General features: G+C 47.4%; 1 protein-coding gene across 1 annotated transcript; it reads left to right on the forward strand.

The window, feature by feature from the left end:
• The first annotated feature begins 10,733 nt into the window (after positions 1 to 10,733).
• LOC146861540 (uncharacterized) lies at positions 10,734 to 113,570 on the forward strand. Its single transcript, XM_085646250.1, has 4 exons — positions 10,734 to 11,261; positions 12,361 to 13,167; positions 56,847 to 56,928; positions 113,354 to 113,570. Exons 1-4 carry the CDS (start codon positions 10,880 to 10,882, stop codon positions 113,568 to 113,570), a joined length of 1,488 nt encoding a protein of 495 aa, XP_085502376.1. The 5' UTR covers positions 10,734 to 10,879.
• Positions 113,571 to 144,179: the final 30,609 nt, after the last annotated feature.

Here is a 144,179-nt window from a genome sequence, read left to right on the forward strand (position 1 = left end):
ATACTTATTATTTACAAATTTATACATATTAACTACCAAATTACAATTATTCACAAATTAATTATTAATTAACAATACATTAATTAGCAATAACAACAAATAACATGAAATAATAAATTATTTATATTTACTATATTTAACGTACTAATAACAATTAATTAACAATTAATAATTAATTAACAATTCATTATTATTAATTACAAATAAATAAAAATTATCAGTAATTATTTGAATTTAATTACATCCCACCCTATTCCCCTATAAACCCACAACCCACTACACATAACAATTCACATAATTAATTTAATCATCAATTAATCACTTAATAAAATTAAATCACCAATTAATTAGTAATTAACAATTAATTAATTAACAATACCAATAAATAAATATTAATATTAAACTAATTATAACTTATATAATTAACCAATTAATAAAATTAATTTACAATTAATAATTAATTAACAATTAATTAATCAATTAATATATTTAATTAACAATTAGTAATTAATTAACAATTAATTAATCATAAATACCAATTAAACAATACATATTAATAAATTAATTATAATTAAATTACTTCCCACCCTATTCCCCTATAAACCCACAACCCGCTCTGATACTAAAACGCTAAATAATATTTTAAATAATTATTAATCTCTAAACATTTATTTTTAAATGTATTAAAATACATTACAATAATCTTTAACATACAAATAAAATACATATTAAAATACATTACACTAATAAAATATCGATATTCTTGACATCGAAATTTTTGATTACGATATTACTTACATCTATATTAATGACTTCGATATTATTAACTTCGATAATACTTACCTTGGGGTCGATATTCTGTCCATCGATATTCTTGACTTCGATATTCTTTACCTACGATATTTACAACTCGATATACTTGTAGGTCGAAATTTAAAACTCGATATTTAGACTGCTCACCAGTTCATGACATTACACAATGTACTGAGGTGTGTGCTGTTGGTCATGGACACATATGTCACCTACAAGACCACCACCTCACATCACAATTCCACATGTCCACATGAGTCCCATGTAGTGCAATGGCCAATCATCTGGCTGTGTGATATGATATGATATGATAGCAATTTATATCGCGCAAAACAATGACCCGAAGGTATCAAGGCGCCTAAGAATACAATCAGTAATTGAAACAAACATCCTTACATATAGGCCTGCCGAAAGAGGTAAGTTTTAAGCGCGCTACGGAATTTCTGCAGGGAGGGCAAAGATCTGAGGTCAAGAGGAAGATCATTCCACCATTTGGGGGCCAGAGTGGAAAAGGCCCTGCCACCCCATTTAGCTCTTCGAATACGGGGAGCTATCAGAAGCAATTTCCCGGCGGAACGCAAGTTCCTTCCAGGAATGTAATGGGAGATGATAGATCCAACTCCTGAATCGTTATTCTTGGCAAATGCTCTGTATGTCATACATAGGATCTTAAACCGTATACGAAGTTCCACCGGTAGCCAGTGCAGCGTTTTCCTAGCCTCCATGGCCGAAGAGCGTCTGGGGATATCCAGAACAAATCTGGCTGTGGCATTTTGAACTACCTGTAAGCGTTGTAGGAGGCTCCTATTTAGCCCCGCATACAACGCATTACAGTAGTCCAAACGTGAACCAATAAGTGCGACAGCAATTTGCTTTCTGGCCTGCAAGGAAAGGTATTTCCTGATCCTGCGAAGAGTGTGGATCAGACCCCAACAGGTGGAGATGGTCCTACTCACCTGTTTGTTCAAATCAAGAGCAGGGTCTATCAGCACCCCGAGATTCTTAGCAGATGTAGTGGGGGAAGGACAGATTCCCAGCGAGTCAGGCCACCAATTGGCTGACCAGATGTTTTCTTTCCCTCCAAACACCATCACCTCAGTCTTCTCCCCATTCAGTTTAAGGGAGTTCTGGATCATCCAATGACCGACCGCCTCCATACAAGATCTAAACTTGGAGGCGGTTTGCACATCTGAAAGGGGGAGAGAGACGAGTATTTGGGTGTCATCTGCATAAGAGACTACCTCCATCCCGAACGTTCTTATGAGTCTGGCTAGAGGGGTTACATAGATGTTAAATAGGGTCGGGCTAAGCGCCGACCCTTGGGGGACCCCACATAGCACAGGACGGGATGGAGATAGAAACTCCCCCAGCTTGACTCTTTGTTCCCTCCCAACAAGGAAAGAAGTCAATAGATCCAGAGCTGCGTCCTTCACCCCCACATCCCTCAGGCGTGATGTAAGAACTGAGGGGGAGAGGGTATCGAAGGCCGCCGTTAGATCAAGTAGGACCAGGAGGGCGGTCTGGCCCCCATCAACTGTCGTGCGGATCTTGTCAAGCACGATGGTAAGGGCTGACTCGGTACTATGTTCCCTCCTGAATCCATGTTGGGAGGGGTCGAGGCAGCCCGAACTCTCCACAAAGGCAGCGAGATGCTTGTTAAGATGTGCCTCAAGCATCTTTGCTGGAGCCGGGAGCAGTGAGATTGGACGGAAATTTTTTAAGACTTCCGGATCGAGAGAGGCCTTCTTTAGCAGAGGTTTCACCGCTGCCTTCTTCCACTCCAGAGGAAAGATGCCATCAGTGATGGCAAGATTCATTATTTCTAGCAGTGGAGGTAGAAGGATCTCCCTACACTGCTTGATGATCTTCAAAGGGCAAGTATCCAGGGGCGAGCCGGACTTGGTCTTTTCAAGCAAGATCTCCAGATCATGCAGAGCCAGCGGGGGAAAGGAGTCCAGGGTGCACAGTGGAGAGATGTCAGTAGAAATCACCCAACCTATGTGCTGCTGCAACGTTCCAAACACACACCACAGTGACAATTGATACCTCATGTCTCCCAGGCATCACAGGTCTTTGCCATGCAGAAACCCAGGCTCCCTGTATTGCCACATCAACACAGCAATGGACATGGCGTAGCACGTACACACCACAATGCAAGCGTAAGTTCCACAGGTAGTGGCCACTGTTGTTCCTGCTGGTCCAACATGTACGTCTGTGTCCGTGACTCATGCCCATTACTGTCCAATTGCACATCACAGTGGTAATGTGCTTAACACACAAAAGATTCTGTCCCCATGTACACGTGCACAGCCTGGGAGTGGCTGCACAAAGTGCCAGCCAAAAAAACAGATATGGCCCCCCCAAACACCCAGGGAATGCAGCCTTACATGCCATGGGACACTGTGTGGCCAATGCTGTAGTGTGGTAGGTGTGCACAGGTGTCCCTGGCCAGTATTTGTGTGTTGCATCCGTATAATTGTCACACCAATGAGGTCCAACGCGGGTGGCAATGCGTACGCATTGCACGGGTCATGTCCGAGCCGTGCGTACGCTTTGTCATTGAATGCAATGAGGACCGACGCGGGTGACAATGCGTACGCATGGCACGGTTCATGACCGAGCCGTGCGTACGCTTTGTCATTGACTGCAATGAGGTCCGACGCGGGTGACTATCGTGCATACGCGCCGGACAGGCATGGTCCGAGACAGGCGTACGCCTTGGCCATTGAATCGTATGGAGACGGGTGCATGTGTATATTCAAAATACGCGATGTACAGTCAGTTGAACGAGCCGGGCGCACCCATTGGCTCCGGACTGTCATGGAGACGGATGGGGATTCAAAAGTTGTACGAGTTGTGGACTGGAAATTCAGTTGGATGCCTACAACAATGTTGCAATTTCAAGTGTTCCATGAAGGTGAAGATTTGAACGATGCGCAAGGCGTGTATGAGTCGTACTTTTAAATGGATTGGCCAGATTCATAGAATGCAACTGTGTTGGACCTATCACTTGGGACACATGGCACAGAGTCTGCCTCTGCAGCACAGATATAAGGCTGGCTGGCCCCCAGGGAGCTCACTTGCCTAAACTACATGCTACTGGACCACATCCCTGCTACCACTGCTGTGTCTCTGCATCCTCTGGCTCCTGCTATGGCACGTACTCTGAAGAGGGCCCCAGCCTTCACTGAGGAGGAGAACCAGGCCCTGCTGGACGGGCTCCTTCCACAGTACAGCAAGCTCTATGGGAAACCAGGGGAGCAGGTGAGTGTGCAGTCCACTGACTTCATAATTATGCATGTTGGCTGACTAGCAGTACTAGCAGTGTGTACACCAGTGGCAAACATTCTCAATGACTACTTTCATCCCCCAAAGTGTGTGGGTACACGTAATGAATAGGTTTGCTGCTGCTAAAGTGCATTATCGCAAGCTTAAACTATCCAGACATTGTTAACATGTCAGACATGCAGGCGATTTCCCCTTCCCCATGGTTGCACTACCTGTGTAATTCATTTCCCTTTGTGATGACGACATGTATATCCAACTGTGTGCAGCACAAATCTGGGACATGTGTGTTAATGTACTTTTCACTTTGTCATCCTCACAGGTTGATGCCCACCAGAAGCAGGAGATCTGGCTGACCATCGCCCGGGCTGTTCGTTCTGTGGGGGTCTACAAGCGCCGGATCCGCAACTGCCAGAAGAGGTGGCAGGACCTTCGGGGCTGGACCCGGAGGATAGCTAGAGTCCAGCTGAAGCTGTCACCTCCACGCAGGAGGGGCGGACACGGACCCTGACTCCACACATGATCCGGATACTGGCGGTGGTCTTCCCGGACCTGGATAGGCAGCTGAAGGCCAGACAGAAGCAGGAAGGGGGTAAGTCCATGCCTAATCGATGTACTATTTCTGACATGCTAATTGCAGTCTTTTGGCCTGGTCACACTTCCACATTATGTAGGTCTTGTAGTCAAATACTCAGGTCTCTCAATTGTGTGATGCACCCTCCTCATCTGTTCCACAGGTGTGGCCCCTACAGTCTGTTGCTTGTGTCACTAGGCCACTGTGTCCATGCAGTCAGCTATGCTTCATCTACCGGACAGCATCTGTTCCAGTGACTCTTGTGTGTTTCATGGGTGGGTCAATTGTTTACACAATGCCTGAGATCTGACAGGTGATCTGTGTGTGCCCTTGAGATGTGTACCAATCGCTGGTCTGACTCGCAACATGTGACTGGGGTATTCCAAACAAACCCATGCAGCAGGGCACTCCAATTTTGGGGCCTTAGAAGTATGTATATCAAGTATGTCACACTTGCTTAGCCACCTGACTACTGTCCAGGGCCAAACACTGTTTCATGTAGACCTGGCCAGTCATGGCTCCTCAAGGGCATTTAGAAACACTCTGTAATCCCACTCCTGTGTATGAAATTGCAGGTTGTGCTTAGTGACATGTGCCCTCAGGTGTCTGCCTCTGTGTCATTAGGGTGTGGCTTGTTGTTATTTACAACTGGGGTGTCCATGATTCAGGGTGTCAGCATGACATCTGAGATGTGACTGTGAGAGACAAGACCTGTGTGACATATAGGTGTGTGATCATCTTACAGCGCACAATGGTGTATGCAACTGTGTCCTTCATGCAGCTGGGTTACATGCATGGCAGACTGTGATGTGTTAGTATACAGAGAATTGTGTTTGCAGAGACTCATATGTATGATGTGCATGATGTGTGGTGTTCTGGGTCCTGGATATGTTGTTTGCATGGGATGGGCAAGTGCACCGGTGATCTGCAGAGTTAGCTTTACCCCTGAGCTAGGATTGTGAGTCAGTGCATAATGCCCTGCCCCTGTGACAGGAGACAGTGTTTACTGACTTTCAAGGCATACCAGTGCCATGGCATTTAACTTGCTATGAGGGATCCTGCATTGTGTTCAAGTGTGCACCATGCACCCTATTGTGGCATTGCCCATCAGGACATGGGTACATCATAGTGTGTGTTGTTGGCATGCATCACAAGCATGTGAAATGAGTCTCTGCCCATCCCTTCATCCGGACACCTGTACTGAGTCAGTAGCAAGAGATGTGCTGTGTGTATAGTGACATACTCCTACATGTTCACTTGCATGTACAACTAATGTGTGGGTGGTGCATGTTGGCACATTGGGGTGTTAGCATCCAACATGCAACGGACATATGTGTGAAAGTCAAGGAGGGATATGTTTGCTAGATCTGTTTATAAGAAGGCTGTAACCAAAGCAAAGTGTGACTGGGAGGAATCCCACTGGCTGGCTTTAAAAAACGCCAGTCTGGCTAGGGACGGATCTACTTTCTGGAACCTTTGCAGGTACTCGAGAGGTTCAGATCCCGATGTAATCCCCAACCACATTTCAAACCAAGAATGGTTCACTCACTTTTCGAACCTCTATTCAGATGATGTTGTCTTAGGTCCTTGTGCTCTTCTCTCCACTACTCCAGTGGACCCCACCTTGGCCAACTATGACCCTTTTACAGAGCCGGAAGTTATGTCTGCCATTAATAGATTGGTCCCTGCTAAAGCTGCAGGTCCCGACGGTCTGCCCGGTGACCTGTTTCGTTCCAACCCCAAAACCCTGGGCTGTGTATTTTACCCTCCTACTTAACGCTTTCCTTAAGGGGCTACCCATCCCTGAGTCATGGAAGGGAGCGGAGGTCATTCCAGTTTTTAAGAAGGGCTCCAGGGAGGACCCTGCCAACTACCGACCAATTAGTCTTATTGATGTTAGCCAGAAGGTGATTGGCAGGGTCCTACTGGAGCGTATTCTAGCTTGGGTTACCGAGAACGATATTTTGTCTCACTACCAGGCTGGGTTCAGACCATACACGGGCACGATTGACCAGGTGTTTAGGCTTCTATTGTTATACTGGAAGTTTGTCTTGATTGGCAGAGGCAGTCTCCATCTAGCCTTTATAGATCTCAAGTCAGCCTTTGACCTGGTCCCTCGTGATCGACTTTGGTCTGTCCTACAGGAAATGGGTGTCCCCCCTCCTGTTCTTGATCTCTTGGTTCGGCTCCACGAGGGCAACTTTGCCAGGGTAAGATGGGGATCCCAGGGTCAGAGAACTGATAAGATCTCAGTCAATAAGGGAGTCCGCCAGGGCTGTGTATTGGCGCCCACTCTTTTTTCACTTTTCGTGAATGGAGTGGTGAAGTTTTTGCAAGACGTCCCAGCTGATGCTCCAGCCCTGGCGGGGGAAAAAGTCCCCACTCTCCTTTTTGCAGACGATACCCTGCTGATTTCTAAGACACCAGCAGGGTTACAGAAGCTCTTAGATAGATTTCATCTGTTCTGTTCAATGAGAGGCTTGGCTATTAATACATCTAAAACCAAGCTCCTCTCCTTTAAATCACATAAATCTCCCAGCACAAACATCTTGTCTGATGGAATTCCCCTTGAACACGTCAAATTATTTGATTATCTAGGTATCCGAATCACCGACACCTTGAGCTGGAGACCCCACATTAACAAAATGCTGCTGAACCATAAGCGAGCTACGGGAGTAATTGCTAAAGAACATCGCTCCTCGAGGAGCAAGCCAATAACTCCCGCACTAGTGATCTATCAGGCTAAAGCGGTTGGCTCGGCCTTATACGGAGCAGAACTTTGGGGTTTTGATAACTTAGATGAAATCATTGGGCCCGATTCACAGAACAAACTTAAGACTAAATCCTAAACTTAGTACCATTCTGGTATTCACAGAATGCACCTAGTACTTCTGGTATTCACAGAATGAACTTACTACTTTTGCGATTCACAAAATGAACTTAGGACTTTTGCTATTCACAGAATCCATTTACGACCACTAAACTTACGTCCGCACCCGGGCCGGATTTTCCGCACCCGGAGCGGAGTTTCCGGGCCCGGAGCGGGAAGCCCGCATGCGGGCCGGAAACTCCGCTTTAAGGACGGATTAGCCGCTCTCGGGCCGGAAACTCCGCTCTCGGGCCGGAATTTCCGCTCTCGGGCCGGAAATTCCGCTCTCGGGCCGGAACATCAGAATTGGGACCAGACTACATCACTGTTGCCATTGATCATTTGAGCCAAGGGGAAACACCTGTTCAAGTCCCTACCATCCCCCACCATGCATCAGCTGACGCACTCCAGCCAATCCTAGCTCGGCACCACGTATAACTGCAGAGCAGACACACACAAACCCTTTCAACATGTCACTGAATGTGTTTGTTGCACTGCCCCTTGCCATGCACCAAAACCACTTGAGGAGGAGGAGGAGGATGAGAGCCAGAGCAGAGAGGATCTTCAGACAGAGGATCAACTTATTTGGAATGTCCAGTCAAGATATAAGGGCCAGGTACCGTTTCCCTCCAGAAATCATCTTGGAAATGGTATGTGAGTGGGAGCAGGAACTTGACTCCGTGACCTGCTGCTCACATGCAATACCAGCATACCTCAAGATCCTATCAGCGCTCCATTTCTTCGCCACTGGCTCATTCCAAAGGGTCTCCAGTGACCATGTGGGCATATCCCAGGCAAGCCAGTCGCGGTGCCTGCATCAGGTACTGCGATGCATCACTGCAAGATCCCACCTCCACATACATATGCCACCGACACTGGCCCTGAGACAAAGGGCAGTACGAGATTTCTTTCGCATTGCACAATTTCCACGTGTGCTGGGTGCAATTGACTGTACCCATGTGGCCCTGCAGCCACCCCGCCACATTGCACACATCTTCTGCAATAGACACAGATGGCATTCCATCAACGTGCAAGCTGTCTGTGATTCCAGAGGGAGGTTCATTGATGTGCATGCGGTGTTCCCCGGCAGTACCCATGACAGCTTCATATTCCGCATGTCACCTCTTGCCCGGCGGATAGCTGCGGGAGAATTTGGCAACATGTGGCTACTGGGTAAGTACCAAGCGTTAGAAAGGAGGTTTATGTGTTTTTGAAATGTCTGAATGCCCCCCACAATTAACCATAGTACTTTAAGATTCATAAAGCTAGATACAGGGCCCACCTGACAATGCATGTAATACAGTATAGATCATGTCCTGTGCAAGTCAAAGAGGGAAATCTAACCAACTGCCCTTTCCCCTCTACTTAGGTGACGCTGGGTATGCACTTACCCCACATCTCCTCACCCCTTACAGGCGTGCAGACACTGTACCACAGCGTAGGTACAATAGGGCACACATACGGACTCGAGCCATCATAGAGCGCACTTTTGGTCTGTTGAAGTCGCGATTCAGATGTCTCGACCGTACAGGGGGGGTGCTGCAGTACTCCCCAGAAGTAGTGTGCAAGATCATACTAGCCTGTTGTGTCTTGCACAACATTGCCTTAACGCATGGCTTACAGATACCACTGGAACCTCGGCTACCTATGAATCTGGGAAACCGGGCCATGGCACATAACCGAGGTCAGGGCATGCAAGTCCGTGAGCAGCTTGTTGCCACGTTCTTCACATGAGCAACCTGTAGTGGAATGGACCAAATGTGGATTGCTGTCTGTTGCCAATGATGAAACTTGGATATACACGACTGTGTCAATAAATTCCTTCCTGAGGCTACTTTGCAAGCCACACTAACTGCATGTTAATCACAGCTCTTGACAGTAGTCAAAACGTTGAGCCTGCATCAGCACATGTGCCCATGTCAGCGATCAGTGTAGTGGATGTCCCGAAAGAATCTATAGCCACAGATGCATGACACAGCCGGACCTCATGAGGATGGGTCTCTTAATCAGAAAAGGCCATAACCATAGCATTGTCGGCCCTGTGCCATCAACAGATGTTACTCCCCCACAAATGATGCGCCCACGACGTGAGTGATGCAATGGGTCAATCAGACGCCATGGGGCAGATTAATGTGGGCTTTGCGGCCCTTTCACGCTGCCGTTGCGTCACTTTTGTGACGCTGCGGTGGTGCAAAGCCAGCCCCATGCTGCGGGGAATGTACTATATGAAGCATCTGGGAGATGCGTCACGTTGTAAAGGCCTGCGCCACATGTAGGTGTTCTGGTGCAGGGGGGGGGGCCTTCCGTGCGCAGAAACGCCTCCTAAAAATCTAGAATATTTCACTCAGTCACTTTTAAGGCCATGCTGCGTCAAAACCCTGCGCCTGCTTGAAGCAGGCGTAAGGATTGACGCAGCATCATAGGGATAGGGCACCCCCGAGCCTTGCTGGAGCTGCGTTGTGCATGCGACGCAACTCCAGCAATGCGCCGCCTTTCCAACGGGGGATGCGTACGCATCTGCACATCCGAGCTGCACGGTGCACCGAAATTTCAATGCCGCGCATCTGTGTTGGCGCACGGGTGGGCAGATGCATCGCAACTCTTCTGACGCATCTCTGCTGATTAGCAGAGATGCGTCCGTAGCCGTAACTCTGCCCCCCTGTGTTAGTGATATATCCACACTTCTCAAACACAATGTTCTGGAACACATCACACAACTCTGCAAATGAGCACCTAATATGGACTACATGTACCATAATGCAAAGCATGAGAAACTGAAACAGAAACTGCAGACATGTCTTGAAATGGTCACTTCACCCTCTTGTCACATTTAATTAATTCTCACATGCACTGTCTTTACTTTTTTATCCAGAACAGAACAGCAGGATGGCAGTAGATGTGATCCCAGATTGTGGATGGATCTGGATGACTACAAAATGGCAGGCAACTACTTCCTGTGATGTATTTGCTGCCTCCCACTCCCTGTAAAACATTTCCTGTATGGAAAAATATGTTCCGGGTCATTTTCGGAATTTGCGGCCAAAAAGCGGAAGCTCCGATTACGGAGCGTACGGCCCGTGTGCGGAAACGCCGATCACGCGGCGTACGGCCCGTGTGCGGACCTCCCGCTCCGGAACCGGAAACTGCGTTTACGGGCCGTAAACTCCGAAAATGACCCGGAACACATAATTTCATTCAGGAAATGTTTTACAGGAAGTGGGAGGCAGGAAATACATCACAGGAAATAGTTTGCTGCCATTTTGTGTTCATTCTGAGTCATCCTCTATCACAGACAGATCCTCTGACATCCTGCTGCTCTCATCCTTCTTATTATCCCCATAATGGCTGAGGGTTACGAAGAGAAGGCACCCCCTTTCACTGAAAGTGAGTTGGACATCTTGGCTGAGGGGGTGCTGGCCAAATTTTCTCAGCTATATGGGGACCCTGAACACCAGCTGAGCAATGCAGCCCGGGCCAGGCTGTGGGCCAACATCGCCGAACGCTGCAGTGCAGTGGGAGTCCACACCAGGCGTGCGAGGGCATGCCGCAAGCGCTGGGAGGACCTAAAACGGTGGGCCCGGCACAAGGCTGAGGAGCTGGTGGGCCAGTCTTCCCAGCACCATGTGCATCGTCCTCGCCTATCCCCACTGTACAGGAGGGTCCTGCGATCAGCTTGGCCGACCCTCCATGCTCAGCTGGAGGAGCAGGAGCAGCAGGGACATGGTAAGTGCATCATATGCTAAATGTGTCTGGGAGTATGATGTGAGTGAAACAGTGCTGTACCATTGTGTGTCCGATGCCTCCATTCACAGATTCCGTGTCCATGCAGCAGTAACCAAGCTTAAAAAGGCACACTGTGGCATATGGACTGTACAGGGCAGAGTGCATTTTGGGAGTTGGAGTCTCGCCATGACAACTGGCTAAATGAGCCATATTTGTGCATTTGGACTGAAATCAGCTCTTCCCGCACCACTACAATTGGCACTAGGAAATCATGTGTGCATTGGATGAGCAATGGTACAGACACTGTCCTGTGTGCGCATGGCAGGCCAAAGGGTATTGGATGCTATGACTTGCATAGCATTTTTAGAGTGTGGGTTCCAATTGTGACAAAACATCATGTGGCATGGAGTCAAGACAGACTTTGACATCCTTTCATCACTCTTAAGCGCTTCTAAATTTACAAGGGGTGTTCACTGACAGACGTCTCAGCCTCAGTGGCCTGTTTCACATGTACAGGTAGCTATCACTAAATTCCCCCAGTGTTCAGCGGTGTACAGCATTACCATATCAGTCACCAAAGCCAATATGTGCCACTGGATTGTCAGTACATGTGTGGGGACAGCCAAAGGCTAGACTCACAATTTGGCTACAGAAATAGGCCAGAGCCTCAGTGCATGTGTGACCCACATTCGCCACTTGTTGTGTCCCATACAATGCTACAAAGCAGATGACACTTGTCCAGACCTTAAATAGCTGCGACTCCCTATGAATGGCCATAATCTGAGATTCTGGACTTCATGTTCTCCATTGGTGGACTGCTTTTGGAACCTACACATGTAGCTGTGGCAGGACACACAGATCCCTAGAATGCCAGGTTGAGGGTTGGCCAATACAGTCGTGTAAGCCACACACATCCACGTGAGATGGCCATGTCAGACTCAATCCAGGACCTGACGGTGAACATACACGTAATGTCAGCTCATAGACACTGACAACTATTGAGTGTGATCAGAGGAAAATAAGTCTGACCTTGGATCCTATGAATGTGTCTCGTCCTGCATGACACAAACATAACATTCGGATTTTGCTTACATTTCAGCAGGCACAGCTGGCGGAACAGAAGGGCAGCAGGACCTGGTCCGGAGCAAGAGGCCACCAGTTCGGCGGCGGCTACACCCACTTTCCACCAGCGAGGAAGAGGAGGATGAGGAGGGACCCTCAACATCAAGAGGCAAGGGGATTGCGCCCACCCAGACTGACAAGGGACACCCTGATGCTGGTGCCACATCCCAGGTGGAGGCTGCAGACATTGATTGGGGGGGGGGTGAACACGACACCTCGGACCATGAGGTGTTGGAGAGCAACTCTCCTCAGGATTCTTCACCTGTGGTCCCTGAAAAGGTGTCCTCGGGGCAGGCCAACAAACAATCTGGGCCTGCCATCAGCCCCTCCCTACCTCTAGAGTTCCCCATTCCATCGGGGGACCCAGCTGCATCCCCTGCAACCAGTCCCCCTCATCGTAGCCGCCAGCTCCCCAACATCATTGGCTCCGGACCTCAGGCACCACATCCCTCCTCTTCCCCCCAGGCCCCTCCCGGTGTTGTTCCTCCTGTGGCTGTGCCAGTGGACCTGATGTGGATGTGTGAGGGTCAGCCAGACATGTCCGCTCGCATCGCGCTACAAGTGTGTATGGAGGTACGCATGATGCGAGAGGACATGCTCCGATGTATGGCCACCCTCACCACCGCCATCAATTCACTGCCCGCAGCCATGTCGTCTGTTGTCTCCCCAATCCCTTCCCATACCACTGTCAATGTCTCCCCCTGTCCATTGCCCCACACTGTTTCCCCCCGTACTCCTCGTGTGGCACTAACCCAAGTGGTGCCTGTTCCTGCACCCGCCAGACGTGTGCCTGCATCGGACTCTGAGGATCTGGACATTGTGGTCCTAGAGGATGACCAGAAGGACACTTGACTTTAGACGTGAACAACTATTTCATTTTCCCCTTGTAAATAGACTGTTTTCCCTGACGCTCCCTGACGTGTTATATTTTTTTTGCCCCACCCCAATCCAGGTTCACATCTCCCTCTGCATTAAGATCTTCATTTGTTTTCCTTTCTCCCTTCCAAACGGACGGTTGTTCTTATGTACCTTCTCAAAATACAATTTGGAATACTCATAACTTCCACTTGTTTAACTTCATTCTGAATGTCTGGTTCTGAATATGGACACATATTTGATGGGTCATCTGCTATGCACATAATGGCTGGTTGCAACGATGGGTCACACTTGTAACTGTGTCACACACACACATACCTTCTCACATCTCCAGGCCACCTGCAACGTTACACAGGACATGATACACAACAGATGATTAGTTTTGGTAGGTGTTTATTTGGTGCACACACAAACACGTGATCACATTGTCCCGGGTTCCTGTCACTGGTGAGTGCGACGCCGCAATTTGGGGGGGGATGACCGCTCCGAGTGCTCAGGTCTGGCTCGCCGCCTACGTGGAGGTGGGTACTGTCCAAGGGACTGTCCAGGGTCATCCACATGTGCTGTGGCAGATGGTGTTTGCACACTTGATGGCTGTACAGGTGGTGGTGGTGGTTGTGCAGGTGGCGGGTGTGACAGTACAGGTGCTGGTGGTGGTGGTTGTGCAGGTGGCGGGTGTGACTGTACAGGTGGTGGTGGTGGTGGTTGTGCAGGTGGCGGGTGTGACAGTACAGGTGGTGTTGGTGGTGGTTGTGCAGGTGGCGGGTGTGACTGTACAGGGGGTGGTGGTGGTGGTTGTGCAGGTGGCGGGTGTGACAGTACAGGTGGTGGTGGTGGTGGTTGTGCAGGTGGCGGGTGTGACTGTACAGGTGGTGGTGTTGGTGGTGGTTGTGCAGGTGGCGGGAGTGACTGTACAGGTGGGGATGGTTGTGCAGGTGGCGGGAGTGACTGTACAGGGGGTGGTGTTGGGAGTGCCAGTTCAGCCCGCTGGTGTGGATGTCTCCCTTCGCTGTGTTGGTGTGCAGTTGGTACAGGTGTGGGGATGTGCTGTCCTGTGGGCAGATATGATGGCTCCCCTCCCTGCGTTGACCGTGAAGGGAAAGGTTGGCTCACTCTCAAAATGCCCTCCATCATCTTCATGGCCAAGGCATGGTGTCTTGCACTCTCGTCCCTCTGGATGGATAGCATGTCTCGCATATTTCTGGACATGTCCTGCCAAGTCCTATCCATCCTATCCAACACTTGGCTCAGCCTCTCCACCGCCTGAGGGAAGTGGACCATGTCCTGCAGGGAGTCCGACATGGTGGACAGGGTAGCCCCTATGGCACTAATGTCCTGCCTCACATCGCTCTGCTGTTGGAAGAAGTCCTGCTCCCACTGGTCATCACAGCCAGGTGCAGGCCCTCTCTGCAGCTGTCTGCCATGGATGGGATGTGCAGGTCCTACGGCAGGGGGTGGGGTGGGAGGTGTCAGCCTGTGGGCAGGTGAATGGTGCCCAGGGGATTCCAGCAGCACAACAGGGCTGGTACTACCCCCAGATGGTGGAGAGGCTGGCAGGGATACACTGTCTAGGGAAGAGTGGGTAGGGGAACCACCATGTTGGTCCTGGACGTGAGGACTGTGAGGGAGTGATGTCTGTGTTGTGATGCGTGTGTGCTGTGGCTGGTTTGCTCGAGTCTGGGGACAGGCCATGGTATGCCTGGGAGGAGGCGGAGGGACGTTGCTTGGCAGAGGAGTTGATGCCCTGACCGATTTAGCCAGTCTGGCACGATATCGCGCATTGCCATCTTCATCGTCAGACATGTAGTCCTCATCATCCACCAAGCAGAGGTCCTCAGGATATTCTTCCTCCTCCTCCTGAGCAGTGCTTGCAGCCGACATGACAGCTTGGAGGATCAGGGGATTCTCCCCTCTGATTCCACGTCGGCCCGCACTGGTCATAGGCCTGTCATCCTCGTCATCAGCATCCCCTGGAACAGAGGTTGCAACCGTATTAGGGATTGACCTTGTATGACATGTGGTGCAAAACAAGGGTTTGTATCAACTGTACTTTGCATCAACAGATGAGGATCATGTGACCTGTGTAGGGTACCACCACAAATGACAGCTCACACCATAGCACTGAGGGGTTACACAGATACAGGCAAACTCACCAGCTCCAGCCACAACTCTCTGTCCCTTGGTGTTCCCCCCTAGTGTCACCTGCTGGACCTGTCTCCTCACGGGCCTAGCTGTCCCTGAACCAGCAGCTGTAGAGGGAAGTGACAACATTCTCAATTATCTGCATCACCAATTGTCAGACAGGCACATGACACTCCTGATTTGTATTTCACTTTGTACACAACTGCTGATTACATGCAGAGGGGAATCAGGATCTCGGTCATGGCTTTGGAGTCGAAGCCAGTGACACACCTCATGCTAGAATTACCTGGAGGACGGCTGCGCGAGGGTTGGATGTCATACAGTCCCCGGGATGGTGCACGCTGCTGGGGTGTAATCCGGTCAGCATCTGTGATAAGACATACAGGTCTATATTTTGCAAGAAGAGATGGTAGCTCTGAGCCAACATGTCATTCTCAATGACCATTTGTGGGTAATCCAGAACGATGTGCAGCATGTTTAGCTCCTGAACTTTACATTTAGGCACCTGCTCACATGCAGCAGGTGCCAGCCGTTCCCTCCACACAGCAGTGACATCAATAAGATGACACATCAACAGACACCTCATGCTAGAATTACCTGGAGGACGGCTGCGCGAGGGTTGGATGTCATGCAGTCCCCGGGATGGTGCATGCTGCTGGGGTGTAATCTGGTCAGCATCTGTGATAAGACATACAGGTCTATATTTTGCAAGAAGAGATGGTAGCTCTGAGCCAACATGTCATTCTCAATGACCATTTGTGGGTAATCCAGAACGATGTGCAGCATGTTTAGCTCCTGAACTTTACATTTGGGCACCTGCTCACATCCAGCAGTTGCCAGCCGTTCCCTCCACACAGCAGTGACATCAATCAGATGACACATCAACAGATACCTCATGCTAGAATTACCTGAAGGACGGCCGCGCGAGGGTTGGATGTCATACAGTCCCCGGGATGGTGCACGCTGCTGGGGTGTAATCCGGTCAGCATCTGTGATAAGACATACAGGTCTATATTTTGCAAGAAGAGATGGTAGCTCTGAGCCAACATGTCATTCTCAATGACCATTTGTGGGTAATCCAGAACGATGTGCAGCATGTTTAGCTCCTGAACTTTACATTTAGGCACCTGCTCACATGCAGCAGTTGCCAGCCGTTCCCTCCACACAGCAGTGACATCAATCAGATGACACATCAACAGACACCTCATGCTAGAATTACCTGAGGGACGGCTGCGCGAGGGGTGAACAGCTGCAGCCAGGATGTCATTGAGTGCCCGGGATGGTGCACGCTGCTGGGGTGTAATCCGGTCAGCATCTGTGATAAGACATACAGGTCTATATTTTTCAAGAAGAGATGGTAGCTCTGAGCCAACATGTCATTCTCAATGACCATTTGTGGGTAATCCAGAACGATGTGCAGCATGTTTAGCTCCTGAACTTTACATTTAGGCACCTGCTCACATGCAGCAGGTGCCAGCCGTTCCCTCCACACAGCAGTGACATCAATAAGATGACACATCAACAGACACCTCATGCTAGAATTACCTGGAGGACGGCTGCGCGAGGGTTGGATGTCATGCAGTCCCCGGGATGGTGCATGCTGCTGGGGTGTAATCCGGTCAGCATCTGTGATAAGACATACAGGTCTATATTTTGCAACAACAGATGGTAGCTCTGAGCCAACATGTCATTCTCAATGACCATTTGTGGGTAATCCAGAACTATGTGCAGCATGTTTAGCTCCTGAACTTTACATTTAGGCACCTGCTCACATGCAGCAGTTGCCAGCCGTTCCCTCCACACAGCAGTGACATCAATCAGATGACACATCAACAGACACACATGTATGAGAAGATTACTGATAGGAAGGGATAAATGACCCGGATTCCTCCCCATTACACTGCTATCACCTTTGCCATTCAGACTTACATATTTCCAGAGTCTCATGTTGTTTGTTGTCAAGTCAGAAAGGGTTTCATGTGTGAGATTTACAATTGTCAGGGACATGATGTTGCTCATTTGTGCTTCCCCACGCATGAAGTCACACATATTTGTATGAGAGAACACAGATGTCTTATGTCCATCCTTTGAGTGTCCTCTCTTTGCGTACTCTATTTCCCAGATCATGGTACTACTTAGCTGACGACGATTGGTGTCTTGTACAGCAGACATCCAAACCTCTTTTGTCAAACACTCACCTATACATGTGAATACAGTAGGAGAGGAGGCAAGCAGAATGCAACATTGCGGATAGGCTGAGAGGCTTTGATGCCTTCTGCCTGCACTGGATTAGCGTGTTGCTCTTCAGCCTAGTCATTTAGCAGGTGTAACTACATGAAGATTCACCTTAGCAGCCCCTACATTCATCTCAAAGGTACACTACTGGCATCAGTGTTGGCCTCAGCCATGCTATTTTCATCATGGTGTTTCCTATCATTGAATTGCAAGCCGGTTGTGTTTTGGTCACTTCATATGACTCATGGTACTATTGAATGTCCATTCTGCACTCACTTGGCATACATTTTGTGTCATCCTTTCATTAGCCACCAGGGTCTGATCTTGCATGGGTTCAAATGCCATATGTGAGCATATTGTGATGCAGGACAACAGTGTTGTAATACACATGCAACATACGGCGGACGTGAAAGGCACATTTCTTGAGCAGTCAGCCTGATATATTCTTGGGTTCCCCTCCCTTGGCCCAGCACCGGAACAGTGTGTGGGCCCTGAACAGATGTCACAGCCAACCTTGTAGCAGAAGTCAGTGTGTGTCTTTGATTCTGGGAGGACCTCGTTGTACCTACAATGATAAGTGTGTTTTGCTACTTAACATTCCGGCAGCCACATGTGATGCACTAGATTTCTGGCACAAAGGATGAGCACAAGCAGTTGTGGGCACCAGCGTAGCATTAGTGTGTTATACGTAATATCATGATTGCTCCCACATTACTTCGAATGGGCCCACTACCTGGATGCAACCAATATCACAATGACATGTCTACGGATCATGATGTGAGGTCCACTATCGTGTTTTGTTGATGGCCAACCCAGAAGCCAGACAATGTAAGTGGTACATGACCAGCTGTGTGGACTGGGCATTTGATCTATATTGGAAACATTCAAAGTTGGACAGTGTATGCATTGTCAATACTGATGACCCTGGGATCTCACTTGTTCAACATTGCCATATTTCAGTCAATTACTTTGATTGATTACGTCTACAGACACCATTACAACATAGTGGGGGCACCCTTTTGAGTAGTTGTGGCACTCGATGACAGGATTGGATTCCCAGGTCTGGTCCTGTTGCTGTAAAACATGTCATGTTCAGCAATTACGAAGGTTTGATGAGCCAAGACATGTAATATATTGTCTTCAGCTGTTCACAATTATAATTATCTAAAGGTGGATGTCCATTGACTACTCCAATAGTAATGCAGCGATTTTTACATCTCTGGTTGACTTTCATATGTGGGCACTACATGTCCCTCTGTCACTCCTGGCAATGCATGCATTTTGACCATCTCCTGGCCACTTTGACTTACCAGTCGGTGAGGGTGTACGGTGGCGATGCCTCCCAGTAGATGCAGGGACCTCCGCTACGGCAGTTGTCTGTGCTCTGGCTGAATGTGTCAATGGGTGAGAAGAGAGAAAACTAAACATCTGGAATATGTGCTGGTGGAACATTTCTGTGATTTCCCCATTTCTTCTGCATGCTAACAGTGTTTTGCAGTACTGCTGCTGACTGGGCAGGTAGGAGCAGTGGTGCATTGGGGTCGTAGTGGCGTGGCAGGGTGGGAAATTTACAACAGAATAGGTGTCTGACTTTTGGACCAGATGGTTCTCTCACCTTCTGCTTTGTGCTTTCAGCTTGCACGGGGTGATTTACTTCATAGAGATTTAGTGGCATGTTTCCACGCCCCTTGTAATACATTAACACCGCAGTTGCGTCACTTCTGTGTCACAGCGGTGGGGTAATACAGGTGACACATTTGGACGTATTCCCAATTTTTTTTATTTTTTTTTTATTTATTTATTTTTTTTAAATTTTTATTGAGGATTCATGTTACACTATAGCAATACAATATGAATACATTTTGACTAAATAAGAAAGCTGAATGAGGTATAAGCAAATTACAAAAATAGCCAAAACAAAATAAATAAAAAAACAAATATGGATGAAGCAAGAACAAGGCATGTAGAAGTCGGTTGACGAATTACATTTCTAGTGTCTAATTGAGATTGGAGGTTGTAAATCATAGAATGATGTGGCGTCGATGTTGATCTAGAAGTTAAGATACATATAGTAAAACAAAGAGCCATCTGCCACAATCAGAGGAAGAAAGAGAGCGAGAAGGAACGTATAGCTAATGAAGATATAAATATTAGAAGCCAGACGTAGCTATATTCTGAAAATCAGTAAGATTATGACAATCTACTAGTGCGCCAGGCAGCCACTGGTGCCCAAATCTTCAACCCCAATTCTCTTGATTTTTTCCCCTTAAGTTGATACAGAGCCGCCTCCACATTATGTATACCTAGAAATCTGGATAGCCACATTTGAAATGTTGGGGCCTGTGTATCTTTCCAAGCTGCTGAGATTAAGGTTCTGAGTACAGCAGTAGAGATGAAAATTAGGGCTTCAGACTTATTCCCAATGTTATGCATCTATGTTGATGCCTCACGGTGTGCGGGCCTGCGCAACATTAAACATGCATCAGCTGTGATTTTGCAGGGTGTGTGTTTATTTGGTGATGCCTCGTACAAGTGATGCATTGTAATTGACGGCATTTCACGTAGTCACTTTTCATAGGGTGTTGCCATGCAAACTTAAACCAGCTTGACGCACCTGTAATGAGTTGCCCTGAGCGTTAGGTGTAGGCGGTCCATGGACATAGTTGGAGTTGCGTCACACTTGCGACACTACTCCAGCAGAGCATCCCCCTGATGCCATCAGTTGCGACACCCATCTGACTATCCCAGCGCCACAGTGCACCGCATTGTCAATGTGACGCATCCGCGGTTGCACAAGAGTTGGATTGGGTGTGGCATTGTTACTGGGGCATCTCTGCTGTAATTTGTCAATTGCTACTTAGCATGCTGGTGTATTAATGCAACTGGACAGTGGCCATGTTTTCAGGAGTGGAGGAGGGATTTGCCATTTCCATCCCTAAGGATTGTGGGACTTGTAGTGCTACATACAGAGGGTGACACAGGAGTCTGTGACTTACGGATTAATTAATACACTTTGGACTACTTCCTTATTCACACTGACAGTGCAACACAGACCTTCTATTCATGCACTTTCACTTTTCATCCCACTTACCTGGTACCACGTAGCGGACGTCACTGACAGGCAGCCCATGGACCAAGTGGGGGTGTATGGTCGTCAGGATGTCCTCCTCCTGTGTGGTGAGGCGGATGCGTGGTCCAGATTGTGCGGCTGGGAGGATCTGTTGTAATTCCATCCTGGCGTATTTATCCTTTACCCTCAGCCGCTCATCCTGCCATTTCTTTTTGACGTCCTGCACAGTGCGCCTGTCCTCCCCCAATGCTGTGACAGCAGTGGCTAATTGCTGCCACAGGGCTGCCTTCTGGCTCCCACTGGTGCAGTAGGGTGGGAGTCCATAGAGGCGTTTATGGTGCCTCACAATGAACTCCACAAGCATGGTGGTCTCCTCTGCTGTGAAGTTCCGCTTTCTCTTCATGAGCTCCATTTTCTTGGCCGGTCTCTGCTTGGAAATCCAAACTGCGTGTGACCAAACCGGTGCCTTCACTGTGTGCTGCTTTTAAATGTTTTTTGCTGCTGGTCAATCTGTGTTAATTGGCTTCAGCTGGATCATGGTGGGGGATGGTAGGCACTAGCAACATGATGGCTAACTGGAGCTGTTGGCTGGGATTGGCTGGAGTGCGTCAGCTGATGCATGGTGGGGGATGGTAGGGACTTGAACAGGTGTTTCCCCTTGGCTCAAATGATCAATGGCAACAGTGATGTAGTCTGGTCCCAATTCTGATGTTCCGGCCCGAGAGCGGAATTTCCGGCCCGAGAGCGGAAATTCCGGCCCGAGAGCGGAGTTTCCGGCCCGAGAGCGGCTAATCCGCCCTTAAAGCGGAGTTTCCGGCCCGCATGCGGGCTTCCCGCTCCGGGCCCGGAAACTCCGCTCCGGGTGCGGAAAATCCGGCCCGGGTGCGGACGTAAGTTTAGTGGTCGTAAATGGATTCTGTGAATAGCAAAAGTCCTAAGTTCATTTTGTGAATCGCAAAAGTAGTAAGTTCATTCTGTGAATACCAGAAGTACTAGGTGCATTCTGTGAATACCAGAATGGTACTAAGTTTAGGATTTAGTCTTAAGTTTGTTCTGTGAATCGGGCCCATTTTGTCTGAGAATACATTTCTGAGAGAATTAGTCTCAATGCCAATGGGTACCCCTCTGAAACCGCTTTATAGCGATTTGGGCAGGCGTTCGTTTAAAGACATCGCAAGGCTACACCCCTTGTTATTTTGGGCCCACCTATGGCGCACCCCGGAGCTAGCTAAATATACTGATGGCCTGAGAGAAATTATTAACATTGCAGGCTCCCACAAAATAAGTTGGCTCCGTAACATTAAAAAATCCTTTATCCAGCTTGGATTAAGTGAAGCCTGGGACCAGGGAGCCCGTGTGAGCAAGGTGGACCTTAAAAGAGCTTACTGGGCCTGGATTGATAATCTGGACCTCGGTAACCCTAACACAGGTAGGCTAACTGAAGCTTTTTATTCTCACAAACAGTCTGTTGGCTTCGAGCCTTATCTGGAGTATGTACTAAAACCGAGGGACAGGTCTCTGTATTTACAATTTAGACTAGAGATTCTTCCAACCCGTGAATTTTGTAACAAATGGAAGCCTCCCTACCAGACCATCGACACTTGCCCGTCATGCACGGACAAAGTTGAAAGTATAGCCCATATTATGTTTGAATGTCCAGCGTACGTTAACCCGAGAAAAAGATGGCTAGGCCCTGTTTGCCGTCTCAGGGTGTTTCTAACTTTCGTATCGCTTTACGTATCTTACGTTCAGACACAAGTTTGGTCCTAGTCTGTGCAGTGGCCAAATTTTTAGGCTGGTCTTGGATTATTCGAAGTAAATTGATTAGCTCCATTTGTTGATTGGTAAATGTATTTCTTTTTATTGTCCTTTTAATCACTTTTTTAAACAATTTTAAATATTGTATATGGAGTGTTATTTATCCCAGTCATCAAGCTATCATTGTGATTTGCCGAAAACTTCGCCATTCCAATGAATCGTATTTTTAATGTTTGTATATATTTGCTTTTATGATAATCTTTTATCGAAATAAAGCTTTTGACTGACTGACTGATATGTTTGCCATGGTTGATGTTGAGAATGACAATTGTCTTATTCTAAACAGTGTTGGCACTTTGAGCTGTGTTCAGCTGATGATGCCAGGGCTTGCCCTGTGATGTGATGTACTCACTGTGGTGTGTGCAGTCAGTGCAGGTGACTGATGTTGTTCTCTTACTTCCTATTCCTATCCAGATACATCCACGGCCACAGGAGGGGACAGCTCCACAGACCAGGAGGAGCCACAGAACCTGACAGGAACAGAAGGAGAGGAGTTGGGTGGACCCAGCGGCACGGAGGGCGAGTGGAGCCACACAGAGGAGTCGTCAGCACCATCACCCCCAGCGAGGGCCACAGCAGCTCTGAGGATGACTCCCTTGTGGAAGCGGGTGTCAGCAGCCACCAAACCCCAGCTAGTGAGGATGTCCCCGCCACTGCCACCACCACCACCACCCTCCCATCGGCTCCCATCCCAGAGGTCCCTGTGGGCTCCCATGTTCGTGAGCATGTCTCCTTTGTGCCAGGCACCGCACCCCCTGCCCCTGTGTCCCCTGCTGCCATGAGTGAGGAGTCTGTGGACTTACTTCGACAGATCCATGTAGGGCAGACGTCGATGCTGAAGGTCCTCCATGCACACACAGGTCTGTTGACACAACTGGTGTCATTCATGGAGGGCATTTCCTCGGGAATGTCTGCCCTACAGAGGACAAATCAGTCCGTGGCCTCCTCCCTGACGGCAGCAGTGTCCCTCCTCCAACAGTCCCGCACCCCTCTTACCCCTGCACCACCCACGATTCCTAGCACCCTACCTGACCCAAGCACAGAAACCCCCAAACCAAGGTCTAGACGTGCACACAAGCAAGCGCAGGGGACTGATACCAGACTCACAGGGGCTGGTTTGCAGACACACACCACAACCACTCCGCAGTCCTCCGAGACCTCTCCCTCCCAGCCCCCTTCCCTTGCCTCACCTGCAACCCCATCCCCCCAGAAGCTCTTCCTCAGTGACCTTGGCCTCTTCCCCACCGACCCTGCAGATCCTGATTACAAGGGGAAGAGGAAGTCCCCACATACAGAGGGGAGTGCCCCTCACACTCAGACACTCTCCCCCAGGCGCAGTCAGACAGAGACCCCCACCCGCAAGTCCCCCCGGCACCAGAAGAGCAAGACTCCCCCGCCACCACGCAGCTCCAAGGCAAAGTCTCAGTCCTCCATCCCCCAGGCCACCACTCCAGAGGTTCCCCCGCCACTCCCTTCCCTGGGTTCCCCCACCCACAGATACACCACCCCCAAAATGCTAAGGCCATCCCCCCCTAGCACTTGCTCCTCCACACCTGGTCAGACGGTTAGTGCCACTGATGTGGGGACCGTGTCCCCCCCCCTGCCCTGCCGATCTCACCTGCCCCCCATTCCGCTCCCATGGATGTAGGCACTGCATTGGAGTCCACGACCACCCCGTCTGACATGGGCACTGCAGTGGTGAGCCAATCCACTCCATCTGACTTGCCCACTGGAGCTGTGCCGGCACCCACCCCATCTGACTTGTGCCCCACAGTTGTGACAGCACCCACCACTTCAGTCAGCTCCACTGCAGTTGCAAGTGTCTCACCTGCATCCCCCACCTCTTCACTGCCTCCTTCTGCTGCGCCCTGATCCTGTCCCTGCGGTGCCTGGCCTGCCCCCATGTATGCCCCTCCGAGGGGATGACCCCGGTCCTTAGCAGTGCAGGCAAGCAATGTGTGACAGTTGTCACTCTACTTCACTCCTTGGCATTTGGACATGGACTGGCCATTGGCATTTTGTTTTCACAGACGTTTAACTTTTAAAATGCTGAATAAAGCATTTTGCTTTCTCCCTGTGAACTAGATTGAGCTGTACATTATGTTGATGATGTTTAACATGCCCTTGCACCTGTGATGCTTTGTTTACAATGTTAAATACTGATGTGTTGCTGTGAGGTACTCCCTGTGGTCCATGAGATATGTATCCTATTCTGGTGGGTATCCATGTCATCCTTTGCAGCTACCTGGGTGTGCCAGGATCAACTATTTGTGGACATCTCTCTGTGAGCATTTCATTTGCATGGTCACATCTCTGGCTTGCACCCATGCACATATGATGTGCTTCCCATTGTCCAATTTGTCACTTCCACATACTTTGTGCTCATCAACACTGGACCTACAGGTGTGGGCATCATTGGAATAGGAGCAACTGGGTCCTCTGTGCAACTTGCTAGACATGTTTTGGGTATGTGCAGATGATTTAGGGGAGACTCACGTACCCAGGCTGTTGTGACCAGCGCCTTCATTGTGTGGTAACTGATGGCTGACTGACCAAGTGTTCTGCAGACATGAGTGAGACTTGCGGTGAAGATGTTTGGCACAGCTGGGCTTCCACAGGAGTTGGGTCCCCTCAAGTAAGTGTGTTGTCCAGTGACATGGCCTGGGCCCATGGTGTATGTTGTATGAGCATGTGTGTGTGTCCACATCCCTGTTCATACACAGACAGTGTTCCCTTGATATGTTCCTGTTGTTGATGCTTGCTGAGTGGTACTGGGTTCATCCCACTACTTTTCCAATGGGCTACCAGATGTGTGGGTGCATGACACACTACTGTTAATTGGTATATCATCATTGGGATTTGTCAGTTATGAGTGGTGATGATGTTGTCAGACACAGATGGGACACAGTCAGGGTTCCTCAAGGCACCTGTTTATTTGCTAAATCATGTAGTTGTCCCTAGGTGGTACCTTTCAGTGATTGAGACATTTGTATGTGTGTGTGACTGCTCCCACTTGTCGGGTTCATGGCTGCGATGCTGGCAGGAGTCAGCATGTGTGCCTTGTGGTTCTCCTTGGCTTCTGCATTGTCCTGGGACTGTGGCAGGGATTCTGGAGGTTACGTGAGCTTTGTGGTCATGGCCATGTACCGCATACTGTGCAGTATGTCTGTCATTCCCCAGGGTTGTAAACTGTCCTTGTGTGATGTGTCTGTGCACCTTAGTTCCTCCCAACATTCCTGCGTTTGTCATGGGTGCATGTGCAATGCCACCTGTCCATGTGGGCTTCACAGATACACATTGTTGCAGTTCAGGGTGTGTGGTGTTGAGGGTGGACTGATGTGAATGTTTGCATGGATGGTCCCCTAGCTCCCGTTTGTCCATGGATGAGGGGCCATGCTGAGTGATTTGTGTTTGTGTATGTGTGATGTACGTTTGTGGAACAGGACACATGTCTGGGTTTCCCAGTTTGTACGACATCTGCCTTTGTCATCACAGTGGAGGTGTCATGCATGCTTGTGTCACCCCAATGTCGGGTCCCTGGGGGTAGTGCTGTTGTGTGTCAGTCTCTTGCTGTGTTAGTTGGTGTTCATTCTAGCTTGTGTCACATGTGTGTGTTGTGCTCCCTCTCATTTCCCAATACCTGATTGCCCACTGAGGGTGTCCCAATGATGGTTTACTTTTGTATGGCACTGTGTCCACATCTGTGTCACTGTGGTTCTGCCCCGCTCATGTATCCCCAGCCTGGGGATATTGAGACACACACACACACACATGCTGTGTCAGATGTGCAGTGTGAGTTTGCCTGTTTGTGTTTGTGCATCTGCACCAGTGCATTGGTATTGCTGTTGTGGGCCTTTGTCTGGATGCTGTTTCTGTGATTTTGCCTGCTGTCCCTGTGAGTCATAGCATATCAATCTGCACATTCATCCTGGTTGTTAGGTGCCATTGCTGGCATGGAATGTGAGTTTGTGAGCTGACACCTACAGTCTACACATGTTGTTTTGATTGGCGTGTCTATTTTCGAGATGTGTGCATGCTTGGTGATGGTCACTTCTGCTCTTGTGTCATTGTACACTGTATGCATTGTCAGCCCCCATGTGTGGTGCTTATCTGCACATGGCAGAGAGTGTGTTATGTTTTCACAGCACTGTTAGCCTCAACACATCTCTGTGTGTATGGGACACTACCACTAGTTTGCCCCAGAAGTGTTTAATGTGTTGGGAGCAGGGATCATACATGCTGTTTGTTATTTGCAGCTTTGACCATGATGACACTTACCTTTTGGTCACTGTGATGAGGGGGGGTTTAGTCCCCATCATCTCAATGCTCAACATCTGCTGCATTTTGGAAGCCCATACTTAACTTCTGTTCTACACATTGAGGGGGTGTTCTTTTTACATTGCCACAGTGCTATGGTGATGCTTGCCTTGTGTATGTCACACTCATGTGTTGGTCACACATGTGCTGTTACTTACATTGTATGTTCGTAGCCATAATCACTGTTGTTGGCATTTGTCACTGACTACACACTGTTGACATGATGTTAGGAGGGATGTATTTTGCGGACATACCTAATGTTGGAGTATGATGGATGTGTTGCGCATCACCCATCCTATGGCTGGGGGTGGCAGGGGTGATGGGCAACAGGTCCCCTGTGAGTGGGGGTAGCAGGGGTGATGGGCAACATAAGCCCTATGGCTGGGGGTGGCAGGGGTGATGGGCAACAGGTCCCCTGTGAGTGGGGGTGGCAGGGGTGATGGGCAACATAAGCTCTATGGCTGGGGGTGGCAGGGGTGATGGGCAACAGGTCCCCTGTGAGTTGGGGTGGCAGGGGTGATGGGCAACATAAGCCCTATGGCTGGGGGAGGCAGAGGTGATGGGCAACAATCCCCTGTGAGTGGGGGTGGCAGGGGTGATGGGCAACAGGTCCCCTATGGCTGGGGGTGGCAGTAGTGATGGGCAACAGGTCCCCTGTGAGTGGGGGTGGCAGGGGTGATGGGCAACAGGTCCCCTGTGAGTGGGTGTGGCAGGGGTGATGGGCAACATAAGCCCTATGGGTGGGGTTGGCAGGGGTGATGGGCAACATAAGCCCTGTGAGTGGGGGTGGCAGGGGTGATGACCAACAGGTCCCCTGTGAGTGGGGGTGGGCAGGGGTGATGGGCAACATAAGCCCTATGGGTGGGGGTGGCAGGGGTGATGGGCAACAGGTTCCCTGTGAGTGGGGGTGGCAGGGGTGATGGGTAACATAAGCCCTATGGGTGGGGGTGGCAGGGGTGATGGGCAATAGGTCCCCTGTGAGTGGGGGTGGCAGGGGTGATGGGCAACAGGTCCCCTGTGAGTGGGGGTGACAGGGGTGATGGGTAAAATAATCCCTATGGGTGGGGGTGGCAGGGGTGATGGGCAACAGGTCCCCTGTGAGTGGGGGTGGCAGGGGTGATGGGCAACAGGTCCCCTGTGAGTGGGGGTGGCAGGGGTGATGGGCAACATAAGCCCTATGGCTGGGGGTGGCAGGGGTGATGGGCTACATCAGCCCTATGGCTGTGGGTGTTAGTGGTCCTGGCCAGGCAACCCCTATGGTGGGCTGTTGTTAGTGGCCAGGATGTGGATCTCCTGTGTGTGTGTGCCATTTTGCAGGTACGTGTCGTTTGTTTGTGTGGTAGGTGTCTGACTTACCGCCTGCGCCATCGGCGTCGGTTCCTGAGCCGGTCATTGATGTAGAGTACTGGTATGACCTGCGAGATGGGATTCATGATGTGTTTGTGTTGTACACGCTGCTTGTTGCTCCGTCTCGTACCCGCTGCAAGCTGGTCTGTCTCGTAGCCGTGTATTGATTTGTGGCGCGAATCGTAGCTGATATGCTTGTTTTCCGGATGCTGTGACGTGCTGTACGTGGTGACCCGTCCGGCGCATAGGAAGTACGCATCGTACTTGTCATGCCGGAAACTGCTATGGATACTGCTTCTGGGCGACTCGGTTCAGCGTAGGGAGTTAAGGCTCGGACGGAGAATGGAGCTTGAATCAGAGCCTAGGTGTCGGTTGGGTTTTTGGCAGTTATGCGCATCGTACTTACTCTACAGGACGGACCGGCTCCGGGTCGGTCGCACGGTACGGCTATGGACAGCTGTCCGACCGGCTATCAGAATCGGCCCCATAATGGGATGCCCAGTAGTAAGCCCCGATGTCTGGAAGGGCTCTCACCCCATCATAGGAATGTGTTGGAGCGTTCAGAGGGCTATTCTAGGGTGTCAGTCATTCCACAGCAGTTTTCTAAGTTCGCTGTAGGAAGCTGGCTCTGTAAATACTATTGAGATCAAGAGTGGGGGGAGATAGAAGAAGCGTTGATCCATTCGACTTCCTAGTAGTTATTCAAAATCAATGGGGAATGGATCACTTGTACCTGCTACCAGGGTTCAGGTTCTATCCATCATTGCTTAAAAAACCCTAATTCGCGTTGACAGGTCGGCAGGCGGTTTATCTTGATTCTCCGCCTTAGTTAGATACGTGACAGCATCATCATTGGGTTTCTTTCATGCTTCCTCCACATGGGGGGAACCACTGGTTATTTCAGTAGTGGTCAGAAATCAAGAAAAAGTGAGGGTGTTCGAGTGGAGTGAGTGTTGTTTAAAAAGGAGAGTCCTCATGCCACCTAAACTGTAACTTTATTCAGTTTGGAGCATGGGGAAAGATAAAAACAGTGTTGCGCATAGTAGGACTTTCAATGAGTCCAACGCACTGGTTAGTCCAGATATATGGTCGACATATTTCAACCCCTTTGTGTGCCCATAGGGGTCGGTGGGCTTTTGTCAGGACCTAAGAGTAGTAATGGAGATGGGTATTGTCCAATTCCAAGTATTGTTTAGAGACCATGGGCCATATGTAGGTAGCCTAATACCGGTCGGTAACGGCCGATTTTCGGAAAAAATCCCGTTACCGACCGGTATTCAGGCTTTTGGTATGTAGGGGGGACATTTCAGGATTCGGTAATTTACCGAATCGGTAAAATTACCGATTCGGTAATTTTACCGATTCGGTAAATACCGAATCCTGAAATGAGATGTAGGGGGAGTGTGTGGGTGTTGCGTGGATTCGTTATTTACCACCAACTAAAAGTTGGTGGTAAATGACGAATGGCTTAGAAAAAGCATTTTTTGGCACTTACAAGTGTGCAATGTGGCAGACATACATGCCCTTAGGGCATGTATGTGTGCCACATGTGCACACATGCAGGAATCAGGGGTGCAACAGGGTGTCACTGTGACACCCTGCCACCCTTGATTGTGCTCCCCCCATTACCGAATCGGTATTTACCGATTCGGTAATGGTAACTGGCTTCCCATTGATTCCTATGTGCCTCCTGGCCCATAGGAATCAATGGGAAGCCAGTTACCATTACCGAATCGGTAAATACCGATTCTAAATTACCGACCAATTCCGATTCGGTAATTTTTACCGACTGATTACCTACATAGCATTTACCACTTCATAAATACCGAATCGGTAAAATTCGGTATTTATGAAGTGGTAAATGTTAGGCTACCTACATAAGGCCCTATATCTCTAATCGGAAGGTCAAAAGTACCTAAAGTAATGGGGAAAGAAACAAAGAGGAAATTTCTAATATTATAAAACAAATCTAACTGTATAATGTTGATGATTATATTGTTCAACTTGAACATGTCATGAAATTTAAAATAAGCAAATAAGAAAATGGCAATTCTTTATCATCCTGTCATTGGTTGATGGTTTCTGCACAAGAAAGTATTGATTAGACTCTTGCATGTTGGGCAATAGATGTTCATGACCTTATACTGGGCTTGAATGGATTTGCTTGGTGAGCCTAATTTTTAATGATAGGGGCACCAAATATTCCAACATGGTTCGTTTCATTTAATGCGCTTAAATGTAGCCTAAAGATGTATTCTTATGTTCATTTTAAGTATTGGGGCACCAAATACTCTGTTAATATTTAAGTATTGCATTCAGAAGTAGCGCATCTTAAGTGATGTCTAGTATGATTGAGGCTAGCTAATACCACCGGGTGTCATGTGTTCCTAGGATTGTAAAAGGTATACATTTCTCTTTGATAAAAGGACATACAATGCTCTTATTTTAGAATGTGAACGTTTTTTGTTCTGTTTAATGAGGAAACGGCTTGCTTGAAAGCGTTGAATAATGTTAGGACTATTGCGTGAAGCATAGTCAATGCGCATACCCACACTGGGGTCTCCCAGGTGATCTTTTGCTTCCATCCCAGGAAGTTGCTAGCCCTGCTCCACACTTCATGCGTCACTTGGGTAGCTGGTAATAGGCCTCTCACTCCTTTTCCCCCATAGAGATAATGATGGTATGGGCGCACTTAAAATTGCATCCTTTCTAAGGCGTAGGTAGGGTGGTCGCCATCCACATGGCCCTAGTCATTCATTACTACTAAATGGGATGCCCAGTAGTAAGCCCTGAGGTCTGGAAGGGCTATCACCCCATTATAGGAATGTGTTGGAGCGTTCAGAGGGCTATTCTAGGGTGTCTGTCATTCCACAGCAGTTTTCTAAGTTCGCTGTAGGAAGCTGGCTCTATATACTATACCAAAGTGAGTTATAGTGTGCACAGAGTCCAGTGGAACCCTAAAGGTAGGCAGAGGTAAAAGTAGACAGCACTTTAGTCTCTATTTGTGGTAGTGTGGGCGAGCAGTAAGGCTTTAGCAGAGGGTAGTGTTTAGCATTTGTTGTACATACTCAATCAGCAAATAATTGTCACACACTCAACGACTGAACTCAGACCAATTTTGTTTGTATAAAAATATTCTTTTAGTTATTTTATTTTTCTAGAACCAAGCAAGCTTGGCACAGGTAAGTGATTTAAATGCTTTGCAATGTATTATGCAGTGCTTACAAGTAAATGCAAGTTCAAATGCAGTTGTTTGAAATACAGGTAAGTCAAGGTATTGAAATTACTGTACAGATTACTTTTAGTTACTTTTTAGATAACTTTTTCTACTCAGTGTGATATGCCTAGATATCACACTAGGACATTTCCTAGAGAAAAGGTAAGTAAAATCAGTTTTGCAGAATTGTTATTTTTCAGGTCTCCATATAAATCAACTCTACACAACATTTTTCAGAGAAAAACAGTCAATGTATTCCTAAGGAGAGAAATGAAGTTAACGGTTACCAGGTAAGTAATCGGTTTTTGGGGTTGAGTTTCTGGGGTTAGAACAAGGGTTCTCCCAGGGTCAACGATGCACTCTTGTTACACTCTCAGCGGCACTAGGGCGGCCGGGTGCAGAGTGCTGAGACCCAATATTATCCAATGGAGGATAGGGGACTCTGGTTGGTGGCTGCTTACGAGCAGGCCACTGGGTTTTGGGAGCAAAGCTCCTGGTGTTAGATTCAGGGCAAAGGGGTATCCTGTTTAGCACAAAAAATGCACCAGCAGTGGCGCTGGGTGCAGGGTGCTGGTTTGGCGTTGGGTGCCCTGTTGTTTTCAATGGGGATTTTCGGTTTTGGTTTTCAGCTGCAGGCTCTGTCCAGGAAGACTTCCGGGAAAAACCAACAGCAGGGCAGGTAAGTTGGAGGGCTCGGGGATGTAGGTGCACCTCAGGTTCTCTTCTCCATGGTGCAGGGCAGCTGGATATAGGGGTGTCTTTTGAGGTTGGATTTCGCGTTACCCGGCCACTCGTGGTTGGGGCGGTCTCCGTGCAGAGGCTGCAGGCGAAGCCGGGGAGTCCTGGAGGGGTCAACTCATGGTGGACTCGAACTCTGGAGTGCTGGGGGACCTTGCTGGAACCAGTGGGCCACTCAAACTCGGGCTATAGGCGACGGGTGCAGTGGTGGTTCCAGGCTTGTTTCTTTGTCCTCAGCAGGCTCAGAGTCTGTTTTGGGAGTTTTCTTTGAACAGAGCTGCTGTTCACAGGAGATCCGGTCTTTGTTGAAGGCAGTCAGTCCTCCCAGGGTTCTGGAGGTCGCTGGCTACAGGACAAGGCGACTTTTGGTGCAGGATCTCTGGAAACTGCAGACGGGCCGGTAGGGCTGGGGCCAAGTCAGTTGTCCTCTGCATTTTCCTCTGCTGTGCGTCTTTCATCCTTTTCCTTCTTAGGTTGTGGGAATCTGTCTTTTTGGTTCATGGCTGCCCCCTAAATACTGTATTTAGGGGGCGTTTTAAGGGTCTTGAGGTCATTAGCCAATGGGATACTGACCTTAGGGTGTTTACACCCTTGGTGTGCTCACCCCACGTGGGGGAGTGAGCACAATCCCTAATCCTGATTGGGGAGTGCCTGCCATCTGCAAGATGGCAGGCACTGAAGAGTGGGCTTCACCTCGCCTCCACCACCTGAGGGGTGGGGTTGGCAGAGGTGACCACACCTTCTGGGCTGGCTAATTTTTCCCACCTGTCTTCCCGTCGAAAAGGAGGGCAGACAGGAAAGGGGCCTGCTCCTGATAGCAGGAGAGGATGGGGGTCACATTACAAAGGCTGCAAGGCCTTTGAAGCTCCCCTGCTACAGATGGCTCTTCCTGGCCTGGGGGTGGTGTGATTACCTCCGCCCAGGAAAGGCTTTGTTTCTGGGCTCAGGGAGCGAAAGGCTACCACCCCAGGGGTCCAGAAACATGTGTTGTGGTGGCAGGCTGGTATGGACCAGTCATGGAACCCACCAGAGGCTGGTCGTTTTTCAGGGGGCATCTCAGAGATGCCCTCTGAGTGCATTTTTCATCAAATCCCACACGGACATCCGTGTGTGTTTATTGTGCTGAGAAGTTTGATACCAAACTTCCCAGTTGTCAGTAAAGCCATTATGATGCTGTGGAGTCCATATTGACAAAATCCCAGCACCATATACTCTTAACGGCATTACTGCATTTACAATGTCTAAGAATTGGCGAATCCCTTGGCGGTGCTCGGGCTGTGGGCTTCTTTGTGGCTGTCCATGGTCTACCTTCATGTCTGATGACCATCTCCCTTCATGTCTCAGATCTCTCGTCGAATATGAGGTTCTCCAGCCATATGATGCAGTTTTACGACTCCACCACCGATGCCACTGTTAACTGGTCTTGAGCCTGGTGCCTGTTGCCCATGGTGTCTGCTGTCCGGACGCCATCCCGGACAGTGGGAGAAATCGGGGTTGTTCCTCCAACCAGGCACAGGCCTCCTCTGGAGACTGAAAGAAGAAGGACTTCCCTTGGTACAAAACTTTCAGTTTAACTGAGAACAGTAGCATGTATTGCAACTGAAGGGCATGTAACTTTGTTTTCACTGAATCAATTGTGCAGTGCTGACGTTCAACTTCTCGGCTGTAGTCAGGGAATATCATGATCTTGGAGTTCTCGTGGAGTATGTTTCCCTTACGGCATGCGTCCAGAAGGATTATGTATCTATCTAAGAAGTTTTAAAACTTTGCAATTATGGGTTAGTGGAGACTCCCGAGATCTTCTGCTTAGGGCTCTGTGTGCCTGTTCCACCACAAAGCACATGGAGAATTGGTCAGTGGTGAAGGTGGTCTTAAGTTAAGCAGTCAAGGACTCTTTGTGGCGGTGCCCCAGACTCCCTCTGAAAATCCAATAGAGCTGAGATTGTTTCTCCAAGCTCGATTCTCAGCATCTTCTATGTGCCACACATCAGTGTTATTCTGCAAAGCCCCTCCATCCCTTTCTAGAGGTTCTGCACTACGTCCTCCATCTCCGAACATCTTGTCTCCACCACCATCACCCTCTCCGAGACATTGCACAGATCTTGGCGAAAAAGGGACACTTCCAATTGTACCTCCCCAATCTTGCCTTCAATTACTTCTCAGGAGGATTGGATATCTTGTGGTAAGGTTGCATTGCTGGGCACAGATGAGGCAGCATCTTCTAGCTCCTTCGGAGGTGCCACGGCCTTTGTATATTGGTCCATCTTACCTTGTTACGCTTGTCTGGGCTCTGTGTCTTTTGCCATGTTCTCAATGACTCCCCGGCCATCTCTGATGCCTAAAGAGGGTTCTCAACGTTCAATGGCCAAAGTGGGGGTGGGCAGCCAGAGGGAAGGGGAAGGGCAGAAGAGACGCCACCAGGAATGCCTCTCCAGTGCACAGAGATTTGCCACCAGCTGAAGTACATATACTGTGAGGGAGACAGGGTGCGTGTGCCACGTATACCATTAAACTCGCCGACTTGGGCAGTTTCTGGGAATATCAGTCCACTGCTCAAACTTGTCCTGTACAATCAGGGGTGTGGCCACCTCTGGAAGTGGTGTCACTGAAGGAGGAGCCAGTCGGGGCCCCCTGCAGTATTCCGCTCATCCCTTCAGAGCTTGTTTTGGGGCCCAGGCATACTCTCATGCACAGTTTCTTATGGGCCCATAAGCAGGCCACCATCAACTCATGACAGGTCCCAGGGCCTCACTAATCCCACCTCAGAAGTGGACAGTCTGTGCCAATGTAGACCCCTGGGTTGAAAGAAGGCTTGCAGAAGTAGTCCGGGGGGAGAGGAGGAGGGTTCACCCGCTTCAGTGTTGCTGGCAGAGCCGCCGCCATTGCTATGGTCGCCCAGAGTCATATAGCACCGCCGTGGATGGCTCAGTCCCCCACCACCGGTCTCAGTGCCTCACCAGCCTTGCTGCAGGTGCAGGCAGGCCCGCCACAGTCTGCGCTAATGTAGGTCCCTGGGTAAGTCTCGCAGAAGTAGTTCAAGGGGGAGGAGGGTTCTCCAACCTCAGTGTTGCTGACAGCCCCCACGAATACTGCAGTGCTCCTCCCGATTCATGCAGCGGCGCCAAAGACAGTTCAGTTCCCCAGTGCCGTCACCCAACTCCGGAGACCACCCCCGCATTGGTCCTCTGCTTTGCGCTCCTCGGGCCCAGATGGCGCTGTGCAGCCCCTATCATCCGCACAGCCGCTCAAAAGCAGCCACCACCCACACCTTTGGGGCCCTGGTGGAGAGGTGAGTGGAATGGGAAAGGCACTCACCACCTCCAACTCGGTTGCTAGGGCTCCCTTTGCGCACCCCACTGTCCAGTGCACAGCGGCCACCATCTTGTCCTTGAGGAGTCGGCCCTGGCTTCTGGGGTTACAAAAGTCAAAATTCTAGCAGTAACCCGGAGCAAATAGGCAATTATCAGCGTTGCAGGACAGCTGTACTCCATAGAAAATAATAATACATTAAAAAAAATCATTTTGAAAATATATTTATATACATTATTCTATATTTAAAAATACATTTCAATACATATTTTATTTTAAAATATTGTAATGGCATTTTCTCAACTTAATAATACATGTAACTTTCATTTTTTAAATTAATTCTATACCTAACTTTTAATAATAAAACATTTTTAACATTTTTCTTTTGGTGGGTGTCATTATTTTTTTTAATCTTTAAAAAGGTAATTTTTGTTTACTTAAATGTATTAATATTGTTCAGACTTTGATAAACGTTTATAAATGTTCTTTACTTTACCATAAGAAGCTCTTTATCCCAACTGTGAGTTCAAATATGGTTGTAAAGTCACTACCAGTAGTAACTTTACAGTAGCATTTGAAATTTTTAGTGACTCCACCCCCTTTTCCAGGGAATGGAGACTTGTATTTCTACACTTTTGGGTAACTTTACAAACGTAAATGGTGAGTATCTAAAAGTATTAAAGTTACTCAAAAGTGTAAGAGTAACTTTACACATGTAAATTTAATCGTTGTAAAATTACCTTTCTGAACAGCTCCCAGCGTATCATTGTTTTAAAGTTACAGCATGACCACCAAGATTAAAACCAATGGTGCTGACCATCTAGGAATGGTAAACAACGATACACTCTGAATAATAGCGGTTGTGGCCAGGACGAAGATAAAACATGGATGCTGCTGCATCTGTTGCTCCCGGGGCTGTTGTGCTCGCTTACCGGAGGCGGGCAGCCCTGGCAGCCTCTACATTCTTACTGTACATCGTCGCTCTCGCTGGAGCAGAGCATGGCCAAAATGGCGGCCAGATGGCACCTGCACTCAGACTAATGGACAGAGCTCGGGGGACTGACACGTAGGCCCTCATTTACCTACAGCGAAGTGTGCAGGACTCTCCACCTGCTCCATACCCTGAGTGGCCATAGTTGCAGTCGTGTCAGCGGTGGAGGGCACCGTGGGCGATTGCGACCGCACCCTGCGGGCTGTGGGACCTCAGGCTAACGCTCCTCCTACCACTGGTATCCCCATTCATCATCACAAGTCGTGACAGTGAAGAGCAGCCACTATGGGGACCTGGACAGAGAAGACTGAGAGGGGAGTTCTTGACCCACTATGGATAACACCATTGCATGATGGTTGCTTTGTTTAGAGGCAGTGACTGTGCAGGATGCGGTGCAATATAGATGAAATTAGTTAGTATCAATTGGCCCATAAGCACTCTCGGGTGCTATAGTATGCTCTTAAAATAAAAAGAGAAGAATGAAACATTAATCTTTGTCTTTTTTTCCAGTGAAGTTTCTAGGGATTTTTAATTTAAAGTAAGATTTTATTACCATACCTAACTATACCAATCCGTCCCTACACATGCCGAAGGCTGTGCACAGCATGAGGTTGATTGCAGGGCATGTCATGCAGCCACACCCTGTCAACACCCCCCACCGCTCATGTCCTTCTCCCACAGGCGGATAACACCCCACAGATTCTTAAATCATGTTAGCCTCCTTTTAAACATTTTTTTCTGGGCCTGCATCCTGAGATGATCCCGAGGGAGTTCTATGACATTGTGATGACCTCACAATAAAAAAATAAAAAATGTTTGTTCCTAGTGAGGGTCCCTCTGGGACCACCCCCAACAAGGGCTAGGGGTTGATGATATCCCTACCCTGCACCTTATACTTTATTTTTACCGTAAACTCTGGACTCTAGGACCAAGTCTTGTAATGGCAGCCCCAGCATTACACTTCATGCTGGGGTCATCCAATCACAGCCCTCTGTCCCGTGGGACAAGCCAATCAGAATGCTTTATTTTGCTGTTTTGTCTCATTGGACTCCCTCTTCACTAAATATATTTATTTAGCCTACATTTCTCTAAAATGTCTAAACAGAATTACAACAAATCAAAAAAACTAAGCTTTTTGGGGGTAAAGATCAAGCTTTTTGCTAAATTTGGTGTATTTCTGTTGTGCGTTTTTTCTGTATTGTTGTCCAATTTTCCCTATGGAAAAGGTATGGGGAAAAATAATTTATGGGCCCCTATTTTTCTTGGCTCCCACTTGATGGATCACCTTGAAACTTTCCAGGAAGGTGCTAAGGTGGATTAATTTATTAGTAAAACAAACAAAAGTCAGGCCTAACTATAACTACACAGTGGCGACCACCGCTGTGTAATATATATGTATATATTTCTATATCTATAGTTTTTAGTTTTAATTGATGTGTTTACTACTAGGTTCTGTCAGACAACTAAGCATGTCAGACCATATGCTTTTCACAATAAATTTGACAAGCCTACTTACTGGTTCTGTTGTAATTTGCAATAATAAACAGATGTTATGGGTATTTTTAGAGTATTCAGTCAATGGAAAGGGTATCCTGGTGCTGAAAAGGAGTGAGCCTCCCAACTCGTAGGGTGGAGAGGTGGTTAGTCAAAGAGCCAGGTCTTCATCTTCTTGGAGACCTTGAGAAGCGATTAGGAGGCGCTGATGTGATGTGGGAGATTGTTCCACGCTTTAAGAGTGATGTGAGATAAGGCTCGTCTTCTGGCTCTGTTTTGGTGTATGCGTGCGTGGGATGTGTCGGGGTAGGAGTCCGGCTGAGCTGAAATTTCTGTATAGTTGGTTGGAAGAAAATGTGACTGTTTAGGTAGGCTGAGCCTGTGTTGAGCAGAGCGTTGAATGTATGGGTGAGGAGTTTCAATTCAGCATGTTTGTGTATCAAAAGCCACTGGAGTTCCCTGAGGTGTGGCGTGATGTGTGTCTGGGGTGGAAGGTTGAGGATGAACCTGGCTGCAGTGTTCTGGATGATTTCTAGTCTCCTGATAAGTTTTTGGGTGATTTTGGCATATGGTACCAGGGTTCCTAGCGCTGGGCACCATCCAGGTGCAGATGAGTGGAGATGGGCTTGCCTTTGGTGCACCCGCTACACACGCCGGCTGCATATCTATGCATTAGGTAGGCTCTGGGAGGGGAGAGGAGAACAGGAAGGGGTGGGCGGGGTTGAGGGTGGCGTAGGAGGCAGGAAGTGGGGTGTGAGTGTACCTGTAAGGAGTGCTGCAGGGAGGAAGGACAGGAAAACGTGGCACAAGTAAGTTGCATACAAAACAGAGAGGCGCACAAAAATGGAACAAAAGATGCACAAGGTACCGAGCAGGGCAGAAAAGCAGCAGAGGGGTTAAACCAAGGCTGGACTAGCCATACAGGGCATTGGGTGTTTCCCTGAGAGGCTGGAAGGGTGTGTGTCGATTTTGACACAGTGCAACATTTTTAAAAGAACTGCAAATGTCCTTGTATATTCAGTATTTTTCGGGCAACATAAAGAGGGTCAAGTTAACTTTGGTGATTAATGTACTTTCTGGAGAGGGATGGGAGTTTAGTCTAGGGACAGTTTTGACTCATCTAAGGTAGTGCAGAGGGTTATTATGCCTGTTGCAAAGGATGTGTACCATGCATATGTCAAAGAACAATATTTTATGTGCATAGCTCAGTGAGTTACTGCTTTTATTACTGTGCAGTTCCTAAATTACAATCGTAATTTAGCACTGTGAGCTATGAACTGCCATCAAAGAGCTGCATGCAGGCTGCATGGTACTGGTTAGAAAGTTATGTTTTCCCCCCAGTCCAGATGTTGCTAAAAAAGGTTTGTTTGGGTAGAAATAAATTATTATTATTGAAGTCAAACCTAACTACTGTGTTATGTTCTGAATCATGAGTTTGTGCTTCTCCAGACCAAGCACTCTTAAAAAGTGCCTACCATTATGGATGACTTGTGAATACTACTCCTTGTAGTTCCCTTTGCCTTATGTAACACTTTCTTTACACTGGTTTACACATGCATGATTCATTCTCTCTGTATGTGTGTTGTAAAGTGCTTCAACAGCCTACACTGGTATGAGATCTGCTATAAAACAAATAAAATACACGTGAGAGCGGGTCTATTGAGAGATGAGAGGCCCTGTTGGAGGGTGACAGTGAGGGAATTACTGAAGAGCCCCAACAAAGATTGTCGTATCCTAGGTTACGGTAAGGTCATCATTTACAAGGCTTTGAAAGCAAATACAATTGAATAAATAATGACAAATGTGTTGTAGAATGCACCATTTTCCCCCAAATTTTCTTGGAGAGATAACCCTCCCAAAACCAGTGGTGGCCGGCACGGATCTGGGGTGGCGGGGTGAGGGGAGAGGGGGTAAGGGAGTGTAAAAAAATGAAAAAGACACCTACCTCCTAGCTGCTCTGTATCACGTTGTCTCTTCTCCGCGTCTGCTGAACAGAAAGCAGCCAGGCTCCCCTGAGCCAATCCAGCGTTGTGATTGGTCTGAGCGCCATAGTTTGGCGCTCAGGCGGGGACTGGTGGCCTGGGCATGTTTTCCACCGAGGCTATAATGCACTTCTATGGTGGGTACCAAAGTGAGTACCATATAAGTTAGTTAATAGTATTGTTTATTAATTTCATCATTTAGAACTAACAGAGGTGTGTAATTTGGAGCTATTTAAGAATACGTACCTATATTATTAATTCTTTTTTTTTTTTTTATATTTTTATTATCCAGGTACAGACATCAATATACAAACTCTGCATTGCAATATTATTGAAATATACAAAAACAGTGATACAAAATATACATTGGGATAGAGCTTCATCTTAAACAAAATAATATTACTTTGCTCCGAGTTAATGATACACTTACATCATTTTTATCAAAACAGAGTATTTATAAACACAAATTCCTCCATCTCTTTATGGGGGCCCACATTTTCTGCCCTAATTCCCGTCTTTTCCTGCCCCAATAAACAAATAGGGAAGATTCAATATTATGTATCCCCAAAAGTCTAGCCAGCCACATATGAAAAGCCGGTGCCACTGTGTCTTTCCAGCCCGCTGAAATAAGAATCCGAAGGACCGCAACCGAAATAAAAACAAAAGCTTCCTCCTCCTTATTCAACCTCAGATTACTATCAGTTCCAATTATCATAAGGGTAGGGGGTAGGTTGATCTTAACACCTAACAGCGTCTCCAAAAACTTCTCAATTTCCCCTCGGATTGTATTTAATTTCACACATTGCTGAAACATATGTAATAAATTAGCGGGTCCTTCCAGACACCTGGGGCATCTATCATCCTCCCTTTTATCCCAGTCATACAGTTTGGCTGGCGTAAAATAAAGATTAAAAAGGGTTTTATACTGTTGGGCTCTCAGGTTCGTTGAGCAAAACAATGTCATGGCTAACTGAAGTGCTCTGTCTATGTCCACATCCGGATCTCCCAATTTCAATACCCAAGTGGCTTCGACCTTGTCCAAATCATCTGGGATCCCTAGCAATAAGAACCTATATACCAATTTAATCTTAGTACCACCTTTTAATAGATAATCCATCAATTTAATTCTACTCCCTGGGGATATCCGTGGTCTTATGGCCATTATAGTTCTATAAATCTGCACGAATTTAAACCCTTGATTCACTGAAATGCCATATTTTTGCTGAATGTCCTCAAATCTCATCAAGGTCTCCCTTCATAGATGTCACATTGGGCCATATGTAGGTAAATTACATTTACCGATTCTTAAATACCGAATTTTACCGATTCGGTATTTATGAATCGGTAAATGTAATGTAGGTAAAAAAATACCGAATCGGTAAGTGTCGGTATTTTAGAATCGGTATTTACCGATTCGGTAATGGCAACTGGCTTCCCATTCATTCCTATGGGCCTGGAGGCCCATAGGAATGAATGGGAAGCCAGTTGCCATTACCGAATCGGTAACTACCGATTCGGTAATGGGGGAGGCATCATCATGGGTGGCAGGGTGTCACATTGACACCCTGTTGCACCCCTGATTCGTCCATGTGTGCACATGTGGCGCACATACATTCCCTAAGGGCATGTATGTCTGCCACATTGCACACTTCAAAGTGCACAAAAATGCATTTTTACACCTATTCGTCATTTACCACCAACTTTTAGTTGGTGGTAAATAACGAATCCCCACACCCACGACACACTCCCCTTACATGTCATTTCAGGATTCGATATTTACCGAATCGGTAAAATTACAGATTCGGTAATTTTACCGATTCGGTAAATTACCGAATCCTGAAATGATCCCCATACATAGCAAAAGCCTAAATACCGGTCGGTAACGGTATATTTACCGAAAATCGTCCGTTACCGACCGGTATTAGGCTTCCTACATATGGCCCTTAATCTTTTAATTCCGTGATGTCCCCACAGTTTCCCCATACTATCGCCACTAAATTGTGGAAAAACCTTGGAGTTCCAAAGTGGCGAGTACCCATTGATTTTCAGTATTGCCAATAGTCTTCGTACTAGCTTCCAGACCCCCCAAACACCATCAAGAACCTTATACGCTCGGTTTTCCGCAACAAAAATCCCAGTGCTTCTCTGCCCAACAAAAGTTCAAAAATGGAGGGGGTATTTTGATTACCAAATGGAGTCTCCGAGAGATTGGTGGCAGGATCGAATAAAATTGCCATCTGAGTCAATAGACAAGCCAAATGATAAAGTCTGATATTCGGCATTGCTAGCCCCCCTTTTTCCTGTGGAAGAGACAGGTATTTCATTGATCGCCTTATTTTGCCATATTGCCAAATAAAGTTAACAAAATCTGCCTCTATTGTCTTTATTAGGCTCTCCTCTATAAAAAATGGGATAGAACGGAAAAGATATAAAATCTTGGGGAACATAGTCATTTTCACTACATCAACCCTCCCTATTATAGAGAGATGAAGGGTATCTATTCTTTTAAGGTCTGCCGTCATTGATTTCAAAAGCGGAGTAAAATTATCTTTTATAATTAAATCTATTGCTGAGCTAACCCTAACTCCTAAATAGACTGCCGAATCTATATATCTTATATCCTCCTTTTTAATATTGGTAGTACAAATTATCGGAGTCTTACCCTCATTCAAACGATACCCAGAAGAACGACCAAATTCCCCTGCTATCCCTATAAGAGCTGCCATAGCCCTATCTGGCTCAGGAGTGATTATAGCCAAATCATCTGCATAAGCCAGCAGTTTGGTCTCCAGCCTGTTGCAAACTACTGGCTTAATATCATCACAACCCATAATCCTGCGTACCAGCGGGTCTTTATACAGGGCAAAGAGAATAGGTGAGCAAGGACACCCCTGGCGTGTCCCCCTAGAAATATGGATTTGTTCTGAGCTTTCACCCATTAACTGGATTTTAGCCTTAGGATCACGATACATGGCCTTAATTGCTTTTGTTATTTTAGGGCCAAAACCCCTTCGGTCCAATATCCCCCATAGGTACTTCCATGCAACGCGATTAAAAGCCTTCTCTGCGTCGAGAAGGATCATGGCCATCCTTCCCCCCGAGGCAGCCTGCACATCAAAAAGAGTGATGGCACGCATAATATGGTCAGTTGTTCCTCGGCCCGGGATAAACCCATGCTGCCACGGGGAGACCAGACCGCCAATAATCCTTCCCAACCTTTTAGCTAAAATCTTGGCATAGATCTTTGTGTCCGCGTTGATGAGGGATATTGGCCGATATGATCCAGGGTTCTCTTTAGGCTTCCCCTTTTTATGGAAGACAGTAATATTTGTTTCCTTCCAAGAATCCGGGATTACGCCGGTACACATTATCCCATTGAATAAATCCAACAGTATTAGAGCAATTTCATCATCATCAACATCAGTCTTTATTCGATTTAAAAGAATCATAAAAGACACAAACATGAAACAAAAAACTTAACATTTTGTGCCCAGAAAAGAGACCATCAATAAATACTTAACAAATTTAAAAAAGCATTAAACAGATCAAAGGACTGGGAAATAGATGTAGAAAGTTAAAAAAAGACAACACGGTCTACTACAATATATGAATTACTACATTGATTAAAAAGAAAAAGAAAAAACATCATGGTACAAAAGAGAGACCTGAACCCCGATTTATTATTAAGGGGCTTCTAGGGTTTGCTTAATGGCTTTGTTCCGTAAAGACCACGCCCATCCCAGATATTTGGCTATGGCTATAGAAATAGTTGTTAAGGTGCTTGTACGCAAAATTCTTAATGCCACAGCGCTACTCCTAGTACCTAGAGTCTTACACATTGGGGACAGCCAAACTCGCCTTGGAGTAGCAAATGCCGCACAAACAAACAAAAAGTGGGCGGTTGTTTCTACTTGTACCCCACAAGCAGGGCATAATTCCTTGTGCGCCCTGGTCCACCTTCCTGTCAAGGACCTGAGAGGCAAAGAGCCCGCTCTAAACTGGAAATAGAGTTTCCTATCTCCAGGTTTGGCAACCAAGTCCCAATAAGGTTCTAAGGCGGGTGTAATTTTTGCCTCCAGATAACAACCAGACAACCCAGATGCTCTGCTCCATACCTGGTATTCAACTCTTTCCCAGTATGCCGTTTTAAGGAATCTCTTTGTGGGGAACAAAGCAGCCTCCGGGTCACTCCATAACCCCTCCATACCCATATCGTTCAATATCTCATGGAGGTTCTTTAACCATCCAATCTTGTGAAACACATCTAGTTTTATGATGTCCATGAGACCTTTAGCATAATGGGAAAGCTTAGGAGTGGTCCAAAGTCTCCGCCAGTATAAAACCAGTCGAAGTTTTGCTATGTCCGAAATGGCCTTCCTACCTAGTATCTTAAAGGTACCAAAGGAGTACTCTGAGGAAGGCCAGTTATACTTCGAAAAAAAATATTTTCCACTCTGGTTAGAGGAGCTAACTGGTCGAAGCCCCAAAGCTCTGCGCCGTAAAGCGCGGAGCTTAAGGCCTTGGCCTCATAAACTTGGAGCACAGGGTATATTGGTTTTGTAAAAGTTTTTTTGTGCTCCCTGCTTAAGGCTCCTGATAGTTGCTTAAATCTCAGGGTGGCCATTTCTATGTGTTTGCTCCATTTGTTGTCATTTGCTATGTGCATGCCAAGGTACGTAAAATTATTAACCATCTCTTGTGGCTGTCCATTCATGAGTAGCTTTTTCCCTCTATAACTGGGGTGTGGGTTAAAAGCCGTAAATTTCGTTTTAGCCACATTTACCTCCAGACCGTGGCCAAGACAAAAATCATCGAATACACGCAGTGCTCTTTGCAAGCCGCTGGGGGTTTTGGATACAATAAGCGTGTCGTCCGCAAACATCAATATTGGGATGGAGACTCCAGCCAACCTTGGGGCATCAGTGCTAGCACAAAGCATATGGTCAACTATCCCGTTAATGTACAGTGAAAAGAGCGTGGGTGCCATGGTGCAACCTTGGCGCACACCACGCTCTACCGGGAACTCGGGAGTGACGTCGCCAGGCCCACCCCACTGAATCCTGGCAAAATTAGACTCGTGTAGCCTCATTACCAGGGTCAGAATTTCTATGGGGAGACCGAGTTTTTCTAGCACTGCCCATAGCCCTAGGCGAGGCACAAGATCGAAGGCAGCTCTCAGGTCCACAAAAGCGGCGTAGAGGCTGCCTTTTCCCAAAGTAACTACCTTCCAGTGGAGCTGGACAAAGCGAAAAACCTGGTCCACTGTACTGGTTAGCTTGCGGAAACCTGCTTGAAAGGGGGACAGAATGTTATTTTCTTCAATCCACTCTAGTATCTGGTTCAAGACCATTCTCCCTATGACCTTCTGGATGGAATCTATTAGGCTAATTGGCCTATAATTACCTGGGAGTGCCTTTTCTCCCTTCTTGAACACAGGGATTATTACTGCCCCCCCTCCATGACTTGGGGACTGGCGTACCTTCAGCCACAGCATTTGCCAGTAAGGTAATGTACTTACTCCAACAAGCTTTGTTGTGGAGGAAGACGTCGGGTGGAACCCCATCTGGTCCCGGAGCACGCCAACTTGCAACAGAACCCAGGGCCATCAAAGCATCTTGTGAGCTAAAAGGGCCCTGAGAGTAAAAAACATAAGTTGTAGCCCAGGCAAAATTAAATGTTGGGTTATAGGCATATTGTGGTTTGAAATATTTTAACCATTCCTCTTGAGAGACATGGTTTGAGGGTCTGTCAGGCCGCCCTCCTCTATCCCACTTAATGATGTTCCAGAATAGCCGAGTATCCCTGGCATAGCACGCTCCCTTCAGATCAAGCCAGTAGTGCTCGTCCCATTTCTTCTTGGCCAATCTAACAGTTTTTTTTATATAATTGTCTGGCCTTACGAACGCAATCATTGTGTCCACTAGAAAGGGCTGAGGCCAGATCAGCCCTAGCTCTCTTGCAGTCACCGTCATACCATCTGAGCCGCTTGGGTGGAACCTTGTTGGATTTTCTCACTGGTTTCATAAAATGTGAACTTATTACCTTGAACAACATTTCATGAAGTCATGTGGCTACAACACTACCTGTCTCGTTAGCCAGTGTACCCTCAAGTTCCAATATGGCTCCAGCTAATTTGTTATCAATATCGGTAATGGCCTTATCGTTAATCTTGACCTCGCGCCACTTGAGTCTGCGCATGTCGTTTGAGAGGACGACTTCAGGTGGCTTAGGTTCCTTGTCCTCTGCTGCTGTATAGCTACTCTTCCACCAGCGGTGGGTTACGCAAATAGGATTGTGGTCGCTCTCGACTCTTGGCTCGATCACCATGTCCATTATAGATCGCCATAGCTTCAAACTACAAAGGACGTAATCTATCCTACTTGAGTACCGACTGTTGTCGAATGTATTGGCCCCTAATTTATCACCAGGCGTCCTACCATTCAACGCCCTCAGTCCTTGCTCATAACAAAGAGCGTTGACCTGGACAATGGTCTTGGTCCACCTTTTAATTGGATCGAGGTCAAGCCCAGGTATTCCCCAAAGCTGATCTTCCTCAAGATCAACACCCCACCCAAGGTCAGAATCCAGGAGAGGTTCAAAAGTGACGTAGCAAAGCTGAGTATAGCGCGTCCCGTGCTGCGGGAGGCGCCCGCTGCCTATGAGGGCTTCCTGCGCCCTCTGGTGACGTCCGCAGCGCCGACTGCGCTATGCCCCCTGGGATGTGTAGTTTAGCTGGCGGGTTCGATGCCGTCCCCCTCACGGCAGGCAAATGGAAATACACAGCCGTTCCCCTCACGGCAGGCAGGTGAAAGTAGGCACTTGGAAATAGTCAGCCGTTCCCTTCACGGCAATAGCAAAGCTGAGTATAGTGCGTATAGAGCAATTTCATTCTGAATGCTTTTATAGACTTCTAGCGGGATACTGTCCGGCCCTGTCCCCTTTCCCGCTGCTAGCCCCTGTAATGCTTCCACAACTTCGCCCATTTCCAAATCCTTATCTAACACTTCTTTATCGACAATACTCAGCTTAGGGCCACTATCCACAAACTCACATCTTCCAGCATCTGAGTCAATCTCTTCTTTATACAAAATTTGGAAAACATTTCTAAATACTTTCAGTATATCATTTGGTTCCGAATAGTTCTGGTTACCTTCACATAAACTTGAAATTATATTTTTGATTCTCCCCTGCCTAATCCGAAGTGCCAATAATCTGCCTGCCTGTTCTCCGGTCTCATAAAGTTTACCCCTATGGGTCTGATATTCACCGGCAGCTTTCTCAGCTATCCGCTTATGAAGCTCTGCTTGAATAATAGAAATCCTCTGCCGACTCCCCACCCCCTCTTTCCCTGACCAACTTCCCTCATATGCTGCTCTTCTGCTACTGTTAGCTGATTAATAAGTCTCATGTTTTCTAACCGTTCTTCATTCCTGAGCCTAGCAGAGAAACTAATTGTTTCACCTCTCAAAGCTGCCTTAAATGAATCCCAAACACTATTTCTGGAGGCACTAAAGCGATTTGCATCAAAATAATCTTGGGCCCATTTCCTTAAATGCTCCACATATCTAGTATCTGGTAATAGCTTCCTCTCGAAGGTCCATCTTGAAGGTTTTTTTTTAAAAGCTTCTAGATCATATTGCAAAATCAAATGGCTGTGGTCAGACATAATTTTCGGTAGCTTATTGATACTAGCCTTCTTCAATTCTGTTACAGATAACAAAAAGTAATCCAATTTAGTATATTTCTGAAAAGGACATGAGAAATATGTAAACCCCGGGTTATTGGGCTCTTTGTTTCCCCATACATCTTCTAGCCCGTGTGATTTAATTAACGAGCTGACAGCTCGAAATACCCTAGGCTTTCGCCCTACGTAGGGGCCCTTATTTGTAAAATCTGCGTGAATATTTAAATCTCCACATACTATAACTGGTCTAGGCCAGTTAGCCAATTCAATTTCCCAAAAAATCAAATACTTCAGGATCATCCTGATTAGATCCGTAAATCACACAGATTGTACACCCAACGTCTAATTCGACCAGTGCCCATCTCCCGGAAGTATCAGCATCTTGACGCTTTGCGCCTCCCAGCGAAGATTTAGCTAAAATTGCCACCCCTCTTACTCTAGACGTCTGTGAGGAACAGGCCAACAAGTCGAAACCTCTTATGTTTAACGGATACTTTTTTCCCCACGGTAGATATGTTTCCTGTAGACATAACACATCTATAAAATTTGAACTAACAAAGTGCCCTAGTCTCTGCCTTTTCCTCCAATCGTTTAGACCACCTATATTGACTGAACATATCTTAAGTTTCCCCATTAATACCTTTTATTTTGTCTTTTCCTTTAGCATCAACCAAGACCAAAACCACTGTACCAATACGAAAAGCATTACAACAAAAAATAGCACCTGGTATTATTTTTTTTCTAGATTTTACCTCCCCTTCTCCCCCCCCATCCAGCCCCAACCCTCCCTCCCACCCCGTGCCCCCCGTACCCCCCCCTCGCCGCTGCACCCACCCTCCCGTGAAGCGCTCAGACCTAGGTCTGTGCATGTGATGTACACAGCAATAGCGAGCTGAGTCAAACCTAAAACCAATCAGCCAATATACCAATATACCAATACCCCCACCGTCCTAATAAATCAAATAGACCTAAAAAAAAACAGCAAACCGTAATTCTTGTTGTTGCTTGTCCGCCTCATCAAGCCCCCACCCCTCCGACCCTCCACCATAACCTTGAATCTCATATCTTACTGATCCAGCTGAAAAAAGATTATTCCTTATGATTGCCCACAGTATCCAAAAACTCTTTAGCTTTTATCTCGGACGTAAAATATCGGGTTTGTCCTTCATGAATCACCTTCAGTTGTGCTGGATTAATTAGATAGCTCTGCATATTTTTCTCCTGAAATGGTTTGATTAGTTGCCTCAATCTCCAGCGTCTCTCTACCGTTGTGTGGCATAAATCGGGGCGGACGAAAAACAAAACCTCCCCACTTGATCTCCTTGATTCAGGTCTAGCTTTCTCAAAAATAGTCTGTCGCAGGATAAAATTCCCCAGGAATACCAAGATCGCCCGTGGCTTTCCTTCCCCTCCTGTAGTTACTCGTGTCTTAAACGGGGTACGATGTGCCCTTTGAATTTCAGCTGTCCAATTCCAATCTAGCAGCTCCGGGAAGGCGGATTTAAATAGATCAATTATGTAAGCTCTGGTATCTCCCCTTTCGACCCCCTCGGGGACCCCCAACACCCTAAGATTATTCCTCTGTCTATTTTCAAATTCTCCCAGCTTCCACTGGATATCCTTGATTTGCGCGTTTTGACCCTCTGCTTGAGTGGAGGTGATAGTTGTTTCTGCTTCAGTGGCTACTATTCTTTCCTCAAGGTTCGTCATCCTGTCCCCTATATTTGTACAGGCTTTGGAGAGCTTCCTTACAACCCCTTGCATCTTTCTCATAGCAGCTTGAGCTTTGCGACTGTCCTGGCGAGTTTCTTCCCTATGTGAGAGGATAGCTTGATGTATTATCTCCAGCATGAAGGTGTTTGCTACTGGTTCCGAGAGTGGAGTATCAGGGAGTGGAGTAGCAGATTAGTAGTCCCATATCAGATTTTTACTCCCCCGGTCTTGTATGTCTGCTTGAGATTTAGATTTTTTAGTTGTTGTGGGGGGGTCTAAATCGCTTTCCTCAAGATCTGATTCGGGATTGCTATCCCCTAATGATGAGCTTTGATCATCTTGGGACCATTCTGCCCCTTCAGAGACAGAGAAAAAGCAGTCACTAGGCTCCTTTTCTTTATCCAGTGTATCCTTATTACCAAAGGAAGGATCCAAAGCCACCATCAAATCACCGATTTCAAACACAGAAACCGGCTGAGAAGGCCCCTTTTTCAACTACTCCTTCCCCAGCAATAGACATTTTGTCAAGTATATCATTGTTTTCCAACAATCTATGGGAGGTCATTGACCCAGTCAGTGTATCAGGCAAAACAGTCACCCCCATGTTGCTTATTCCATTTTTATTCATAGCAGCAAACAGAGGGGGGGCTATTACAATATCTAATATAGCTGAGGTATTGCCTTGAGCGGTGGCCTGGCTCACCTCGTCACTTTGATTCCAGCTTTGATCCTTCGCTACAGCGGATGCCTCAGAAGTTACCTCTGCCGCCACCTCTGTCCGCGGTTCCTTTCCCCGTGTTAGCATTTCCGCTATCGAGGAGCAGGCTGAACGGTTCTTGCCCATAGCTCCGCCTTTCCCCCGTCTCGGCGGGTCCGATGTGGGCGTCCGCCGCAGGCCACCCGTTTGCTCTGGTACACTTAGCTCTGATGCAACTAAGCCCGCGGCAGCCCCACCTCGCAGCTTTCGTGCTGCCACGGTCATCCTGGATCCAGCCGCATTAACTACCGGCTTCGGGGCCATTCCTCCTCCGATCCGCGCCTTCACCAGGTGAGACAAATAACTCCAGATGGGGCGTTCAGCTATCCGCAGAGCGATCACTGAGAGAGCCGCCCAGATCCTAAACCGCATCCTCCACGATACCAGCAAAAAGTAGAAAACGTAAATTGCCGGTTCGCTGTTTTTCGGTAGGTCTGTAGGGGTTCCTCTGTTCACGGCCTGATCTGACACAGCTCACCAATGCTGCAATCGACCTCTGAGCGGACGCCATCTTGCTTCGTGTCCCCACTTCACTCCTATATTATTAATTCTGTTGCCCTTGCAGGCTCCCTCTGGTGCCATTCTGGGACAGGAGGAGGGGGAGGCTGCTGACTGGGAAGGCTCCTGGCCTCACCGGCACATGGCATGCTGAGACGCCCACTGAGAGGAGGACCAGAAGTAGGGTACAAATGGCTTCCTCTGCATGGAGGTCCTTGGTGAGTGTACAGAGCAGTGCCAATATTTGAAGGCCAAATGTATGCTGTAATTTGGGCCATTCACACTGGCAATGCAAGCTTTGGAAAAGCCAATAGGTTTTGCCTATGCAAGATCTATGGGTTTTGTCAATGTTTATTTTAAAAAATCTGCACAGTAGCTTGGGTTGCTGTGCAACATGTCTAAAAAACCCACTAACAAAGCAAAATGCTATTTGGCATTGCCAATGTGTTTTAGACATGATGCACAGCAGTGCGGGCTGCTATGCAACATGACTTATGGTAAAGTAAAAGAAAGCAATATGATGCGGTCACCGCTGGCTGCATCATAGCACTTTTTTCTGTGCTTTAAGTCTTATTGCACAGCAGCCAATGCTTCTGTGCAATATGTCTAAATAAACATTGACAAAGCCAATAAATCTTGCATAGGGGAAACCTATTGGCTTTGCCAATGCTTGTTATAAAATGCCATCTTGAACCCAAAGTAAAGCGACTCCGAGACTCAAACATGATTCCCCATTTCCAAAGTTGGGATCTCTAACAATTGTGCTATATCCTCTCAACAAAAGTCAATAGAAACAGAGATGAGAAATGGTGCGAAGAAGCACAGCTAACAGTAAAGTGTCTCTGTAAAAAGGTATTGTGGCATTATACTAGCTGGATATACAGAATGTGCTTTACACCACTTGCCTTGGAATGCTAAGTAGTACAATGTTGATCTTTTATTTTTTATATATAGCCAGCTTGTTCCTAAGGTATTGCTTTGCTTTACATGATCAATTGTTATATTAATAAGGCTGGAAAATTGTGTTTTTTCAAAAGTTCATCGTGCATGCAGGAAGCAGTTCATCGCATATTTGGTGAAAGAAAGTGCATCTCAAAAGTAATTATTGTAGCTTCATGCGGCTTAATAAGGCCACGGTTTAAAAAAATATTGTGTTGCATAAGTATTAGATGTAGATAGGCAGATGCCACAATAAAGCGCTTTCACAAAGATAGATAGTTTATTGCTAAAATATAGGGGCATATCAACAACAACCGGCGATAATTATCGCAAAGCGCACTTAGCGCTAGGATAATTATCGGCGGCTAGCGTGGATTTTTATCGCTGAGATAGCGTGCTATTAGCAACGCTTATCTCAATAGCGATAAAAATCCTCACGCTAACAGGCTAACATGAGATTATCGCTGGAAACCCAGCGATAATCTCACGTTAGCTTGTTGATAGAGACTCACAAACTTAGCCATGATATCCTCCTTCCATAGGATATCATGGCTAAGTCAGTCCTGAAGCAGGTGTTAGGAAAGTAGAGATAACAGGTGTTATCGCTACTTTTCCTGACGCTATGCTTCATAGCGTGGGGCTTGATGATAGTAGAAATGTCGCTTAGCGACATTTCTCCTATCATGTCAGGTCAGGAACGCCCACTTTGCATCTCATTAGAGATGCAAAGCTGGGCGTTAGAAACCCCCACGCTAAAGCAAGGTTTCACGTGTCAGCGTGACCTTGCTAATACAGCGATAAAATTATCGCCGCTTTTCGGCCGCAAACGGCCGCTAAAGCGGCGATAATTTTTTAGCGCCTCGTTGTAAATATGCCCCTAAGTTCTTCTTAAAGACAGAGTGTGCTTCAAAGCACTTTGGTAAAACAGAAAATGCAAACTTACCCCAGTTTGTAGAAATAAATATGCCAACTAGACTGAAAACTAGACACCTTTTGACGCTGTAGGAGTTTGAGGTGGTGTAAGGAAACTCAACAGCGAATGTTACTGAGCACGTTGACAAAACTCACTATGGGGCATATCATCAAGCTGGCGATAAAAAATTATCGCCGCTTTTGCGGCCGTTTTCGGACAAAAAGCGGCGATAATTTTATCGCCTAATTAGTAAGGTCATGCCTACGCGTGAAACCTTGCATTAGCGTCGGGATTCCTAACGCCCAGCTTTGCATCTCTAATGAGATGCAAAGTGGGCGTTCCTGACCTGACATGACAGGAGAAATGTCGCCAAGCGACATTTCTCCTATCATCAAGCCCCACGCTATGAAGCATAGCGGCAGGAAAAGTAGCGATAATCCCTGTTATCGCTACTTTCCTTACGCCTGCTTCAGGACTGACTTAGCCATGATATCCTATGTAAGGTGGATATCATGGCTAAGTTTGTGAATCCCCATCAGCAAGCTAACGCCACATTTCGTGAGATTATCGCTGGGTTTCCAGCGATATTCTCACGTTAGGCAGTTAGCGCTAGGATTTTTATCGCTTTTGAGATAAGCGTTGATAATAGCACGCTATCTCAGCGATAAAAATCCACGCTAACCGGCGTTAATTATCCTAGCGCTAAGTACGCTTAGCGATAATTATCGCCGGTTGTTGCTGATATGCCCCTATATTTGGCTTAATTCACAAAGGTTAAATGAGAATTCTCATTGAGGAGATTTCGCCTGAGTAGGCAGAGACCCCCACAACTGCGTGCCTCTGCCACGAGTGCAGTGACTCCCCCACGACTGCGGAGACTCCCCACGACTGCGGGCCTCCAACCATGAGTGCGGAGACTCCCCCACAAATGCGGGCCTCCTACCACGAGTGTGGAGACTCCCCCACGACTGCGGGCCTCCACCGAGAGTGCGGAGACCTCCCACGACCGCGGGCCTCCACCAGGAGTGCGCAGAGTCCCTCACGACTACGGAGGCCCTTTGTGAATCGGCCAAACAATGTGTACATTGTAACAATCACCCGAAAATGTAAAATAATGTGTATTTTGAAAGGACAATCATGTATTCTAAGTTTCGTATCCATAAGACCAGGCTTCACAAAGGAGTTGCACGCAGTGCATGTCAAAACTGGAAAACGAGCTTCAAAACTGAAAGAACTCCATGAAAGTAGACACAGCAAATAACAAAAAAACTCCCACACAGAGCCACTGGCACGAAACTTGAACATGGTTCACCATTTCCAAAGCTGGGATTTCTGACCGTAATAAGATATCATCGCAACAAAAGTCTGTTTAAAACAACCACGTGCACACACACACACAGCATTAGAACAGAACAAAGACCTGATCACAACACGGAGACTCCAATAAAATAAACACTCGCACAAAGCCAGTGGCATAAAGTGCATTAGAAATCAGATTAATAAAACACATGCACAAAGGCACTAGCACAGAATGCATTAGCAAACAAAAAAGACCTAAACTAAATCGATGCTAAAATTTAAACAAGGTTCACTATTTCCGAAGTTGGGATTTTTCGGACTGTAATGCCATGTCTTCACAACAAAGGTTCCTAAAACAAAGAGAAAATGGGAAAAACAGTGGCAAAATAGCATACATACAGTTGGGCGAAGAAGCACAGCTACAAAAACAAATGTAGTAGCAGACAGTGTTTGTTTACAAAGAAAAACAAGCATTGGCATAGCCAATAGGTCTTGCTTTTGGGACCTTATAAGTATTTAGTTATGCAGCCAATATCCTTGGTGCAACAACATTAACTGTTGCATGGTTAAACACTTAAAAGGCCCCAAAGGCGAGACCTATTGGCTATGCCAATGCTTTTTTTTTTTAAAGGACAAGCAGTGATATCAGGCTCCGGCTGCCACTTAGAGGTAGAGAGAGAGAGGTGTGTAGAGAGAGAGAGAGAGAGAGAGAGAGGTGTGTAGACAGAGAGAGAGGTGTGTAGACAGAGAGAGAGAGGTGTGTAGAGAGAGAGAGAGAGAGAGAGAGAGAGAGAGAGGTGTGTAGACAGAGAGACAGAGGTGTGTAGAGAGAGAGAGAGAGAGAGGTGTGTAGACAGAGAGAGAGAGGTGTGTGTAGAGAGAGAGAGAGGTGTGTAGAGAGAGGTGGGTAGAGAGAGGTGTGTAAAGAGGTGTGTAGAGGGAGAGAGAGAGAGAGGTGTGTAGAGAGAGGTGTGTAGAGAGAGAAAGAGAGAGAGAGAGAGAGGAATGTAGACAGAGAGAGAGAGGTGTATAGAGAGAGAGAGAGAGGTGTGTAGAGAGAGGTGTGTAGAGAGAGGTGGGCAGAGAGAGGGGGTAGAGAGAGAGCGGTATAGAGAGGTAGAGAGGGGTAGACATGGACTGCAGGAGAATTAATTTCCCTGGGTGCTGGGAACCAGTGAGGAGTGGCGAGTTTTGGCCAAATAGCCTTACATTTAAAGAGCCCCCTAACTAACCTTAATGTGCCGATTTGATATAGCTGGAGGCGATTCTTCGAAAAAACTCATCACTCTACCAGATACATACTAAATCCACAGTGAAGCTTGTGACGCTTCAATATACATACTATTCCTATAATGAAGCTTATCACGCTTCCAGATACATACTATTGCCACAGTAAAGCTTGTCACGCTTCCAAAAACATACTATTGTTATAATGAAGTTCATCACTCTTTCAGATGCATACTATTGCTATAATGAAGCTCATCACGCTTCCAGATGCATACTATTGCTATAATGAAGCTCATCACGCTTCCAGATACATACAATTCCCTCAGTGAAGCTCATCACGCTTTCAGATGATACTATTTCCACAGTGAAGACAGGAGTAAATGAATCACTTTGCGAGACCAAGGAAGAATGAACTAAAAGAATAGGCTGCAGGATCCTCCGCTGGCACAAGTGACCACTTTAAACTGCAGAGATCCGAGAGCCCCAGAGCAGTCTTGGAATCTAGAAGTAATCCAAGGTTTCGCACTGACTTAGAAGGCTGTGGACAAGAACGCATTGCTTGGGGCCAGAGACTGGGTTTCTCGTCGGAAGAGTCTATGGTGGCAAGCAGTAGTGACTATCCCGCAGTGTTTTGGAAACGGATGAAAACATACTTGCTCTAACCTAACAATTATCGATGTGAACAAGAAGCCCCCTGTATGTTTAAAATGTATAGTGAAGGCTACCAACCACTCCAGAACACTAACATAACAACCCACCATGCAGGCACCCGGCTAGACAAGTAGTTGAGCGGGCCAACCTCTCCAATGGGGTTGAGAAGGTGCACTGAAACAACACACATCTGTCCCCAAGTGATTAGTAATACAAACATCAGTTTGAATTCCACAATCAAGCTCTTGACAAAGTAGATGGAGGACCATGGCTGTATGCAGTGGATTGGTGAGGTAGGTGGCAGCTTTGCCGCAATTTGCAAGGGTCTGAGGAGGGTGGCAGTCCGAAAACCACCCAAAAGAGTTACGTCAACTCATTAAAAGAATAAAAGCAATCTTTCAGAAGTTGGCACATGATCGGCGTCCTCCTATTAACAGGGTGGGAATACATCTTTTGGAGTATCGCCAACGGGGTGGTGCTATGGAAGAAGGCCTAGATCTCAGAAGTTGGACCCCAATGTTGGTCATTAAGATAGAGGATCATCGGCCACTTCCTATTAAGTTTACCAACGGGTGGCAACACCCAAACCCCTCTGTCATTTTTGAAAGGTGGATAGCTGTAGAACAACTGTGTCCATGTGTTTGGTAGATGAGAGGAGGCCTAGCAGCACTCCCTAAAGTAATCATGTTGTTACTGGACAGCCAAGTATACTTCCACTATCCCCGGTCTGGTGCCTATTTCGCACAAAAACATAATGCTGCTCAGACAGTATTAGTGGGGACAGCATTTGTCAGCAGTTTAAGCATAACATTTTACTACACTGATAAATAGTAAAATCAAGGTGGCTCAGTACAATACACAATGTCCAACGCGTTATAAACTATTAAAAATACACATATAACCCAATACAATAGTGAAGTGGTTTAAGAGGCAGTTGTGGGTCTGCGGTTTCCCCTCTTCTGTAATACTGATTTTTGCCGAACTCGGCCACCATGGCTCTGCGTCCTAAAAGAGGAACGAAGGAGAATGGAGCACAATCTATAGTATAAAAAAGCTAGAGGATTAAACAACATCATACCCGATTAAAAAGGGCCAGGTTAGTGTCAGTGCACCATGTATTCTTTAAATAAAATCAAAGAAAACAAATGTACATAATACGTGTTGCAGAATGTTTACAGGGCGCCAAACTGCAAATACTAACACACCTTCAGAATAGTACATAAACGTCTTCTTTTACTACCAATAGGAGAGAGACGAGTGCAGAACTCTGCAGCAAAGCCCTTACCTCCTGCACAGCCAGCCAAGAAATCCATCGCCATGCTTGCCGGGTGAGCAGCTCAGCACTCGAGTCGGCTGCGGAATGGAGCTCAGGTTTAGATGCACTGGAAGGCGTAGCTCAGACACACAGCAGCACAAACAAGCAATGGCCGCGTGCGTGCGAGCGGCCGCAAGACGCGATATGTGGTGCGGGAGGGGGAGAAGCGGGAGTTGAGTGCGCACGAGGCCAATACTTGGTCAAAAAAGGACGCAAGTGGTGCGCGCGCCTTGTCGCCTCTGCTCGTGCATGTGCGCGTAACCGCACGCCCCATGCCAGCAAAAAGCATGTGGTAGGACTTTTCAAAGCCCCCTACAAAATGTCTCGCCGAGCAGCGCATGCGCTGGCTCAGACGAGACCTAAAGTAGCTCCAGCAACAAAAACAGCGGATGAATACTCCAAAGGGAAGAGGTAATTGGTCCATGCCCCAGTGAAAACCCACAATGGGAGACAGGACACCAACAAGAAATTGCACGCAGTAACCAATGAAAAGCAAGGAAATCAGAGTGACAACAAAACCAAAGAATGATAAGTGATGGGCAGGCTAGAAGTCCCTTTTAAGATTTTTTTTTTAATTTACAAGAGATTTCTCAAGTGGTGGTCAGACAAAACCTAATGACACATCCTTTAAAAGCGTGCTAAAACATGCTTAGTTTCCTGTTCCAGCTTGGTGCATTTCAGCCGTCCCTTTGCACAAGTATAACTTTGCTTGTTGGCCCATTTGCATAAGCACATGTTGTGAGTTTGCATGTTGAATTTGTATATACCAGGTTGCTCGTTTGCACATTGCACATTTTCTTCTTTTTTCAACTTTATTTTTCAGTTGATGCATATTTATCCATTACAGTAGCCACACTGCAGTATCGTAACTTATACCTCCTGAGAAAACGTCTTATATATTAAAAGAGAGAACAACCAACAAGACATTTCCATAGCCAGTATGCAAAACATTGTAGTCACATGCAAGGCCGGCTTTAGGGGGGGTGCGACTGGTGCGGCCACACTGGGTGCTGACATGGGGAGGGGGCGCTGACCTCAGGAGGGGACACTGTGCTTAGCAATAATGTACGATTTAAAAACATCTTCTGCAGAGTTCCTTCTGCACCCAGCTTTCAGGCAGTAATAAAAATGTCTGGATAACTCTTGGGATTAATGTTCCTGTTATAAAGAGAGATCTGTGTTTTGTCTAGTAGCATAAAGTAGTGCAGAGGTTAATATACCTGCTGCAAAGCACACGTATTGTGCAGATCACAAATTTGTATATTGTATGGATAGCTGAGTGTATTACTCAATTACTGCTTTTGTCACAGAGATCCTTGTGTTACCACAGTTCATAAGATACAACCCTAATATAGAACAATGACTGTTATAAACTGTCATCAAAGAGCTGCATGCAAACTGCATAAAACAGTTAGGACGTAATGTTTTTCCCCCCAGTCTTTCATTATCTATTCCTAATGTTGCTGAAAGGGGTTTTTATGGGTACATATACATTCTTATTAGCAAAGCCAGCCTTTACCAGTGCTTTAAAACAAATGAAATGTTTGTGAGAGCGGGGCCACGGAGACATACCGGCAGTAGCGGTCCGTGGAGGGAGTTCGGTGGGCAGTGAGGCGGGGCGGGGGAGGGGCAGGGTGGGGAAATGTAAACACCGGAATTTGGATGAACGGAGGTAAGTACACATATAAATATATTAAACCAATTTCGTTGCGCGCGCTGCATCGCATTTTGCGATGCAGCGCGCACAAAGGAATTTGTTTTATTTATTTAAATGTGTACTTACCTCCGTTCATCCATATTCCGGTGTTTACATTTCCCCACCCTGCCCCTCCCCCACCCCGCCTCACTACCCCACCGAACTCCCTCCACGGACCGCTACTGCCCACATATTGCACATTATCATGGTGACGTCTATTAGAAAGTGACTGCACCTGCGTATAACACATTATGGGCCATATGCATGAACACATTTTCCCATAGACACAGAATGGGCAAAACCCTTTGATGCATCTGGCCCTATGTCTCCAAGCAAGTTTCACCCGCATGGACACTTAATGTGACCCCAGTGCATCGTAGTTCATGTAGTATTCAACCTCCACATCCCCCAAAGGGTGCAACTAAACATGGGTTACTAAATGCAGTTTTTTTACTTGAAAAGCAGTTGATGGCATATGAGACATGTTTACTTGTATCAGTGCACATTTGCTGGTTTGAGTGTTGTACAATTACATTTTAGGATGTTGCGCACATGCATAACTGCAAGTTTACATGTTACATCGGTGCATGTTTCCACATTGTTTCCTTATTGCTAGTATGCCTCTCGAGTTTACATTTACTTGTGGCTAATTTGCACTTTATTTGCACATTTGTATGTGTCATGCATGTTGTACTATTGCATGTTTTCTCATTTAGTTATTTGCTTAATATGTCGAAAAATGCTTGCAAAATGCATGCGAGTTAATGTAGGTACATCTTGGAACATTTCTTTTAATGTAACCGTCTTGCATGTCATGTTGGAGCTCATTTACCAATTTTCATATTTTCGTGATATGTTTCGATACAGATTTCCATATTATGTTGGTACAGGTTCGCACATGGTTTGCATGTCCCCTTTTTGAGTTGAATCAGTCCACCTTTGATGATGCTCGCATATTACCAGGGAACGTTTGCACATTTCTTGCACGTTATATCAGTGCATGTTTATCAGCTTACAAGTTATTTATTCGTCATTTGATAAAGCACTGCACATCACCTGGGTCACTACTGAAAGCCAGGGAAGAATGGGGGCTCCTGGGGGTGCCGCTCGCAGAGTGTGCACACCCGGGTAGCTTCGGGCATATGGTATGGCCCGTTGGAAGGTTAGGCAATTGCGATTGGTCAAATTCTAGCACGAGCTTTGTGAGACGAGCGTTCTATGTGGCGCGCCTCGCATGAGTGCTTGAGGTAGGGTAACGGATTTTGTCCCGCCGCGTTTGTTATAAAGCGCGTTTAAATATTAATAATTTGCGGATATTTTCGATAATGGAATCCGCCACTTCCGTTAGGGAAGCGTTGCGGATATTGTATGAGGCGGGGAGGGATGATTTACTACTCCCCGGCGTACTTAATGAGGCGTGGGTTGGGTTGGAAAAGGGGGGGCGGCAGGCTTCAAAAGGCGTTTCTGCCGCTGTTGCAGCCTGTATATCTAGTGAGGGTTCCCCTGAGCTCACCGGCAGCACCATGAGCGCGTTAAAGGAGAGCTCACTTCCGTTACGCCAGCCGCCTTCCAGGTCCTTGTCTGCCCCTGCCACCGCCGTTGTTATGAGGAAGGGGAGGGGCCGGACGCGCACACGCGCAGTGTCTTCAGGAGCTAATTTTGGGAAAAGGATTATTAAGAAACAAGCCGTAGTGCAAACAAAGGGCTCTCTAGCGGCAGTAAATGAGGCAAAGGCTCCACCAAGTGGCCAAAATGAGAATAGGCCTGTTTTGAAGAAATAGGTGAATATTAAGAATAAAGACATTTGTATCTTTAATAAAAGCATCAGGCAGCATGACGAAATGTCGAACTTGAGCTTGCAGGACAGGGATTTATTGCCTATTGTTGCCAGTGACCAAGGCGACACCATTTTGGGAAGGCATAAGTCTCATGTAGAGCAAGTATTTTCTCCTTCATTACCTAAAATGTTGGGTAATAATGTAGACAAACCTGATGTAACTTTTACCAAAGAAGGGTTTGTCCCTTCTCCGTCAGGGATTCACAGTATGAATGATACCACACAATTTGTTAGCGCTCCACAGGCTGACCAACTGGGGCAATGGGTTTGGATTCCACAGGAAATAAAGGACAAAGATAGGTTATTGAAACTTAGACACAAGAGGTCTTCATTAGCTTTGAGTTCAAGCGGCTCGCAGCTCAACGTGGGCGAATCTCTGCCAGACACAAGAAAGGGCAGTAGAGATGCTACTATCAGGCTTCCAGCGTCCTGCAACGTCAGAAATACTGAGGAGGGGGATTTTTTGACGAAATTTCCCACGCCGTTGGACGATACAAGAGCTGCATAGTTTTAAAAAGCTGTAAATTGGAGGGAGTTTGATGGGGGTATAGGTGATGGGGTACAGCCAAGTTGTAGTGGTAGGGGCGTAAATATAAGTGAGAAAGGGGTGGTAGGTTGTGAACAGATTTTGGATGACAACGATTCTTTGGAGGAAGGGGAAATATTGAAAGTTGATACTTTATGGGAGGGTCGTCAAAACCTTTCGGGGAAAAAAGGGGGGAGTTGTACTAAAGATTTGTCGAGATTTTATTTTTCGCAGATTAAAATAAGCGATGGCATTCAGTGTGGATCCGGTTCAAGGCATCACAACAAGGGAGCAAAGAGCAGAACGGTGGCCGAAGAGCATGTTCAATTTCAATCAGGTGAGGTGCATGCGCTTTTACCTACAAAGCGTATACGGGTCGATAAGGGCGTGGGTACTGATGTTGAACACAATAATTCACTTAATTTAGACAAGAATATACAAGTTTGTGACGGGGTGAATTACACGGTTGACAAACCCAAAAATACAGTAAGTTCAGATGCTACACAAAAAGCAGAGTCCGAAGACAAATCTACATCAAATTTTAGACGTCTACCGTATATGGGTTTTATTATGCCCCTAGGTGCACATTTAAATAAGTCTACTAAGGATAAGATATGGAGGGGGGATTTTATTGATGTTTTTAAGCTTCTCCACTGGGAAATTCAAGTGAAAGAGGGTTCAAAAGAAGAAGCATGGGAGTTGTCAAGAATACCAAGGGTACCCACGAACATAGACACATGGACTTCTGCTTTTCTCATTTCCGCCAGTGTATACTGCGAAAATTTCCTGATAGATCGGTGTCACTTTTCCAATACTTAGACACAATTTGGAAGGCAGCTTCAGAATTCAGGGGATATTCATGGCTGCACTACGATGAGGAATTTAGGGCCAGATTAGTTTTGATGCCGGAAAAACAATGGGGGGAGGTCGATAATGAGCTTTGGGTACAATGGATGTATCCTCAGCGGCCCCCTCCGTCCATGCACACTGCTAGTGGTTTAGCTGTTCCTTATCGGCCCTTTCAGAATAGACCCACCCGGGGGGGGGGGGCTGGGTAGTTGGAACAAACAGCAGACAGTCATATCTGGGGCATGCTGGAACTTTAACAAAGGGTACTATGCAAAGAATCCCTGCATGTATAAGCACGAGTGCTCAAAGTGTGGAGGAAAGCATGCAGTCTTGCAGTGTTTCGGGGAACAGGCAAATTGGGGAAACAGTTTTCCAAACAGGGGCAGAGGTTACATGTTTCAGTCTGGAAACAAGGGCTTCTACTCCAATCAGAGTGGACAATTTATGTAAATGGCTACGATTTTACCCCAATTCACAAGAGGCGGCCTTATTAGAATGGGGCTTTTAGGAGGGTTTCAAATTAGGCTATCAGGGGCTGCGTTGTCGCCGATTTGCTCCGAATCTAAAATCTGCCAATGCTTTCCCACAGGTAGTAAGGGAGAAACTGCTGACTGAAGTCCAGGAGGGAAGGATGGCAGGGCCTTTCGACTCATGGCCATTGTATAATCTCATTGTGTCACCCCTAGGCGTAGTACCTAAGAAGGCTGCAGGAGAGTTCAGGATGATTCAGCATCTTTCATGGCCTTTAGGTGGCTCAATTAATGATTTTATATCCAGGGAAGATGCAATGGTGCAATTTTCATCAATAGATTCAGCCTTCAAGATGATCAGGAAGTCAGGGGAGAATTCTGAGTTGGCAAAATGCGATATCAAATCCGCTTTTAGATTACTGCCAGTACATCCCTCTGATTTTTCTTTGCTTGGAATCTTTTTTGAAGGAAAGTTTTTTGTAGATAAATCCCTTCCTATGGGTTGCGCCATATCATGCAGATTATTCGAAGCTTTCAGCTCCTTTCTTCAGTGGTGTTTTTCGTTTAGCACAGGGCATACTGGGGTAATACATTACCTAGACGATTTTTTGTTCATAGGTACAGCCAATTCTCAGCAATGCAAAACAGCTCTACAGGATTTTAAAACTTTGGCTCAAGATTTGGGGGTGCCTCTAGCGGAGGATAAGACAGAAGGTCCCTGTTGTTGCCTTACATTTTTAGGCACTGAAATTGATACTACTAAAATGCAGGCCAGATTACCTCAGAAAAAGATTCTTGAAATAACTAAACTTTTGGAACATGCTCGCTCGGTTGAGAAGCTAACATTGTTGGAAGCCCAATGCTTACTAGGCCATCTAAATTTTGCCTGTAAAGTCATTCGCACAGGCAGATCTTTTTGCAGGCGTTTGGTTTTATCTGTGTCAGGTCTAAAGCTTCCTCACCACAGAGTTTGAATAACGGCTCCAAAACAAGCAGATTTTGAGGTTTGGTCTACATTCTTGTCTGAATTTAATGGCATAACACTCTGGTCTCTGGAAGAAGATTTCATTTGGCAAATGCAACTCTTTTCTGATGCTTCTGGGGCTACTGGTTTTGGCATTTTCTAGGAGGGGAAGTGGTGCGCGGAAAGATGGCCGGCCAGTTGGGCTGCAGAAAAGAAAAGCATAGCTTTTCTAGAATTCTTTCCTTTAACAGTGGCTCTAGCTGTTTGGGGAACTAAATTAGCCAACAGGACAGTTTTATTCAACGTAGACAACAAAACAGTAGTTGATTTGATCAACGGTCAGAAACCTAAAGGTAAGCAGTTGTTGAAATTGTTGCAGATTTTCATGTTAGGCTGTCTAAAGTTTAACATTATTTTCAAGGTAAGGCACATTTCTGGTATCACAAATAACATCGCGGATGCCCTATCTCGTTTTCAGTGGGAGAAATTCCGTGGCTTGGCGCCAGGAGCAGACATACGGAAGACTCGGATACCCAGCGAGATATGGAATCTGGTGATATGAATATGTACCGTCTCATCGAGCACTCTTTAGCAAAAAGTACAAAACTGGCTTACAGAAGAGCTTGGCTGGAGTTTCTAGACTCAGGTGCTGCATATAGAAGTTTTGATAGGGTGGGTTTAAAACAACGAAGAAGGGATGTGGCGCAGTTCATTATGCTTAACATCAATAAGGGCATTTCTTCTACCACAATAGCCGGTAAGTTAGCCGGTATATCATTTTATGGGAATTTTCTCTGGGGCTATGAGCCGTCCGCAGGCGAGATGGGAAGAAGAATTCTTCAGGGCTGGGCTAAGACAAAAAAGAGAGATTTATACAAGAGAGAGCCTATATCCCTACAATTATTACATAGGATAATTAGCGAGCTTCAGGAAGTTTGTTTTTCTGAATTTGAATTTCAATTGTTTAAATTGTGTATGATTTGGCTCTTTTTCGGTGCCTTTAGGGTCTCTAAGTTGTTGGGAACTGCAATTAACAACGACATAACAAAAGAAAACATATCTTTGATACATTCAAACAAAGAGATTTTTCTTCAGCACTCAAAAACGGATCAAATGGGAAAAGGTGCAAAAGTGATATTGCAGGCTGTTGGCGGTTTATTATGCCGTGTCCAAGCATGGTTAGAATTTTTGTCGGTTGGAGGTGCAACTACAAATTTTATTTTTAGGCATCAGAATGGTTCACAGCTAACTGCCTATCAGATGTTGTCCGTTTTACGAAAGGCATTATTGAGACTGGGCAAGGACCCAACTAAGTTTGGCACCCATTCCTTTCGTATTCGGGCAGCATCGGAGGCAGCACGATGGGGATTTGCTATTGATGATGTTAAAAAATTGGGACGTTGGTCATCAGATTGTTGCTTACGTTATATTAGGAAGTTGGATCAGGACAGTTAATGTTGGGGAATATTAATTGTTTTTCTCTTTTTAGGATTGGTAAAAAACTTGGCAAGGCATCAACACAAAGTCTGGATGGTTGGTCACTCGTTCATCAAATGGGCAGCCAAACAAGCAGAAAAATGGCATTTCTGGAAGAATTTGGGTTTTTCTTCTGATGAAGTGGTTTTGTCCTGGTGGGGAAAGAGTGGCATGAGATGGGGGCAGTTTTTGCCTTTAATGAGCGAGTTATCTGCCAACAATAAGCCAGAAATGGTCGTTTTACACCTGGGGGAAAATTATTTGGTGCAGTTGTCGGGGTTGGGGCTTTTAATTGAAATGAAAACGGATTTGGAACTCTTTTCAAACACTTGGCCCAACGCACAATTGTTGTTAACTGCTTTGATGCCTCACAGAATATGGAGAGGGGCGGACAGATTTACTGCCATTGAACGAGCAAAGAAGAAAGTCAACCGCGAAATGCAGCGTTTTTGTATCCTTAATAGTATACATTGGCTTGTAACGAAATAACCAAAGAAGACTATCAGTTTTTCAGGCATGATGGTGTACATCTGTCTTTTATTAGTAATGAAATTTATATTTTAAATATAAGAGAAATGATTTTGAAGACTTTGAGTTTACAAACATGGTGTTGATTTTATGCTGTTGAAGCGACAGCGTCTATTTGCAGACTATTCAATGCCTGACTTGTTTTCCAATTTTTCTTATAAAAGTAAATTCTCTTATTGCATCACCCATTTTTTCCCCTCCCCCCCCCATCTATTTCACATTTTCTCATGTTTTTACATGTTTCATTGCATTTAGGCTGCACTGCTTTAGTTGATGGTGGTAGTTTTCTTTAGTAAACGTTTACCAATTGTCATTCACTGTTTGGCGACAGTAGTTTTGTGCTTTCAGGTAGCACTGTTTTTTCCATCTTTAAATAAATCTTTTCACCAGTTTTAGCAGCTGTGGTGCTCAAGAATCTTTTTTGGAATGGTTTTCAACTCGGTTGCTCAATTTAAAAGAAATTTTGGAAGGGGGGGGGGGGACAGGAAAAACGCCTGAGTAAGGGTTTTTCCTGGTGGCAGAGTTGGAGGAGATCAAGACAGGCAGGAAGGGTTGGGGGCATTAGGAATAGCTTCGGACAGAGGGAAGCAAGGGAGAGAAGTTGGAGGCAAGAGTTAGGTAGGAGATGGAGTTAGGGGCTTGGGGAGGAGGATTAGGCCGAACAAGGTGGGGTGGTAGTTGTACGGGGATATTGCTTAGGGGCGGGGGGTGTTAATTTGGAATATGTTTGTATTATGAGCTGATGCAATTTGATATTGTGTTGCCTACCTGTCCAATAAAGCGGCCTTTTACCCCAAATTTGAGTCTTGGACATGATTATTGCCCGAAGACTAACGATACCAGAATGTTCTGGAAGCTGAGACTGGGAGTCCATCCAGGTGCGGTGCGGAGCTCTGGCATGCTTCATCACTGTTATGTTATTTTATTCTTATTCTTGTAGAGCACTGAGCGCGCAACCCCCAGTGGTTTCTTGGCGCTGCGTCACAATATAACAGAGGGACGTCAGTTGAAATCTAAAAGGCTTGTACAAAAATAAATATTTTTAACATCGGTCGGAACTCACTGAGATGTAGTTATGGTACGAAGTTCATCGGGTAAGGAATTCCAACCATTAACATATCAGTCCGAAACACTTCGGCCGCGCTGCCTTACTTTGCTGAAACTGAAGTTAGATAATAGGTTAATTTACCCCAGTTAAGGTAATCCAGCACTAATCCTGACATTTTGAATAACCTATAGCCGCTGGAGCAGGTAGATAGATGAAATTAGCGTAGTTAATGTGGTACAGTTAAGGCCAACACTGTCAATCTTTTACCATCATTGTTAAAAAAAAAGATTTTCTGTAGAACGATTTAAATAAAATGTACAGTTTTATACAAGGGGCGAGGCCATAGATGAAGTTCTGTAAAAAATGACTACCAAACATTTTGATGTAGTCAAACGAAGAGGGATGAATGTTACCCATCTCTGAAGGCCAGTGTTCCGTCAAGCCATAGATCTGGGCTACCACCACCCACAAGCACTCCGGTTTATTCAGCATTGAACTTCAGTCAGTTTCTCCCCATCCACTTCCAGATAAAGGTCATACAGAGTTGGAAGGTAAGAGCTTATGAAACCTTCTAGGTCAACTTCTGTTTGAGTGTCAGTGTACCTTTCATATTAAGCCCATTGTTTGCAGTGCCTTTGCCAGGGGGCTTACATCAGTGATAAACAGATGGGGTGAAAGGGCACACCCCTGTGGGACTCCATATTCTAGCAGACACTTTTCCACATGGTCCTGACAGATTGAAATGGATCAGTGAAAAAGGATTTAAATCACTTCAAGGTGGTACCTCCTCCAGGCGTTCCGGTAGGAGACCGAGGTTCACCGTATCGGACGTGACTAAGAGGTCCAACGAAGTCAGGGCGTTGGTAATGTTCCCAAGAAAACTCAAAAACTCTAAAATTGGACTTCATGAGTTTCCTGCACTGGAGATGGCTTCCTTCTGTTAGAAGTCAAGGTCTCTGTGACTGTTCCAAAGTTTTAGTTCCTGGACTCCAAGGATTTTTCCACCATACATTAGATTTTTGAAGGAAAGCTACTGGAGCAAATGTTATGTTGGCGCTCATTTGCACATTGTTTGCATGCTGCTTGTTATCAATATGTATCAGTGAACATGAGCACATTGTCACTAATCACAGGAGAGTGAACCACATCTATTTGACAGGGTCGTCAAGAAAATTGTCTCGAAGACCCTCAACCATGTCCTCACAAACAATGGGGTATGTCATCTCCCAAGGTGTGATATGGTGGATAGTATCATCATCGGGTCTAATCACTTGAGTGTCCTGTTCTTCAAGTGATAACGTCCTCCACCAGGCGGGAGACTGTCAGGGTGGTGACAATGTCAAGATGTGAAAAGTGCATCAGAAAATGATCTCCTGTCCTAGGAAGAAAGTTTAATAAAGGTGAGGACAGGGATAAGGTTAAACGCCGAGCGGTGTAGTGCGGATGGTTTATTGGTCTACGACGCCTCGTGTTCAGGTCGACTTGTTTCGTGTCTAAGACCTTTTCTGGACCGTGTGTATGGGAAAACTAGACTTTAGGAAATCCCTCAGGTTTATAAGTGTAAGTCAACCAACTTACATGTCTTCATCCAGAGTTAGTACACTGCCCTGGATGGGTCATTTGTCATAGGTGTAATCTTTGGCTATAACTGGGCGGAAAACAAGAAAGGGTTAATCTCCTCGAGAGTACTCAACTTGCAGGTTGAGATCACACGTTTTTCTCAGTGCCCAATGATGCGCAAAAGCGAAACAACTCATTTGCTCTCTTTGATGCAATATGAGTGCTAAGGGAGAGGGGCGTGTACAAGTATGCAGAGATAAGAAATATAAATAATACCTGGTAATGTGTTATAGAGGCCAGGCCTATTCTGGTGTCTCTCATGTGTCTTTTGTGAGGAATAGTTGGATTGTACGGCAACTGTAGGAGAGTAGAATCTGCACTTATGTTGCCCCCACTTTTTTTCTGATGTATACACTGGTTTCTGGCTATAGTCTGGCCGGGTCCCTGCTAATCAGGGCCCCAGTCTCTCTGTTCTCTCTAAACGACTTGCTGTGCATATTAGATGCACTAGTGATTGGATACTGTGGTACCTTATGAGCCCCTAGCATATGGTACCTTAGGTACCTAGGGCATATGCACTTCACAGACCTACCAGGGGCTGCAGCATGTATTATGCCACCCCTGAGAAGCATTCTCAATATGACACCACAGGCCTGCTACTGCAGTCTGTGTGAGGTAGTGTTAGCACTCCTCACAGAGATATAGGTTTTTATATCTGACCATACACACACATATAAACCTATCAGTCACCCCTATGGCAGGCCCTATCAATCCTGAGGACAGGGTGCTTGGTTTACAATGTGAGGGGGTGCCTCTGCAGCTACCAGAGTCTATTCTCTATGGCTGTTTGTGGATGCGGTTAAACCATATACTCTTAAGTGCATTAAAATGCTAACTTTGGAATGACTGCATCAAAACATGTCGTGTTTGGCGTCAAACAACTTGGAATCATACCCCCACATCAGTCCATGATGTGGGAGCTTGATCCCACCCTTCTAGAGGGGACGACATGTAAAACGACAGAAATCTGAAAGAGCCCTGGCATCACAAAATGGATGCCACCAGCACAGACACAGGGCTGCCCTCCTGCTGCTGACTGAAACCCGCAGTGGAGGAAGCCCAACAAAAGGCATCCTGTCACAGGGAGTTGTCACCACCTTCCAGACAGGATTTAGTGTATTGGGGCTGGGTGGGTGCACTCCTAGAGTGCTTTGAAGTCCTGCACTGGGGGAGCTGTAGGCTCCTCTGTGCATATGCCAGCTCAAACCGGTTCAGGGCCTACCTGTCCCTGCTCTGGCGTGAAACTGAACAAAGGGAAGTGGGTGTAACCACCCCCTCCCCTGACCCTCCTAGAGGAGTGGTCATAGAGCTAGTCCCTCCCCTATCTTCTCTATAAGATAGCAAACTTTGCCATTGCAAATCAGATAACCCTGGATGATGCTCTACAAAGAAGAATCCTGGCCCTTCGACGTTCCACTACCTTTGGAAGACAGAAGAATCTCCCTTGGAGTCAAGGAGTGACTCCCCTGCTTGGTAGGCACCAAAAACCTTAATCAACAGTTGCAAAATTTCCCGCTCCCGCTGGAGTTCGAAGTCCGTACTGCCCTGGAAGTAGATTTCCTGACTTCTCAAAAGCCATTGTGAGTCCCCAGCAAAGCTGTGGCGAGTGGACCCCACGAGTGACGAGGAACAGCAATACCTGGGGACCGTGCTTTATTGTCAAGTGCAAACCCTTCACGACGTTCTACGAACTTGTGCATTGGACCATTTATTGCCCAAGCCACCAGCAGGTTTTGCAGTGAAAATCAGAGGCCTACCCCGTCCCGAGTGACCGTGGGCTCCTGTGAAGCATTTCCTGAAGAGATGTCTTTGCGATCACTTGCCCATTAGCTTGTGGGTCCCCCGAAGACTTTCCTATCAACTCAAAGGGCTCCCTTGGTTGCTCCCGGCCTGACCTCAGTTACCATCGCTGGGTGAGTTGCTCAGACCTTGCTGGTTTGCACCATCGACTTTCTTCAGTCCACACAAGACTTGCAGTTGCCAAGGCTTGTTGGCTCCAATCTGGTTGCCGACACCGCCATCAGCCGCAGACGTTGTGGTACACTCCGAATCCAGCTGCTGGTCATCGTCGAACTGTCCTAGACCTCGTGAGTGAAGAGTCAAAACACCATTGAAGACCTGAAATCACCCGACATCTGTTGTCAACCATCTTCCTGGCCACCGGTCACTGGCAAGTGACTTTGAACACTGTCCCTTCAATTTTCAGGTCACCTCCATCTTGAATCCACCCTTGGATTCCACCGGACACTTCTTCAGTCGACGCAAGCAGCAAGTCTTCTTTGGTCTCCATAGAAAACAGCGACGCGACCCGACACCAAAAGACACCTATGCACCCGGCTTCCCTGGGTGAGGTAACTCCGGTGCCCTAGTGTGTGTTGGACCTCGAAGTACTTACCTTGTAAGTGGCTTGCTTGTAGACTTCCTCGAAGTACCCTAGAACTTTAAAAATCAAACCGCGACTTGCACCATTGTAATCAATAGGGAACCCGCGGCTGAGTTCACACACTGCACACGTCTCCCGTGGACCTGTTACTTACCTGCTAACACTGCAGTAGTGAAGCCCCAGCGACTCCCCAGGCCCTAGGCCTTGTCATTTTGCATATATACCTGTGTGGTGCCCTTTCATTTGGTAATTTGGGAGATTATAAGGTAAAACAAGCTTCTTTACATTCCTCTGAGACTTAGCCTGAAGGCTGCTCTCCACAGCTACCACTAGGATAGCTTTCTTTAAAAGGTTGTCTTAAACCTATCTACCATAAGAGTCGAATTGGACTGGTGCAAGGTGGCCACTATAACTAGTGACCAGCATATGCCAGGCCAACTTCTCCCAGCAACGCACCAGGATGCTGGGTGCAACACTCATGGATGTAAAGTCTATGCAAGCTGTCACCAGCTAAGTATACTATATACTTGACTTTTTGGGTTAAATGAAATATATAAGCAAACCATGATAATAAAAGTATGCAAAAAGGTGCAGTATTGTATTTTATTTTGTTAAAGAACAGTTTTTCAATATCTTAGGGGGGTTGTGGATGTGCCCCATGTGATACGGGTAGAAATAGATCGGTCACAATCTGAATAAGGAGAGGTAATGGGTATTTAGGTAGTGTACTGTCTTAAGACAGCTGGGTTAAAGAAAGCAAAAGCCTCCATTGCCCTTCTGAGTGCTGATAGAGGCCACTCCACCAATCCTGGTGCTGCTCTCATGCTGGTGAGAGCAGCGCCAGGATTGGCTTGGGAGAATAGAGACTGCCTCCCCCGAGGAGCGATTCACGCTGCAGGTAAGTGCTTTCAATTAAAAAAAAATGTATGTCCCACTCGCCCCACCTCCCTTTGGATATGCCAGTCGCCACTGCTCATAGTAATGGAGACTAATCACTAGTCTAGATCAAATAAATCATTAAAACTCCTAGCCCCACTGTGTTCTTTAGTCAAAGCATAGTGCCTGAATCACAACATTTAATGGTGTTCACATTTAGTGGTATTCACTATGCATATACAAGATTACCACTGGGGTACAAAAACAGTCTGGAGTTATTTGCAGCAAGAATAATCCAAACCCCAAAGGATGATACTGAAGTACTGTCATGCATTGATGATTTGAAGTTCAAAAATAAGTTTAGTCTGTCCGAAGTCATAAAACATTTTATAGAAATGCTGTGAAATAAATTGAAGAAAATTACATGAAAAGAACAAAAATTAACTTTGTAGGCTACATAAAATTGTCATAAAACTATGTCATATAATACAAGAAAAAACATTTCAGGGTTGCAGGAACGAATTACACATAACAGGTTGCACCGACACTTAATTTATCAGCATAGAAAAACAAATGTTTTTGGTTCTCCAAAGCACAGAAATGAAATATGAAACTGCACACGATCATAAAGCATGTATATGCGACTCTAAGAGTGCAAACATGAGTTATACATCACAAGACTAGCTAGACACTTCATGACTCGTATGGAATGCATTGTTATATGCACATAAGATGTAATGCAGCCTCAAAACAAAAACAAGTATTTTTAACTGTCCGAATGCATGAGGTTATTCATGGTACTTCCTCCGTAGCATTGCCACTTCAAGTAACCTTTAAACAGAGGAATGGAAAATAGGTGAAGATAAGTTTATAAAATTACTAAACGGTGGTCTATGCCTCTGGTTGTCGTCCTTTTTAGGTTTTGCCTGCACAGCACTTGCACTATGCTTGTGAAATATATTGTTTTTAATATAAATCTGAATAGGATGTACATCCTTCCCCCTCGCTTTTTATTGGTTCCCGTGCTTACCACTTACTTTTCCTCCATTTCTATTGGCTGTAGCATATTTTCAAGCCTTTACCGATGTGTGTTTCCCATCTGCTTCTCTTATCAGTTTACCGTAGCTGAAATACAGTTAACATCTGCTTTGGTGGAAGTATTGTTTCATAAAGTTTTGCCTCTTTCTGCTTTTTTCTCTTACAACAGATTTATATAGCGCAGCTTATCCCCTGGAGAGATTAAGTGATTTGCCCGTAATCACAGGATGTTGCGCAGCTGAGACTCGAACTAGGATCCCTAGCTCTTGAGTCAGCAGCTCTGGCCACTGCACAACATCCTCTCCACTCCCGTGACACTAGTCAGGGAACTCTTTCCATAGTCCAGGCAGTGATTGATAAAACCAGCTTATTATTCATCTCATAGGCGAAACAGATGCATTACCAATGCTTGTTTAGAATTGGTAGCAAAAGGTTTTGCCAATGTGCAGAATAACACCTGCAAAAAGTACAAAGTGCATAGTTATTTTGTTTAGACAAGATGTTGCACGGTAAGGGGATTCATAATTAGCTAATACTCTAATTCTGGGAACATCAAACGAGTCTGCAGTCCGCCCCAACTTAAATCTGTCGGCAGTACTCGCTCATGTCCAAGCAAATACAGGACACGGTGAAGATGTAAGATCATCCTATGCAGGCCGTAGCTTTTGTGCTCTCAGATGGCATTCTCTCGCTGTACATTACCACCAGCCTATTCAATCAATCAATCATGGCACTTACAAAGCGCACTACTCACCCGTCTGGGTCTCAAGGCACGGGGGGGTGGGGTGCTGCTACTGCTCGAATAGCCAGGTCTTGAGTAGCCTCCTGATGGTTAGTAGGTCCTGGGTCTGCCGTAGGAGGATGGTAAGGGTGTTCCAGGTCTTGGCGGCGAGGTGGGAGAACGATCTGCCACCGGAGGTCGTTCTTCGGATGCGGGGGACGGTAGCGAGAGCGAGGTTCAGGTGTAACCAGTGGGGGAGAATTAATGGAGATCCTAAGGGGGATATTCACAAGGATCTATCGCCGATTTAACGGCACTTTAGTGCAGCCAAAGTCGTGATAAATTTACTTCCCCATTCACAAGCCGGTTCAAACAGCCCACATCACCAGTTTACCCACGATAGCAGCCGCAAAAAACATCGCCACCGATGACCTCACAACTATCGCTAATGAGATGCAGAGTAGGCGTTACCGTGCCAAAAGCCGCGACAACACCACTCCACAACATTCACAATGACCAGACAGAACTGCGATAAGAACACAAAACAGGCGATAAGGCGCGTTAGCAGCAGGAAAACAACACCTGCTCTGACCTGGTGCAAAGTCGGACCACAGCCTGCACCACAAAAGGGAGCACAGCCCACAGCCTCATCGGAAGGGCAACAGATGCACTTTGGCAACTGAACATGCAGCCCGGAGGCCCGAAAAGGTACCAACACCCGCTGCCGCTCCCATCCCCAGGACTCCCCCTCCCAGGCACCCTCCCGATAAAAAACATGCCACATCAGCTACACCTAAACACGTCCAAAATAATCCGCTTGATGTCGCACAATCACAACTGGTGACATGCATGTGTCGTCACAAAAATGAGCATCACACATTCACTTTCGAAGCAACAAATGAAACTTTATTAACATAAACACTGAAATGAAGACACATGGCGGCTCCCCACAGGACAATCCGTAGGTCACAGCCTGCAAGACAAAAATCATGATGAGAAGATGTGTCATGTGCCCATCAAAGGACAGAGAGAGAGCGAAGGAGAGAGAGAGAGAGAGAGAGAGAGAGAGAGAAGAAGAGAGGGAGAGAGAGAGAGAGAGAGCGTAGACAGGAGGTCCCACCACGTGCCGCTGCAAGCCACAAGCCCAGGGCCCGCGGGAATGGTACCCTCAACACCATGCAGCCCCGCTCCGCAGGCCACCAGGCCTCACGTTTGGTGCTGGGTCTTGATTACTCCATGGCATAGGACATACCAGTGCACCCGGCATCATCGCAGGCTGCACACCCGCTCAGCCCGATGGGTGCCACTAACTCTGGGAACCCGGAAGCGATGCCACGTGGCGGTAGGCCCGCGCTGCCCGCTGGCTCTGGCCTACACTGCGGTCCAGCAGGGCACACAAAACCTGAGCTGTCCGGACTGCCGGGACGGGGCATCATCGCAGGCTGCACACCTGCTCAGCAGCTTAATGTGCCACTGACTCAGTGCACCCAAAGTCACCGTCCCGTGGCGGGGTGCCTGTGCCAGCCGCAATGCTCCGGGTGCCACTAACCCTGTGCAACGCCAGTAAGTGGCACGTGGTGGTAGGCCCATGCCGGCCGCAAGGCCTCGGGTGCCACTAACCCTGTGCGCAACAACTCTTGTGGCCTTTATGATTGAGAACCGGGGAGTGTCCGTCATCCAGTCAACAACAACAGAGGGGAATGTGACGTCGTCGGCCCCTTATGTTGGCGGAGTCACATGGTCTGTGACGCCTGTGCCGGATGGGTGTGGTGTGCGTGCAAACCTGCCCTCAGGGAGTGGCTGTGACATGCGGACAACTAGACCAGTGACCTGCACACCACCAGCGTGTACCCCTGCGACGTGTAGCAATGAGGGCCCCCCCTCGGAGTGTAAGCAGAGTGGTCTGGCCTGCCGTACGCCGGACCAGCGCAGGGCCTGCAAAAATGACTTGTGGGCTCTGGGCGTGGTTCAGTCCATGTCTGGAAATGGAAGTGACTGATGCGTGTGTCACAGGACCCGGTACACAATATGCAATGTGGCAACCTCTGACTGGCATCCCACAGGATGAGCAACATTGACGCAACGGAAATCACTGTCCCTACATTCATCCACACATTCATACGTGAATGATGAAAGACATGACACAGCAGTGCGTCACTGGATGTTTATTGCATATCCAGTGCAATTCTGCAGCTGGAGCGGTACAGGGCAATGCCGAGCACACTACACAATATGGGCCCGTGGAGGCCCAGCCAGAGTCCATCCGGGGATGACAAGTTCTGCGGAAGAGGGAGGATACAGTCCGCAGTCTGGTCGCTGTGTCATTAGCCATCAAACAGGATATGGCAGTCCATGTCGCTGTCCAAGGTGAGTGCATCGGAGTGTATCGGGGTTCAGTGGATGGTCATGAGGACTTGTGCAGCACCAAGCAGAAACAAGCCAGTTGGCGGAAATGAATGCTAGTGCCTCCTGATCACAAACCCATCCACGTCCTCGTCCCCGGATGTGTGCTCTGCCCCACCTGTGGGTGTTGCAGTACCGGCTGAGGCACTGTGTGTCACTGACACATCAGGTGCCGGTGTGGATACGTCTGCCGCACTGTGAGGCAATGGCACACCAGGGGGCGAAGATGTGGATGGTGTGGGGGCAGCAGCATTCATCTGCGCCACGCTTTGTGGCAGCAATGCCATGAGGATGATATGCAGGGCATGGTAGATCCCAGCTACATTTTGCTGATGTACAGCGGTGGCTGCCATCCTTTCTGCCTCCATCCGCACCATGTCCTCCATGAGCCTCCGCATGTGTCCCAGCTCATGCTGATATTTTTCTCTACGGATTGATCAGGCCAACAACAACTCTAAAGAAATTTTTTCTATTGTGCAAATCTTTATGTCCCCGAGTGCTCAAGCTCGAGCTGCACCAATTTCAGAAACTTGGTGCAACACTCTTGCTAATTCTTTTTTGGATAAGATCTGTTCTATACAAGCTAGTTTTCCCCCTGGCACTCCGGCTCTTTCGGGCTGTCTGTTGGGTGGGCTGGCTGCCACTCCTACTAACACTCTTTCTATTTTTGAGCCGATTGAGCCAGCTTGTTCGCTTAAAATTCTTAAAGCCTTGAAGTCGGGTTCTCCGACCGAGCCCTGTGCTGCTAGACTTTTGGCTGCAGTGGCGGACATAATTAATCCCGAAGTTAACAAAATTGTCAATCTGTCATAGTTGGAGGGTCGGGTTCCGTTATCTTGGAAGCAGGCACAAATCCTTCCCCTTCTTAAGAAGCCGTCCTCTGACCCAATGATACCGGGTAATTATCGTCCCATATCACTGCTTCCAAGCTTGGCTAAGGTGTGTGAGAAGGTTGTCTCCATGCAATTGACTAACTTTGTTGAGGAGTCAGGCATGTTGCATCCGGCTCAATCAGGATTCCGTGCGCTGTTTAGCACGGAGTCTGCGCTGCTGGAGGTGACAGAGGCAATTTGCGGGTGTCTGGACGCCGGCGGGAGAGCGGCTTTGGTTATGCTCGATCTGTCGGCGGCCTTCGACACTGTGCCGCACGCTTTGCTTCTGGCCCGCCTTTTGGAGATTGGGATTTCTGGCTCGGCTTGGCGTTGGGTTAAATCCTTCTTGGAGGACCGCTCACAGCAGATCTGGCTTCCACCTTGTGCTTCTGAGCCTCAGCAGGTAGCTAAAGGTGTCCCCCAGGGGTCATCCCTTAGTCCCTTCTTTTTAACATCTATGTGACTCCGCTCATTTATCTGGCAGAGTCACTAGTGGCTAAACTGATGGCCTATGGGGATTATACCCAGCTCCTGTTTTCTTGGGATAAGGCTGAAGACTCTGTCCTGGTAGCACAACACTGTCTTCTCTCAGTCTTTGGCTGGCTTGCTCAGGCAAGTTAAAATGTAATGAGGAGAAATCAGAGGTTCTCTTGTACAGGGTTTTTCCAGATAACTTCCGAGAGATGCTCTGGCCCCCTGGCTTTCCCATGCCTAAGGCTATGGGTACGGCTGCTAAAAATCTGGGCGTCTGGTTAAATGAGAATCTGTCCTTCTCCACTCAGGTTAAAAAGCTGGCTGGGTCTTGTTTTGCTATATTAAAAGCCTTGAGGAAGTTTTTGCCTTTTCTACCTAGACATGCTAAAGAAACGGTGGTCCGTGCTCTGATTTTGTCTCGCTTGGATTATGCCAATGCACTTTATGTCGGCATCCCTGGCTGCCTTCTGAACAAATTACAGATTGTTCAGAATGCGGCTGCTAGACTTCTGCTGGGTTTATCTCGCAGGTGTAGTATGCGCGCTCATTTGCGCTTCTTGCATTGGCTTCCAGTGGAGGCACAAATTAAATTCAAAACCCTGGTGATTGCCCACAGGGCCTTATACGGTCAGGGTCCTGTTTACCTCCAGAAGAGGTTTGTTTTTTATAAACCAGGGAGAGAGTTGCGGTCATCCTCTCTGTTCCTGATGCTGACCCGAGATTCATACGCCAGAGACTGGGTGGAAGCTCCTTCGTGCGCAAAGCTGGTTTGGCATGGAATGCCTTACCCCTGACTCTACGCAGTATTCCTGATCCTCTGATCTTTAGAAGGAAGCTTAAAACCTTTCTATTTTGAATAGTCCTTTGGCTAGTGGTTCCTTTCCTTGGGTTTTGCGCCGGGACACTCTGCTGAGTATCTGTGCGCAGTACAAATGGATTTAACATAACATAACATATCGCTGGTGCCCCTCTTAGCGGACAGGTATTCTTCTCTCCACGTCAGGACTCCAGCGATGTCAGTCAGGGCTCGTTGGAGACCATGGAGCGGGCCTAGACACCCATGGATGGCGTCCAGTTTGGTGGCCATAAGGTTGAACCCCACCCGCACCTGGTCAATCGTCTCCCTCTGGGCCTCCAGCACACGGCGTTGGAAGGCCCGGTGTTGTTCCTGGGGGTCTTGGGAGACTTCTGGGGCCGTGGGTGCCTCCTGCTGGGTGGTTTGGGTGGTGGGTGGGGTCTCCTTGATGCAGTGGTCAGCCCTGACCCTGGAGGTGAGTCGCGGATGATGTCAATGATGTCTAGGAGGGCTTGTGCGTCGATGCTGGGGTTGTCCTCCTCGTCATCAGTGAAGAGTGTCGGGACTGCTCTGCAGGGGGTGTTGACGGTGGCCCTGCAATGTGAAGGGGAGATGGTGTATTGCAATGTGTCCACATGTATGTAGCCGCATGGTACATGTTGACATTCAGACAGCATGGCATTGTACATTGTGACAGTCTATAGATCTGGACGATGACCCAGAGTCATTGAGGGTGTGCACTGTTCTCTGCTTGATTGTGCATGTGTGCCATCGAGGCCATATCCACCCATCCCCCCAGTACCTGGTGGTCACTCACCCTGTTGCGGTTATGTTGTGTCCTGTCGAGCAGTGTCCGGTCCCCCAACTCCGGCCACAGTATCCACACTGATGACTGTCGACACCAGCTCCTCCATGTCATCCAGCACGAGCTGTGGCGCTGGGCCCCCACCTCCAGTTTGCATTGCTGCCTTCTGATTGGCTGCGAGTTTCTCCTTGGTCTCTCTCTTAATGTCATTCCATCACCTCTTGACCTCGTCCATTGTCCTCTTGTGCTCTCCGACGGCATTCACCTTGTCCACGATGTCCTGCCATATTCCAGTTTTGGTGCCCAATGACACGTTGAAGGTGGCGAGCAGTGGTTGATGGTGTTCCATCACCTCTGTGACTATGATCCTGTTTGCCTGCGGACTGAACTTCGTCTTCCTCTTCTTCTTGTTCTTGCCCTTCCCTGTCCACGAGGTCCTGGGCTGGTCGTCCGGGGTGCTTGTGGTGTTGCGCTCGTCCTCTGTGCCTGCTCCGGCTGCCTCCATGGTGCCTGGGTGTTGGTCAGTTTGTGTTTGGGTGTATTTTCTACTTTTATGGTGATTTTTCCCACCTGCCAGGAGTGTGTTGCAGGCATGGCGCTGCTTATCGCTGATTCCCTCATCGCGCTTTAGCACATCGCAGGTTTTTTGGTGTTGGCGTTTGTGTTTTGATCTCCGTCGAGGTGGTTGTATCGCGGGCATTGGCCGTGGTTTCTGCAAACTATCGCATGGGCCCACCTTGTTGTGAATTCCACGTTGACACGGGGTTGTTTTCCGGCGATAGGCTGCGATGTTGAGAGCTGCGTTACACTACTCTTGCGGTAGTTATCACACGTTCTTGTGAATATACCCCTCAGTGTGTTGCTAGCTTTTAATTAATTTATTTAGGAGCTTAAGAAAGCACCTAATGTCAACATATGCTTCTTCAGTGCACTGGAGCAGAAAGATAAATTATACACAAAAAATTCTGGTTCACTTCATATATATGATTTAATACATCTGAACCATGTCAAGTGGTGGGCATTGGAAGGCTTGAATAGTTCCCATTACCAGATATCCTGTAACCCAAGTTTACTTCATACCGCTGTAGAAAGCGATACAGGAGACCATTGTGACCGAGGAGTAAGGATTCCTCCATCCTGTGGTTCAGAGCAATACAGGAGCCAATTTAATCCTATCATAGATGTACTGCATTCCAGTTTCATCATGACTAACAAATCAAGAGACTCCCGCAGGCAGGCCCAGAATCTTTTTAAAGAAGCCGTTTTCAATGGTTTTTAGTTATTCGGTGTGGGAGGTGTCCCAGCACCTTGAGACCCTCACTGGTGAGTAGCCGCGCTATACAAACTCCTGATTGATTGATTGATTGATTGGAGTATCCCCAGATGCGAGCTGCTGTAAGAGTCTTCGATTTATACATGTCAAAATGGCGTGGATTTGTGGCCACCCTAAGAGCATACAAATGAATGAACCAGGCCATTGATTCTGGAGGTTTCACTTCATATCCTTGTCACAAGGGGTGACCAATTTGGCCTAGAATCGAAAGTAAGCCTAAACAGAGGAATAATTCCACTCTTTCTAGCCATTGTTTACTAACATGTATCACCTTGAATCTGACTTTTGAGTGTCCTACTGCCACAAACTTTGATTTATGTAAATTTGTGTCTAGGCGCACACTGCTCATGTATGACATACACCCAGTTATCAAGCCCTGAAGCCAGCTGGAGACTAGGGCAATAAACGTCATTATCAGCATGAAGAACTGGAACGCACCAACCTGCACAGGGTCTGGTTCCAGCTATTAACATAAAGGGACATATTTCTCTGCGCTAGCACACAATGGGCTGTCTAGCACCAATGCTGTAAGGGTGCCTGCATTGTGAGCAGGATTGTTGTTGTGCAGGAAGGAACACCTTACTGCACAAAAACAATCCTGTTTGGCAATTTCCTCATTCTGCGTGTGCTGGGGAGGTGTATCTTTTGATGCATTTCCAGGTCTACCACTAATGGTAAATCTGGGAATGCAGAAACATAGATGAACCGGTGGTTAAAAGACAAAAAACAAAAACACATGTGAGAAGACAAGAGCCAATACCCAACAACTTACAGAGAGTATATTAATTCTCAAACCCCCAGGCAAGTGTGAGAGTGTAGATAGAAGAAACAGAAATGTTTCGGTAGGATTTCCATCAACTGCCAAGAGAGGCCAGTGTCATCACTTGGTCATCCTTGACTCTTGCTACTGCTCCTCTAAGCCTAGAGGCAAACCGAGTAGCAAAGATCAAAACTGGACAGTAAAGTAAAAGCCAGATTAAGAGACAGACCTAGGGTGGCCATTCGTATCTTGTGTGATGGACAGTGATATCGCAGTGCAGGTGAGTGAAGATTAAAAAGGGATTTGGGAGGGAGAAACAAGAATTTTAATACACATCTCTCTGCCAATCCTATTTAAAAAGTGTAGCGGCAACTTTTAGCAAATAGGTTGCGTCTCAAGTAGGTCAACTAGTTTCAGCCTAAAGGGATTACGTTCCCGGCTTTCTTCAGGACCAGAGGTTGTAATAGCTACTGCAAAAATAGTGATGAAAAGAAAAAACATAAAACAAGTTGTCAAACAATACAACCTGATGTGGTGAAATCTCTGAACAAGTAGGGTGCACTTCACAATACAAACATATGTAATCTGAGTATATAAGCTGAGTATATAAGCTGAGCTTCAATTCAAAATCTCCTCACAAGTAGAGTGTCTCTATTTATTAAAAAGTTGGGAATATCACATTTAGTGCCCTAAACATGAAAGGCAGAACACTCACCTGACTTGTGTGAGATTCTGACCTCACCTCACCCGGTAACAAACTCAGGTATGGGAGACCCCGCCCTACAAGAGAATTAATCACAAAGGGCTTGTCAGCACAAAAAAGTACGATTCACTAGATATATCGTGAAAGTTGAGTGGTTTAAAAAGGTTCTGGTCAGAGATTCAAAGTAAGGGGCAACACTCAGAAAAATACCAAGTAGACAACAACTGCAGTAAGGGCAAATGATCAACAAATCCCTTAATGTATACTGGAAAGTAACTGGGCTGAACCTGCCTAGTCAATCACATGTACCGTGTATGTAACTAGCGCGTACTCCTGTACATTGCAAAAGAATGCGCAGAGAAACTCGCAGTATACTAATAATGCACAGCAGGCAAAGCGCGCCAGTCAGTCTTGAAACCACTCGCTAATCGAGTCAGCGAGCGAGAGTAAGGGTGATAATGCTCGCCGCTGTCCACGTGGGATGTAGGGGAAGCCAGAAAAAGGTGGATGTGCAGAAAAGTATAGGATCTAGCGCGTACTCCTGTACATTGCAAGAGAATGCGCCGAGAAACTCGTGGTATACGAAAAATGCAGGCAAAGCGCGCCAGTCATTTCTGAAACCACTCGCTAATCGAGTCAGCAAGCGAGAGTAAGGGTGATAATGCTCGCCGCTGTCCACGTGGGATACTGACCGAGGGACGCTAGGGGAAGCCAGAAGTAACTACGAAAGACAAGCGTGGTGCCACTGTGGACGGTAGCTGTAGCCGCTTACCTCTCCGTCGGTGTCTCGGTCCCTCCTGAGTTCTGTGGGAGGTACCGAGATGCCGACCTGCGTGTATTTAAAACACCGGCATGACGCGGGACTGGGCGTACTGCGTGCCTCGTTCTGGTATGGAAACTGACGTCTACGAACTACAAAATGACGTCACCTAAGGGGAAATGGTAGTTCCTAAATGACCATTCAAAGGTGCAGCAGGGCGTATCTGCTAACTCGTAAGCCATAACAACCTTTGTATGCTCGGTGATAATTATACAAGCATACCGGGATGCGTAATGAAGATCGATGAAGATCGTCCTGTACTAAAAAGTTGTGCAGTGTACTAGACATGTAATTTCATGAAATTTCACACCCAAACCACAGATCAAGGATGGTAAAAAAATACAGTGCTTAAAAAACAACAATGTATGTCATGCCATTAGTCCCCTTGTGGTCAGATCTATAATAATCAGAAGATAATGGGTGAGGGCTGAGAATGGATGTCGAAGCTCATCCCTATGTGATTACATTAGTATGGCGGAGGCTTGATACATAGATGGTGTATATGTACCTAGCGTAAAGACGTCCACGGGATCGAATCATTCAGGCCCCTCTTATCACTCTGTAGTTTGAAAACCCAGCGTTGTTCTTTATTAAATAGAACCTTTGCCTTGTCGGTGTTATGGGAAGATATGAAGGGTTTCTCCAACACTGTCCAAGTAAAGTCATATGCTTGGTGATTTTGCTCAACAAAGTGCCTTGTGAGTCTAGTGTTCGTCTTTTTACATCTAAAGGTGCTCTTATGTTCGAGCATCCTTAGCTTAACCTTGCGTGTTGTCATGCCAACATAGTACAGGTGACAAGGGCATTGCAGCAAATAGATCAAATTTTCGCTGTTACAGTTTGAAAATGCCTTCTGGGTCCATGGTCTTGTCATACCCAAGTCTATTGTCTTGGATTGTTTTGTCTGAGGACATACGGCACAGCTACCACAAGGTGCCTACTTTCTTGGGTCCCTCTTCTCTTGTGCGTGTATGTACCAACTTGTCTCTCAGATTAGGGCCTCGTTTGAAAGCAAAGAGAGGCATTGGGATCTTAAGTTTGCATGTGTTGAGAAAACGCCAGTTCTTACGGATGCATTTCTGGATCCCATTTGTCAAAGTGCTGAAAGTGTTCACAAAGGTTAGGTGGCCTGATGGTGGTTTCTCTATTCTTTTCTCTAACAAAGCATATCTATGGTTGTTAGTGGCACGCTTACATGCATTTTTAATCAGCTTCTTGGGATATAGCCTGGCCGAGAGTTGGTCAGATAGATCTCTGGCATGGTGGAACAATTGCGTCTTAGGCGCAAAAATTGCCCAAATGGCAAATTATCACGTAATGCCTTAGGATGTTGACTATCATACCTAAGCAGGGAGTTACGGGCCATGGGTTTACGATACAGTTCGCTCGCTAGCCCCGTGTCTGTGACGAAGATAGATAAGTCCAAAAAGGCTATCCTTGTTTTGTGTGCCTCTAAGGTGAACTTCAAAAAAGTATTGCGTGTATTAAGCCACACTTGAAATTGCTCAACTGATTCTAAGTTACCTCGCCAAACCACTAGAATGTCGTCGATGTATCTCTTCCAGAGTCTGATAGACTCATGGAAGGGGTTCTGGTCATTGAGTTCATGGTCCTGTTCAAATTTGTGCACATAGAGGTTCGCTAGGCTCGGTGCGAAAACGCTTCCCATGCTGGTACCTGAGATTTGCAAGAAGATCTTCTCTTCCAACCTAAAGAAATTCTCTTTCATTGCCAATTGTGCTAAAGCCATGATAAAGTGCACGGGAGTGATTGAATCAAGATCTGTCTCACTCAGGATAGAGGCAATGGTGTCTAGTGTTTCGTCTTGTGGGATGGAAGTATACAGTGATTCGACATCAAAAGAAACCAATAGGTCTAGATCTGGGTCAAAATCAACTGAAGGAATAAGACGTAATACGTCTTTAGTATCTTGAAGGTAGGTAGGCATTTTGCTTACTAATGGTCTCAGGAAAAAATCCACAAACATAGACAAAGGCTCTAGCAGAGAACCGATCCCTGAAATGATGGGTCTGCCAGGGGGTGGTCTCTGTGTCTTAGGTATTTTGGGAAGTGTATAGAAGTATGGCATCACTGGGTGGGTAGTTTGCAAGAAGGCTCTTTCTTGAGGTGTTATCCAGCCTTCATTTAATGCTTCCTCAGCGATCTCAATGATAATTTTACCAATCCTATCTGGGATCTTCTTTCAATAGACGATAAAACCTTTTATCATCCAATTGTCTCAGACATTCTGAACGGTAGGTTTGGGTGTCTAGTATCACTGTGGCTCCGCCTTTGTCTGCAGGCTTAATAGTAATTTCTCTGTCCTCAGTCAAGGTACGGAGTGCAGCTTGCTCATTTCTCGGGAGATTGCTGTACCCCATTCTGTTCTTATCACATAGGATACTGATCTCCTCCTGAACCGCTCTTTCAAAGGCAAGTACTTGTGGCGGAATAGTGTGTGTGGGAGGATTAAACGTAGAACGTTTTTTTAAACCAGTATTGGTTGTATCTATCACAGGGACTATCTCTTCTTTATCCTTGAAGAAGTGATAAAGGCGGATTTTGCGGAAAAATTGGGCAAGTTCACATTGAACTTGAAAGTTATCGCCCGCTGATGTCATCACAAATTCCAATCCTTTATTTAATACTGCTTCTTCATCAGTAGTCAGGATTTTGTTACTTAGATTCACAATCAGCTCTCCTCTGGGTGCTGACCTGGTGGTTGTAAGTTCTGTTTGGACCTGCTCCGAGTGTTCATCTGTGGAGCTGCTGGAGGGGGTGGTAGGTTCCAATGAACTTGGGCCTGCCGGTTTCTTCTTCTGCCCCTTGTTCTGCCTTGACCTAACCCTAAAAAAGACTGATTGTTAAAATCTTGCGGGTACAACTGATATGGTGCATTTGGTGGTTGAAACTGTTGTGGGGGAAAACCCCATGGTGTAGGGGGCCACCATTGTTGGAAGTGTGGCGCTCCATACCCTCTCCAAGGTCGCCTCATACCTCTGCCTCTAAATTGTTGTTTGTTGGAATCGGGAGTGTCAGAGTCACTGTGATTATCTTCAGAGCTGCTGCCTGAATAAGTTGAGCCGTATCTTTTGCCTTTCTTGTTGAATTCTACAGGTGTATAGCCCTCACTAGTGTAGGGGTAAACTTCTTCTAGTTTAAATTTAGCCAAATCCTTCTTGAATTTTTCAATCTTAGATAGAAGGATAGTATCTTTGAATTCTTTATTCGATTTGTTAGTCTTATCTTGTTGTTTCTGGAACTGAGTACTAGTGATGATTGTTTTAATTTGTGCCTCCGTCACTTGAATCTGGGAATGCGGCAAGATCCATGGCTGGGTGGGTGGGAACACCCACGCACCACCCACGCAACGCCTCCCTGGTTCAGAGTAATGCAACACAGCGATTTGTACTGTGTTGCATTACTCTGGATTTATCAAGCCACTCAGGGCCACGCAAGACCACCTTGTGTGGCTTGATAAATCCAACTTAGGTTTTGTGTTGCTCTTGCTGCCACCTCTTGCGCGCTGCAAGGGTGAACAAAAACCTACATAAAAATGCCCCAGATGTATGGAGGAAAGAGGCTATAATCCAGCTCTGCCTAACACACCTGTTGGATGCAAGTACAATGTCTGCTTCCCGCATGGTGCAAATAGTACAATTGGTGGACGGGATGCTCAAACAATGTCAAACCTTCACCCCCAGTACAGAGATCTGGGCCTAAATCCATCGTTTTTTGCTCTCCATGCCATTCCAGTTTAGACCCAGCCATATGCAAATCAGTCTTGATCCTGCAGCCCATGGAAACAGTCCAGCCCGAACTGCCAGGCAAGCTCCCTGGACTGGAAAGAAGCATCCTGGGACCGATTTCAGAGTATCACCCCTCATCAGCCCTGCTAGCGTGACTCCCGTGGCATGGTAAGCACGGGACCCATGTTTGGGTATACCCTTTGTACTTAGGGCGACAAATGCAAAAAGAACAATTGATGGATGAAATGCTGAAACAAAGTCAAACATTTACCCCAGTACAGTGATCTGGCCTAAATCCATAGTTTTTTGTGCACAACATGCCATTCCAGTTTAGTCCCAGCCATATGCAAACCAGTTTTGACCCTGCTAACCATTAGAACTGTCCAGCCTGAACTACCAGGCCAGGTCCTCCCTGGACCAGAAGCAAGTATCTTGGAACTGGTTTCAGAGTGTCACCCCTCATCAGCTAGCCTAGCTTGACTCCGGTGGCATGGTGAGCACGAGACCCACGTCTGGGCATACCCTTCTTAATTAGGGTAACAAATGCAAAAATTGTTGGACAGAATGCTTGTGGGAGCCGGCCTCGTGGCGTGGTCCTGTTTCCCCGCGCTAAGCCTCATGAGGTCCCATGCACCTCGGGGCTCCTCCATTTTGGACTATACGTCACTCCACGTGACCACCTGTGTGACCCCGCTTCACCCGGCCTCTGTCCCAACGAGGCCCGACATCGAGGCGCCAACCCCTGGCCCGGGGGATACCACGTGAACCCTTCCCACTCCCGGCGGAGGGCAGTATCGATGGGACCCCCAACCGTCCTTCCACACCTAGGTGCGATCGCCCCACAGCTCTCTGGGGCCTGGCGCCTCTCCTGCTGGGCGTCTGGCCGCTCCCTACCCGGCCTCTCCGCCCCCTCCGGGCGCAAGGGTCCGGACATCAAAATGCTCCAGTCCTATATCTGGGGCGACCCGACAACAGGACAGCAGTTGTATCCTGGAGTCAAGAGCCCTGCTGATCGGATCGCGGCTGACCCTACGGAGAAAGACTCTGCCTGAAACTACCTGCTGAGCCCTGCTGACGACGTCGCGGCTCCATCGTGCTTACAAGACCTTCACGAACCTTTGGGGCCCTGCTGACGCCGTCGCGGCCCGATCTTGTTGAACTTGCCATCAGAGCCCAGCTGACCTCGTCGCGGCTCGACCAAAGCGGACCTACCACCGGAGCCCTGCTGACTGTGTCGCAGCTCGACCCAAGCGGAACTACCACCCGAGCCCTGCTGACGCCGTCGCGGCTCTCCACGTCCGAGCTGCTCTGAGACAGCATCCAAGGTCTGGCCCAGAGCCCCTCCCCCGTACCTGGTTGGTACTGAGACTGTCCCGCTACCCTATTCCTTTCGAGACATTGAGACTCTTACTGGATCTCTCGATCTCACTGTACAGATTGACCGTGCTCCTTGTTTATATAAAAGAACCAAGATAAGCAACTGATACCGAGTCCTGTGTGTTGGTGTTACTGAGCCTAGTACGATTATAGGAGAAGGACCTCTCCTAGGAGGCTTCTCAGCGGCGCTCGGCTATAACTTGGCGATGGGAAGGTGCCGGAGTAGTCCCTCCGACTCCCCGGTGGTCCTCCCTCCAACATTTGGTGGCCAGCGACGGGATCCGAGCCAGACGCAATCGTACAAGCAAGTAACGCACCCACTACCTAACCATGGACGGACAAGAAGCAACCATGGCCGCAACCTTCCAGCCGGAAAGGTTGGAAGAATACACCCACAAAGAACTGAAACAATTCTGCAAGGACAAAGGGATCCCAACCACAGGATTGGGCACCAAGGAAGAGATGCAGAAAGCCCTGAAAGCCTGGACAGAACCCGAGACCACTCCACCCCGAGCCGAAGGGACCTCGGCCCGGGACGGAAACCTGCCGACCCCGACAGATGGAGGGCGAACCGTCCCAGAAACCAGCCTTTCCCCCGAAGAAATGCGAGAACGGGAGAGGGTCCGGACACACGAAATGGACCTCGCCCGACTCCGGCTGGACGGTGAGCTCCTACTGGCGGAGAAGAAGATAGCCTTGGAGCAACTACGGCTGCAAGAAGAAATCGAGGAAAAGAAACGGCATCGGGAACTAGAGGAGAGACGGCTAACCCTCGAGCACGAGAGGAGCCTTAAGGAACTTGAACTAAAAGCTAAAACAGGGGAGACCAGCAACCCCGGAGCCCGGGACGCTCTGCCCCTGACCGAGCCAAAGGTTCACATCCCCAAGGATATCGTCAAGGAGTACTATAAAAATGACGACATCCAGCAATGGTTCCGAGCGTACGAAGTCGCCATGACCTCCCACCGGGTACCCCGGAAGGATTGGGGTGCCGGCCTATGGGGGAGGTTCCTCAGCGAGGGCCGGGATACCCTGCTGCAACTCCCCGACGCGGTGATGACCTCATACGACCACATGAAAGAAGCCCTACTCACACGCTACGGACTATCAGCCGAGATGTACCGGCAGCGCTTCCGGGACTGCAAGAAGCTCCCCGGTACCACATGGGTCGAATACGTGGACTTCTTCAGCCGAGCATTGGAAGGGTGGATAAAGGGAAGCAAGGTCACCTCATACAATGAACTGTTCGACCTCATTGTCTGGGAGCACCTCGCCAACAACTGCTTTGTTGAACTAAGGCAACACCTCCTGGACAGTAGACTGACCGAGCCCCGGAAGCTCGCCGCCGAAGCAGACCGATGGGTCAACACCCGGGTCCCCCGGAACCCAGTGGGGGACTACCAACGGAGTACCACGGGACCTCCCCGCCAGCGAGGTGGAGGAGGGGGGTCCCACCGCAGTCGAGAGTTCCCGGCCGGGCCGCCCAGAAGCCCGCCACGAGGCCAAGCCACCAACCACACTTCCCCGACCCAGGGCCGAAGAGGGACCCCTATCGCACGGCCTGGACCCCGACCGACAGTGACCTGCTTCAGCTGCCAGCAGACCGGCCACTATGCGAGCGACCCGGCCTGCCCCGTGAACCGACGAAACGGGACCGCTGGGCCCCCTCCCCGGCAAATAGCCGCCGCAGCCCTGGGGGAGGGAGAAGAAGAGGAGGAAAACCACCACGACGGGTCCCCCGAGTGGGAACCAGCTGCCATGTCGCTTGTATGCCTGGGCTCCCGAGAAATGGTGCCCCGAGCCGCCTCCCAAGCAACACCCAAAAGTACCCACAGTGGGTCACCATCAATGGACGACGGGCCGAGGCCCTCCGGGACACTGGGGCCAGTGTGACCGCTGTCCGCTGCCACCTGGTGACCCCCGAACAAATCCTGCCGCATGTCCTATGCCCTGTCCTGACCGCGGACAACACCGAGAGCATGTGCCGGATGGCCAGGATCCCCTTCGAGTGGGGAGGAGTGTCCGGCACCCTAAAAGTAACTGTCCGCGACGACGCCCCAGTAGACTGCCTCCTGGGGAACGACCTAGAGAGCTCACCCTGGGCCCAGGTGGAACGCCGAGAGCATCTGGGGATGCTAGGACTACCCGAGTGGGCCTGCGCCACCACCCGGTCCATGACCTCCCAACCAGCCGCTACCACGGCCCCCGACCAGCCGACGGGCCCCGAACTATCACCCTCCTCCGGCACAGAGGAACCTGACGAGGAGGCCGGGCCAGCCGAACTTTCTCCCGACGAGGCCGCCTCCCTCAGCGAGATCCCCGAGCTGGCCCAGTGGCGCCAAGACGGGGGCCCCACCCGCGAACAATTCCAGCAAGAGCAGAAGGCCTGCCCGTCCCTCGTGGGGGCTCGACAGCAAGCGGCCGCCCAGGCTGCGGGGGACCCCACGGGAACCCACTGGGTCTATTGGGACAAGGACTTGTTGTATAGCGAGCAGAAAGTCGCCGAACTAGGGGCCGGCCGGGTGCTGGTGGTCCCCCTCCGATTTCGAGAGTTCCTCCTGAACCTGGCACATGACGTGCCCCTCGCCGGACACCTCGGGCGGGACAAAACTTACAGCCCCCTGGTGACCCATTTCTATTGGCCCCGAATGAGAAGGGACGTGGACCATCACTGCCGGTCCTGCCCGACCTGCCAAGCTAGCGGGAAGACTGGGGGGCGAGTGAAAGCCCCCCTCCAACCATTTCCAGCTGTACACACCCCGTTCGAACGAGTAGGAATCGACATCGTGGGACCCCTCGACCCCCGAACCGCCCTGGGGCACCGCTTCATCCTGGTACTGGTCGACCACGCCACCGGATACCCCGAGGCCATCCCACTCCGCACCGTGACAGCTCCAGTAGTGGGCCGGGCCCTGATGGGCATCTTCTCCAGGGTGGGGTTCCCCCGAGAAGTGGTGAGCGACAGGGGTACAAACTTTATTTCGAAGTACATGAGATCCCTCTGGCAACAATGTGGGGTCACCTATAAATTCACCACCCCTTACCACCCCCAGGGGAACGGACTGGTCGAGCGGTTCAACAGAACCCTGAAAGGGATGATCAAGGGCCTGGAAGAGCCCCTGAGGAGGAGATGGGATGTCCTGCTGCCCTGCCTCCTGTTCGCCTATCGGGAGGTACCACAGAAATCCCTGGGCTTCAGCCCCTTCGAATTGTTATATGGGCACCCCGTCCGAGGGCCCCTCAGCCTGGTCAAGGAGGGCTGGGAGGCACAAGTCCAAGATGCCCCTCCTGACGTCTACCGGTACCTCCTGACCCTGCGGAACCAGACTCGTAAGTTCCGGGCCCTGGCAGAAGCCAACCTCGAAGCCAGCCAAGAAGACATGAAACGCTGGTATGACGAAAATGCCTCAGCCATCGAGTTCGAGCCGGGTCAGCAAGTCTGGGTCATGTCACCCGTGGACCCCTGCGCCCTGCAGGACAAGTGGACCGGGCCCTTCAAGGTAGTTGAGAGGAAGAGCCCCGTCACATACCTGGTCGACATGGAGTCCCCGAGGAACCCCCTCCGGGTCCTGCACGCCAACCGGCTCAAGCCCCACTTTGCCCGAACTGAACTAAGCCTATTGCTGGCTACCGACGATGGGGGCGAAAGTGACTCCGAGCCCCTACCAGACCTCCTGGGGCCCTCGGGCCAAGACGGCTCCTTGGAGGGCGTCCGCCTCTCTGCCACCCTGACACCAGAACAGCGCCCTGACTGCCAGAAGCTACTGCAACCCTTCGCTGCCCTCTTCTCTCTCACGCCCGGGGTGACCCCCTGGTGCGTCCACGACGTGGACACGGGGGACAGCCCCCCTGTGCGACACCGCGCGTACAGAGTACCTGACCGAGTCCGAGCCTGCATACAGACCTGGGTCGCCAAGATGCTCGCCCTCGGAGTCATCGAACCTTCCAACAGCCCGTGGGCCAGCCCGGTAGTCTTGGTGCCGAAGGCCGCCGCCCCCGGCACTGCCCCGGAACTCAGATTTTGTGTCGACTACCGGGGCCTGAACGCCGTCACCAAGACCGATGCCCACCCCTTGCCACGAGCAGACGAGCTGATCGATCGCCTAGGGGCCGCCCGCTACCTGAGCACCTTTGATCTCACCGCTGGGTACTGGCAGATCAAGCTCACCCCCGGCGCCCAGGAACGATCCGCCTTTTCCACCCCCGATGGGCACTACCACTTTCGGGTAATGCCCTTCGGTATGAAGAACGCCCCAGCGACCTTCCAAAGACTGGTGAACAAGGTCCTGGCCGGACTAGAAGCCTTCAGCGCGGCCTACCTCGACGACATTGCCGTCTTCAGCGACCACTGGGCCGCGCACCTAGGACACCTTGGGGAAGTCCTGGCCGCTCTCCAAAGAGCCGGGCTCACCATTAAGGCCAGTAAATGCCAGATCGGTCTAGGATCTGTGACCTATCTGGGCCACCAGGTGGGGAGTGGCCAGGTGGCGCCCCTCCAGTTAAAAGTCGACGCCATCAAGGCGTGGGAGCCCCCCGCAACCCAAACCGCTGTCCGGGCCTTCCTAGGCCTCACAGGCTACTACCGACGATTCATCAAGGATTATGGTAGCATTGTGGGCCCCCTTACGGAGCTCACTTCAAAGAAACAGCCCAAGGCGGTGCATTGGACGCCCAGCTGTCAGACCGCGTTTGATGCTCTCAAGGCGGCCATGTGCGCTGCCCCTGTACTACAGGCCCCTGACTACAGCAAGGAATTTGTAGTCCAGACCGATGCCTCGGAGTACGGGATCGGGGCGGTCCTCTCCCAGGTGGACGCCAAGGGCCTCGACCGACCTGTGGCCTTTATCAGCCGCCGACTGCTGCCGCGAGAACGGAGGTGGAGCACCATCGAGCGGGAGGCCTTCGCAGTGGTGTGGGCTCTCAAGAAACTCCGGCCCTACCTTTTCGGCACCCACTTCAAGGTCCAAACTGACCACCGGCCCTTGCGGTGGCTCATGCAAATGCGGGGCGAGAACCCCAAGCTGTTGCGCTGGTCCATCTCGCTGCAATGGATGGATTTCACTGTGGAACACCGGCCCGGCAACGACCACGCCAATGCTGACGGCCTGTCCCGATTCTTCCGCCTCGGCGAGGAGAACCCCCAAGGAGATGGGTGACTCTCCCTGCCTTCAGCTGGGGGGGACGCATGTGGGAGCCGGCCTCGTGGCGTGGTCCTGTTTCCCCGCGCTAAGCCGCACGAGGTCCCATGCACCTCGGGGCTCCTCCATTTTGGACTATACGTCACTCCACGTGACCACCTGTGTGACCCCGCTTCACCCGGCCTCTGTCCCAACGAGGCCCGACATCGAGGCGCCAACCCCTGGCCCGGGGGATACCACGTGAACCCTTGCCACTCCCGGCGGAGGGCAGTATCGATGGGACCCCCAACCGTCCTTCCACACCTAGGTGCGATCGCCCCACAGCTCTCTGGGGCCTGGCACCTCTCCTGCTGGGCGTCTGGCCGCTCCCTACCCGGCCTCTCCGCCCCCTCCGGGCGCAAGGGTCCGGACATCAAAGGGCTCCAGTCCTATATCTGGGGCGACCCGACAACAGGACAGCAGTTGTATCCTGGAGTCAAGAGCCCTGCTGATCGGATCGCGGCTGACCCTACGGAGAAAGACTCTGCCTGAAACTACCTGCTGAGCCCTGCTGACGACGTCGCGGCTCCATCGTGCTTACAAGACCTTCACGAACCTTTGGGGCCCTGCTGACGCCGTCGCGGCCCGACCTTGTTGAACTTGCCATCAGAGCCCAGCTGACCTCGTCGGGGCTCGACCAAAGCGGACCTACCACCGGAGCCCTGCTGACTGTGTCGCGGCTCGACCCAAGCGGAACTACCACCCGAGCCCTGCTGATGCCGTCGCGGCTCTCCACGTCCGAGCCGCTCTGAGACAGCATCCAAGGTCTGTCCCAGAGCCCCTCCCCCGTACCTGGTTGGTACTGAGACTGTCCCGCTACCCTATTCCTTTCGAGACATTGAGACTCTGACTGGATCTCTCGATCCCACTGTACAGATTGACCGTGCTCCTTGTTTATATAAAAGAACCAAGATAAGCAACTGATACCGAGTCCTGTGTGGTGGTGTTACTGAGCCTAGTACGATTATAGGAGAAGGACCTCTCCTAGGAGGCTTCTCAGCGGCGCTCGGCTATAACTTGGCGGTGGGAAGGTGCCGGAGTAGTCCCTCCGACTCCCCGGTGGTCCTCCCTCCAACAATGCTGAAACAATGTCAAACATTCACCCCAGTGCAGAGTTCTGGGCCTATATCCATCGTTTTTTTGCACACCATGCCATTCCAGTTTAAGTTTGCCCTAAGTGACCAAGAGAATGCCAAGCCGTTGGTCCATTGCTCGCTGTGTCACTGAATTCAAGCTAGCCTGGCTGATGAGGGGTGATACCCGGAAACCGGCCCCAGGATGTTTGTTTCTGGTCCAGGAAGGACCTGGGCTGGCAGTTCGGGCTGGACTGTTCTCATGAGGAGCCGGGTCAAGACTGATTTGCATATGGCTGGGTCCAAACTGGGGTAGCATAGTGAGCAAAATAACGATGGATTAAACCTAGATCTCTTGACTGGTGGTGGTGGTTAAAAAGTTTCATTGCTCTGGCCATCATCTTGTTGTGTTTGCTATGTTCGCCCTAAGTGACCGAGGGTGTGCCAGACATGGGTCTCTTGCTTGCTGTGCCACTGTTTTCAAGCTAGCCAGACTGATGAGGAGTGATACCCAAAAATCCGTCCCAGGATGCTTCTTTCCGGTCAAGGGAGGACCTGACCTGGCAGTTCGGGCTGCACTGTTCCCATGAGGAGCAGGGTCAAGACTGGTTTGCAGATGGCTGGGTCAAAACTGGGGTGGCATGGTGAACAAAAGTACGATAGATTAAACCCAGATCTCTTGACTGAGGATGAGTGGTGGAAAAGTTTCATCGCTCACTCTGTCATCTTGTTGTGTTTGCTATGCTGGCCTCCTGGGTCATATCTCACAGAAGCACTGAGATTGCTATGTAAAGCAGCTAAATGGTTAACTACATTGGCATCTAGTCCCAGCGAAAGCAAGGGGGACCATGGTTTGGACAGATCCACCGGAACAAGGACTAATCCATAAACACCATTACTATTGTTCCAAAATAGTAAAGGAGATACAAAAGGTAAATTGATGAAGGCTAAACAGGTTTGGGGAATGGTAGCAGTCTTATAGGATAAGCTACCATTGGTGTATGTACAGCATGCAATGGTTGATTAAAGTAAAAGGATTAATGCTAAAGGGATTGGTACAGCTGCATGAACAGAAGTGCAAACGTTTAAGGTTGCTGCTGTGATATGCTCTTAATCCAAGATAAATGCAGATATAATGGTGGCTAGACAGGCCACATTAACAGTAGAGAAGCCCTGTGAAGGAATCCCTGTTAGGTATTTCTAAGTCTAATTCACATCACTTCCCCCATGGATTTTTGTTTAGCAGTGGATTGGGGCTGGACATGTCCCAAATGAAATAATTCGGTTGCACCTCATAAAGGCAGCTTATTTAGGAACGACACCGACCCATTCAAACATTAGTGCTACATTATTAATGCCACATCAATTATATAGGTGGTCCTATGTGTCCAAATCTGCAAAAAATAATATACAGCAATATACTTTTTACAACATATGAAACTTTCTACTCCTGCAAGGCTAACTCTTACACCTCTTACGATATCAGATGAACCTTTGGGTGTCGTCTATCCGACCAAATTAGCTGTTGCCCACTGTTAACCATTATAAATACACATTGATTGCGATCAGCTCATTCTCTAGATTCCTGTGGGTTTTGACACAAAGGACTATGTAAAGTCAAAAAGAGCTTTATTTGATTTTAAAATTTGATAATCATAAAAGGAAGCACAGTTAAAATACATTCATATATTCCTACAGAAAGATATAAAAATTGACAATAAAAACATTTGTAAAAAGAAAATGTGCACAAATTAAAAAAGCTCAAGTTGGATTTTCAAATACATAATGCGTGATCATATGACAATTTTATCATACAAGGGTGTATACATTTTTCCTTTCTCTCTTTACACCACCTAAAAATTATGCAGCAATAAAACGAATAAAAAGGCAATTTTCAGGTACATTATTTATATTCGCATACCAATTTATAAAACAGAGATAAAGTTTTCCTTTCTCTTATGGCACCACTAATGAATAATGAAACAGCAGAATAAATAAGGTCAGACTCAAGGCTTAATAAAAACATATAAAGGCTTCCTGGTGTACTAAACAATTCTTAGATTGGAGTACCGAGCGCAGTAAACGTTTCCTAAGAAGATGATAAAATTTGCAAAACAAGATAAAGTGCATTGTTGTCTGGAAAGAGACACCGTCACATGGGCATCTAGGAAGTTGGTTTGACCACGTATCTCTTTTCGGGAAAGCTACAAGACGATGTGCTATGCCAAATCTAAACCTTGTTAAATAAAATCTTTTTGGGACATCAGAGACCATTTCAAGATAACCCTGCAGCCAAGGTTGCATGGGTCCCACAAAGTATGTAATTACTGAGACTTTCTGCCTTTCCTTGGTTTCTCTCATGTCAGTTAACTTGTTCTTAAAAATGCCTTTAATTTAATTCTTTTCGTACTTTAAGATGTTGGCTGGTTGTTTAATTTTAAAATCAGCTTATATGTCCTGCATTAGTCTATGAACCTGAGGCAACCAAGGAATTTTCTTAAAATTCTCAAGCCTGAGACAATCAGTAATGACTGCTCTGGAAAATTTCGTACCTACTTTACTCCAGATATTATAACAACCAGTAATCACACTCAAGTCTATTATATCTTCCATAAACTTTATATCCAGTTCCCTATGGGTAATTATAGTCGATGTGCGCAGTACAGCAAGTAACCTAGCAAAAAATAGATTTTCCTGACCTTGTAGCATAGTGTTTCCCCTTGCCCCCCAAAGTGTTGATCCTTTGACCAATTCTCGGATGGGCATATTTCCTACTTCCTTGCAAACCTAAACAGGGCCTAAATAGATCTTAAAAATTTCAATTTAGCTAATTCCAAATGCGGTTTCCATGAACCTGTACTTGAAAAGAGAATGCCCAAATAGGAGAATTTATTGACTTTGAGTAGTTTGTGGCCCCTTACAGAATGTATTTTCTTTTTAGGCCTACCACCACATACCATAGTGTAAGTCTTCGATAGATATAATTTTAGATCTTTCCTTTCCATAAATGCGACAAAGCCATTGATCAATTTTTGTAAACCGTTTGCGGTTCTGGACATTAGCATTGCATTATCGGCATAGAGGAGCACTGGAGTGGTACGGGGTCCAATTTTAGGAGCATCTGCATCCAAAATGTTGAGCTCTTTATCAATTTTATGAATATATAAAGAAAAGAGAGTGGAGGCCATCATGCATCCCTGTCTGATTCCTCTTTTAACGCTAAACCTCTTGGTGCATTCTTCCCCCTGCCCAAATCTGACACATGAGGTCATTGATGAATACATTTGGGATAGGTGAACCACTATATCTATTGGTGCACCCATGTCGGTCAAAGTTTTCCATAAGATTGAGTGGTTCACCAAGTCAAAAGCACTGGAAAGATCAGGAAAGCAGAGATAAATCCCTGCTTTGCTAATGTGTATTTACTAATAATGAGGTGCAAGTTTCAACATTACTCGGTGGTCCCAATATCTTCCCTGAAACCATATTGTACATCGGTTAAAATACAGTTCTTGGTCATCCACTCATCAAGTCTGTTCAAAATTACCCTCCCTAAAATCTTAGCAGAAGAGTCCAAGAGGGATATTGGGCGATAGCACCTTGGGTTCCCCCGTCTTCCTTTTTAAAAATTGGAACAATAATGGAATCAGTCCAAGTTTCTGGAATAAACCCCCTTCCCACGGCATTAAAAACATTTGTTAGGATCGGTGCCCATAATTCAATTAAATCTTTGAACACATCACCTGGGACCGCATCAGGGCCTGGTGCTTTCAAGGCAATGGATTTTCCGATGGCTACACTGACCTCGTTTACACAAAGGTATCCCCGAGTTAATTTGAGGCCTAGGAGGAATGGGGAAAGAAGATAAATACAATGGGAACAACCTGTTATCTGGCCTATCTAGTTTCTAAAATGGTAATTACTCAGACTGGACATTTCCCCATAACACAAAGTTGAGACTTTGTGCTATGGGGAAATGTCCAGTCTGAGTAATTACCATTTTAGAAACTAGATATGCTAGATAAGAGGTTGTTCCCATTGTATTTACACTGACCTCGTTCACAGAGATGGTTTGTAAGGGGGTTGTAAGACTCTATGATACTGCTGGGTATTTTAGACAGGAAAAACTTCCTTCAAAATATTCTACCCAAGTGAGTGGGGCGACAAGAGCTTCAACTTTTGATTCAGCTGCATCCAATAAGAAAGGGGAATTTATAATTTTCTAGAAGAGCTTGCTGTCTTTGGTTTTAGCTGCTTGTTCTAAGTCTGCCCACGTTTGTGCCCTCAATTCTTTTTGGTGTCTGGCTATTGCATGTTTTTATTCCACCCTTAAAGACCTAACTTCCATTCTGTCTCTTGGTGCTTTTTGCAGGGCCCTTTTTTATTTGTTATTTGCCTGTGTACAAAAGTGATCGAACCACCCCATACTGCGCTGTTGCTTGCTGGGTTTTGCCTTCTTCAAATTTCCACCTATAGTTGTGGTGATCCTACTAAAGGCTAAAATCAATTTATCTGGTTCAGGTTCCATTTCAGTGCAGAAATTGAAATAATCTAAATTACTTTTAACCAACTTCTCCAGAAATGGTGGGACATTAACTCTTGACCATTTCAAGCTAATAGCATTCTTTTTTACAATCTCAACTGTAGTAGGCATTTGATGCACCACCCGATGCTGAGTTGGCAAGTCCATTGTATGAATTAGTGGGAAGTGGTCACTATAGTAAACTGTGCCAATAGTTAATGTACTTGAAAAACTCTTGTTATTGCAAGCCATAAGAATGTGATCAATATTCAAAAAGTTGGAAACGGTCAGTATTAAAATCACCTACCCAGATGAGGGTCCACTCTCCATCGATATTCTTTGTGAATTTATCTAATTCTTTTTCAAGTGACGTTACCACCTCACAGCTCTTATTATTAAACACATTACTGTAAAAGTTGATTAAAACAATGGAATATTTTAAATTTGCCTTAAGTAAAACCAATTGAAAGAAGGGAGAATTGACAAAGGTCTTTTTGACAGATACCGGTGCCACAGTTGAGACCAGGATGGACAAGCCGCATTTAGCGCATCCATATATTGAGGAAATGGCTGGACTGTTTATGGCGATATACCCATTAATTGTATACTCCTCGGTGTGCCAAGTCTCCTGGAAGCATAATAAATCTGTTGTACATATGTAATTACACCAATTGGTAGTTGCTAATTTGCTTCTTACACCCGCTATATTCCATGATTTAAGAGAAAAGTGCTTCTTAGCAGTGTTTTCCTGAGGGTGCATCTTCCTATTTCCTTCAGCGGCACAGGGGGTACCTCCGATCCCATTTTGCCCTGTTTCATGCATAATACTACTGTGAGTTACACAACCGACCCCTTCATCAATGTTACTCCAGTGCATGTTGTGGTGTCAGTCCTGATCATCAAGAGACAGTAAAGGTGCAAATCTATTTGGAGATATAAATGGAACAGTTGGTCTAAGATTGCTTTGGATGACCACAGGTTTCTGTACCTGTGACCTCCATCGGGTCGCTTGTGGCTTGTAGAAATAAGCACGGGGGACACCTGTCATCATTTCAACATGGTGGTTAAGAGTCTTCCGTCGTTGCTGCAGATGAAAGAGGAGCGATTGTACAAGAACAGGGTTTCGGAAATTAATTATGACACAGATGCCCCTTTTTTATTTCCGGCTAGGGCCCACCAAGTTTATTCTCCTTACCATGATGGACTCAGCCTGTAATAAGTTTACATCAAATTTGTGCAATGACAGCCAATGCACCACTTTGTTTTTAAGCTATCCAGCTTTCTTTAGATCTCAGTTCATGCGTAGGGATATTTTTTAGCACTATTACATAGGGTGCTGCATCAGGGGTTAAGTGATCATCCTTGGCTGTTTGTGGTTGCAAGTTTCTACCCTCCACATTTTTCTGCTTAGTTGCTTTGTCCATACAATCCCTACTTGTCTCCCTACTATCACCATCAGTTGTTGTGTTGAGTTACTCAAACTAGTCATTGGGTTAAATGTGGGGTTCAATGCAGAAGGAGCCAAAGGGGCAAATGATTCCAGTGTATTTGTTGTACGAAGTAAGAGGATTAAAATGTACCCTTGTATTGTACTCATCGGTACCACAGCATCATTGCACTCCTTGGAACGTGTTTCGAGAACAGCTACTCTATCTTTAATATCCTTCAAGTCCTGCAGAACTTTATGTTCAATGTAGACCAATTTTAAGAATAATGTTTCCACCAAGGTTTTGAGACTAGAATCTGAAGTTTTTCCTGCAGGGTTATCATTTTCTTTAGTTTCAAGCAAACGGGAGCCAATAGTTTTTTGGGTTTTTTTCAGTAATTTTTCATTTGTGGAAACCCAGCGGCGGGATTTACTTTTTTTCATTTATGGGGAAGTAGGTTCAGACGTGTCAGTGAAGCCCTCAATTTTAAAGGGCATGTTTGATGTTTCATTGTGTTGACTTCTCCCTCCAATAAGTTGGGACTTTTTGGAACGTGTACTATGGCGTGTCCCAATACTGTATTTGCAGCTTGCTTTGCTGCTGCCAATTGCTCTTCCACGCTTAGAAGCTCATTTTCTATTAACCCAACTGCCCCTGTTAAGTAGTTTGTGATAGAATTAGTTGTCACTCCCATTATGCTCAGGAGAGTGTGGCCGTTCTTCAGGCGTCGGGAGGACTGATGTCACCTCTCGCGCCACAAGAGCACTGCCTGCTGAGGGAACAAGTCCCACCCCATCCAAATTGTCCAACAGCTACTGCAGGGGCCTCGGATGGCCCTTCAGGCGTTGGGAGGACTAACTTCACCTCCCACACCGCAAGAGCACTGCCTGCTGGGGGAACGACTCCCACTCCTGCCAAATGGTCCAACAGCCACTGCAGGGGCCTTGGACGGCCCTTTGCGGTATCCCACACTGCGGGAGAGTGTGGCCGTTCTTCAGACATCGGGAGGACTAACGTCACCTCCCGAGCCACAAGAGCACTGCCTGCTGCACTGCCTGCTGGGGTAACGAGTTCCACACAATCAAAAAAGGGGGAGATGAAGGTACTGGTTAGGTACCCGGGCGGAACGTATCTTGAAGATGCCCGGGTGCCAGTAGGTGTTATTAGACAGAGGTGTGCTTTGACAAAGGTATGACTACAAGCCCCTCTACCCCGGCAGACCATGAGGCATAGTATTGCCAAAGCATAAATACTACGAGTCAAATACTAAACCGTATGTATTTTGAATTGGGTGCTCACACATTAGGTGTGCATCCTCACTTTATTATAGGTTTTCACAAGGAGTGGCACGCATGGGGCTGGTCCCCGTGTGGTCCTGAAGAAGAGGTTTAGGGGATACCTCGAAACATGTTGACCGAATATTAGGGACTGTATACACATAACAGTTATATCTTTTCCCTACTATTTAACCCCTTTTTATCCTTACCAACTAGGAGCGAGAATAAAATATTAGCTCACTAGCTAGGCATTTTTAACATCACTTTCACCACTTCATGAACACTGCACTACATATTTCTTCACAAAAAAGTGCTCCTACGTAGTTCCGCAAGTCGCAGCACGCCCCAAGCAGCAGCTGTTTGGGATGGCCCCAATGATGAAGCATGTCACCTTGGGGCAACACTGGGTGAGTGATGGGACTCAAGAAAATAATTTTCTTTTCTTTGGACAGGGGTCTTTTTTTCGCGCATTCAGCGGAATCCCGATTCCCGTGGTTAGGTTTTTTGAGTCTGACATTTACAGATTTTTTGTGAACGTAACGAGTTCCACCCCAGCCAAATTGTCCGACATCTACTGCAGGGGCCCCGGACGGCCCTTCATGGTATCCTGCGCTGCGGAAGAGTGTGGTCGTTCATCAGGCGTCGGGAGGACTGACGTCTCCTCCCGAGCCGCAAGAGCACTGCCTGCTGAATTGCCTGCTGAGGTAACGAGTCCCACACCAGCCAAATGGTCGAACAGTTACTGCAGGGGCCTCGGACAGCCTTTCGCTGTATAATAGAAGACTTGCAGTGCATACTAGCGATGGGAGCAGTTGAACCTTTTATTCAGACAATGGCCCAGTGTTCACCACAAAAGCATTTTCTGATGCTATGTCTACTCTTAAAGTTCACTTGCTATTCTATTTTTTTTTTCCAATACTTTTTATTAAATTTTTCAGTACACAAGTATCAACGTAGGAGGTAACTACAAACAGCTTCTTGAGGCATACCAGTCCAATATTTAATACGTCACATTCTGGCCATGAAGTATACATATAATTTGGCGGGCAATTGCCCCTGCAGGCCCCAGCAGTGTAACAAACAACCTCCCAATTTCTCCCCCAGTGTTGCCCTTGCCCCACCCCCAAACTGAACCCAGCGATGTCTATTTGTCATCACAAGTCAAAGTCTTCAAAAACTTTCTATGGACCCCACGATTTCTCATATTTTTGGGGCATCCTCTACCTTGATATACCAGTTTCTCGGCCCTCATGCAACAGTCTGTGTTGGATTGAAATTCATGTAGTGCTGGGACCACAGTGCATCCCCATTTCCTAATCAGATCTCAACAAGTACCCATCAGGGACACATTACAGAAAAGAAGTGTGTACCGGTCCAATGCTTGTCCTGCCCAAATTCGTAAAGCCACGAGTTGTGGAATGACTTCCACCATTATGTCCAGTACAGTCCAGATATGTATACAAAAAAAGGGGTGAGTTAGAGGATAAGGGCTGGGGCCACCCTCCAAGGACAGTAATACATAGAAAAAAAGGACCCAAGCTTACTTTGGGGAAGTTCTTATACCTTCACAAGGGAAAACAAAGAAGATTTCAGTACAGCCGATATCCCACCCTGACCCAATGCTCCCGGATCCTTGTACAGCTCCAGATTATGTGTAGCAATGTGTCTCAATATCTACAGACCCCCGTGCAGAAGTCATTATCGCTTCCACCTATACGGAACAGTCTGGAATGTTAAAGTATGCCCTATGGAGCACTTTCAACTGGATCAATTGGAAACCTGCCCTTATTGCCAGCTCACGGGGCTAGAGGCACGCCGAGCCCCTGTCATCGTCCTCCAGTCTCTCCAAGTCTCTCTGTCCCATTTTTAGGTCTCGCCTAGCGATGCATCGCATGCGCTGCTCGCTTGTGAGACTATTGTCGTTGGTTTCGCTTCGGAAGCGGGGTGGAAGCACCACCCATGCTTCTGATTGGCGCACTTCAAAAATGTGCGCTTTTAATTGGAATGGAGGCATGTTTGTACCCTTCCTGTCTCCTGTTTGCCGTGCCTGCCGGGACAGGAGATGTGCACGCGTACAGTGCGCACGCATGGCGTGCTCCGACTTTCTCCTCGCAGGCGTCTCTTTTGATCACAGTGTTTCAGCACAGCGCACGCATGGTGCGCTATCACTTTCTTTTACTCCATATTGAAGAGCAAAGTCTTCTTGCTTGGATTTCATACAGCGGTCGTCCTTTTGATCACGGTGTTCCCCTTCTCTGAGAGGCTTGCGTCGGGTCCCACCACCACAAACCAGGGCTTGTTCAATAATCAGCCGCAGCTTTACCCAGTAGCGGTATCTGGAACCTGTGAGTGACAACCGAGGAAAGGTGATCTGGAGCTGAATAAGCAGAGTCGGCTCAGGGCCCGGTAAACTGTGGCCTTCTTTTGCCCTGAACTCCCGCCGGAGAGCCTGCCTGGCCCTACTACTGCCGCTATCTGCTTTCAGCTGCACGAGGAGGGGGACCGTGGAACCCCAGGCTGCCCGGCGGGATCAGAGCCCTCACCCTTGGAGAGCTTCAGCGACAAGGACAGCACCAGCCCCGACACAGAGCCTGCTACTTACACAAAGCCAGCAGCAGCACCGAGGACAGCCCCTGGGCTCCTGCCCCCTTAGCCGTGTGCCAGCCCGTGCCTCGAGCCACAGGGAAATAGCGCTGACCCACCCGAGGAGGTTGCCACTCCCCCACCATGTCCCCCAGTGAGGCTGGCACCCTTCTGCTTGCCGATGACACCACGCAGCAACAGCAAGAGGAGTGGGTGCTGCTGGACTTGGCAGGCACCCCTTGCTCTCCAGGGGGTTCCTTGGATGAGAAACCCCCTGATCATGCCACAGAGGTCACCACCCCCACACAATGGCTCCATCAGCAGTGGTGGCCTGACACCCGGCTGGACTGAGTTATCCCCCAGTTCACGTGTCTTCAAATATCCCTCCCCCAACTCGGTAAAGCCCTATCCACCAATCCACCTCTACTACATATAAACCACCACCCGCCAGCTCAGCTCACCCAATCACTCTCCCAGTGGCTTACCTGGACAGAGCCCGCGCTTCCAGCGTCGCCAGCAGGAAGGGCTCAACCTGAGGCGGGGCGCGACCACCCCAGACAAACACAGAGGGCCCAGAAACCGGGCCAGACTGTCCCATAGCCGCTCAGCAGACTGGACCGAGGAGTTATGCAGAGGCTCCCGGATGCGCAGGCAGCTCCAGGAGGGCGAGGGCAGCATCCCAGAACTTTTGGAGCACTCTGGCCTGGGTGCCGAGAGCCTGCCCACCCTGAGCAGGAAACACTTAGTGGCGCTGGCCGGCAACGACGCATTCCCACATGTCTTCTCTGGTAAGTCTTCTTGGCTATCACGTGTAGGTACTGGGCTTTGGCTACATTACACCAGCCATAACTTACAGTACAACTCAACTTTCTTTTGGCTCGAATCCTTCTCACTGCCCAATACCAAAGGGAAAGTATGAGTAATGCCTTAGAAGTGAAACAAGCAGGGAGTTTCAGTCCTAGTGGTTCAGTGGATAAATCCCTAAAAACAATTGATGCCAGAGAAGCTATGGGAGTGATTTCATGGATTATACTGTGAGCATGTCAAACACCCTTAGAGTCAAAAAGAGAAATGTTGAGGTATCTGAAATGCACAAATGCACTGCTGCACATTTTATTTTTTGCCGGACTGTGAAAACATATTTGAATTTTTTGCTTTCTTTATAAATGTATGTTACAATATTTGTGTAGCACGAACCTAGCTCGAAACCAAAAAAGACCGGATCACAAGGCTTTTTTAGTATAAAATAACTGTGGTTCAAGTCCTAGATGCTAAAAATGATAGCTTCCTTGGTATGATATGAAATTAATGAGTGATATTCTAAAAATGTATAAGATTTCGTTTTTTTTTAAAACCATGGAGTGAGGGAAATTAAGGTGTGAGGAAAATTAGTGTAATTTGCTTTTGCGTAATTAATAGAGCAATGACAAACAAAAAGAATAAGCATAAGGAAATAATAGCAGGAACAGAAGGAACAAACTAGGAACAATTAGAAAGGGAGCAGCCCAGAGGCTGCACTTTGCCATTTACAATGCCAATAGCTCAAAATCACACAATTGCGAGACCTATTGCGTTGCAAATGCTTGTTCCCTTAGGGGCATATTACTAAGGACAAGCGATAATTATCGCTAAACGCGCTTAGCGCGATTTAAATTATCACCGGCTAGTGCTGGATTCCATCACCGTGTCAGCGGCGTATTAGCAACGCTTAGCTGACAGGCGATGTGAAATCCTGCGATAATGAGCATTAGCGTGTGAAATCCTGCGATGATTTCACAGCGCTAATGCCAAGCTTGGTAATAGGGGAGTGTGGACTCAGCCTTACAATCCACCTCCCATAGGCATAAATGGTAAGTCAGGTTTTTTTCTGCCATTGGAATCATGCGATAATGGGGGCTTAGCGTGCGTTTTGTTATCGCTCGCTGCCCAGGGGCAGCATTGTTGATACAGCGATGTTGGTTTTGCGATCATTTTACATGTTGACTTAGAAGGGAGCGCCTACTTTGCATCTCATTAGCGATGTTTATCGCTGTCATGAGATGTGTTACGAAATTGGCTGCTAACATGCGCTAAAGCATGTTAGCGCCACCTTCTTAATAGGGCGATAAGAATATCGCCGCTGTAGCGGCAAAAAGTGCAGCTAAAGCGGTGATAATGCAAAGGTGGGAGACTATTCTGTAGCAACATGTATGTAATATAATTGGGACACCACATGGCTGGTCAGAGAGGCCCTCAGCACTCTGTTTTCCAGCGGTGTCTCGTCTGGTACCTCATTCAGCAACTCGTTTTATTCCTCAGAATGTGTGTTAGCCGCAAGTACCGCAGATATTGACTTCCCTTCAACTCATACTGCTTTAGTAGTTTGGAGAACTGTATTATCCTTTTGTCTCACTAGACATCCCCTACCTTTGATATACCAAGTAGGTCCCACTTTTTATGCCCCTCAGTTATTTTGTTCTTTCAGCATGTCGGATTCCCACACTGGAGTCTCCATCGTCACTTTTTCATCCAACCCAGGGTGTCTGTCTCCCACTTCCATATTTTCATCAATATGGCAGTCGGTATGTGCAGCAGAATCTGCCCCTTCGCCTCATAAAGGCGTCGGATGTACCCCTCCGGGTGCAGGACCGATCTATCTACTCTCAATGAAGGTTCCTGTTGCGAGGAGGAAGCCCAGTCATGGATCAGCTGCAGCTGAGTTGCCGAATAGTACAACCACAGGTTGGGAAGGGCGATTCGACCCTCCAGGCTCTATCCCATCAATGTTTCCAGGGCTATTCGTGGCATTCCTACATTCCACAGAAAGGTTCTTGTCAACTCATCCACCGACCAGAAAAACCCATCTAGAACCTCAAACAGTGTGTTCTGGAATACCTATAAGAATTTCGTTAGGTAAATCATTTGATATAGGGCTGGCCTTCCCAGCAGATATAGTGGGAGTCCCCGCCAGCGTCCAGCATCTTCCTTGTATTTCTCTGTGATTCTAGTGAAGTTTTCACTAAGAAATACCTCCCAATTCATGGTCACAAAGATACCCAGATAAGTGAATCCAGAGGGTTCCCATCTCGGAGGATAGCTCTAACCCCTCTCCGGGTCATCATGGGAGAAAGGATATGCCACTAACTTGTGACAGTTGATACAGATCACAGAATGGGATGCAGACACCTGCAGTATCTTCAGGAATCTCAGCATGGAGCGTTCCGGGTCAGCCAGAAAGAGCTGTATTTAATTCGCATATAGGGAGATAACATCTTCTCACTCCGGGTCCCATCTCAGACCACCAAGGACATCCTTTTGTTTCCACATGGTCAGTGGCTCAATCGTCACTGCTGTATGCCTCTACCCAATCCTAACTCCGCTGAGAATGCCCCATTGACCTCTGCCCTGGCTATTAGATCGGTATATAGTAGCCTCACCCAGGACAAATACCACGGGTCAATTCCCATCTTATGCAGAATCACCATCATGTATGGCCATTCCAGAGAATCACTCGCGTTTTCAGCATCTAAGGCTAACAAAATGACTGGTTCATCCCTGTGATCCCTGTGCACTAAGCACCCGGCAAGTCACCACAGGTTGTGCCTTGTCACCCTGTAGAGCCTAAAACCCGACTGGTCAGGGTCTACTAGTGAATCAGCCACCTGCATCAAACAGTTGCCAAGCCTTTTGCCAGAAGCTTGGCCTCCAAGTTCGGCAACAATATTGGCCTATGGGAGGCACAGTCCTCGAATGGCTTCCATTACTTTACTTCCAGAACAATCATCACCCGTCTCAACTCGCATGGTAGGGTACCATCCATTCTTGCCCTGAGAAACATATGCCGCATTGGGCCCACTCAATAAGACCCAAAGCATCTGAAGAATTCCAATGGCAGGCCATTCGGGCAGCTGGATTTTCACGCTTTAATTTGAGACTGCGCCTCAGAAATGTCAGTCTCTGTAATGTCTGGTTCCAACCATGCCCTGCTATCCACCCACGTGTTCTGGAGATCCTTACTGGGTCCCTCACCTGTCTTCCTGTCCGTGCCCTGTACAGCACCTCCAAGTAGGGTGCAAGGGCCTGTGCCACCGCAGCCAGGGTTTTGACTGTCTCCGGACTCAGTCTTGACTGCCTGCATCCATCGCTTCCCCTCCTCTTTTTTCGAAAGCCTGGCCAGGAGTTTCCCTACCTTATTGCTTGCCTCATAGAGATTTCCCTGCTGTGCACGAAATTGGGCCCTCACTTCTTGCTGGACGTGCACCATCAAGTCCACCTTAAGTCCCTCGATTCCTTGAGCCATCTGTAGGGATGGAAAGCCACATAGTCTACTTCCCACTGCAACAATTTAGACTATCTCCGGTCTGTTCCTTTCTCTCTTCTTCTTTCCTGTCACCAGCACAATAAGTTGAACCCTTATAGCTATCTTGTAGGCTTCCCTGAGAACCACCTCCGAGACTACTGTACTCCGGTTTTCATGTAAGCAATTGACCGTGGTTTGAGTAATCATCACCCTTGTATTCCAGTCAGTCAATTCACAGGGATCAAGCTTTCATTCTCCCCTCAACCCTGGCTCCTGGGATGCCCATCTCTATGTGTGAGATTATGGGTGAGTGGTCTGATATGCCTCGTTGCAAAAATGTGGTTTGTGGAAATTGATACGCGTGGTGACATTGTATCAGTGGGTGGACCAGTGCAGACACAGAGCGCATTGTGTTAGCTGCAAATCAGTATTGGCATAGCCCCAAATGTTCCTCGCGCCACTGATCAGCCATATCCATCACTTCCAGAAACTGGGATAGACATAAGTTTGCCTGGGGCATCTTCCCTGAGGCACCCTGTCTATCTCCCCATGTACAGTTAGATTAAGGTCTCCTCTAATGAGGAGCAAGACCTTTGGCAGTTCCGTTATCCAACCCCCTAGTTTGACCAGCCTCACCAACTGCAGACCCATAGGGAAATAATACAACACAAACACCAGATCTTCTCCGTTCCACCGCCCATTCACTGCTATGTGACAACCCAGGTCATCCACCCACGACCGAGTGACCTGCAATGAGAGGAATTTACGGGCTAGGATTCACACTCTCCTGGATCCCCTAGAGAACCCTGCATGGGCCGACAGTTTGTACCTGCTGTGGTTCAGGAAATGTAGCAGTTACCAATTACTGAGATTCTTGTAAAGGGAAATATCTGGATCCTGCCATTCAAGTTCCAGGAGAGTATTTTCAGGGTTAAACCAAGTGGTACCTGGTAGGGTGAGTGTTCCACCATTCAATAGTTTTTGTGGGCTTCAGTCGCTTCTCACGGTCCAACTGGATTTGTTTCTTGCACCTGCATGCCTCAACCAACATCCCACCCTTTGATCCCCACCCCTCTACCTTGTGCTGCTGATATAAAACTACATATCACCCAATGCCCGAGGAATCTGTCATCTTGCATCTTGAACCTGTGCATCTTATTATCAAAATTCAATGTCGTACACAGAAGTTCACCAAGGTACAGAGGGGAGTGTGGCCCTATGTAACAGCAGTTAGCATCAATAGCAGAAAACTTACCACTTTTGATGCTGGGTATGACCCATGGTTTCTTGCAGCAAGGCTGCCCCAGGCTGTCAGCCCTTCAGCCCAAAGTGTCTGCGATCATTGGGGTGACCACCGGGAGTGCTGTTTCATTTAGGTTCCCATTAGAGTCTTTGGATTCTCTCAGTGTGTCCTCAGTCTTTCGCCAGGGCTAATCACTGATTTCCAGAGTTGAGGGACTTTTGGTGCTGTATATCTGCAACTACTTTGGCCCTCTCCGTCTCTACCTGGGCAGCACTCAACAGTCGATCCCTGCCTTTACCTTTTCCTTGGCCCATCTCTCTCTGCCCACAGTCCCAGGCCTCGCAGCTGATGCAAAGAAATGGGATTCATCTTGGTCAATGATTCGCGACTTTGCTGGAAAGAACAGTGTGTATTTCAGGTTCAGTGTTCTCAGGTGGCATTTCGTAGCAATGAAGGCTTCTCTGTGGCATTGCACTGCGTTGGTGTAACTAGGGTATGTACTCACAGTGCTCTGTTCAAGTTTGCATGGGCCGTATGTGCAGGCCACGAATAGGATGTTGTCTCTGTTTCTGCAATTCAAGAGTCTGGCCACCACCCATCGGGCGGTGCCCCTGGTATTGACAGTTTACCTGGCACGCTGTGGGCCCTTTTGACTGTGAACATGTTGGATGCCTTACCGCCAACACTATAGACAATAGCCAGTCCTCCAGAGACAGCTCCATGCCATGGCCCTCGGAGTGTTCTGGGAGCCCCACCAGCTGCACATTGATGCTCTGTGACCTACCCTCAGCATCCTCTACATACATCAGGAGCTCGGCAATGTTTTTTTGCATTACGCACAGCTTAGTATCAGTCTCTACTATTGTGTATTGCATCTGGGCTAGCAAGGACTCAATCTTATCTATTTGATCCACCAGTTTTTCATGCTAAGCCCTCTGGTCATCAAGTCAAGGGCCTTCACGTCAATTTTACTTTGCAGCGCTGTTTTAATGTCTCGTATGGCCTCTATAGGCATTGCTGTATGGGCCACCAACCCTTGGTGAACCTCTGTCCAACCAGGGCCATGCGGTGTCTCTGAGCCGAGGGGAATCAAATGTAGGCTCACATTTTTTTTGTCTTTTGTGACACCATCGCTGTGTGGGGCCTAGCAACCAATATATCCCTCCTTGGTCAACTCCAGGAATATCCGTGTCCCTTCCTTAAAGTCCCTCACCATGCCAGCATCACTGTCACACCCTGATTGTGCATGGGGCATCCATGTCTTATGGGCCGTTCTCTATGGGATCTGCTGCCCCCCCACCCCGGACCCTGGTCACCTCAACAGCTGACCCCAGAGAACCCAACCACTCAGCCCCCGCAGGCTGGAAGGACCCGAGCAGCAGAACAGGCCAGGCACCAGGTGGACAACCATGGCCCCGCTGCAGCCCCGCTGCAGCCACAAGCACCACCCAGCTCACCTTCAGTAGCCGGACAAGCTCTGCCTTTACCTCGGGGCAGTCGCGCCGTCCAACATTCTGCACCCCCTCCTTTCAGGATCTTCAGGCAGTAGTCTACAGGTCCCCTCCGCCGGTCAGAGTCGCAGCAAGTCTGTGCCCCCAGTGGCTCCACCGTCAGCCACGTAATACTGCTGTGGCTGCCAGCCTTAATCCAACTGCAGCAGGCATCACCATCTCGGCCACCGTAAAGGCCCGGGCACCCGAGTAATGACTCAGACTTGATATCACGGCAGGCCACTCCAACCCGCAAGCGTTTCCTCTTAGGGGCCCTGGAGAGTCCCCTCACTGGTTACTGCCATGGTCATGGTCCGTGGACTACAGGACAAATGTATCCATCAGGCCCGAGGGTGGAGCTTCAGGCTTATGTGACCGGCTCCATTCTCAGCTGGGCATGCCCTCACCTGGTCTTCTTAAATTTGTTCTATCTGAAGTCAAACCGAATCATTGAGAGAGACAATGACATGCTTAAAGAATCCTTGACTCCAAGGGGATTGGACAAAGTATTGTTATGGTACAACAACCTATATATACTATATATAGCTCGGCAACCACAAAGTTTACTGAGAGGTGTATTAGAATGTAGCACACTGTTCAAACTTTAATTTAGGGTACCCATGTTTGTACCTGAATTATTGCTTGCTAGAAAGGTATTGTCACAATGTGATTCATCTGATTCATGTGTCAAGACTTGAGAGACATATTGCAAATGAGAGGAATATTCCTGATTCTGCCTCAGAAGGTAAAGCTGCTGCCGGGTGGCTCCCAAAACTGAGAGAATCAGTCCAAGACAGGATTCCTGCAAAAGCACCCTTTTGACCATCATACCAACCACTTGTTCCAGTTTGTGTGGTAGAAGCCACTAGGACCATAATCCTGACACCATTACCTGATGCTATAAAAAATAGAAAGTGACAATTAAGCAAATTAAAAAGAATTATGTGGCAAATTCTGTTGAGCACTCCACCACCACTAACAAGAAGTTCGAAATTGGGTTTTTGGTTGGAAGAGGTATGCACGCTGTCCAAGCAGGAACCACAATCATAGCCAGGGTAAATCACTAACACAGCCTAAATTAACCTGCGCTCACCCTTTGGTAGCTTAGCACAGAGCAGTCAGGCTTAATTTAAGAGAATGTGTAAAGTGTTTGCACAACACTTCAAACAGTAAAACAGTGAAAACACCTCAAACTATAAATCCACACCAGTTTAGAAAAATAGAACTTAAACCGAACAAGAACAAAACAACACAAATCCAATAAGTAGAACATGAGATATGAATTTTTAACAAATGAACTGTAAAATGGAGCTTAAGTGATGCAGGTCCAGTCCATCTAATCCAGGTAGGGGAACACAAGCAGGAGAGTGGCACAGCAAGGTAGAAGTCCAGCAAAGCAGCAGTCTAGCAGAGTGGCAGCCCTTCAGCAGCACAGCTGTTCTTCTTCCTGGCAGAGTCTTCAGAGGTCCAGAAGTGTACTGAAGTTGTGGTGCCAGAGGTCCAGTACTTATACCCAGTTGTGCCTTTGAAGTGGGAGAGAATTCAAAGAAATGTCTTTGAACTGCACAGCGGTTCTCTCATCCTGCCCTGTCTCCAGACTTACTACAAGGGGTATACAACCCTTTGTGTGAGGACAGGGCACAGCTTATCAGGTGTAAGTAAGAGGCTGTGTACAGCTCCTCCCTCCCATCTTGACCTGGATGGCCCATCAGGATGCAGATGGCCCATCAGTCACACCTAAGCTCCCTTTGTGTGTGGCTCTCTAGAGGGACTGCACAGTCACATACCCCAACCATGTATTCAGAGACAGACAGCAGGCACAGAATGGCTGCTAAAGTAAGAAAATGTCAACTTTCTAAAAGTTCCATTTTCAGACTTGCAACTTAAAATCCAACTTTACCATTAATTACGATTTTAAATTGTGAGTCCAGAGACACCAAACTTGAAAAGTCTATCTCTTCACAATTGGGAATTACACTTAAAAGAGATAATACGGTAATCCCAATGTTATCCTTTAGGAGAGATAGTCTTTTCCATAGTGAAAAACGAATTTGGGAGTTTTTCACTACCAGGGCATATAAGACTTAAAAGTACATGTCCTGACTTTTAAATACATTGCACCCGGCCCTCTGGATTACCTAGGACCTACCTCAGGGTGACATATGTATTAAAAGGGAAGGTGTAGGCCTGGCAAGAGTTTATTTTGCCAGGTCGAAATGGCAGTGTAACTGCACATACAGACTCTGTTATGACAGGTCTGAGACATAGTTAGAGGGCTACTTAAGGGGGTGGCGAAAAGTGTGCTGCAGACCCACTAGTAGCTTTTAATGTATATACCCTCCACTGGGCACATGTAATACACATTACTAGGGACTTATAAGTAAATTAAATCTGCCAATTAGGGATGAGACAATATTACTATGTTTAGAGGTGCGAGCACAAGCACTTTAGCACTGGTTAGCGGTTGTAAAGTGCACAGAGTCCTAAAGCCAGCAAAAAAACGAGGTCAGAAAAGAGGAAGGAGTTGCAAAAAGTTGGGGGTTGTCAAGTCTAACACAAGGTGTCTCCAGATTAGTCCAATATGTCCTCTCCTTATTCTGCATTTATCCTGTGAAGAGATCAGCTAAGTTAAGATAGTCACTCCAATTGAAGGGAGTGCTGAATCTTCAGCTATACCCACATCAAATCCTGATTTGAATAAAGCAGTGACTTCAACCACTGAACGTGCTTTAACATCAATTGCATCTGCACATGACAAACATCTGCACCAGTAAAAGGTGTTGTCACATCGCATGAGGCTGCATTGTCACAGGATGATCCTGATGCTGAAGAAACCAGGCTGGCTTTCTTTCATCTCTCCCAGAAACACTAACACACGAAATCAGTGTATGGTTCATCACAGATAATCACATGTAGCTGGGGAACTTGTAGGTGCATTCACCTACCATGGTCCTATATTCGGATTGTTTTGCCAGTTTATCATTCCTTTGTGAATTACAATGCTGATAATTGTCCTGAGGTTGGCGCATGGGTGCTACCTTCCAGAATCATTTTAATTATTTCCTGTGTTACAAGAGGTGCAGCCACATTCATCTTCGCATAGTGCACTAAGGAGCTATCCTGGTTATCCTTTATCCAATGGCATTTTTGGGAATGGTGTTCTATATTAAATAGTGGAGGCAAATTAAGTGGTAAAAATCCCACATGTTTTGCTCATTTCATTGGATAAGGTTATTACTTCAGGCCCTTTCGCGAGTCTGTGGGACGTAAAGTTAATGAGCTCTTAGGTGATGTTAATACCTATGCTTCACCCAACAATGGAGATCCTTATCTTGATGCGAAAGAATATAAAACATGTTTTGAGTTCATCATTATGGACATAGCTGTATTCATCAATCAAGAAGCCAATGCGAACTACATAATTTCAATCAGTGGAAACACTGTGGAACGCTTGAGATGACAGCTCTAGAACCTTCCAAGAGAAGCTTATATACTTCATAGAAGCTTATTTTCGTTTGTAAGATCCTGAACTGTTGCTTATAGTACTAATCAGACGACACAGAGCTATATAGTCTCCTCAGTTTCTTGAATTCATCTTAGAACAAGGTTAAGCATGTGAAATGTTATGATTTGTCTTAATGTACCTATGGCTAGGGCCCCTAGAATTATGCGGCAGGGGAGAGGCACATTTTCCAGCAGGAATGAGTAAATTATGGGGCAAGGCAAAAGTGACCGCTAGTCAAGCTCGTCAAAGGGCCTTCCATGAGCAGCAACACGCGTTGCTGTGCTTTTTGTAACTCTTGAACTGTATGAGTGTAAGAGAATTTTTTGGGGGTAAAATCTGCAGATTATCCAGTTGATGGTAGATTATGTGGTAAATGCGGCACATATATAATTTTGCGAAATAAAGCCACGGCCGCACAATCACATAATTCCACTGGCCCTCACTATAGAAGCCATTGCCATTTTCTTGCCATTCTTAACTAAGGTACCAGATGAAAAAGTAAATTTACTTACATATATGCCTAAATGCTCACGTCCATACTTTGGAAATGGTAATGCGTTAACATGTGCAGTTACCTATTATTAATCTATTGCTCATCTCTTTGCCCCTGCTTCTAGCCCAATAAAGCATTAGCAATGTGGCACACTTACAGGCATTTTAACTGAGTTCTTGTTTTGTTATTCCATGTTGTACAATGAACATCTTAGCTGAACCATCCTAGTACGTGTGGCCTTATTCTGAAGTTGGCACATGAAAGAAAGGATTTCAGAAAGGAGTAGAGTCAGTTCTTGTTGGTGATACATTTATCTGTCTTGCAAGGTCTTTTCACATTCTTCCCATGAGAAGAGCCTGGCACCTACTCATCAGTGCCTATCTGTATGTTTCAGTTGCATTGTGTTCTCGCTTACTATTGCTTGCATTAAGAAAAAGTGTATAAATGTAGCACCAGAATGTATGGATTTTAGCATTACATGCTCCAATTGATCAAGGGGAAAGTTCTGCTCCGTTGAATAGGCAATTGCCTTGCTTATTTTCAAAGCTTGCTGGCTATTTTTGTGTTGAACCATGCTAGGCTTTTATGCGCTTTCCCAAGTGATTGTTTTTTTTTTCGTTTTCTTTGCACAGACTGTTCTGTTTCTGACATGCATTCTCAATCAAATGTCTAACTTTGTAAGCAAGAAATTCTCAAGTCGCGTGCTCAGGTCTGAAAGTTTACATTTCTGTGTCCTTTTGAAGGTTCAATATGTGTAACATCTCACGTTCTATCTCTGCACCTGCTTGCATCATCTTTGTATCGGTATTGAGCATATGATCGCCATAGAAGCGTTGTATGAAAACATATAAATGTATTTTGTATATTTGTTCATTTCAGCGTCTGGTCAATAGGTGTTGGGAAGGCCCGTGTGTCACCAGGTTCTGTGATTCACAGATTGATTTTTTTCTTTTCGCTGGTAAACATTTTCAGCCTTTGTTTACCTGGTTGAGCAGATTTTTTCGACAAGCATCCTGGCATGATACTAATCCAGTAAAAAGTACCTGGGACGCTCTATACTGTCAGATTAAGGATTTGATACATTATTTCATGCATGTGTACCAGACAGCATTTATTTTTCTTACTGAAATTGTTCAGCAAGCTACAGCCTGGGATTGGCATCCCTAAAGTTTTTACAGATTCCATTAGCTCCATGGAATAAATATACACATTTTTCCAATCGAAATGGGGAAGAGCCTTGACTATTGATACGATAGGGCTTTAAGTGGGCCGGGTCCTGCCGGTACTCAGCACTGCCAGTTCTTAGAAGCAGGCGCCGAGACAGGTCCCTATCGGCCTATCCATTTTCGTCCTCACTCTCAGAAAGGGAAAATAACTCTTAACTCTGCAGCAGGTCACTGTTTTTGTTGTCACTTTAATTTTTTTGTAGTTCTATATTGCAAAACTCGAAGTGCTTTACATGAGCACCAGCAAGGACATATTCACTTTTTATTTGTAGGCACAGGCGATTAAGTGATTTGTCGAGAAACACAGGATGTTGAGCCCACGCTGAGAATCAAACCCGTTTCCTCAGCTCCAAAGTTGGCAGCTCTAACCATTACACCACACCCTCTCGCACAAGAACTAAAGCATTTTCAATATTATATAAAATGAAGCCATAGTTGTGTGTATGCATGCTTGCCATCTGGGGCACGTACTGTCAGCTAGTACCCTCTAAGCAAGGAGGCTTGTGAAATCCTGCGCCTCCCTGGTGTATACAAGCCTATACAAGTATACAAGTACTCAGCCTGGCCGAACCAGCTTATCTGGTTTATTGAAGCAATATTAGGTCGAAATGGCCGCCTCTGGGGACATCTGACTCACCAATTTTCTAATAATGGCCACCATGAGTGGGCCCCTTTCCAAAGCACTCCTTCCCTCCCTTGTTGGGGAGGGATGCAGAATTTATGCACAGGAGTCTCAGAGACCCCTCTGAGAGAGTACACAGTGACAAGGGAGTCTCACACAGCGGAGGCCTGGGTTCTTACCCCATTACTGCTGGGAGCACAGCACCGTACACCGTGACCGGCGCGCTTGATGGAACTTTTTTAACTCTGACCCCCCTAGGCGGAAACTATAATCCTTCTGTATGTACTGCGGTGCCCGAGCAACCTTTGGCCGATGACCGGTGGAGCTGTCCCACGCAGCTATAGATGAGTTTGGCTCTGGGTCACCCCTCGGCCGTCACCTACCCAGCCGGACGTCGGACACTGTTTTTCCTCGTCTCCCCGTTGTGCCTCCTATACCCTCCCCCTCCTCTTCCCCCCATTATTCTCCTCTACCTCCCCTATTCCTTCCCTCTCTCCCCTTTTCTTCTCTCCCCTTTCCTATTTTTTCCTCATGTTTATGCTATGCTTTTGTACTCATGTAATTCCTGCAACTAAGCTCCAGTAACTGCTGTAACTTTGTAACCATGTTCTGAAACAATGTTTCTTCCTCATGCAAAGCGCTCTGATACCTCCGGGTCTAGCCAGCGCTATATAAAACCCAATAAAAAAAATAATAAACAAATAAATAAATAGAATATTTATCTTATCCAACTAACAACCTTTGACAAAGCCAATTGTCCCGGCTTGTTGTAGGTGTAATGTTACTTGTTGTATTATATATGTGGAGGCAATAACAGAAGCAGCAAAATACCAGTCGGGCGGCACATTGTACAGAGCACATATTTTTATCATAAATATTTTAAGCACGTCCTTAATTATTTCAGCCACGCCCCTTTGAGAGACCCCCAGTTTTTTCATCCCACTTAAAGCTCTGATAAGATAAATACATTAATTAAAAGTGGCACGATTATCTGTTATGGATGATAGCAAGCACACTCTACCTAAATGTGTGTATCCTATTTCTACTATCACTTCATGAGCCCTTAACATGGTGAAAGAAAATGTGTCTCCCTTATACCATGAACAACTATACCCAGTTACGATGGTCCCTGCAGACACTGAAATCACATGGGATGGTCAGGCCTCTCTTTAGTGGAAATATACTCTACAATTTCATTGTGCATCACCAGTATTTTGCTAAAAAAAAGACAAAATCTTGCATCTTCTCACTGAATAATAAATAGTCTCATGTGGTTGATATATCACACTATTTCTCTGCCCATCACCACTTCACACTATTATGGATTTAAAAGACAACCCTCTATGGGATGGTATGAACCTAAATACAATACCTATCATTTACACCAATGGAACCAGCCTTTCCAAACTCATTGCTTACTTAAGGAGGCTCCTGCTTTTATAAGCACATCTTCATGAATTAATCCTTAAGGACTTTCGCTGTTATTTAACACATTCATAATACACAACTGGAGCAGCATAATTTTGGCTCCACTCGTATACGTCACAAACTTATAATGATAATGTGCAGTTTGCACTCTGAATACACAGTGGACCATATTCACAAGGAACTATCGCAGACTTAACGGCACTTAATCGCAGCCAAAGTTGTGATAAACTTATCGCAACTGATGTAGCGCCTAAATGTATTGAAAATTGTAGGGGTGCATCATATTCACTGTTAGTTGGCACCCGCATATAATGAACGTATCTTTAGTTGTGCTGTGCGAAATGTATTAAGAAATGTATCAGCTATGTCGCAATGTAGAAGCGTTAGGAGACGCGGAAAACATATAATGAATGTATTTAAGGAAATGTAAAACGATAAGTTTCTGTTTAATGCAATGTACCCGACTAAATGTGTAATTCGATTGGATTAATTCATGTATGGCGTTTATTCATGCATGTGAAAGTAAAAGCATGAATGTTAGAATGTAATTTAATAGTGTATTTAACCCAGTAGAGGCCCGAAGTCACATATATCGTGGAAGAGAAAGGCCTGGTATTTCTTATGTTAGCTGTATTTAGCGGATTTATTTTAGTAGAGGTTTTAGGCTGCAGTAAATTGTAGAAGTAAGGGATGCGAAGTATTTCTTCACTCTGTGATTTCACCGCAATCTACAACATCTCATCCTCTTGATACTCACTCCACGAACTGCTGCTTCCTGCCGCACTGCTACTCGCCGTCTCTGAGAGATTCAGTGTCTATTGATGTATGGGATCTTAGTGGCGAGGAAATAGGTCTAGTCAAGGGAGCAGATCCAGTGAAAATTCAGGTTAAGCCAAACGCAGAATTCCCGAGGACACCCCAGTATAAGTTATCCCCGGAAACAGTCGCAGGGATTAAACCTGTGATTGAGTCCATGATTAGGCAGGGAATACCGATGGAGATTATGGGTAGCCCATGTAATTCGCCCATTATGGGGCTACAGAAGCCAAGCGGGAAATTTAGGATTGTGCAAGACTTGCGAAAAATAAACGAAATAGTTGTTCCATGTTGTCCAGTGGTACCGAATCCATCCGTGATCCTATTTCAGATCCCATGTGAAGCTGAATGGTTCACAGTGATTGACCTGTGTCAAGCATTTTTCTCGATTCCTCTGCATGAGGAGAGCCGATTTCTTTTTGCATTTAGGCTGGAGAATCGCGTGTTAACGTGGTGTCGTATCCCACAGGGGTACACGGAGAGCCCATCTATCTTTAATCAGATCTTGAAGAAGAATCTCGAAGGTCTTGCGTTGCCACAAAACTCTGTTTTAGTGCAATACATCGATGATCTGCTTGTTGCGTCAGAGACGGAAGACGCTTGCAGAATTGACACAGTTGCCTTGTTGAATTACTTGGGAGAGAATGGTCACAAGGTGTCTCCAAACAAACTGCAATACTGTTTGAAGGGAAGTACAGTATTTGGGGCACCGGATTGAGAAGGGAAAGAGAAAGGTGTCTCCAGATCGTATTGATGTGATTTTGAGAATGCCAGTTCCTTCGACTCAGAGGGAGGTCAGAATGTTTTTGGGAATGGTGGGCTATTGCCGCCAGTGGATCCCAAACTTCTCCTTTGAAGCGAAGCCTTTACAGCGGCTGACGCGAAAGGATGTGAGTGATCTGGTACCATGGGATGACGAATGTTTAAGGTCATTCTTGAGGCTGAGGGAAGCTTTGTGCACCGCTCCAGCTTTGGGGATGCCAGACTATAACAAGGCATTTGCCTTATTCTGTTGCGAAAAGGAAGGTCGCGCATTAGCAGTGTTGACTCAGAGTCACGGAGGAGTCCGTAGACCAGTTGCCTATTTTTCAGCTACTCTAGATCCAGTAGCTTCTGCGTTGCCCGGATGTCTCAGATCCGTTGCTGCAACAGGTGTCAGTATCGAAAGATGTGAGAGCATTGTGATGGGGCATCCGCTTACTGTTCATGTACCACATTCTGTTGAATTACTGATGACTAGGACTAAAACACAGCACCTCACGAATAATAGGTTGACTCGTTATGAACAAGTTATCCTTGCTGCAGATAATGTGACGTTGAAGAGGTGCTCTGTTTTAAATCCTGCTACCTTGTTGCCTATTCAAAATGTAAATGATGATGAAGATTGTGAGGATCATGATTGTCTCGATGTGACGGAACTATGCACCAAACCGAGGCCTGACATTGTCGATGAACCGCTCCCAGTTTCAGATGAGATTTTCTTTGTGGACGGTTCATGCTTAAGAGACAGTGTCGGTCGACTGAGAGCAGCGTTTGCTGTGTGTACCATCACAGGGGTGGTTGAAGCCGCTTGTCTTGAAGGAGTACACTCCGCACAGGTGGCTGAGCTTATTGCCTTGACCCGTGCCTGTTTGGCCGCTGATAAGATCCGTGTAACAATTTACACAGATAGCCAATATGGGTTTGGTGTGGTTCACGACTTCGGACAGCTATGGTCCCAGAGAGGGTTTATGACATCTTCTGGTTCACCCATTAGGAATGGGGATTATGTACGACAATTGTTGGAAGCCTTGCAAAGCCCAGGTGAAATTGCTGTTGTTAAATGTTCTGCACACACTAAGGGAACTGATTTTGTGTCATTGGGTAATAATTACGCAGATGAGGTTGCTCGATTTTGTGCAGAGCAGGGATGTAATTATACTGAAAATCATGTTGTAGGAAGCGAAGAGAAAACGGATTACACTGTGATGTTAGCTATGGCAGACTCATGGGAGGAACTGAAGCAGTTGCAAGATGGGGTCACCGACCAAGAGCGGGACAGTTGGATACGAGCGGGATGTAAGAAAGGAGAGGTGGATATATGGGTTTCGAGTGATGGACGTGCTGTGTTACCGGAATGTTTGTTGAGTCCCATGGCGAGATTGATACATGGTGCTGTGCATCTTGGCAGGGATGCAATGATGCGAGTGTTTCGCCAAACGTGGTATAATCCGAAGTTTCGAACAGTCGCTGAGGCTGTGTGTCAAAGGTGTGTTACCTGTCAGCAGATGAATGTCGGAAAAAGAACCGCTGTGACGTTGAGTCACATAGGCAGGTCAGGTGGACCTTTTAATAGGATGCAGCTGGATTTTATTGAAATGCCGAAGTGTAATGGGTTGAGGTACATATTAGTTATAGTATGTGTCTTTTCTAGGTTACCCAACACGTAGGTGTGACACACTCACGGTAGCCAAGTTACTATTGAGGGAATTAATCCCGAGGTACGGGTTCCTGACCTCTTTTGAATCAGATAGAGGGACTCATTTCCATAGTGAAATCATGAAGCTGCTTTGTGCTGCCTTAAATGTAGACCAAAGATTGCACTGCAGCTACCGACCAGAGGCTTCAGGGATTGTGGAGCAAGTTAATGGAACTTTGAAGGCCCGAATGGCGAAAGTATGCTCTTCGACATCCTTGAAATGGCCAGATGCATTACCTTTAGTTCTCATGAGTCTCCAGAGTGTACCTGATAGGAGGACTGGATTGTCACCCCACGAGATAATAATGGGGAGGGCGATGCGCTTGCCAGCAATACCTGCTACTGCTTTGATTAACATCACTGATGACATGATTTTGGACTATTATAAAGGCCTGGCTGACGTGGTCCGTTCTGTGTCTCAGCAGGTGCAGACAGCAACGGTTCCCGCCGCAAACGACCTGTGCAACGACCTGTGCCCAGGCGACTGGGTATTGGTGCGCAAACACGTGAGGAAGAGTTGTCTGGATGCTCGCTGGCGCGGGCCATACCAGATAATCTTGATAACGAATACAGCAGTGAAGTGTGGGGGACTGCCGAACTGGATACACGCCTCCCATACCCGTAGAGTTCCAGCACCCTTGGAAGAAACAGCCCCTCTTGAGAACGAAAACCCAGTTGAGGTGGCAGAGCCATCTGAGAGGGCAAGTCAAGCTGTACGGGTTGCTGACGCAGCTGGTTGTGCACTGAGCCAAGGACGTGAAAATAACGCTGAAAGAGACTCGGAAGAAGAAGAAAGAGCTGCAGGGGGCAGTACCGAGTCGGATTCTGCCGAGGAAGAAGACAGTGCACAGGGTACCAATAGGGAGCGCGGAGGTGCCACAGAAGCAGGAAAAGATTGGCCCGTGAGTCAGAGGCGGGAGAACTTGAAACCCGCACCCAGAACAGATCTTGCCCCAGTCTCTATAGAATCTGAAGCAGAGCAAGAGGACGTAGATCGACCCAAAGGTGCTCTGAGAAGGTCGAAGCGAACCAGAGTGCCGAGCCAAAAGTACGCCTCACCAGAGTGGGCATACACAGTGACTGATGCCAAGCTTACTGAACACGGGAAGATTGAGATCGATCACACTGGTCAACAGGCTCCCGTTTCCGAGAGTGGAAGTGTTGTTGAAGATCCCAGGCTTGGAGATCGAAGGAGTACTGACTATCAATATTCCGAATCCACCATTCCCGAGTGTCATTCGTGGTCTGATTTTGGAAATGCTAGACTTCCCAACCTTTGCAGTTATACCCGCACCCCAAGAACTGACAATCCTTAAGCTTGAAATACTGCAGGCGGTCCTAGAACTGTTGGGACCGGCAGTTATTCTGGACTGATTGTGAAGTTGTTGCACATTAAAGTTGAAAAGAAGATAACCTAGGCCCGAGTGGAAGAAGAATAAATTTAGGGATTTTCCGTTGAAGGACAAAGAAGAGTTAGGGAAGCCTGGTTGATCAGAAGAAACGAGAAATTGATCTTTGCTAAAAGTTCCCTGGGTCGAGAGAGCAGTTGGATTGAACTCCTTGGATGAGGAAGAGACTTGTGTCCGCAGAGACTATATTGAACATTGAGAACATTTCAGAGATGGCAGAACCTGGGAATGCGCATCGTAGAGCTAAAATAGTGATAGGCACACTGTTAGGAGTAGTGATAGCGGTCATATTTGCAGTAGTAGTGACTTCATACATGGTGGCCCATAGACAGGAGGGGGAGGTTCAGGGAGCACCCACACCTACCACTCCAAGACAGGGAGGGGTCACTGACAGGGATCAGAGAGCTCAGACGCTCGAGGAGAACCGTATGTTCCACATAGATTTGTCCAGAGCCGACTTCAAACTCAATGCTTATGCGAAACTGTTGTACGAATATGTGGATGCGATGGATGCGAAAGATTGTTATGTGTGTATGCAGTTGCCTGCTTCGGTAGATGAGGGTATTAGGTACCATCATCTCCCACTGACATATGGGATCTCTTGCAGGCTATTGCTTAGTTTGTTTTATGAAAGGAAACAGTTTGAGTATTTCTTCTCAAATTATGACATAGTACTTCCCGAAGTTCCGGCATACAAGCATTTGAATAAATATGACTATTATAAGACAGAGGATAGGCTTCGGAAGTATTTTAGGCCGACTGATAAGCTAGATACAGCTTATGCTCATAGACATAATTTGACATGCTGGTTGTCCGAAACGGAAAAGAAGTTCATAGGCCAGATAGAGGATAGGTATAGAAAATTGACTCACACACGGGATACAGGAGATAGTCCAGTGGATTGGACGGATGAGGAGAGATGGCATAAATCCAAGGGAAGTTCTGGACCGATTGCATTGGATGAGGTACAGAGGGGGAAGTTGTGTGTTGCCCGGCCTCAAACTCCCAAGGAGAAGGTTTTAGTGGGGCATAGTACGTGGGAACATACCTTTACCATGGAGGACTCGGCTAACGATTTCTTGCAGAAGTCGATACAGGTGATTTCGACGGTGTATTATGTGTGTGGAAGGAATGCATATGTGATATTGCCTGCAAATTGGTATGGTACGTGTTACTTGGCCATTATATTCCCAAAGATTTACCATACGGAAGATTTGAAATTGTTAGAGACGGGAAGGCACTCCAAAGTGCGGAGAGCTGTGAATGTAGGAATGGTGATTGGGGACATATACGGAGTGACAATACCTAGTTTGGGTGTGGTCCTGAATGATGTGAAGATAAGAAAGTTGGCGACTGTGGTGGATGAATTGTCGATGAATTCGGCAAGGTCATTGCTGTTGGTGAATGGAGAAATGTTGTCGATACGGAATATGGTTTTGCAGAATCGACTTGCGTTAGTCGTATTATTGGCAAAAGAGGGCGGAGTCTGTAAATTGCTGAAGGTCCAAGAATGGTGCAAGTATATTCCAGACAACAGTAAGGACCTGGCGAAGTATATTGTCAGCATCCCCACGATCCATAAGGAAATAGAAGATTTGACGGAAGAGAATGTGTGGAAAAAGATTAGCCAAGGATTTGGTCGAGTGGGGACTTGGTTTGCGAACTTAGGAATGGGATTCCTGGGTTCTTTGTTGAAACCAATTATAATTGCTGTGGTATGTGTAATCTGTTTGTGGGGACTCTTAAGGGCCTGGAAGTGGTATAGAGGGAATAAGGCCGAAAGAGCCCTCAGAGCAAATGAGCAGCGAATGGAGAGATTGCAGGATCGTCAGTATCAGAATCTTAAAAGAATGGAAGGGATTCGACATGGTGGGATGGTAGCAACTGCAGTTTAGGTCAGTTATAGTCCAGGAGGAATGAGAATGATGGTGTGATGACAGTTGTCATCAAAGGGGGGAACTGATGTAGCGCCTAAATGTATTGAAAATTGTAGGGGTGCATCATATTCACTGTTAGTTGGCACCCGCATATAATGAACGTATCTTTAGTTGTGCTGTGCGAAATGTATTAAGAAATGTATCAGCTATGTCGCAATGTAGAAGCGTTAGGAGACGCGGAAAACATATAATGAATGTATTTAAGGAAATGTAAAACGATAAGTTTCTGTTTAATGCAATGTACCCGACTAAATGTGTAATTCGATTGGATTAATTCATGTATGGCGTTTATTCATGTATGTGAAAGTAAAAGCATGAATGTTAGAATGTAATTTAATAGTGTATTTAACCCAGTAGAGGCCCAAAGTCACATATATCGTGGAAGAGAAAGGCCTGGTATTTCTTATGTTAGCTGTATGCGGTAGGCCGTGAGTGATTTATTTTAGTAGAGGTTTTAGGCTGCAGTAAATCGTAGAAGTAAGGGATGCGAAATATTTCTTCACTCTGTGATCTCACCGCAGGTGCAAGGACAGTTGGTTCGTTAGTAAAAAGGTCTTTGTTTAACAGTTGAATAATGGAGAAAGCCAGACATGGGAGTGCATTGGAATGTGCCAATCGTAACTCCTAGTGCCGACGGTGTCTGGGACTCAAGGCCAAGCTGATGGACGAGGGAAGATGGACGCAGCGGAATGGAAAATTACTGGAAGAAGACCTGGTCGAGGAGGTGTGCCAGAAGGCGTGTTCTGTGTTTTGGGGTTTCGTATTAGGGACAGCGCCCCGAGGATTGAGCAGAGAGGAGGTAGGCGAGGAGCTAGAAGGAGCGTTTTAGATCGAGCTCTCCAAGTGAAGACTTCTTAGGAAGTTCACTTCTGACACCTTTTCACGAGTTCTTGTGTCTCAAGGGAATGGTAAGCAGGGATGTCATCTAGCATAGAGTAGGGACAGAAATGCTTTGGTTTAATGATTCCTAATATCGACATTAGCTTGGTAGTTATCTACCTCATGCTTTTAGAAGCTGTGCTTTTGTTCATATTCAGTCGTATGCGGAATCTTCGTAGAGTGGCATTTGTATTAGTACCCATTTATTTGCTGAACCTTGTGCTAAGGTGCTTGTATCTGCAGATGTTTTTCCTGATAATAAAATTCCGAAAGGAATAGAAATTGACCTCTGAGTCTTCAATTATGTCAAATTGCGGAAGGTATTCTTTGATAATTGTGTTTGCTCCCTCCACGCTATTCGGCAAATAAAAAGGTTCATTCGACCAGAGTGGGTTCTTGAGATAAATGATTCAAGAAAATTGGGCCCCAGCACCCCAATCACAGTTGGTGTTAACAGCCCACAGCACCACTTTATTCTCGATAGCAGCTGCAAAAAACATTGCCGCGGATGACCCCCGCAACTATCGCTAATGAGATGCAGAGTAGCCATTCCTGTGCCAAAAAGTCACGACAACACCACTCCACAACATTCACAACGAACAGCCAGAACTGTGATAAGAACACGAAACAGGCGATAAGGCGCGTTAGCACCAGGAAAATAACACCTGCTCCGACCTGGTGCTCAGTTGGACCACAGCCTGGACCACAAAAGGGAGACCAGCCCAGAGCCACGCATGAAGAACAACAGATACACCCGGGCAACTGAACATGCACCCCGGAGGGCCAAAAATGAAAACAACACCTGCCGCAACCAGCCCCATGAACCCCCTCCCTGGCACCACCGGCCAAAGACATGCCACATCAGCTACACCCAAACACATACAAAATTATCCGCATGATGTTGCAGAATCACATCTGGTGACATGCATGTGTCGTCACAAAAATGAGCATCACACATTCATTTCCGAAGCAACAAATCAAACTTTATTAAAATGAACACTGAAATGAAATTAAGACACATTGCAGGTCCCCTCGGGCCAATCCATAGGTCACAGTCTGCAAGACAAAAATCATGATGAGAAGGTGTGTCCTGCGCAGCACATCAAAGGACAGAGAGAGGGGAAGAGAGGGGGAGAGAGAGAGAGAAGAGAGGGAGAGAGAGAGAAGAAGAGAGGGGGAGAGAGAGAGAGAGAGAGAGAGAGAGAGAAGAAGAGAGGTTGGGAGAGAGAGAGAGAGAAGAAGAGAGGGAGAGAGAGAGAGAGAGAGCGCCGCCCCTGCGCACCCAGGCCACACTGCTCGCCTGCTGCCACCGGTGTGTCTCCAACCACTTGCCGGCATGTAGTGCAGTTCATTAGGTCAGAGAGAGGGGAAGAGAGGGGGAGAGAGAGAGAGAAGAGAGGGAGAGAGAGAGAAGAAGAGAGGGGGAGAGAGAGAGAGAGAGAGAGAGAGAGAGAAGAAGAGAGGTTGGGAGAGAGAGAGAGAGAAGAAGAGAGGGAGAGAGAGAGAGAGAGAGCGCCGCCCCTGCGCACCCAGGCCACACTGCTCGCCTGCTGCCACCGGTGTGTCTCCAACCACTTGCCGGCATGTAGTGCAGTTCATTAGGTCACACATCTGAGACAGACCCGTCTTCTGAAACAGAGTCCAGATACACGATTGGCACAGTACACACAATTGCACAAGACAAAATTGCCTGCCCGCCAATGCACACCCAGGCAGAGGCACCCCAGCCCTATCGCCGCCCATCAGAGCATGCCCGCTCATGCATACCCAGGCCTCACTGATCACCTTCCGTCCCTGGCATGCAGACAGGAGGTCCCAGCACGTGCCGCTGCAGGCCACATGCCCGGGGCCCGTGGACATGGCACACTCCACACCATGCTGCCCCGCTCCGCAGGCCACCAGGTCCCACGTTTGGTGCTGGGTCTTGATTAATCCATGGCAGAGGACATACCAGTGCACCTGGCCTCATCGCAGGCTGCACACCCGCTCAGCCCAATAGATACCACCAACTCTGTGATCCCGGAAGCAATGCCACGTGGCGGTAGGTCCGCGCTGCCCGCTGGCTCTGGCCTACACTGTGGTCCAGCAGGGCACACAAAACCTGAGCTGTCCAGACCGCCGGGGTGGGGCATCATCGCAGGCTGCACATCCGCTCAGCAGCTTAAGGTGCCCCTAACTCAGTGCACCCAAAGTCACCGTCCCATGGCGGGGTGCCTGTGCTGGCCGCAATGCTCCAGGTGCCACTAACCCTGTGCAACCCCAGTCAGCGTCACGTGGTGGTAGACCCGTGACGGCCGCAAGACCTCGTGTGCCACTAACCCTGTGCGCAACAACTCATGGGCCCTTTATGATTGAGAACCGTGGAGCGTCCGTCATCCAGTCACCACCGGCAGAGGGGACTGTGACGTCGTCGGCCCCTTATGTTGATGGAGTCACATGGCCTGTGACGCCTGTGCCGGATGGGTGTGGTGTGCATGCAAATCTGCCCTCAAGGAGTGGCTGTGACATTCTGACAACTAGACCAGTGACCTGCACACCACCAGCGAGTACGCCTGCGACGGGTAGCAGTGAGGGCCCCCCCTCAGAGCGAAATAGAGTGGTCTGGCCTGCCGTACGCCAAACCAGCGCAGGGCTTGCAACATGACTCGTGGAATCTGGGCGTGGTTCAGACCAAGTACGGACATGAAAGTGACTGATGCGTGTGTCCCTGTTGTAGTGTTCACGGGAGCCGGTACACAATATGCAATGTAGCACCCTCTGGCCTCCCACAGGATGAGCTTCATTGAAGCAAGGGACATCACTGTCCCTACATTCACCCACACATTCATACATGAATGATGAAAGACTAACACAGCAGTGCGTCACTGGATGTTTATTGCACATCCAGTGCAGTTCTACAGCTGGAGCGGTACAGGGCAATGCCGAGCACACTGCACAATATGGGCCCGTGGAGAGCCAGCCAGAGTCCATCCGGGGATGACAAGTACTGCGGAAGAGGAAGGATACAGTCCGCAGTCTGGTCGCCGTGTCATTGGTCATCAAACAGGGTATGGCAGTCCATGTCGCTGTCCAAGCTGAGTGCATCGAAGTGTATCGGGGGTCAGTGGAAGGTCATGGGGCCATGTGCGGCACCAAGCAGGAACAGGCCAGGTGGCGGAAACGAAAACTTGTGCCTCCTGATCACAAACCCATCCACGTCCTCGTCCCCGAGCTGAGTGCATCGAAGTGTATCGGGGGTCAGTGGAAGGTCATGGGGCCATGTGCGGCACCAAGCAGGAACAGGCCAGGTGGCGGAAATGAAAGCTAGTGCCTCCTGATCACAAACCCATCCACGTCCTCGTCCCCGGATGTGTGCTCTGTCCCACCTGTGGGTGTTGCAGTACCGGCTGAGGCACTGTGTGCCACTGACACATCAGGGGCCTTTGTGCCACTGATACATCAGGGGCTGGAGGAGGGTTGTCGTCCGCACTGTGTGGCAGTGACACATCAGGTGCCGGAGTGGATATGCCTGCCGCACTGTGGGGCACTGACACACCATGGGGTGGAAATGTGGATGGTGTGGGGTCAGCAGCATTCATCTGCGCCATGCCTTGTGGCAGCAATGCCATGATGATGATCTGCAGGGCATGGTAGATCCCAGCTACCTTTCACTGGTGTGCAGCGGTGGCTGCCATCCTTTCCGCCTCCATACGCACCATGTCCTCCATGAACCTCTGCATGTGTGCCAGCTCACGGCTGCTATCGCTGGAACCCCTCTGAGCGGGCACGTGTTCTTCTCTCTGCGTCAGGACTCCAGCGATGTCAGTCAGGGCTCGTTGGATGCCATGGAGCGGGTCTTGACACCCATGGATGGCGTCCAGTTTGGTAGCCATGAGGTAGAACCCCACCCGCACCTGCTCAGCCGTCTCCCTCTGGGCCTCCAGCACACGGCGTTGGAAGGCCATGTGTTGTTCCTAGGGGTCTTGGGAGACTGGTGGGCCGTGGGTGTCTCTTGCTGGGTGGTTTGGGTAGTGGGTGGGGTCTCCTCGATGTAGCTGGTCAGCCCTGATCCTGGAGGTGAGTCGCGGATCATTTCAATGATGTCTAGGAAGGCTTGGGTGTCGATGCTGGGGTTGTCCTCCTCGTCATCAGTGAAGAGTGGCTGGGACTGCTCTGCGGTGGGTGTTGACGCTGGCCCTGGAATGTGAAGGGGAGATGGTGTATTGCAATATGTCCACATGTAGGTAGCCGCATGGGACATGTTGACATTTAGACAGCATGGCATTGTACATTGTGACAGTCTATGGATCTGGGTGATGACCCAGAGTCATTGAGGGTGTGCACTGTGCTCTGCTTGATTGTGCATGTGTGCCATCGTGGACATCTCCACCCGTCCCCCCAGTACCTGGTGGTCACTCACCCTGTTGCGGTTGTGTTGTGTCCTGTTGAGCAGTGTCCGGTCCCCCGACTCCTGCCACAGTATCCACACTGATGACTGTCGACACCAGCTCCTCCATGTCATCCAGCTCGAGCTGTGGCGCTGGGCCCCCACCTCCAGTCTGCATTGCTGCCTTCTGGTTGGCTGCGAGTTTCTCCTTGGTCTTCCGCTTGATGTCATTCCATCGCCTCTTGACCTTGTCCATTGTCCTCTTGTGCTCTCTGACGGCATTCACCTTGTCCACGATGTCCCGCCATATTCCAGTTTTGGTGCCCAATGACACGTTGGAGGTGAATAACAGTTGTTGATGGTGTTCCATCACCTCCATGACTATGAGCCTGTTCGCCTGAGGACTGAACTTCGTCTTCCTCTTCTTCTTGTCCTTGCCCTTCCCTGTCCCCGAGGTCCCGGGCTGGTCGTCCGGGGTGCTTGTGGGGTTGCGCTCGTCCTCTGCGCCTGCCCCGGCTGCCTCCATGGTGCTTGGGTGTTGGTCAGTTTGTGTTTGGTTGTTTTTTCTACTTTTATGGTGATTTTTCCCGCCGGCCAGGTGTGTGTTGCAGGCCTGGCGCTGCTTATCCCTGATTTCCTCATCGCGCTTTGGCCCATCGCAGGTTTTTTGGTGTTGTGGTTTGTGTTTTTATCTCCTTCGAGGTGGTTGTATCGCGGACATTGTCTGCGGTTTCGGCAGACTATCGCATGGTACCGCCTTGTTGTGAATTCCATGTTGACACAGGGTTATTTTCCCGCGATAGGCTGCGATGTGTAAAGTTGCATTAACATTTTTTGGTAGTGTTTAGCACACGTTCTTGTGCACATACCCCAGTGTGGTTTAATATTAATAACAATGAAGCATGGGGTTTTCATATATTTCTGAACGTTCCATAGTAGAATAGTATAAATATGTAACATGTGCACACTAACGTTTGAGATTTATTATTAAATTGTAGTTTTTGTTCATAGTTGCAATAATGATTTAAGATGTAACACACCGTTATATGTCACCATGATTTTACTCTGCATAATATTCAGTGTCATGTACTAATTATGAATGTGCGTGTACCTATATTCAAATGCCACGTGCACTTGAACTGCTTTGTTAATTTAGCATAACTAGAGGTCTTAGGTTTCAATGTTTAACTTTCACGTAAGAATCATTTTCCATGCATGTTCTCTCCTCTGCAGGTGCTGATACAAGGCTACATTAGTTAGTGAAAAGGCATTGCTTATTTGTAGCTATAGTAAGGTACGGCAGGAAACCTTGGCAAGAAGGAGAAGCGCTAACGAATTTGGATACGAGTTCTCATGGTGGAGAAAGAATGCTCAAGGTCGATCGAATGTGCCCTATTGAAGGTGTGAGAGAAGAGCTGAATGTTACCAAGGTTTACTGAAGAAAATAGAAACCTACTGGAAATGATGACGCAGGCTACCTTGGATACTTTGTGTGTTAATAGGTGTTGTATTGTCAGTTACAGACAGTGTCTCTTAGGATTTCAAAATTCCTCTAATTGTGTGGCTTTATGCTATACAGTCTATAGGCTTGGAGCACTTTATGTAAGACTTGATGATGCTGAAATCTGTTCCTGCTTACCTGTATTAGTGTAGAGTAGGTTAAGTTAAATTTCTTTAGACCTACTAATGACTGGACAGGAGGATCGAGTTTTACAGTTAAATCTTCGGATCCTCTCTCATTTTCTGTATCGCCACCACCGAGTTCTTGATGTGCTTCTTATTGCTTAGGCCGAATGTCATCAGAAGATTTGATTCATTCTTGTTATATTATACTTTGTATAACATGCAACTTCATCAGAAGATTTGATTCGTTCTTGTTATATTATACTTTTATTACATGCTTTTAAAACTCATCCATATTAGTCTGTTTCAGAATCTGTAATAAAATCCTTTAACTTTATTTAGGAGTCCTGGCCTTATTATGTGAATATTCTGTTACACTGTTATGGAGATTTGGAATTATGCTAACTTCCTCTTACCCCCTCTTACCCCTCATGCAACTAATAAAAGCCCTCCTCTCCCCCCCGACCAAAGATAAGAGAAAAAAACGGGCTCAAAGCTTTCTCACAACTTTTGTGACTTTTTGAAGCCTGGTCTTACTGGCCAGTTGCTGGCTGCACCTGTATCTGTTATTTCCATATACCTCAACAATGGTAGCTGTGGTTTTGGAACTAATGTTTCATGTTGGGAGTTGCATCATGGTTGTATATTTTTTTTAATTTTTATTTTTATTTTAATTAAGATTTATATAGCGCAAACTCGACCCGAAGGTATTGGAGTGCTTTACATGAGCACCGGTTACGTTACACAAGGACATATTCAGGCACAGGAAGATTAAGTGATTTGCCCAGAATCACAGGATGTGGACGTGACCCCGAGGCTCGTACCTTGGTTTCCTGCACCTAAGTCGGCAATCTAGCCGTCAGACCACATCCTCTCCCCTACTTATCTACTTACAGTGCAGAAGACCAGTAGCGGTCCGTGGAGGGAGTTCGGTGGGGCAGTGAGGCGGGGCGGGGGAGGGGCAAGGTGGGGAAATGTAAACACCAGAATATGGATGAACGGAGGTAAGTACACATTTAAATAAATAAAACGAATTTCGTTGCGCGCGCTGCATCGCATTTTGCGATCCACCGAACTCCCTCCACGGACCGCTACTGCAGAAGACTGTAAAATACTGGGCTTTGACATTGTTCTGTCCTCCAGTAGGAGCTTCTGATGATCAATTGCTCCCTGTGTACCTTAATAAAATTAAAAAAAACAGCAAAAATGTTTCTGTACCTTCTGCAGAACAGTTTGTGACCTTCAGTCAGCATGTTCTATGGCAGAGATGGTGGAGCAGATTTATAATTTTTTAGTGCAATGCAACACAGGCACCAATGTTGCGGTGCTGCGTTGCGCAAAGAAAAGAACGCAGCACAGAGCTATATTTATTCAAAATGAATGCTGTTGCTGTCGTCTCCTGTGCTGGCACACAAGCCAACCTATCACCACGCACAGCCCTGGCACTATGGAGTAGAGGTGTGTGCGTGATTTCTAACGTGGCATAGTCTTCCAATACAAAATCCCATGCCATGACAAATTCTAACACATTCTGCACATTGGATGTGTGCTTTGACCACGAGCAGCAATACATCTATTTCAATGATGTATTTGTTTTTATATCCTGTTGGAACAAATAGCTGTCCTTCCTGCACACGTCAACCCTCCCGATTCAGACGGGAGACTACCGATTTCAAGGCTAGTCTCCTGCCTCCCGATTCCTGCATGCAGAAACCTGATTCCTCTGCAGGCTTCTGCCGAACGGGACTAGTCTAGTGAGACTTGTAGTATTCACTGCCAGTAACCTGTTCCTGCAGTCCAGTTCACAACACCTGCATCACGCGCTCTCTGCCTGCCATAGCGCTTTCTCCGTGCTCCTTCATGGCACGTGAGGAAAAACATGTATTTGCATTTTTGATCCTGCAGCAGCACACTTGCAAGTCCCATACATGACAATAGACCCCATTCAGGCCTCAATAGAAGTCATTGGGAGAAATACATTCTCCAGATTATTTTTTTTAAACCTCCTACTTTACTCTTCTAAAATATTGCCATGTCTGTTCCTGTGAATCGGCAGAAGTTGATCTATACACGGTTGTGTGATAGAAGCATGAATGGTTTTACCACGTGTGTCTCTACCACGCAGCCCAACCACGAATGCAACTTAACCACGCATTCCTTTACCACGCATGTCTTTACCATGAAATTTCATGGTATAGGCATGAATGGTAAACGGGTATATATGGCTAAGGTCACCACTACCTCGCCTCCCCTCGACCACCACCCACCCCATCCCCCCGCGCTGTCCCTCTAACTACCCCAACTCCTTCCACTGTCCTAATACCTACCTAGACACCCAAAACTAAAATCTACCCCAACTACCCATTCTTCTCCCACTGCCCTAAGGCCTAACATCCTACACTACCCAGACCGCCCTTCCCCCCAGCTGTCCCTTAATCTACCCCAACCCCTTCCACTGCCCTAAAACCTACCCCGAACCTAAGAACTAACACAACTACCCATTCCCCTCCCACTGCCCTAAGGCCTAAAACCCTTCACCCTAACTTACACTCCCCTCCCCCCTGCGCTGTCCCTTAAACTACCTCAACCCCTTCCACTGCCCTAAAACCTACCCTGATCCCCCACCCTAAAAACAAACCCAACCTTCCCATTCCCCTCCCACTGCCCTAAGGCCTCAACCTCTACACTACCCCGCGCCTTCCCTTAAACGACCCCAACCCCTTCCACTGCCGTAAACCTACCCTGACCCCCCACCCAAAAAACGAACCCAACTTCTTATTCCCCTCCCACTGCCCTAAGGCCTAAAACCCTGCACCCTAACTTACACTACTCCGCCCCCTGCGCTGTCCCTTAAACCACCCCAACCCCATACACTAGCCTAAAACCTACCCCAACCCTCTCCCAGCCCTTGAAGAAAAAAAACAGCCCCACTTACCTCCCCACGGTGTCTTCCTCCTTCCGTATTCCAGCTGCTAGACCGTGCACTGCTATAACCATGCATGTGTGTGGTTAAGGCATATGCGTGGTTAAGGCATGCGTGGTAGAGCTTGCGTAGTCGGAACGCGTGTGGGTCTGACTGCGGTGGTCTGACTCTTTCCCTCTATACAGTGGTTCTTCAAGGTCCTCTCTGTGTGGCTCCACTAGTGCACACCGTCACTTCGCTGCATATGGTGCACCGTCGAGCTGCCTCATGTGCTACCAACTTATACAACGCCTTGTTTGACCATCCTTGGCTGTCCAACTCGTGTTACTCGTGTTACTCGTGTTGCAGAGCCATCGATCTGATGATCTATTCACCAGCAGTGTCTTCTGCTACAATCTTCAGCCATTTTCTACTGACTTCAACAACTGCTGTCTCTCCATATTAATTGATGACATCCATGGTTTGTGTTTTGCCATCACTTCAATAAATGAATCTATACTTGACACCTCAGATTTAGATAATCCAGGACAGTCCATGACACAGAACACAGTTGAAAACGAGTAGGGCGTACAGCTTCTGTTCCCCATAGAGCCAAACTTTGCTTTCATGTTGCACCCAGCTGCATAGTTGAATTAGGCCTGAGGCTATTACATTGCTTGATCATTCATGAATATTCACTTAAATATACTTGCATGCAACAAGCTTTGGTGTAATTAGATATATTAACATATGTTCTAAAATACTTAATGTATTTCTTTGGGTGTCGTGTTTTTCTTTCCACCTTCCATCAAGAAGCACAAGCATATTTATTTCAATATAATGTTAAGAAATGGTTTTAAAATGACCGTCCACAGCTCCCTGTGCAAATGGGAGCTTTGGATTCCAGAAGAAGCATAGCAGTTCTCAGTGTAAATCCCGAAGAGGGAGCATTCACTGACAGTATAGGGCCAGGGTCGGGTCTGGTGGCTCAGTGGACTAATGCGTCTGCTGCAGGGGCCTGTGTTCGACCTCATGGTCACAGGTTCAAATCCCGGCGGGTCCACTCAGCCTTTCATCCATCTGAGGTCGATAAAATGAGTACCATTGAGTTGGGTAACAATAAACATCTGTTATTCAGCGCCAAGATACCCGTAGTGGTGAACGTGCGCTTTACAAATACACATGTTATGTTATAAACACAACTTAGCTTTGTCCTACTTACAGACAGACACTAAGGCGGAAAGGGTACCGGTGACTCACAGCCATAAATGGAAGGCCTCCCAGTCTCTGGCAGGTCTGCTATGTGCCTAACAGGCAGGTAAGCTTGAGAAAGAAAGGCAGGCTGCAACGTATCCATTCTACCTGCTCTAGAAGGTAAGTTGATCTACCTGTGCTTACCTGAGAGCCTAGAGCGATCCACCAAGTTGTGATCAGGGAAGAGGCTAATATAAGAGATCTGCTTTTAAAGGGAGGACCTGCAGAACTAAGGGAACCCCTCTGTAACTGTAGAAGTCCAAAAATGCGGGCAGCAATGAAAACCTATTTAGAATCAGTAAAGATGGTGACATTTCTTTGTAGCTGAAACACAGGCTGTAGTGAGGGCAACGAGTTCTGCAACCTGGGAAGGTGTACTTGTGGGAAACATCAGCTTTCCACTATCTCTTGTAAGGTGCATACTGCATATCCCGCCACCAGTTTCCCTTCATCATTCCTGCGCAAAGAACCATAAATGTAAAACATAAAATCCAAAATAGACAGTGGTTCTTCAGGGGGAACAATGTGGGATTTCGTGAGGCAGGCGGTAAAGAAGATGCACCTGATCGATTCCCCCAGTTTGACAAGTAGGGAAACAAGCATTTGCAATACAACTGGTCTCACTTTTGTGAAAGTTAGTACTATTGGTGTTGTAAATTATATTGTTTTTGTTTGTTTGTAGTGCTTTGAACCAAAAGTCCAAGTTATTTAGAAGCGTTAGACACGACTACAAATTGTTCCAGGAGTATGCCTCACATTTTGTTTGTGGCTTTAATACAAGTTTAGGCTTATGTGACATAAGAATAAAAAATAAAAGCCACAGATCAGTTTAGCAAAGGTTTGTACACTGATCCAATATGTAGGGGCTTCAGACCAGGAGTCCAGTTGAAAGGAAAAAGATAGTCCTCTGACGTTAAGGCGTCACTTTCCTGACGGCATCAGAGCAATGATGTATTCAAAGCTAGAGTACAGTCCGGGTGGCTGAAGTCAGTTTTATTCACCAAACACTGGTCAACTGCATGGGCGGCTCGCTAAAGACACGTTCAAAGCACCTGCCCCGGAAGCTAGAACAATTCCGGCGCCAGGCTGAACATCTGCAAAATGTTAAAATAAATAAAAGTAACATCGCGCAAAGCGTGTACAAGTTTAAACAAAGAAAAATAACATTGCGCGAAGCGTGTGCAGAACATTCAGCGGCCACTGAGCATCCCCAAAATGTTTTAAAAAATACTTTAAAAGCATGCTCCCCAAAAGCACTACACAGTGTCCCTCACTAAAGCACTGCACAGAGCGGGTCTCACTAAACCACTGTACAGTGTCCCTCACTAAAGCACTGCACAGTGCCCCCTCACTAAAGCACTGCACAGTGTCCCTCACTGAAGCACTGCATGGTGTCCTCAAAAACGTGACATATGGAAAGCTACAGTACAGTATGGGTGGCTGAAGTAAGTTTTATGCACCAAACACTGTTCAATTGCACAGACGGCTCGCAAGAGCCACGTTCAAAACACCTGCCTTGGAACCTAGAATAAATCTGGTGCTGCGCTGCGCTGATCATCTCCAAAATGTTTAAAAAAATAGAAGGAACATCGTGTGACACTTGTAAAGTTTAAATAAAGAAAAAATCATCCTGCGAAGTGTGTGCAGAACGCGTAGTGGCCGCATAGCATCCCCAAAATATATATTTTTTAAATAAAAGTAACATCGTGAGAAGCGTGTAAAAACTTAAATAAAGAAAAATAACATCACACAAAGCATATGAGGAATGCGCAGCGGCCGTGAAGCAGAAGCACTGGTAAATGATTCGGCCAGGAACCTTTCAGCCTGCGCGAAGTAAAGATAACACGGACGAGCAGAGGCAGGCCAACAAAAAGAAAAGACTGCTCTCCTAGTATCATAAATTAACAGAGTAAGAGCACATGTAACAGGGGCAGACCTCATAGAAGGTTACAAAAGTTGAAAAGTGGGATTACTAAGCATATAAACCAATGAAAAGCAGGCATTTATGAAGGACAGTAAAAGGAGCCAATTAAAAAAGGGGTGGTGCTTAAAGCCCATATTCTAGATACAGCATGTCTTGAAGAGACAGCACATGCACTGACTAGGCGAGACCTAAAAACAAGGCCGGTTTTAACACAAAGCATCTTACCAGGGTAATGTGAGATTCAGAAACAAGAATATTTCATATTTTGACAATCTGGACATTGAGAGGTGCTGCGTTTTAGTAGTTGATAACACAACTGCTGCGGACAGCACAGCAACAGTATGAGGTGATAAAAGACAATGTTTTCGGACACTTAGACAAGATGGACAGTCGCTGTCATGTGCAGGAATAGAGGCAGCCCTCCTGCTGCATCATCAAGAGCAGTGGATTAAGCAACTGTTTCTTTCTATCACCATTGTCTTGCATCAACACAATAGAGGAAAAGGCCTCCTTTTCATGACAACACAGGGACAACCTTCTGAATAAACTGGCAAGCCTTTGGCGGGGCAAAAGACAATGCGACCTTCTTGGACATAAAGGTATGCTCTGCTTTGGTGGACTTGGGTGAAGATTCGGGGATGTCCTTTTTAGTGAGATCCTCAAGGGGTTTTATTATATTAATGTAACACAAACTCTACTGACGATAATAGGCTGCTATACCTAAATAAGTGTGCATTTGGGGCACAATAACTGGGCGTGGTAACTTACAGATGGCTTATTTGCGACCAACACCACACAAATGCCTTTCTTCTGCAAAGATGGAAGGACCAAGATATCATAAACAAGACAACAACAAGACTAAAATTTCTCTCTAGAGCACATTTGAAGAGGTTCACCTAATCAGTGTTTACCAAAATTAACACACTGAACAAGGTGAAATCAAATGGGGACGCGAGACTTTTTGCATCTGGGGCTGGCCGCATTGAACTCCCTGTGTCTACTAACCTGCACCAGTTGCCGTGAGGGAAACGGCTCCGAAAATCGGCGCAACTTCGCTGGCACGGACTCCAACACCCAGGAGGCTCTGCGCTATTAGCGAGACGGGTAACACCTGAGGGCGCAGGAAGCCCTCTTAAGCAGCGAGTGCCTCCCGCAGCGCGGGACGCGAGACTCTTTGCATCTGGGGCTGGCCGCATTGAACTCCCTGTGTCTACTAACCTGCACCAGTTGCCGTGAGGGAAACGGCTCCGAAAATCGGCGCAACTTCGCTGGCACGGACTCCAACACCCAGGAGGCTCTGCGCTATTAGCGAGACGGGTAACACCTGAGGGCGCAGGAAGCCCTCTTAAGCAGCGAGTGCCTCCCGCAGCGCGGGACGCGAGACTTTTTGCATCTGGGGCTGGCCGCATTGAACTCCCTGTGTCTACTAACCTGCACCAGTTGCCGTGAGGGAAACGGCTCCGAAAATCGGCGCAACTTCGCTGGCACGGACTCCAACACCCAGGAGGCTCTGCGCTATTAGCGAGACGGGTAACACCTGAGGGCGCAGGAAGCCCTCTTAAGCAGCGAGTGCCTCCCGCAGCGCGGGACGCGAGACTTTTTGCATCTGGGGCTGGCCGCATTGAACTCCCTGTGTCTACTAACCTGCACCAGTTGCCGTGAGGGAAACGGCTCCGAAATTCGGCGCAACTTCGCTGGCACGGACTCCAACACCCAGGAGGCTCTGCGCTATTAGCGAGACAGGTAACACCTGAGGGCGCAGGAAGCCCTCTTAAGCAGCGAGTGCCTCCCGCAGCGCGGGACGCGCGCGGGTTCGCCCGGGAGAAGCCCGGGACAAGGGCGGGACCGTCTGTGGCCGTCAAAGGCCGAAGGAGGCCGGGCTGGGCCACATCTCCTGGTTTGTGACATTGGGTTAGTACGGATTGTCCCATATTGACACTTAAGTGACCAAAACTATTGCTGTTATACGTATAAGTCAGCTATCTGCTGTGCATAGTGTGTTTTATTGCTAATCACCTATTGTATAGAGATTAGTTATTTCCTGAGAGAAGAACTAGTTTATTGCTCGATAGTGTTAGATTTCCTGTTATATTGCACTTCATTCTTTGTGTTTTTCAATTTTAAAAATGATAAAACGGGGAAAAAAAGTTAAAACTAAAACCCCAGTCACACGGTCACACACTAAGTCATTGACAACAGCCTCTCAACCTTTACCCACTTTGACCGCCATAGATAAAATGCTGCAACAGACCATTGGTGTTGTGGCAAACGCCATTGAGAACACAGAGAGACGGCTCTCTATTACACCATCACTATGTATGCCAATACAGGAAAGAGACACTTCAATTACTATGACTGAAGCGTTGGAGGTTAGCTCCTATATGACCTCATCCTATATAGATCTGCCCTGTAGTCAGTTGCCTGCAGAAAATTCTAAAGATCCCCAAGATCGACCCACTACTCTGACCCCTCCTGCTGGAGAGAAAAGGTTAGATGTATGTAAGCCTTGTCCTAGGAATAAGAAAATAAATATTTTAAATAAATCGAGTAAAAATAAGCACACAAACCATGATTTGGCGACTCCATTTAACAACCTATCCGAATCCACGCCAGGAATACCATGCTGGGTTGCTTACATGGTCTCGGACTTACAAGCGTCCCTAGAACGGGTAATTGCTACCCAACTCAAGCCTCTGGTATCAAAACTTGATAAACTCATTTCTATTGTGAATACCAGAGGTGGAGGGAAAATTGAGGTAGCTAATTCACAAAAAATCCTCGCATCCCTTGCTACGGAAGCCCAACCACACAATGCCCCTGGCAATATAATAGCTGGAAATAATAGCTTACCAGCACAGATTGCCAATGCAGGAGCAACGTTAGGTATCCAAAGACCCACACCTACCCTACCCCAAGCCTCGCCTAGTATTGGTTCCCAGAAAAAGAGTAGCCAAACTATAGAAAATCTGGCAAGTGCAGTAGATAAAGTTCCAATTAAGGCAAAAGAAGGCGAACTGGGGGAAAAAATTAATGTATCCATGAAAAGTAATACGATACTAAGAACCACTCCCCAACAGTTGCCAACAATTAACTTACCCCCTGAAGCCCAACCATTTGTCGTTGCACTTGTAGGTGTACCACCCTTAAGTGAGGGGAAAAGAGAAAGGGAATACGAGCTAAAAAATAAGTGCATCCAGTGGCTCACGGTAAATAGACCCCTACCAGCAAACATTTCAGGTGAAATCCTGCTGGCCAGAAGAGTGGGTTGGATTGGGAGGAACCCAAAGACTGTGGCAGGGGATGTAATAATTTTAAACTTCAGGGATGCCCCTGCCGTAGAACATATATGCAGTACTTACACCTATAGGCAAAACACCCAAATAACTACATTACATCTCCCGTATTTTTACCCTACCCCTAGCCTGGAACCACACCGCCCTAGAGCTCGGTTTGCCAATAGGGGGCACTACCGTTCATCTCACAACCCGGAAAACAGGGGAACATATAGGGAAGATTGGTCTACCCGTGCCCCCCTCTTCCCGCTACAACCGCATTGGAATAGATTCAGTGTATTGAATGAGGTGGATTGACTCAGTTTAGGTGTAAATTCAAATCAAAAAGTCATTAATGAAGCCCCTAGCTGGGTAAGGACCTTAGAGGGGGAAGCTTCATTAACAAATCTTAGAGACAATTTACAAACTGATCAGACATCCGGGGGAAGGACTAACAACAGAAGTAGCTTGGCCACTGAGGGCCCTGATAATTTGGTACAAGGCTGCGTAAAATTGGTTTCATGGAACATAGCCGGCCTAAAAAACAAACTGTGTACCCCAGAGTGGGCTGCATTTATGGCAAAATTCGATATTTGCCTAATGCAAGAGACCTGGGCACTGGAAGAGAGCTCCAGCCCGACTTTTGCTACCTATGACATTCTGGCAACGTCCACAGGTAAAGGCCGCCCATCTGGTGGATTATCAATCTGGATAGCTACACATTTGGGAACCCAGGCTACGCAAATACCAACAAAATCCCTGGATCTCCAATGTGTCTTATTAAAACCTCCAAATAACCCACCAGTAGCACTAATAAACGTTTATTCGAGACCAACTAGAAACGGCAAAGAATCAGACACAATCAATGATTTGGCCTCATTTATTTTAGGGCTAGACCCTTCTATTGCTATAGTTCTTGGTGGGGACTTTAACTGCCAATTTGAACCGCTGGGTGGTGTCGAGCTGGGCGACCAGGACGAAGTAGACGTGCTATGGCACATCCCAGATCCTGATAATGTCCCAGTCAGAGCATGGACACCCTTGGTGTTACAAGTAAAATCCCTCTCCCTTGCAACGTCCTTGCGGGCATGCAATGGGAGAGTGGATCCTGACCGCCCAGCAATAGGAACATTCAATCGGGCTAATAGGGTGTCCATCATTGATTATGTAATGGTAGAAGCCAAAAATTGGGACAAGCTGAAGGATTTTAGAATAGAAAAAAGACAGGACAGTGATCATAATGCCCTGGTCTTAACTTTGAAGCCAGGGTCTTTTGGGCTAAAAAACTCTGAGACCAAACTAGCTATGGCAATGCCCCCCCTCGTATTAACTAATAATAGAAGGAGGGTGAAATGGCCCCACTTGGCAAAGTTACCTTTACAGCTTGCAAAAATCTACCAAACCGTGATACCCTTTATATCCCAGATGGCTGCTGCAACCGGCCATCTACAGGTACTGGAAACACACAAACAACTAGTTACGATGTTGGGAGATGTTTTCTATCCTGTAGCTAGAGCCAAGAGGTGTGCGCTGAAAACCCATCCTTGGTACAACGGTGCCTGTAGGAAATCAAAAAAGGAGCTCCTTGCAGCAATTAAATCAAAAAAGAAATTGAATATCAGAGCTGCTAGACAGACATATAAGAAGGAATTGTCCAGGGGTAGGATGGAATGGGAAGAAGAGAGGTGGGAAAAATTGAGGGATGCTCTAGTGTCAAAGGACGCTAAACTTTTCTGGGCACTGGTGAATTTCACCACGAGAGATAGTGGGGAATCTTTTCTACCAAACATTGCTTCCTCAGTGTGGGAAACACACTTTGCCACATTGTACACTTCTCCCTCGGCTGTAATATTGGAGCATCCAAATAGGGATATGGCAATGCAACTAGATGACCTTCTCTGTACTCCACTGGACCTAGGTCTCCTGCACGAGTGTCGACTGCAGGGGACCTCGGACTGTGGAGATCAGATAGGTCACCTAGACACCAGGGTGCGGTCGGCTCCTGGAAGTGTCGAGAGCATCTCAATTAAGGAAGTAGAATCCGCAATTGCTAGACAGCCCCCCAATAAAGCACCAGGCCTCGATAAGGTGCCAGGCGATCTCTTTCGTGCCCAACCCAAAATCTGGGCACCGTACTTAGCTGTACTGTTTAATGCAGTTTTGCTAGGAGCCAACTTGCCAGATACTTGGGCCGGGGCAGAGATCGTTCCTATTTTTAAAAAAGGCTGCCCCTTAGTTCCCTCAAACTATAGGCCGATAAGCCTTCTGGATACTACTCAGAAACTCATGGGCCGGATTATTCTGGATAGAATACTTGGGTGGGCAGATGAGAATAAAATAATAACTACCCTCCAGGCTGGGTTTAGAGCTGGGATTCCGACCCTGGACCAGCTTTTTAGGCTACAGGTCTTGTTCTGGAAGACTGTAAGTCTGGAGGGCGGTAGCCTCTACCTGGTCTTCGTAGACTTACGGGCCGCTTTCGATCTCGTGCCCAGGGAAAATCTATGGAGGGTTTTGAAAGAACTAAACCTCCCGCCCTACCTACTAGATGTCCTGAAGTGTTTCCATAATGGGAACTATGCCCAGGTACGTTGTGGGAAGAAGGGAGAACTATTGGACCGTTTTCCTGTTACTAGAGGAGTACGCCAGGGCTGCGCCCTGGCTCCCACGCTCTTTAGCCTCTATATAAATGGTCTGGTGGGTGAGCTAGATACTGTTAGGAATAGCGACGTCCCTCGGTTGTCATCTGGACGGGTGCCTGCTTTGATGTTCGCAGACGACACTCTGTTGTTGTCCTGAACTTCTACAGGCATCCAGAGGGTATTGGACGACTTTGTAACATTCTGCGCTTCGCTGGGACTTGAGATCAACTTAGAAAAGACGAAGTTTATGATCTTCGGCCCCCCGAAGCGCACCCGCCCCTGTCCAGTTTTAAATGGCATCCCACTCGAAAGGGTCAGAACTTTTGTATATCTGGGTGTTATCCTGACTGAAGATTTCAGCTGGGGTCCCCAGGTAGTCAAATCTGCCCTGAGGCTCACACAGATAGCGGGTGGTATTAACAAGTTTCAGAGGAAAACACAATTTAAACCAGTCTCGCCAGGTCTTGAAATGTATGGTGCCCAAGCTAGACCCGCCGCAATGTACGGCGCAGAGCTGTGGGGTCATACTCGTGCACTGACCCTTTCTAAGGTTGAACATACATTTATTAGAAACCTGTTAGGGCTCCCCCAGAGCACTCCGCTTATACCCTTGAGACTAGATCTAGGTTTAGAGCCTATCTCTGAACTCTTATCGAGCCGACCTCTCCTGTATTGGAGAAGGCTGTGGACAGCACCTGAGCTCGATGACTATAGAGCTGAGTTCTCTGCAATCTGGGATCAGCTGAAGAGTAGAAATATACCCTGGCTATCCCATATTAAAGCTGTAGTATACCAGATAGGCCTGCCCCAATTATGGAAGACCCCCGAGGAAAGTTGTATAGCGGTACAGAGAACGGAGCTGTTGGCTCTATTTAGACAGTATAATCTAGCTCTGTTACACCGCTCACCATTTATGGGTAGGTTGACCACAGAATTCCTACAAATAAAATTGGCGCCCAGCAGGGAGGAGTTTCTAGATTTGATCCAACCCTCTATGGCAAAAAAGCTATATATCCAATTAAGGTATGGTTGCCTTCCAATCGGGGAATTGACTTGTAAATGGGCCGGAAGAGGTGAGGGGATCTGCCCAGTTTGTAACGAAACTAAAGAAGATCTAGCTCACGTTTTATTCTTTTGCTCTGCTTACAATGGAATACGTAGATCTTGGCTTGTGCCACTGTGCAGAAATTTGGGCTTAAAACAATGTGCCCAAGCCTGTAGGCAATGTGCCCAAGCCTGTAGGATTTTACGTTACGATACCTCACCCCCCATTGTGTTCTCTGTCTCTCGCTTTTTATATGGCATGTGGCGGA

The sequence above is a fragment of the Triturus cristatus genome, chromosome 3_1, assembly GCF_964204655.1.
Source record: "Triturus cristatus chromosome 3_1, aTriCri1.1, whole genome shotgun sequence".
In the NCBI taxonomy this organism is placed as follows: domain Eukaryota; kingdom Metazoa; phylum Chordata; class Amphibia; order Caudata; family Salamandridae; genus Triturus; species Triturus cristatus.

Bases quoted from the DNA above. Each gene is read 5' to 3' on its own strand.
- LOC146861540 (XM_085646250.1), top strand. From the start codon at position 10,880: ATGGCTGAGGGTTACGAAGAGAAGGCACCCCCTTTCACTGAAAGTGAG. The intron at 11,262-12,360 runs GTAAGTGCATCA...CTTACATTTCAG, and splicing joins GCAGGAGCAGCAGGGACATG to CAGGCACAGCTGGCGGAACA. The intron at 13,168-56,846 runs GTGTGCCTGCAT...TACTACCAATAG, and splicing joins TGTTCCTGCACCCGCCAGAC to GAGAGAGACGAGTGCAGAAC.